This window comes from Eubalaena glacialis, chromosome 1, assembly GCF_028564815.1.
Source record: "Eubalaena glacialis isolate mEubGla1 chromosome 1, mEubGla1.1.hap2.+ XY, whole genome shotgun sequence".
Lineage (NCBI taxonomy): Eukaryota > Metazoa > Chordata > Mammalia > Artiodactyla > Balaenidae > Eubalaena > Eubalaena glacialis.
Window position 1 is genome coordinate 205,607,990 of NC_083716.1, and position 144,179 is coordinate 205,752,168.

Consider the following 144,179-nt stretch of genomic DNA (forward strand, 5'->3'; position numbering starts at 1 on the left):
CCCAACGCAGCCAAAAATAAACAAATAAAATAAATAAATTTTTTTAAAAAATTAAAAGGTCATGATATATTTTGCCAGAATATATTTTCATAGCCTCAAAATGATCTGTTTCAGAAAATGCATAGTTATATGTGAAATGAGTATCAGGAGTTCTACACTAGATAAAATCCTTTGGAAATCCATACATGTGGCAAGTTTGGACTGACACAAACACTCTTCAGGACTGGGAAGGTGACCCATGATTCTCAGATTTTACCTCCTCCAGAGGGCTTACAAGAAGGACAACTAGGAACCTATTCCAGGCCCTAAAAATAAGGGTATAAGTGGTAGAAGAATCTCCTTTCCAATGGTGGTGAACTTTTGAAATCCTGGGATAAATATATCTGGTAGATTGGGAGAGTGTCACCTTGTGCAGTTTCAGAACCACACATGGAAAAGGCCATAATGATGCATCACAATTCTCTTTGTGTTTTTTGTTGTTGTTTTTAGTGTGCTTGTTCAATGACGACATATAACCCAACACTACATACACCGTTGTCTCCCGGTTTCCCTGTCTTCCTCACCCAATATCATACCCACCTAGGCCATATGTCAGAGAGTAGTGAACCTCATTGGGGAGCTGGGATTATCAACCTGTCGTGAAGCCCTTGCTTTTCTGTCCTGGGGAGCATTTGTATCTTCTCCCTGAGAGTTCTTGACCCCTTGGGACTTTTCGTTCACAGGTGCAGACGGACTGGGCTTCATTACCTGTCTTAGGTGTTGGGCTTCTCCCCTAGTCCAGCACTCAGAGGTATAAACAACTAAATTATACAGTTGCTATATGCCAAGCAGGAGAAAGGGGAAAGCCCTCTAAGGAAATAAGAAACTCTGTACAATAGAGACAGTGGGTATCTGTAATATCATTCAATGCACAGTGGCAGAAAATGAGACGAGAAATCACCATGTAACCCGGAGATGAGGGAAAAATCAGGCGTATCAGCAAACATGACCACCCTGCAGACGAAACAGTATTCCCATATCAAAGAAGAGTGTGTCTATAGAAGAGGCGAGTCATGATCAACTATAGCAAATTGGTCTCAAAGAGGAAAAACTGTAGACGCAGGCTTGTTGAGGGGAGAGTGAGGCTAAATCACAGTAGTACACATCAGAAGTGTGACTGAATTGAGTCCAATCCCAGCTCCCTCACTTACTAGCTGTGGGGCCTTGGGCAGTTAGTTACCTAACTGCTCCGAGTCCCAGTTTCCTCATCTAAAACGGGGACAATGGCAGTGCCTGACCCACAGAATTGTTGTGAGGATTAAGGGATGCAACGCATGCAAAGTGCTTGGCAGGTGCCTGCACATGGTCAACTGACAATAAGTGTTAGCTGCTAGTATTACTTACGTTACTGTTAACACTAATAAGCAATTCACCTGAGACAGGTGTTTAATCATATTTATTCATTCAATAAATATTTACATCAAGAGCCTGTTATATGGGAGTTCGGCCACAAACATGACCCATATGGTCCCTGTTTTGACTGAGATGGTGCATTGTTCATCAAGCTTCTCTATGGCTAGAGTGAAATATCATTCAAATATTTCTGCCCAATGTTAACCCCACCAAAAAGTGTTTTGATCAGAGTTTGGCTTCCCCTGTACATTTGCCTGCAGGAAGAGTGCACTGGGCCAACACTGTCTGTACAGTACGGTTTCTCTTGTAAACTAACGTAATGAGTCTGCATTCTAAGCAATCTCTGGGGAGTCTGAGCAGTCTTCCAGGGGCCAAGCGACTCTAGAGCTCTGATACAGTTAGGTATCTGGTGGGTTAAGCAGCAGACTCCAGGCTATGATGAATGCCACCCTCCAGGGTCCTGTTTCACCCCTTGTCTCTTCACCCTATGAAGCCTCCCAGCCCTGGACACTCTGCCCAGTGGGCTGGCATCTGCTTATTTTCGAATAAAGACAACTGAGGCATGAGGGGCAACAGCCCTGAGCCTGCACCCTGAGGAACTCCAACTAAGCCCCGACTCCACCACATCTAGCCACCTGACCCTGGGCAGGGCACTCAGAGTGCAGGGACCTCATTCCCCAGGGTGGTGGACAGGATTCAAGAGTGGAATATACGTGGAAAGGCACTGGTGGCATCACAGAGGAGGCAGGTGTAAGAATCACAACCATAGGATCCCTCCTGCCTCCCTGGAGCGCTCTGGCTTACCCAGAGGGAGGCAGGGGAGACCTGTGTGCCTCCAGCTGCAGGGAAGACCAGACTGCTGGCGAGGACAGAGCTGCTCCATGGTCATTGCTGCAGGACCTGAATGAACCAGTATAGGTGGAGTAGTGAGCCACATGTTGATGTCATATGAAGGCCCTTGAAGTTTTCTTGGGCCAAAATAACTCCCTCACCTGCCTGCTAATTCCCAGCGTTAGTCACTCACTGCTTGAGGGATATCTTAGGTGTATTAATGTGAGTTAAGGTATAATTGATCTGTTAGGCAACAGATTAGCTAAAGAATACATGAGTAGAGAAAAAGTTATGTAATTCACAGTAAAAACCCTTCGATGGCTTCCCTTGCTCTGATAATAAACTACGCAATTCTTAATGTGATTGCCAAAGCCTTGCATGGTCTGCCCTGCCAACCCTTCCCAAGGATCCTTGTGCCACAATTACTGCACTAGGACCACGTGGCCTTCTTCAGCTCCTTGAACAGACCCAGCTTTTCCCTTCCTCAAAGCCTTCGCACATGCCGCCGGCATCAATCAGGGTGATGATGGCACATATATACATTCTTACATGCATGCATTCACATACACATATACATAAACATGCATACACACATACATATATAGATACACATATATACATACAAAAGTATACATATACATATATACATACATACATATTTACACATATATATGCACAAAAAGATTTATTTTAAGGGATCGGCTCATGCAATTGTGAGGGCTGTGAAAAGTCCAAAATCTGTAGGGCAGGCCAGCAGGCTAGAAAATCTTAGGCAGGATTTCTATGTTACAGTTTTGAGACAGAATAATTCCTTCTTCAGGAAACCTCAGTTTTTTGCTCTTAAGGCCTTCAGCTGATTTTGAGGCTCACCCAGTGTCAAAGCAATCTCCTTTACTTTACAAGTCAACTGACTGTAGATGTTAATCGTATCTACAAAATACCTTCACAGCAACATCTAGTGTTTGACCAAACAATTGGGCACCATAGCCTAGCCAAGCTGACACATAAATTTAACTATCACACTGCCCCTCTGCCTGGGATTTCCCCTCCCTCCCTCACTCGACTGGCACCTTCTTGCCTCCTAGATGTCACTGTAAGTATCACTTCTTCAGGAAGCCAGCTCTGCCTGTCACCTTATCTAGGTGCCCACAGTGGTTCTGTCTCTAAGCACCTTTTATTTTTCATCTGTTGCCCTGCCCCAGTTCTAAGCATACCTCTGAGTCTACTTATTTCCTCACTGTATCTCCCCACCTGGATCTAAGCTCTATCCCAGCAGGGTCACGTAGGTTCTGGTCACCGCTGCAGGTTGCTCTAGCCCATAGAGCATCTTCAGGTACCTTAGAAAAGGCTCCCTTCCTCCAGGTGGATGTGCCCCTCACAGGTCAGGGCCTGGGGAGCAAACTGGGCTTCCACTGCCTGAAAGCCCCTGTGCAGGAGTCAACCTGTGCAGCCAGCAGAATGAGAGACAAGGCCTGCAAGAGAAGACAGGATGAATGAGTATCCCTGACACATTTGAACAGGGCCCATGTTCTGGAATGCTTAGACTTCAACTTGAGAAAAAGACATGTAAAAACATGAGGAGCAGCAAGCACTTCCCTGGTGGTCCAGTGGTTAAGACTCTGTGCTTCCACTGCAGGGGGCATGGGTTCGATCCCCGGTCAGGGAACTAAGATCCCACATGTCTCGAGGCATGGCCAAAAAATAAAAATTTTTTTAAAAATTAAAAAAAAATAAAAAACACGAGGAGCTTGGCGGTGAGGGAGCAGGGTTCAGGCTTGTGTGTGGGAAGTGGGGTGGGATTCAGGCAGCAAGAGGGTCTTAGTGGGGGTAGACAGAAGACTAAAGGATACGAGAAATACACCAAAGAGGAACGCCCCTAGCAGGAGGAAGGGAGGACAGAGTGGGGTGTCAGTGGCAACTGGAAATTGGAAAGGACCCAGAAACATACCCCATCAGAATTAGTACAGATGCCAGGGGACACCTAACCCAGACACCCTCAACGGCAGGCACTGCCCCCCAAGAGGACATACTGGACTCTCCAAGAAGGGGCATGCTTACTCTGTACAAGCACTGATTCATTATTATAGCACTCCAAGTTTATACTTTGGAAAAAGCTTTTAAAAACCTATTATTTTCTTAATTCAGAATACATACAGAGAATAAATCTTTGACATGGGCCTGACTAGGCGTGTCATCCAAAAAGCAAGATGCTTCTAAACCCTCCTCAGCCTTTAAGAGTTTGTGCTGTAGGTAATACCTGAAACTTTGGCCAGCTTGGCCATCCCCGTCTACTCAGTCCCCTCGGGCATGTGCACTCCAGCCCTCACCCAGTCACTCACACTTTGCAAGCTCGGCCAGCTTCTGAATTACTGCCTGGGCCTACCCCCCTCCAGAACAGAGCTCCGTCGGGGCCCAAACAGTTCCCTGCACAAATAGAAACCAAGCTCTGCAACAGAATTCGGGGCTGCCCTGGAACCAGTCACAAGTGACAGTTGAAAATACCCTCATCTTAAAAAGAATAATCCCAGGAAGCAACGATTTAGAAGAGGCCAGAGGCTGCCAGCCAGGACTGACACATGTTTAATCAGCGGTGTATTTATTCCACAGACATTCACTGCGCCCCTGTGTGGGCCAGTCACTGGGCCAGGCTGGAGGATACAGCAGTGAACAAGAGAGATCCCACTCTGTGCTTCCCCAGCAGACTGCCAGCTACAGGCTCCAGAGATGGAAGAAAGGGGCACCTTAAGATGCTTATCTAAATCAGCTAGGTCATTGTGCCCACCCTTCACGGGCTGGGTGTTCCAGGGTATGTTATTTATTATCCTCCCTTTTAATTTTTTTCTCCTCCACCCCTAGGGCCTAGACGAGTCAGGAATATTTCTGGGGTTTTCTATGTTCTTCACCATAACAGATGCTGTGCTTGCATCTCACAGGGTGAGGGGCCTGGCCCCAACTTTAACAAGCAACAGTCCAGCCATGCCAGAGCTGATTCGGATGGCCTGTGTGAATTGGTTTGCAGACCTGGTGTGTGAGGTCCTTCCTTCCTGTCTGTGAATTCTCTGCAGCTCCTTCAGTGATGCCTAATGAGCATGGGGGCTGGTGATATATGTTAATTTAAAAGTAAAAATTCACACGTTCAACAAATAGAATGCTTTCATTTCAAAAATAAAACTTACTCATTTTATATTTTCAAATATGAAGCTATAAGATTTTTATATTTATCAAAAGGGCATATGCATTTTAAAAGATTGAGAAATGGTGCTTCCTATCTGGGCCCTGAATGGGTTACAGGCAGACTTTGATCCTTTGAGCTGTGCAGCAATCTTCAGCCACAATCAGCCTCCTCTGCTTACCCCAGGTGTGCTGCACATGATCATTTCCTTAGAGCAGCGTGACCTGCATTGCCCAATACCGTAGACATAAACCACACGTGCCTATTGAGCTTTGAAATGAGGCTAGTCCAGACAGATGTGCTAGGAGTGCAAAATACACACTGGATTTTGAAAACATGTTACCAAAAAAGAAGAATGTAAAATACTTCATTAATAATTTTATATGATTAGATGTTGAAATGATAATATTTTGGCTATATTGGGTTAAGGAAAACATATTATTAAAATTAATTTCATCTGTTTTACTTTTCTTAATGTGGTTACTAGAAAATTTTTAACTATACATGTGGCTTCCATCTGTGGTTCACATTACATTTGTATTGGACAGCACTGCTCTGGACAATCCCTACTGCACCTTAACCTGAGGGAAAAAAGACAAGACTTAGAGGCACTGGTAGTTAGAAGAGATTTCGTGGATGTACGGGGCTGGGGAAGGAGGATCAATTCTTTGCTTAAGAAATAAACTTTTACAGGATCTAGAATTAAAAGTGCATACCAAGAAAGAAAGAGAGGAGGGGAGAACAAAGGACAGGAAGGGGAACGGGAGGGAAGGAGAGGAAAAGGGAGGGGAGGGGAAGGAAAAACATCAAAGGAAAAGGACCTCTGTCTCAGTCAATTCAGGCTGTGATAACAAATTACCATAGACTTAAACAGCAAACATTTCTTCTCACAGTTCTGGAGGCTGGGAAGTCCAAGATCAAGATGCCAGCAGATTTGGTATCTGGTGAGATCTTGCTTCCTAGTTCATAGACAGTTGTCTTCTTGCTGTATCCTCACATGGTAGAAGGGTAAAGAAGCTCTCTGGGGTCTCTTTTATATGAGCACTAATCTCATCCATGTGGACTTCACCCTCATGACCTAATCACCTCCCAAAGGCCCCACCTCCAAATACCATCAGCTTGAGGGTTAGGATCTCAACACATAAATTGGCAGGGGAGGGGGGGGGGATGGACATAAACATTCAGTGTATAACAACCTCTAACCTTATTCTATCCCTCAAGTCTCCTCTCCTCCGCAAACCCTCCCAATGACCCCAGCCAGACTGACTGGCCCCCAGTTTCCCTGCTATCACATCTGTCATCTGAACACCATTTAGCAGTTCGGGTCAGTTCCACAAGCACATTCTGTGGCCTGCTCTGTGTGAGGCATTGTGTGGGACCAAGGGAGAACCACAGTAACGACATGTCTGCCCCGAGGCAGCCAGTCTAGTGGAGAAGCAGACATGGAAACAGCACTGGCCATACCAACCTCCCAGTGCTGGGGACTGCACACCGAGAGCTGTCTGCTCCTCCGATTCTCTCTTCACCCCCAGCTGGACTGCAAGCTTTAAAGTGGGTGGCATGTCTTATTTCTTCTGCCTCCATCGCTGAGCTTCGATATTCATAAAATGCTAACTTATTGGAAAAGGTTTGCGATATAGTGGCTTTAAAATCAGATGACTGGGACTCCCTTGATGGCGCAGTGGTTAAGAATCCACCTGCCAATGCAGGGGACACGGGTTCGAGCCCTGGTCCCGGAAGATCCCACATGCCGTGGAGCAACTAAGCCCGTGAGCCACAACTACTGAGCCCACATGCCACAACTACTGAAGCCCGCGCGCCTAGAGACTGTGCTCCGCAACAAGAAAAGCCACTGCAAGGAGAAGCCTGCACGTAGCAACAAAGACCCAATGCAGCCAAAAAAAAAATCAGATGACTAGGTTCAAATCCCAGCTCTGCCACTTAAACTAGCTGTGGTTTGTTTTTTTTTAACATCTTTATCGGAGTATAATTGCTTTACAATGGTGTGTTAGTTTCTGCTTTATAACAAAGTGAATCAGCTATACATATACATATATCCCCATGTTTCCTCCCTCTTGCGTCTCCCTCCCTCCCTCCCTATCCCACCCCTCTATGTGGTCACAAAGCACTGAGCTGATCTCCCTGTGCTATGCGGCTGCTTCCCACTATCTATTTTACATTTGGTAGTGTATATGTGTCCATGCCACTCTCTCACTTCGTCCCAGCTTCCCCTTCTCCCTCCCCGTGTCCTCAAGTCCATTCTCTACATCTGCGTCTTTATTCCTGTCCTGCCCCAAGGTTCTTCAGAACGATTTTTTTTTTTTTGGATTCCATATATATGTGTTAGCATACAGTATTTATTTTTCTCTTTCTGACTTACTTCACTCTGTATGACAGTCTCTAGGTCCATCCACCTCACTACAAATAACTCAATTTCATTTCTTTTCATGGCTGAGTAATATTCCATTGTATATATGTGCCACATCTTTATCCATTCATCTGTTAATGGACACTTAGTTTGCTTCCATGTCCTGGCTATTGTAAATAGAGCTGCAGTGAACATCGTGGTACATGACTCTTTTTGAATGATGGTTTTCTCAGGGTAGATGGCCAGTAGTGGATTGCTTGGTCGTATGGTAGTTCTATTTTTAGTTTTTTAAGGAACCTCCATACCGTTCTCCATAGTGGCTGTATCAATTTACATTCCCACCAACAGTGCAAGAGGGTTCCCTTTTCTCTACACCCTCTCCAGCATTTATTGTTTGTAGATTTTTTGATGATGGCCATTCTGACTGGTGTGAGGTGATACCTCACTGTAGTTTTGATTTGCATTTCTCTAATGATTAGCGATGTTGAGCTTTCTCTCATGTGTTTGCTGGCAATCTGTATATCTTCTTTGGAGAAATGTCTATTTTGTTTTTTAACCTTAGGCAAGTTTTTGACCTGTCGGTGCCTCAGCTTCCACATCTGTCAACTAGAGAAAAGAATGGTACCTACCTAGTAGAGGCCCTGCATTAAATGAGCTGAGCTGTAAAAGTCTTTAACATAGTCTGACACATATTAACAGCTAAATAAGTACTAGCGATAGATATTATCAGCCTCTGCCACCTGATAGGATGGGGTGATAGGATAGGGTGGGCAGGGGAGAAGGAGTCCAAGATAAGTCCGAGGTTATACTCAGGTGAGTGGAGGAAGTGGTGCCTTTAACAGAAGTCGACAACACAGGAGGAGGAGCTGCTTTCAAAGGGAAGGTGGATAATTTGATTTTAGATTTACAGCCTGGTAGTCAGCCAAGGGATTTATCCAACAGGCAGTTAATTCAGGATTGGCAAGAGGTCTGGGCCGCAGACAGATTTATGAGTCAGTGCAAATTAGTAATTAGAGCCAGGAAGCACTGAACACCTGGAAAGAAGTGGTGAGTGCTGGAGTCTGGGCACACACCCAGACAGGAGCGCACCTTCAGGCAGAGCCAATGCCTGCCACGGGGAAGGAGGCGACCACTAGACAGCAAGATCTGAAAGGCCCTGAAAAGTCCCCCATTACACACCTACTTAAAACAAAACCCCCCTCCTCCACTGGCCTGAAAAGCACAAGATCATACCCCTGACGTGGATGAACCCCAGGAAGCCTCGATTAATGTGCCCCTAACTCCAGGGGGTCTGAGGGTCTCAAAACTCAAGTGAGGAGCCATGGACTCCGGTCTGCGGGCTGATGGGCAAATGTCACTTGGCGGTGGCATGGATGAGGCCAGCCAGGCGGGACCTCATGCCGAAGTATGACAGGGACCGGAGGCCGAGGCCTCTCTTGAACATGCGGGGGAGGAGGTCACAGGAAATGAGCCGCGGAAAGTTGCGGGAAAACGCGCACAGACTCAAACCGTTTGCGGCCTGGGAAGCATTCGGTGATGTGCAGCTCACCCAGACCCGGTCTGGAGCCACTGGCCATTCTGGCCAGCCTCTCCCGGTGCCCAAACACCCGTCTCGCCATAAATCCGAGACCGCAAAGGCCTGGCGAGGGTCCCACCGAGATGCGAAGCGCCTGGTGAAGAGCGAGGAATGAATGCTACCTGCTCAACCGACACTTCCCGCTTCCCGCGGGACACGGACGCTTTGCTTTCTCAGATCAGAGTCAACGGAGAGCGTGGTCGTGCGCCCACCCGGCCCGGGGCGCGGCCGAGCTTCTGGGGCGGGGAGACGCCACCGGGGCGGGGATCACCGGGCTGGGGCGGGGGTCACCGGGCCGGGGCGGGGCTGGGAGGAGGTCCGGACGCGCACGCGCGGAGCACCGGCCGCGGCGACGTCCGCCCCGCGAGGCCCCCGGCCGCCGCGGCCGTTGGGCCGTTGACGCCGCGGCGCGGGGAGGACCAGGACCCAGACAAGCCAGCCAGCCCCGCCAGGACCCGCTCGCGGGGACCAGGGGACAATGACCAGGCCAGCAGCAGCCATCCTCAGTTCTCCCTCCAGGGCATCCTTGTAAAGAGCGCAGCCGGGCGTCTTGAGGACCCATGACCACGAGACGAGAGTGGTGGCGTTTATCCGTGTGCTCTGGAGCAAAGAGAATTTAGGCAAAACATGTTTAAGCCAGCCTGGCTGTTTTCTGCAGTAGATTCAGTGGTTCTTGAAAAGCATCTTGGTAGGAAAAAGAAACTGAAAACTGTACCAGGCAAGGGCCGAAGGAAACCGTTCTGTAAAGAGAAGTGCCTCAAATAGCTTCAGATACCTTGATGCTTCCTTAAACCCACTTGTCAAGCTTTTCAAAAACTCAGAGTAAATCTCACTGTACGATTCATCTGTGTTGTATCAATGCAAGTACAAATGGATGTATATTCTGCTTTCAAGAAGTGGATGTTTCTTCATCCATTGCCCGCTCCATGAAGGGAAAAGAGTTTAACTGAAGCAGATACCTGGTTCCCCAAGTGTAGGAAAGATAAATTTCCTTCCTTGAAACAGCAAGGACAAAAACGTGCCAGCATTCATTTGAGGATTTTATCACCAGTGGTCTGGTCTCCCTGAGATTACTGGGAAAAGTATGTCACTACTGCAGGAGGGCTCTCCTCGTTTTCAGAGTGGTGGCTTGCTGTGCTCTGGACAGAACAAGGTTGTGGGTTGGACCTAGGAAATCAGTAAAGGAACTTGGAGGGAATAGCCTGAGGTGTGGGAGGAGCTGCCCAGCATGGTGAGGATAGCTGGTGTACACTGATTGAACTAATTTGTTACTTACATTGTTAGCATAGTTTTTCTAGCTCAAGACACTGAATGAGCCATGTGGCAGATCTGTATGCTTACCGCCTTGAAAAAGCAGTTTTCAGATTATATTCACTCTCTTTCCACAGCAGCAGGTATTGAACTTGGACAGCAAAATTCTGATCTTTGTGTGTCTGCTATAACTTCCTGTGTATGTCACCAGAAAAGAAAACTGCAAGTGATTGTCAGCTACAAAAGGCAGAAAGCTGAGAGTCTCATCAGCTGGAACTTGGCAAACTTGTTTTGCCTACTTTATATTTAAGGACCTCACTGAACGAAGTAAGCTAATGTTACTAACAGTGAAAAAGATTCTCTCTGAATGCCTTCTCTTTATCATGCTCCTTTGCATGTATAAAGAAAAGATTTCAAGCCAAGAAAATATCTTTTAAAATAATTATGTTATAAAGATGTCATCTTCTGCTTTTGGTTTATCATAACAGACAGGTACTGAAGAAATTGGGAAATTCTATGCAATAAATACAGATTTTCTTTTTAGATACATTTTGACCCCACCAAATATTAGTGAATTCTAGTTATCCATGTGTAAATGTTCTCTTATTTAGATAAAATATTGGTAAAGGAAGAATTTTATAGTCTAAATATAAATTGTTTTACTTGGTTGTTTAGCCTTTTGCTCTTATTACATACTGAATCTTTCCTCAGTTTCCATATCCCTCCAGTAGGTACTTGTTTTTAAAAATTACATACTTTTTTGTTTTTTTGTAAACTTAAGATAACTTTATGCTTGTTTGACTTTACTTTTACTTTATTTTAGATTAAAATGGCATTATTTCATTCTTTTTATGGCTGAGTAATATTCTATTGTATGTATATACACCACATCTTCTTAATCCAATCATCTGTTGGTGGGCACTTGGGTTGCTCCCATGTCTTATCTATTGTAAATAGTGCTGCTGTGAACATTGGGGTGCATGTATCTTTTCAAATTAGTGTTTTCGTTTTTTCCGGATATATACCCAGGACTAGAATTGCTAGATCATATGGTAGTTCTATTTTTAGTTTTTTGAGGAACCTCCATACTGTTTTCCATGGAGGCTGCACCAATTTACATTCCCACCAACAGTGTACGAAGGTCCCTTTTCTCCACATTCTCTCCAATATTTGTTATTTGTAGATTTTTTGACGATAGCTATTCTGACAGGTGTGAGGTGATACCTCATTGTGGTTTTGATTTGCATTTCTCTAATAATTAGCAATGTTGAGCATCTTTTTATGTGCCTGTTATCCATCTATATGTCTTCTAGAAGGACATTTTAAATAAGATTATTTGTCATGATTTGATATGTTGATTCCCTATGTTTACTGCTATATCGAAAAAAAGCAGCTTAGTTTCTTTTTAGCTAGAGTAAGGATTGTGTACATTTAGTCTGCTTTGGTATGTCAAAGAATTAGGAATCCTTTTAGTTTATCCACAAAAACAACGAGTACCTGTTTGGAAGGAGCAAACAAGCTTATACAAGTTGAACAAATAATTCTTGAAAAATAGATAGATTAAATGCTCAAAAAAAGAAACTACTGCTGCTAATTAATTATAGTGAGTAGTTTTAAAATTTTTTTACTGTTTTTAAATCATATTCCTTGTCTTCTGAATTTTTCTGTTAGATTCCATGAACTGATTCTAAATGCTGCTACCTAATGTTTGGGGCTTGAGGACACAGGTTGATGTTCTGAACGATTTAAAGACTTAGCAGGTCATTAGTATACACATCTTCATCTAAAATACATAAAAAATTAAGGCACTCTTAAATTTTCATATTTCATATTTATAAAATTTATATTTATATATTTTAATATCATGTAATCTCCAGTTATATGTATAAGCAATTATGTTCCTGAAGTTTCAACAAAAATATGGCATTTAATTCAATATAATCAATATAGCATTCCTTCAATTGTGTGCCATACTTTCAGGCTGATTTTATAAAGAACATGAAAACCTATATCATAACATTACTATTCTTGGGGAAAATGGGAGAACAGAAAGGATTTTGTGGTTGTTTGCTTGCTATTTGTGAAGTTTCTTACATAAGAAGCTATGCCTAAAAATTAATTTTGCTGAGCTTTTATCATTAGTCTAAATATTGCAGTATAATGAGTGATAATCCATGATGACTGTAAAAACAAACACCTGTTTATTTCAATGCCAACAAGTTTGTTGGCAACTCGCTTGACTTTCTGAGGCTCTCAGTTATCAAAGAATTATTAATTCACTCAGTAAAATATTAGATAAGGCAGAGTCATCTCTTAAGATGGAAGCGAATTTAAGGGGACTATGGAAATAATTCCATAAAACCTATAGAAATATTTGCCACCATAACTTCAACAAAGTAATTCTATTCATTGACTTTTTCCCTCTATGTGTGTGCTCAAAAATGAAGATTGGTTGTATTTACTACTAAAATAGATATACTGTGTTAAGGTGAGAGTGGCCAAATACTTGCAGCCAGTATACTTATAGGTTAAGGTTCAAAAGGCATAAACACTCAATATTTTTAATACCCAAAGCATATTTAAAAATTCTCCAGTCTGGAGTATTCTAACATAAATGTTCAAATACTGAACAATAGCTAATATCAAACTTCTTTTTGTACAATTTTTATACTTTATACAAACAAGCTGATTTTGCACATGGCATCACCATAAATCCATTCAAGTCAATAAATCCTTTTTGAATTCCCACTCATTCCCTTTCACCTTTTTCTTTTGGGGGTGCCCCCTTCTCTATCCATCATTTTCAAAAACTGGAGCTGCCTATCTGAGGGTCACGTGAAGGGTGAAGAGGGTGGTAGGCTAAGCAGGAGTTTGAAATTAGGGATGCAATTTACATACAATGCAGGCCGTCAGGAGTTTCTGTTGTAACTATAGCAATGAAAATAATAACTACAATGATAATAACCAATATTTGCATGCCACTGTCCAGTTTCCAAAACATTTTCGCATGCTCCACCCACCTTAAGCCTCATTGTGTGCCTCTGGGTACTTAATAAAATCTCACTTTGTAATTTTTACTGAATCATTCATTATATCCAGCTGTCAGTTTCTTGAGGGCAGTGACTGTGTCTTGTATTTTATGAACGTACACACACATAAGCCCCCTGGAAGTAAATGTTCTTAAACTGATTGCCAAGTGGTTAAGAGCTTCAAGTGGAAGATTTGCTGGATTTTATGATGAAAGAGCTATTAAGACTGTTAAGGAGACCAATGACACCATCAGAGAGAACAGTAGGAAAATCTGTGGCAAATGGGCCAAAGTAAGGGGATTGGACACGGGGAGACCAGGAAGAGAAGATTCCAGGAATCCCCCTTGGAAGGATTAATCCTGGGCCAAAGCTCTTCATTATTTTTAATGGTTGAATTGTTTTCCATAATATCTGTATATCATAGTCAACTATTTTTTCCATTGAGGTGCATTTGTCCTATTACACTGAGGAATGTGTAGCCTAAGTTTTTGGTAGTATAAGCAATGCAAATATATAGGCATGGAGTTGAATATAATAGTTATATCCTAGTTCTTATTCCTAATTCTATTTATTTGAATTTTCTCATTTTTTTTCTTAAGCAGACTTGTTATATATTTAATTATTAGATTTTCCCAGAAAAGTTTTTGCTTTTATTTATCAATTCTACTCTTTTCCCATTTTCTAAATATTTTTTCTGCTTCTTTGTTATCCCTATTCCTACTTTTTCTGGATTTATTTTTCTTTTTCTGCTGTCTTGAGTTGAAAGGTTAGCTCTTTTATTTTCAATCATTCTAGATTAAAAAGAAAACATTTCAAGTTATAAAATTTCCCCCTCAATATAGTTTTAGTCACATGTCATAGGTTTTGACATAGAACCTTTTCATTGTCATTTATTTTTATAAGTCTATATTTTCTGTTTTTAGTCTTTCTTTGAGCCTGAGTGTTAAGAATTTTTTAAGATTTATTTTTATTTATTTATTTTTGGCTGCGCTGGGTCTTTGTTGCTGTGCGCAGGCTGTCTCTAGTTGCAGCAAGCGGGGGCTTCTCTTCGTTGCGGTGCACTTCTCATGGCGGTGGCTTCTCTTGTTGCGGAGCACGGGCTCTAGGCGCATGGGCTTCAGTAGTTGTGGCCCACGGGCTCAGTAGTTGTGGTGCACGGGCTTAGTTGCTCCGTGGCATGTAGGATCTTTCCAGACCAGGGCTCGAACCCATGTCCCCTGTATTGGCAGGTGGATTCTTAACCACTGCACCACCAGGTAAGTCCCAAGAATTTTATTTTAAAATTTATCTGTGGCTAGATGTCTTTTGTTTGTCTTTTTATCATTTCCAATTAATATTGATTGCATTGTGATCACTTATGATTGTTCAAAGGGAAAATGACTAGAAAATGAAATAAACAAACTGGGGTGGGGGTGGGGAACATATGCATGAGACATAGCATTAAAGGGTAAAGAAAAATAATGAAAACAAGGCACAAATAAGAAGAGGAAGTGAGAGGGCTCAAGTGGCTGGACAGAGCAGAGAACTGAGTCTGTCAGTTACTAGCATGGCAGGAGGTTTGGATTGTTTAATATGGTACATGATGCAAGACAGTGTTAGGAGACCAGAATGACATAGGGAAGCGAGAGTAATGCGCAAGAAAGACAGTCCTCAAAGAAAATCCAGATGCTCCTTGTTGAGAAGGCTCTTTGAAGACTACCAAGAAATGCCTGACTTGATCTGCTCTAATGGTTTAAGTGTTAAGATGATAATACTTTCCTGCACCATCCCTTGATATTTTAGCTTCTTGGGTGGACTTACTATTTCTATATCTTCCACTAAATTGGAGGGATGAATTTCAACATAGAAAATGAGCCAAGAGCCCAAACTGAGGAACCCATCCCACTCGTACTATTTTCTTCATCCAACAGTCATTTTTGAGTTCCTGTTATGACCAGTACTGTGCCATATGATAAACACAAAAGGTCATCAGCTTCTAAACGTCTAACTTATTCACAGCCCATATATGTACGCCAATTCTCTTTTTGCTGACCAGAAAGGAGAGAGAGAACGAGTGACTGGCCAAGGTAGCAGTTATTTCGCAGCCAGAAGAAAATTCCATACACCCACTATCTACCTACAACACCACAGTCACCAGGGGAGCAGGAGAAGAGATGTGTTCCCTGAGCCACTCCCTAATTATTTCTTTCAATGAGGGGTTTCATTAATGAAGCTTGCCCAGAAATGTCATGGCATCCACAAGTCCCTAGGGAGGCATTGGTACTTAGTGGTGACCAGCCAGGATGCTGGAGCGAGGCTGCCTGGGTTTGAGTCCTGGCTTTACTACTTCTAGAGTATGACCTTGGGCAAGTTTCTTAAACTCTCATGCCTCGGTGTTTTGGACCTGTAAATGGGTACTATAATAGTCCTTGCCTCATTAGATTGATTTGAGGATTAAATGAGCTAATACTTAGAACAGTGCCTGGCACATAGTGAGCACTCAATAAAAATGAACTCTTATTGTTATTCCAGGATGCAGGTGCCTTCACCAGTGCACAGTCACGGAGGCATTGCCAGTCCTGCAGAGAGAATGAAGCTACCAAAGAGAACACAGACACAGGATGCTCAAGTTAAACAAAGCCACAGCATCATGCAGTCCTTTTCATTAAAAAATTAAATAGCCATCTAGAAAGTTGTGAAGCAAATTGGAGAGAGGCCAAGACTTCCGTAGAAATCACTGAAAGGGATTTTGTACTTAAAGACTTTTCTTTGAGCAAGTGCATAAGTAAAAGTTAGCAACTGTCTGTGATGAGCACTGAGAGCCCTGAAATAAGTAGTGGGACTCCTAGCAGGACAAGAACAGCATAGATCACCCAGAAGAGGGTCCAGAAAGAACATAGACTATCCTCTGAGCCACAGTGGATAGGCTTATTATCAGTTCTTTAGTACGAAAGAACAGGATAGACCCACTCTAAAATCTTTAGGACAAAGCTCATTACGGTATGGATTTAGTCATTCTTTTTAAAAGAGCATCCTTTTTGTCTTTATAAAGTCATAGGTGAACCAGGCTTCGTGCTAGACATTGGCAACACATGGTGAACAAGACAGACCCTGCCCACATGGAGTTTATGATCCTAGGAGAGACTGACATTAACCAAGTAATCACACAAATGTCATTGCAAGCTTTGTTAAGTGCTCAGAAGAAATATGAAGTGGTCAGTGAAGATAATATAAGGGACTTTGAGACTTGGGAGTCTGACAGCTTTCTGAGAGAGCAGCAACAATGCCACGCCCTGAGGATAAGAGGACGTTGCCTGGGCAAGAACTGCAGCAGATGGTGCCAGGGAATAGCATGCTTGAAGGCTCTGCGGTGGGAAGTGAGGGGTGTGAGCCAGCAACTGGGAGAAGGCCTGTGCGGGGAGCATGTCAGTGGGATGGAGAGCCTGCCAGGCAGGGCCACGTTAGCATCTTTGCTTTCTTCCAAATACAGGGCAGGTCACTGAGGGGTTTAGGCACACGCAGTTGACATTGACATATTCAGATTTGTGTTTTCAACAGATCCTTCCAGCTGTAGTGTGGAAGCAAGTTTGAGGGACTAGAATGGAAAAGAGAAGTCTGTTTTGGGAGGCTTTCAACCTGGCTGTTAGAGTCAAGGTTATGGTGCCCACAACCAAATACAGAGACTCCTTTACTGAGTCGGATCCCAAAAGGCTCATACCTATCTGGGTGCTCCACGTGCTAGAGTGACACTCAAACCATAGGAATCCATGTGACCACAGTGAAGCTTTTATTTGGGTAAATTTAGTTGAATCAAAAAGGTGTCAAGAATAACATCAGCCATATAGAAGTTTGTGAAAATAATGGGTTTGACCTAGTGAAATAAGCTGGGAATGTGAGACTGAAATGATTAGCTGATGTGCTGGGGTTTGAAGAGGCTGCCTGATTTCAGAACAACTGAGCGATAGATAGAGGAATTAAACAGATGAAGATCAAATTACTATACCAATTTTATTAAAAGCAAAGTTGAAGAATTGGCTTAGGGCTGTGGGCAAGCCATGTTGCACATATTTCACTTCTGAATCCAACCTGCCCTGATCGTAGTGGGCCCTGTGACTGGGGGAGGTGGTGTAAGATGGGGCCTGTTTGGAGGACTTTTGCCTTGGTGGGCTACTTCCTCCATAAACAAATATTAGAAATTACATTTTACGGCTGAATTGGTACAAAAGTATAATCCAGGGTGGTTTATATTCATTTTTTCCTTCTGATTTTAAAAGAAAAGAAAACATTTCGTGGCCCTCTAAACTGGGGTACGTCAGCCCAGCAGAGGGCAGAATCCTAGAGTCGCAGGCAGGTGGGTCCTGAGATGGAGGAGAGGGGATTTGAGCTGAAAGTGCCAGTAATGGACAGTGCTACTCTCATAGGGTCTGCCCATGGAACATGGCTGGTTGTCCCTCCAGCAAAGTACACTAGGATCCAAATAAATGTTCTGGTCCTGGCTGACCAAATTTGTGTAGCAGCAGCTTCCAGTTCCCATGGATCCATGTACCAAGCGGCATTAAGAAATACAGTCTGGTAGCCAAAAATAATGTTAGTGTGTTTTCCAGTCTTTGTGTCTCCTGACGAATGTTCATTGAGATCTGTAACTCATCACACTTCCAGAAAGCCTGTTTCCTCCTAATTCGGTCAAGCCCTGCAAATAACTGCCCTTACTGCAAACCCACCTATCTAACCCTAGTCTGGCTTGTCTGTCTTCCCCAACTCTTTCTTCCTTTTGTTTCCTCCCCACCATTAACCTGCTTGTTCCCCAGGAAGGGAAGCACAGAGACCCGTGGGGAGGGGGAAATGCCCCTACCTGTGAGGGGTAGAGAGGAGGAAGGAGGAAGAGGTGGGGCGGACTCACCTACTGCGTCAGTCTTTGCCCTGTCACACCACAGAAGCTAAAAGCCTTAAAAAATAGCCTATTTTGTTACAATGACAGTAGACAATGTCTAATAGAAATAGAAATGCCCTATAGCAGGGCCCAGCTGTCTCTGGAGATGCAGGTGAGCCAGTGGGCACAGGAGGGGCTGGGTAGGGGGCGGGGAGTGGCAGAGAGGCCACACCCCCGTTTTTGACTGGAAGAAGAGAAGGGCAGTGTTATCCAGCCCTCCATGTGCCCGTTTGTCTTAGCTCCTGGGGTAGAGAGCAACTGCATGGCAGAAGAATGCTATGGAATTCTGGGCCAGCCACTTGGTGGGCAGAACCGAGGGCTCCGTTGCATACATGAACCAGAATTCAAAAACAACAACATCAAGTACAGATTGTAAATTATAGGCAAAAGCTATGGAAATGTTTGAGGAAAGCAGTACCCTTTAAACAGTTCTGTCCTAAGGAGCCTTATTTCTGTCTGGGAGTTTGATTTTTTACACATGGACAAGTGGCATGTGTGTATTTCAACAGCTGGTGCTTTTAGACTCCAGAGGGTGGTTCCATGAAATCCCCAGGCCTGTGATGCAGCCCAGTTCCCAACATGACCTGCATTTCCAGGGAGGATGAGAAGTCCATAGTTTTACATCTTTGAGCAAACAAGATCCATGCCTACTGATAAGGCAAGACCTCAAGAAATATCTAACTCCAAGGGATAACTGCCCATTTTCACATGGTAGGAGAAACCATATCTCTGTATTATTACAAGCTCAAACAAGCCCTGGAAGGAACTCTGTGCTATTAAATCTTAAGGAACAGTTGGTGTTCTATGTATACACATTTCTACTCACCAGGGAGACACTGCAGCTCCATCTGCTTGAAAAAGATGTCGAAATACCCTGGACCTGGAATTGCCAACACATCTCGGGAGGGTGGCGCTGGGTCTTTCTACCAAGCAGGTTCCATCAGTGGTGAAACTAAGCCAACCCAGCGAGGGGCTAGAAGGCACCCAGAGTCAGGCCATACAGTTTTTAAAAACTTGATGGATAAAAGCTAGGGGATAAATTGCCATGACATTTAAAAGCTACAATAGTTTCTATTTCACAGGCAGCGAAAACTTTATTACTCTGTTAGGGTAGACTATTCCAGCATTCCAAGGAAACTGAGAATTATTCTCTGTCTCACAGGTGTTTGAGGAAACAAGAATGAGAAATTACAAGTAGGAATCTCATAGGGCACAGACTCACTTGTACAAAACATGTAACTATCTTTGGGTGCCTCAGAACCTCATTTGTAAAATGGAGATTTGATTCCTACCTCAAAGATTACCACAGTGGGGGGCCTTCAAGATGGTGGAGGAGTAAGACGTGGAGATCACCTTCCTCCCCACAAATACATCAGAAATACATCTACACGTGGAACTGCTCCTACAGAACACCTACTGAACGCTGGCAGAAGACGTCAGACCTCCCAAAAGGCAAGAAACTCCCCACGTACCTGGGTAGGGCAAAAGAAAAAAGAAAAAACAGAGACAAAGAATAGGGACGGGACCTGCACCTCGGGGAGAGAGGTGTGAAGGAGGAAAGGTTTCCACACACTAGGAGCCCCTTCGCGGGCGGAGACTGCGGGTGACGGAGGGGGGAGCTTCGGAGCCGCGGAGGAGAGCGCAGCCACAGGGGTGCGGAGGGCAAAGCGGAGAGATTCCCGCACAGAGGAGCGGTGCCGACCAGCACTCACCAGCCCGAGAGGCTTGTCTGCTCACCCGCTGGGGCGGGCGGGGGCTGGGAGCTGAGGCTCGGGCTTCGGTCGGATCCCAGGGAGAGAACAAGGGTTGGCGGCGTGAACACAGCCTGAAGGGGGCTAGTGCGCCACAGCTAGCCGGGAGGGACTCCGGGAAAAAGTCTGGACCTGCCTAAGAGGCAAGAGACCATTGTTTTGGGGTGCGCGAGGAGAGGGAATTCCTTCCCCGTCTGTACAAAGAAGGCAGAACACCACCTAAGTGAGCTCCAGAGACCGGCGTGAGCCTCAGCTATCAGCTCGGACACCAGAGACGGGTATGAAACGCTAACACTCTTGCTGCAGCCACCAAGAATCCTGTGTGCAAGCACAGGTCAGTATACACACACACCAGGAGCCTGTGCGGCCTGCCACTGCCAGGGTCCCGTGATCCAGGGACAACTTCCCCGGGAGAACACATGGCGTGCCTCAGGCTGTTGCAACATCATGATGGCCTCTGCCACCGCAGGCTGCCCCACATTCCAATTATAACTACCGTATCCCTCCCTCCCCCAGGTATGAGTGAGCAAGAGCCCTCTAATCAGCCACTCCTTTACCACCCTCCTGTCTGGGTGGGGAACAGATGCCTGAGGGTGACCTACACGCAGAGGTAGGGCCAAAAATAATGATAAATGGGACAATTTATCAGAAATACTTTAAAATCCTAAAAGTGATTTATTTAATAACAGGACTTCAAAATACAGTGTTAAAGTCCATACCCCAACAACAACAACAACAACAAAGTCTATTTTGTCTGATACAAGTATTGCTACTCCAGCTTTCTTTTGATTTCCATTTGCATGGAATATCTTTTTCCAACCCCTCACTTTCAGTCTGTATGTGTCCCTAGGTCTGAAGTTGGTCTCTTGTAGACAGCATATATACAGGTCTTGTTTTTGCATCCATTCAACCAGTCTATGTCTTTTGGTTGGAGAATTTAATACATTACATTTAAGGTAATTATCGATATACTTCTTTCTTTCTTTCTTTCTTTCTTTTTTGCTCTGAATTGTATACTTCTTTCTTGAAATCTATGTTGTTTGATGTTTCTATAGTCACACTCTCTCTCTACTTATTGTTTGAATGGTTTATAATTTGTGTCTTTTTACTTTCAATCCAGACAAAATAAACTTTAAAATAAAGACTATTACAAGAGACAAAGAAGGACACTGCATAATGATCAAGGGCTCAATCCAAGAAGAAAATATAACAATTGTAAATATTTATGCACCCAACACAGGAGCACCTCAATACGTAAGGCAAATGCTAACAGCCATAAAAAGGGAAATCAACAGTAACCCAATAATAGTAGGGGACGTTAACACTCCACTTTCACCAATGGACAGATCATCCAAAATGAAAATAAATAAGGAAACACAAGCTTTAAATGACACAATGGACCAAATAGACTTAACTGATATTTATAGGCCATTCCATCCAAAAGCAGCAGAATACACTTTCTTCTCAAGTGCTCATGGAACATTCTCCAAGATAGATCATATCTTGGGTCACAAATCAAGCCTTGGTAAATTTAAGAAAATTGAAGTTGTATCAAGTATCTTTTCCAACCACAACTATGAGACTAGATATCAATTACAGGAAAAAATACTATAAAATATACAAACACATGGAGGCTAAACAATACACTACTAAATAACCAAGAGATCACTGAAGAAATCAAAGAGGAAATCAAAAAATACCTAGAACCAAATGACAATGAAAACACGATGACCCAAAACCTATGGGATGCAGCAAAAGCAGTTCTAACAGGGAAGTTTATAGCAATACAATCCTACCTCAAGAAACAAGAAAAATCTCAAATAAACAGCCTAACCTTACACCTAAAGCAATTAGAGAAAGAAGAAGAACAAAAAAACCCCCGAAGTTAGCAGAAGGAAAGAAATCATAAAAATCAGATCAGAAATAAATGAAAAAGAAATGAAGGAAACAACAGCAAAAATCAATAAAACTAAAAGGTGGTTCTTTGAGAAGATAAACAAAATTGATAAACCATTAGCCAGACTCATAAAGAAAAAAAGGGAGAAGACTCAAATCAACAGAATTAGAAATGAAAAAGGAGAAGTAACAACTGACACTGTAGAAATACAAAGGATAATGAGAGATTACTACAAGCAACTCTATGCCAATAAAATGGACAACCTGGAAGAAATGGACAAATTCTTAGAAAAGCACAACCTTCCGAGACTGAACCACGAAGAAATAGAAAATATGAACAGACCAATCACAAGCACTGAAATTGAAACTGTGATTAAAAATCTTCCAACACACAAAAGCCCAGGACCAGATGGCTTCACAGTCGAATTCTATCAAACATTTAGAGAAGAGCTAACACCTATCCTTCTCAAACTCTTCCAAAATATAGCAGAGGGAGGAACACTCCCAAACTCATTCTACAAGGCCATCATCACCCTGATACCAAAACCGGACAAAGATGTCACAAAAAAAGAAAACTACAGGCCAATATCACTGATGAACATAGATGCAAAAATCCTCAACAAAATACTGGCAAACAGAATTCAACAGCACATTAAAAGGATCATACACCGTGATCAAGTGGGGTTTATCCCAGGGATGCAAGGTTTCTTCAATATACGCAAATCAATCAATGTGATACACCACATTAACAAATTAAGGAATAAAAACCATATGACAATCTCAGTAGATTCAGAAACACCTTTTGACAAATTTCAACACCTATTTATGATAAAAAACTCTCCAGAAAATGGGGATAAAGGGAACCTACCTCAACATAATATAGGCCATATATGATGAACCCACAGCCAACATCATTCTCAATGGTGAAAAACTGAAACCATTTCCACTAAGATCAGGAACAAGACAAGGCTGCCCCCTCTCACCACCATTATTCAACATAGTTTTGGAAGTGTTAGCCACAGCAATCATACAAGAAAAAGAAATAAAAGGAATCCAAATGGGAAAAGAAGAGGTAAAACTGTCACTGTTTGCAGATGACATGATACTATACATAGAAAATCCTAAAGATGCCACCAGAAAACTACTAGAACTAATCAATGAATTTGCTAAGGTTGCAGGATACAAAATTAATGCACAGATACAGAGTGAAGTAAGTCAGAAAGAGAAAAACAAATACCGTATGCTAACACATATGTATGGAATCTTAAAAAAAAAAAAAAGAACCTAGGTTCTGATGAACATAGGGGGACAGGAATAAAGATGCATACGAAGAGAGTGGAGTTGATGACAGGGGGAGGGGGAAGGGTAAGCTGGGACGAAGTGAGAGAGTAGCTTTGACATATATACACTACCATATGTAAAATAGATAGCTAGTGGGAAGCAGCTGCATAGCTCAGGGACATCAGCTCAGTGCTTTGTGACTAGAGGGGTGGGGTAGGGAGGGTGGGAGGGAGATGCAAGAGGGAGGGGATATGGGGTTATATGTATACATATAGCTGATTCACTTCTTTATACAGCAGAAACTAACACAACATTGTAAAGTAATTATACTCCAATAAAGATGTTAAAAAATAAAAAATTATCATAAATATTAAATGAGCTAATACAGGGAAGCTTTTCACTCAGCATATACTTGAGTACTGAATAAAGGTTAGCTATTACACAACTGTAATATATTTTATATATTCATTTACTATATGTATAGATAGTAATTATACATATTAAATTATATATATATGTAAATATATATATTTAAATTCTATCTCAAGCTCTATTCCACCTGGCAGCAGAAACTGAGTCCTACTCAATGGAAACCCAGCAGTACAAAGTTCCTGTAGTAGATTTGGGACAGTGGCATTAGGAGAAGACACCCACCTTTGGCATCCCTGTCTTTGTGCCTGGCATTTCCACATTTCTTTTTGCATTCCTGATGTAAGAACCGCACTCTGAAGGCTGGGAGTGTGGCATGCCCTCACCAATACCTGAAGAGTGGGAAAAGGAGTGGCAAGGGGGAAGCACATCAGCTAATATTTCCTGCCACAATAGAAATATGACTTTACAGTTCCCATGGAGTTTGTGCTTATATATCATCTAGGCGCTGATGACTCTTAAATTGGCATCTACAGTCTGGATGACTCCTCTGACCTCCAGATTCCTATATCCAATTGACATGTGCACTTGAAAGTCAAATAAGCAACTCAAACTGAACAGACCCAGGAGAAGACTCTTGGCTCCCTTGCTCCCACCCCCAACGTTCCAAACTCAGTCCTCCTATCTCAGCAAATGGCTCCACGGTTCACCCAGCTGCTCAAGCCAGAAACCTAGGACTGATCCTTGAATCCTCTCTTTCCTTTACCCCCACCTGTATGTCATCTATCAACTGATCCAGTTGGTTCTACCTCCAAAATTCATACCAAGTCTGTCCCCTTCTCTCCATCTCTGATGCCACCACCTTACACCCTAGTCTAATTCCCCATCAACCCCGTTGATAGCTTCAGATCTGGTCTCCAGGCTACCCTCTTATCAGCAATAACTCATTCTCTATACAGTGGAATGATCTAATATAAATCATGTTACATCCCAGCTCAAAACTCTCCGTGGCATCCTTTCCCACCTAGAAACCTGCGAACCCCTCTCCCTGGCCCTGCCATCTCTGACCTTCTCTCATGCCATCTTCCTCCTTCTCTCCACACACACCCACACTGGCTTTCTTTCTGCTTTTCAACATGACAAGCTCATTTCTTCCTTGGGCCCACTTGGGGCTCTTTTCCTGTGCCTTCTCTCAGTGGGCTGGCCTTTAGGACTCAGCTCAAATGCACCCCAGTGCTGACTACCCAAAACTAAACTAGTCTTTTAAGTCAGTTTGTATCACCTTCCCCTCTTTATCTCATGGCTTACCATTTCCTGAAGTTAACTTATTTCTCTAGTTGTTTTTATCCCATCACATTAGAAATATATGGCATTTTGTTGTGTTGGCCAAAAAGTTCGTTTGGGTTTGTCTGTAAGATGTTATGGGGAAACCCGAACGAACTTTTTGGCCACCCCAATATGTAGTACTTTACGGTTCCCACAGAACTCACACACACACACACACACACACACACCCCTAAGATCCAGGAGAACAGTGATCTTGTCAGGCCCACAAATATTTTTGAATAAATGAATCATCTTATTTGATACTCATATTCCTCTCACTCATTCTCATGCAATTCATATGCAAGGATAAAACTACTTGTAAATCTCTGAAACATAATATGCAATTTCAGACTTCCTTGACTTCACACGGTGGTTCCTTCTGCTGAAATGTCCTTTCTTTGTTCTTGTATTCATCCTTCAAACCCCTGTTTGGGTAAGGAGCACGCAGAGGGATGAGGATGGGAACTGCGGAGGCAGCAAGGCAGGGGAGGGTGGGGCCGTACTGCCCGGCTGGTGAGGTCAGAACTCGGGGCTCGAAGGAAGATTGGAGTCTCTGTAGTGAAATTCTGTCCCAAACCCGGAGCCCTCCCTCTCCTCAAGACAGGAAGCAAAGGGAGGCAGCTTTGAATATCCAACAACCCACTCACCATCTCCATTTGCACCACGTGCATGTTTTTTAGGGTTCCCAAACTTTACGTATCCAAATAGAACTTGAGACGTAAAAGACAGCTGCAGTCCCCTGCTCAGCCCAAAAGCTGTGGAGACATTTTTGATTCCACTCCTGACACACACACACACACACACACACACACACACCCCTCACATCCAATCTGTCAGCAAATCTGGCCCCTTCTTACCACTCCAACTGTCACCCTAGTCCAAGCCTCATCATCCCTTGACTAGGCCAATGTCATAACTTCTAATTATCTCTCTTCTCCCACCCTTGCCCCTACCCTTCATTCTCTACAAACAGCCGAACAATCTTTTTAAAACTTAGACCCTGTCACCCCCTCCTAAAAGCCCTTCAATGGCTTCCCATCATATTTAGACAGCTCAGCAAAACCTTTACCATGCCTACCAGGCCTCCCTACATGCTCTGGCCCAGACTCTGGTCACTGGCCACTCCTCCAGCCTCATTTCCTACCATGTTTCCATCTGGAGCACAGGAAGGAGGTCAAAGACATAGATTTTGGAGCAGCTCTGCCACCATTGCCTATGTGACATTGGACAAGTTGCCTAATGTCTCTGTGCCTCAGTTTCTGCATCTCGAAAGTGAAGATGACAATAACATTTTACCAAGCTGTTGTAGGATTAAGGGAGTCCTGAGAACGGTCTCCAGCCCATAGCAAGCTTATGTACATGTTTCTGGTTTTAAGTAGTTCGAGGTCTTAACCCTTAAATCTGAAGCAACAAGTGAATATAAAAAAAAGATTAAGGGGCTTCCTTGGTGGTGCAGTGGTTAAGAATCCGCCTGCCAATGCAGGGGACACGGGTTCCCGGCCTGGTCCGGGAAGATCCCACATGCCACAGAGCAACGAAGCCCGTGCGCCACAACTACTGAGCCTGTGTCCTCTTTTCTCTGGGTTCAGTGTTGCTACCCTTCCTGATGAGTTTCTCTCCAATTCTCCTCTCTAATCTTGCCTGACTGTACCCAGCAGAGGAGCTGCCTGAGCCAGGGACGGCAGATAGCTTTCATCTCATGTGCCAGGTTTGATCTGTTGGGAGGAGCAGCCTGGAGCGCCACAGGACAGACAGAGCAGAGATTTATGTTCTCTTCTGCTCTTCCTTCACATTGGCACCTCTGTTTCACTGGGGGAGGGGAGGTGGCAGAGACAGAAGTGGTTCCCCTATAACATGCTCCCTTATGACTCCCTTAGGGAATCTTCTCAGGCTAAACTTTTTTATGACTTTATGTGGCTGTGAGTTATCTTGAGTCAGTTTTGGAATCTACCTCTTTCCCCATCTTGGTCCTTTCCAGGTAACTCGAAGGAAAAATAATACAGAATTTACAATTGTCACATATATTAGAAAGTTCTGAAATAATGCTCCATTATTTCTCCAAAATTCTAGTTCCAAGCATTAGAAATGGTTTCCTTTGTTGTTTTTGGTCCTTGTGAAGCCACCACCTATCAAAAACATGCCCCCCAAAACAATGGATAGAATTGCCATAACATGTTGGTTATGGCAACCATAACCTAAAATCTCCTCCTAAAATCCCTTCTCTTATTTCACAATATAGGTCATAGAGAAGAATGGTGATTCTTAAGTAAATCTACTATTCTACTTGAGGAAAGTCTGTATCCTTATATTTTACTGCAATCGATCTGGATTGAGTGGTGAAAATAGACCATGCTAAGACTTCTGAAGAAAGTCACTCTGTATTTGCTCTAGGTAAATAAGCTTGTGTTCAATTTGTACAGTCTAGTTGGAGTTCAGAGAATGCATCTAAAAGTGATAGATTTGTGCTTTATTTGTTGTATTTTTCACCTGAGCAAAACCAAAATAATCATCCAGTGAACCACGAGTGTGCTAACTTTGGAAATAACTTTATGACTTTTGAGCCCCATGGTCACCTTGATGATGGTTTTATATTCAGGAGTGTGAATGTAAAAATGTCCTGCTAGGGAATTCCCCAGCGGTCCAGCAGTTAAGTCTCCGAGCTTCCACTGCAGGGGGCACGGGTTCAATCCCTGGTAGGGGAATTAAGATCCTGCATGCCGCGTGGCGGGTCCCCACCAAAAAAAAGATTAAAAATGCCCAGCCACTTGCTCAAGGGTGCATGTTACTGACAATAGCTTCCCACAAGGGCATTTCATTGACTTGTCACCTTTTTATAATCCGTATCAGAGAAAACAAGATTTTATAAATATATTTCAAAATCCCGATGTATAGCTAATGCACTCCCAGCTGTTAACCTCTGATCTGGACCCTTTTTCACTTCTCACTCCTCCTGCACCTTCAATAAATAGTCAAAAAAAATTCCTGGGTTTGGGTGCAACTATAAAAGGGTAGCACAAGGGAGTGATTGTGGCAGTGGTTACACAGATCTATGAGATAAATTTGCATAGAACTGAGTATACCCACATTATATGAGTGCATGCATAAGTGATGAAACCTGAAGAAGCTCTGGAGTCTGGTTATCAGCATGATGCCGATGTCAATTTCCTGGTTTTTCTATTGTACTGTAGTTTTGTGGGATGTCATCATTGGGGGAAACTGGGGGATAGGCCCATAAGACCATCTACTATTTTTGCAACTTCCTGTGAGACTATAGTTGTTTCAAAATAATAAGTTAAGGGAGTTCCCTGGTGGCCTAATGGTTAGGATTCCGGGCTTTCACTGCCGTGGCCTGGGTTCCATCCATGGTCGAGGAACTGAGATCCCACAAGCCACAAGGTGTGGCCAATAAATAAATAAATAACAAAATAATAAGTTAAAAATAAGTATACTTATTGAGCACCTACTAAGAGCCAGGCATTGTGTTAAGCACTGAGGAGTCAGTGGTGTACAAGACAATCCTGCCTCCAGAATCTTCACTTCCTTCTGCTTCTGTCTTTTTGCCTCCCAATGTGCACATCTAAAAACATGACTTCCTTTCTCCCTGTTCTTTCCTTGCCAGACTTATCTAATAAATTATGTGTATCTGATGCCTCATTTTCTCTCCAGCCTCCATCTTTCACTATTTAACATTTCAATCTGGTTTCCTACCCCATTATTTTACTACTGTAGCCAGTATTGTCCCCTAGTGTCCCCATTGCACTCACTATTCCAGGAATTGGCTTAGAGTTGAAACAAAACAAAACAAAAACCAAACAGGCCAAATCCTCCCTCACTGGTTCCGCCATCTCCCATTTACCCAGCTTCAAAATCTCAGTGTTAGTCAGCACACCATATCACTTCCCTTTTATTACACTTCTAAATCTACTACACACTTTACTATGCTTTCTCTAGACATCCGAAAATGAAGAAATCCTATATTAGGAACAAGCTGAAAATTTATGGACTCCCAGGTAAGCATAGCCAGAAGCAGCCCCAGCCTCCCATTTTCCCACCCTTTCCCCCAGTGTCCCTCTCTGTTCATTCCTTTCTGGTGCCTAGTATCATAAATAAGTTGTTCTGAGGAATTAAGACTCACCTAAGACTTCCAGATCTCAACCTCTGATTACAGAGTCAGCAGTTCTGAGATGGAATTAAGGGCTTTATTTTTAAGTTGTTCCTCAAGTGGGTGATTCTCATGAATATTTATGAATAAGCACAGATTTCCTACCAGAATCAGCACCCCACATGCACACACCAGCACTGACCTACTTCACTTTTCACAGGACGCTCATGGTCCCTCCCAGAGCCCTCTACCTAAGTTATACTCATAACTTTATCTTTTTTTCCTTAAGGCAGGTGTCCAATATTACAAAAACTTCAGGCTGCCACAAAACTCCAATTTGCTGCTGGCTTGGAGCCTGGCTTAGGTGTCATTTCCAGAACAGGACACAGTCACACAAAGAGAAAACTTTGTCTGGAGGCATCTCCACCTCCCTTCAACCATTCCACTCTTTCCTTGCCCAAGTTCACAGCCTCCCACTGAGCTACCCACCCCGCCCGGCCTCCCTGCCCAGACCTGTTGGGGTGCAATCCTGCATCACCTCTCCTTCCACATGACACCTCCTGGCCTGCTGTTAAGCAATCCAATCTGTAAAACAAGATAATACACCACAAAGAGTGGATGGCCCACAGCTGCTTGGGTCAAGGAGGGTGTGTCATAGAGAGTTGCTTAATCCCGGTGAGATCCTGGCTCTAGGATAAAACTGGAGAAATGGGATGTGTCAGAGGCTCCCTCAACATTTGTCCTTATTTTCCCCTCGCATATACCATCACTGAAGCCCTAACACTTCTTGCAGTTCTTGAAACAACTATTCAGTTGACGAATTTTACCAAGCACCAGGTGTTCAAATGACAGTAAGCTAGAAGACAGCCTCTGCCCTCGGTCTAGTGAGGGAAACAGCCAGTGAAGAGGCAGACAGCGGGCGTGATGAGTGCCATGTTGTCGGGACACGGGCAGGGCACTCACAGCAGGCTTGGGGACGGAAGGAGGAGAGGAGGGTTATATAGGAGTTGCTAGGCAAAGGGAAGTCTTGGGGGTGAGAGTATTCTTGTCGGTGTTATGTGCGAGGTGGGGTGGATACAGAGGCGAGAGAATATATTGCTTTTGAGGAACTGAAAGCAATTTATTCTGATGGATGTAAAGAGTTGTGTGTGGGGATGGGAGGGTGTAGCAAGAGATGAAGGAAGAGTGAGATCATTGAGGCAAAGAATCAAGTTTGACCCCGACATCACATCCTCTGCCTGGCATGTGGGACACAATCACTCACTGATGGATGACCAGAAGCCAGTGGAAATTCCGGGGTCAACTGCCCGTGCTGGCCATGAGCATTTAGTCTCAGGGTAACTTCAGGATATGCTGTAGGGCTGTGTATCTTGGGGGCACTGAGAAAGCTCTTTTCTTAAAGGACCAAAAAATAAACTGATATATTATTGTTTGTATTTGACTTATGTAGGATTGCCAGCTTTAGCATATAAAAATACAGTACGCCCAGGTAAATTTGAATTTGAATGCATGGGACATACACTAAAATATAATTCATTTTTTATCTGAAATTCAGATTTAACTGGGTGTCCTGTATTTTATCTGGCAACCCTACCTAATGATGAGTCAACAGAATATGGAAGAAACTGCTTGAGTCAGACACTTCTGGTGGGAGTGGCACCAAAAAAGTTGTTTGGTGACCAGAGGGCAAAGCAGCCAGTTGAATCAACTTTTTACTTTTCACTCAAGGCAACGTTAACATGTGCAGCACAGAGCTGTTTTAAGGTCTGACAGAGTGAAAAGTGAAAATTTGCCTCCATCTTTGAGCCAGACGGCTCCTGGATTCCTCTGCTTGGAAATGTCAGGACACCAAAGGCAAAGAGAAAGGGTTTCTCTGCCTTTTCTGTTCCGGTCAACGGTGCACACTCACTAAGGTATCACCCACATGACTCTGCCTGAAGGCGGAAAGCTTGACTTTCCTGAGCTGGCTTAGACGGAGGACCAAAGAACAGAGGAAGTGGGTGTGCAGCCCCTCTGGACCTCTGCAAAGAATCTCAGCTCTTTATTCCAAGGTGTCCTGATCCGGTATTACCTCTTCATGGGCAGCAACTTCCAAGACGAAATCAGTCTCAACCTCCACCCAAGCCAAATATAATCTGCACCCATGAAGTCCTTTTTAAACCTCACCCAGAAAAGGTCCCAAGCAAATTCCAGTAGATTCTAATAGAACCTATAGCAGGGGATTTACATATATTGTTTGTTGTTTCTTTGTGAAAATATGCCAGCGTCTTACAGGGAAAGGGAACACAGAGGCTGTTGACATTACTGGTTCAGGAGCCAAGATTATTCAATTGATATTCTCGAATCCCATAAGAAAGCAAAAGTATTACATTGCTGAACCAGGGAAAGTTTAACTTCCCGATGGGGGTTTCTGAGTTTTACACACACACCATCTCCCAGCACTTTCACGGCAATAATATAACACGAGTCCGGAATCCACTGTCCACAACCCTGAATTCAACAGGCTTTTTCATACTCGTTGGGATGCAGACTCTGATCTAACTGGCATGTGTGAGTATACATATGACTCACTGCAGAAACATTAGTGTTTGATTGCAAACACTAGCCCCACCTGGAGGGCGATTGTACTATCTTTCTAAAATCCAGAAAATGTTGCATTCAGAAATGCATCGGGGTTTTCAGATAAAGCAGTGTAGTGTGGGTCTGTAGGGATTTCTTCTCCCCTTTCATCAGTTAGCTCATTTATATGCAAAAAAGTAGAACAACTCTCTAAGCAGGAAATCTTGGTGGGAGACTCCAGAAAACGACTTACTTGTTATCAGTATCCGGAGAAGAAAACTGCTGAAAGCAGAGCGGCCTGGGCCCCTCTTTTCTTTGACTCCCTTCCTTCTGGTCCACCTCACAGGCATGAAGTATGGTTGCAGGGGAGGAGGCTGTGGTGCCTGCACCGTCATGGTGTCAAGATACAACCCCAAGACCAAGAAGATCCAGTATCCTTTGTGTTGGCCCCAGCACTTCTGGAAAGAATGCAGGGCCTCCACTTCCTGGCCATATGTCCCCTCTCCTCTCTCCAGGTGTCCATCGCGCTCACACGACCTCCAGGCCTGCTCTCCTGCAACTTCCCAAGCTCCAGATCTTTCCCATGGACTTTCTTCCCATATCTGTCCTGTGTGCCAATCTCTCAGGGCCACGCTCTCTATTGCTGTACAGCTACTTCCTTTGCTTTTGAGCAGGAGATCTCAGAGTGTGGGCCAGGCAAGAATGGCTTAAACACAAAGAGGTGATACATTGTCCTGGCAGAAGAATTAGGTCAACATACACTAGAAGAGTTATTCCCCTGGAAGGGCTGAGTGAGACCTCAAATCATGCTACATGATTGAGCATTTTAGGTCACCTTGACCTAAAATGTAAATTTGCTCACTAATTGAATGTGGTGGGGGAGTTGTCTAGCATGATTCCCAAGTTTTTGTGTTAGGTCCCTGGGTGATGCTGTTCACAGATTAGGAGGAGGAGAAGCAGAGGAGGGAAAAGGGGTGAGTTTAGCTTTGGACGCATTGCATTGCAGTAATTATGGGACACCTGAGAGGGATTGTCCACAGGTATCTATGTCGACAGGTCTGTTATTCAGAGAAGAGGTCTCATCCGGAGCTGTAGTTTATTCGACTTTATCAACATAAATACTAACCATGATAATAAAAATAGCTAACATTTATTGAATGTGAGGCACTGTTCAAAGTAGTTTACATATGTTATCATATTCAGTCCCCAAAACGACACTGAGATAGGCTTGAGTATCACTTATACTGAAAAAAGCGGAAACAGAGGCAAGAGGGTTAAATAACTTGTCAATGTCATGAGGACCAGTTAGTGGTGAAGGCAAGTTTTCAGCCCTGGTTGTCTGGAATGTAGCAGGAACCAGAGAAGAGCTTCTAAGTGCAGGACACTGTAGAACAACAGACAGGGAAATGGGCAAAGAAAGACTCCCTCACAAAGGAGACCAACGAGGAGTAGCCAGAGTTGAAGAGGAACATCTAGAAGAGAAAGTTCCAAGATGGTAGAAGTGCAATAGTATGATACACCAGGGAGTGGCCCAGAGCCATTAGATTGTTCCCAGAGCATTGTCAGCAGGGACGTGGGGCTAGAAGGCGAGGTACAGATGGTGAAGTACAGACAGGAGTGACTAGAGGGCCAGGAAGTCTTGGACAGCTTTTGAAGAAACTTGACTAAGAAGGGGAGAAAGATGGGCTATTAGCTGAAGAGAGACAATGATTTGGGGATTATTTTTAGCACAACAAACACTTGAACTTACTTCTAAATTCAAGGGAATTTAGGGAAATGAGACCCTAGAAAGGAAGAGGTTAGGAAGGAAATTGATAATGGAGCGAGTCCATAGGGAGACAAGAATAGATGGGATCCAGAACACAGGGGAGGACGTGGGGGGATTCCTCACCCTCCCGGCCTGGAATGGGGATGAGGCTGACTGCAGCTATAGATGAGTAGGGGTGGGCTGGGCGGTGAAGGGAACTCTTGCCTCTATTTCCTGGAGGAGGCGTAAGGGTAAGACAGGAGAGCAATGAACACTGGAAAAGTTGAGAGAAAAAAGCAGAGGGAGATAACATTAAGAGGAAGTAAGCTTAATGGGGGAGGGGGACTGGAGGACACAAAAAACAAAACTGCACAGTGAACCCAGGGTCCACTCTTGCTCTGTACACCAAGCACTCTTCCAAGAGACTAAATTGGACTAATGAAGCCTGGACCCCATTCCCAACCAGTGAGATGAGAATCTAGTGCTAACACATCTGCCGTGTCATCAATACAGACTCTAGTGTGGGAGAGATGGTCAAGACAGGGGCATAAACTCGTGGCTTCCAAACTTGGCCATACATTTGAATCAGCTGAGGAGTTTTGAAAAGTGATGGAGTGATTGCATCCCAGAGATTCTGGTTTAATTAGGCTGGCGTGCAACCAGAGTATTTGTATTTTTAAAAACTTCACACAGTTGAGAATCACTGGGGTAAATTACCCCATGGTGGTTTACATAAGTCAGTATATCATCTTATGATGAGTAAAAAGCTTTCTTTCTCTGAAATGAGAAAAATAAATGGAGAGTGAGTGTCTCTTGGAGGTCCTATGCAAAACTCATTGTTCTTTTTTTCCATTTCTCTCTACCATTCTACTCCAGCCATATGTAAGTCCTTTCTTTTACACTTCCAAAAAGTTATGGTTTTATATCTACTGTTCTCTATATTCTCAGGGAAATACAGTCTCATGACTCTTCCTAGACTGAAATTACTCCCTGAATTATGTTACCCACTCCCTGTGATTCCTATGTGTTCTCTTTACAAAATCCCATCACAGCCATTATCCAGTTACAGCATGCCTGTTGCCCATCTGCTGTCTGTATGGGGCTGCTCTCACCACAGTGAAAGGTGTAGGAAGCATCAAAACCAGGATTCACCCCGTGCAGGTAAGAGCGCAATGTGATTGGGAGCAGATGTTGATATAGGCATCCTACATAATCTAACGTACTTCAATTAGATCACCAACTTTGAAATCTTTTGTGCTTTTAAATTCTCATTTTGTGAGATTTAGTGCTTCATAGGTAGGGATCTTTTCAGAGATTGGTGTATAGGGACTTCCCTGGTGGTCCAGTGGTTAAGACTCCACGCTTCCACTGCAGGGGGCTCAGGCTCGATCCCTGGTCAGGGAACTAAAATCCCACGTGGCTGCCGCGCGGCCAAAATAAAAAGAGAGAGATTGGTGTATAAACCAAGATTCCTTCATTTTTAAAAATATATCTTAACTTCTCATTCTCATCCTTGCCCTAAACTAAAACAAGGACAGTCCAATCTGATAAGAGAAGAAAAAGAGATAGGAAACTAGAAGTTTATAGACGATACTAGTTGTCTACCACATTTCAAAATTACCGAACTATGAATAAGAGGCTAATTGTGCATACAAATACTCCCCAAATGCTCCCCAAATGTCTCATGAGTAGCTGAACACCATGCTACAAAAAAGCACAACTAAAATGACAAAGCATTTACTAAAGCTTAGAGGACTTTTTAAAGAACTTGCAATGTTACTTTTATATACTAGAATAAGAGTTTCTTCAGAGGTTAAGTTTTAAAAGCAGGGTATAGAAAAAAATTATGGATCTCCACAATCTCCCTTGAAATTCCTTCCCCTAGAAGGTTGTGTTTAGAACACGGAGGCTCAGACAATGTTCCTCTGACAATGTGTTGCATTGATGGGCACTTCGTGCATGTCTTTCAACCAGAAACTTAATGACTTCTTGATCTTATTAAGATCTTACTCCACACTTGGCTCATCACCTTAACAGTTATGGAAGCAACCTAATGCTGCAGCTGACCAGAGTTCTTCCTCTCAAATCCTGATAGTACTTGATAGTTCAGTAGTGTCCTGGAGCAGGCTCGTACTGGCATGTGAGAGCTGCTTGTTAAGTGTCCAGGGATTTTATGAGCTGTTCTTTAAGCACAGCCGTTATTAAAAATTATACAAACTTAAAAGTAAACAATGTTAAAAACAAAGTTGATAAATAGCAACACTTATCATCGCCTAATTATTTTACTACATTTTTCTATTACCTATGCTCTTGAGGCCATTTATGTCTATTGTAGCTACACCGTGGAAATACCATGTAAAGGTATCCCCCTGCGCTTCTCTTCCAGATCCACATTCAGTGACATCACATTGGAAGCTTGATATCAGCCTCCATGGAAGTATGTATATTACTAAAAATGGTAAAAGCTACAAATAAGGACTCTTCCCAGAGAACCAGTTGTTAAACATTTACCAGCACATGTACAGCCATGTCTATATGACACATCTGAAACAACTTGCCCCCTGCAGTAAATCCAACACAGCCATGTTTTCCTCTAGCATTAAAACAATGTCTTTCCTTTCAGTTGAGCCACAGGTGAAGTATTTGGCTTTCATCTTAAGGGTCATGCTGTTTGAAAAATGTTTATTTAAAAACATTTGAATCACACTCAGGCCAGCGAGTTGAGCATCCTCAACTCATGGAGAGACACATGGGACAGATACACATGGTGGGACCCACATAGTCATGTTTCCCATCTATTCATGGACTGAGTCTTTAGAGAGAATGGTCAAAGTAAATTGTCATTTCTCATTCTATTTCTCACTCTCTTTTTTTATTGTTTTGTTGTGTTTAAATGCATAAAGTCAAATGTGCATAAATTAAATATATAAATGGCACAACACCACTAAATTACACTAAACAATTTTCAAAGCATTTATATAGATTTTTGTCATTTACTCCATCAAAAATTCTATAATATAGTTGAAGAAGAGGATGAAATTTACTTGCCAGAGACTGTTAAATGATTCGTATATACTCATTCATTTATTCTCACAACCATCCTGTACAATAGACACCATTATTATTCTAATTTTAAAGATGAAGAAAAGTCAGGTAAATCATCCAAGATCCCACAATTAATGAGGTACGGTAAGGACCAAATCTCACATGAGCATGATTCCAAAGCATTTTACTTGTTCCTTAAACTATACTTCCTATTTCACAGGTAAAGAAACCAGAGTCTAGAAAATAAAGTGACTTAACTAATACCTGCCAGTAGGCTTTTCTTGGGTGGGGGGAGCATATGATTTCAAGAAATAGAAATATTATTCTTCCAGAGTGGCATACTTCACCCTGCAGTTATCTCTGGAAAGCTAAATATGTAAGCTTTGTCCAAGGTGTCCAAGGTAGGGAAACAAGAGGTTTAAAGTATAAGTCATGCATCATTTTTTCCCAGGAAAGACTTGCCAAGTGTCACTGTACATAATGTGGCTTCTGCAGCCCAGGGATGGTGATGTCCATCTACACGCTGCTGAGGAACCACCCAGAGCAGACCCATGAGCAGATAACTGAAGCTCTTGGAGGTGAGGCTTCTCGGCCCTCAGCAGGCAGGACCGCCGGTGGCAAGTGTCCAAGTAATGAGGGAGGGAGGCCCCAGCCACGGAGAGAAGCTGTGGCACAGCTTTGGGTTTCCAGGCACCTGGCCAACATGTAGGCCTCTTTAGCCCCTACCTTGACCCAAGTTCTTTCTAGGAAGGGCTATCCTCATTTTGTGAACATTGATGCCAAGAACTGAGCAATATTGGTTTCATTACAAACCTTTCCCCCTTAATGGAGCCTGTTGTCACTCTGCAAAGGCATTCAAATAGGCTGTTTCTAACACTTTTAATACAATATTTTCCAAAAGTAGAAATTTGGGTAGAGTAGAAGAATGAGATTTTTTGGTTTATTTTTAAAGTTAATCTGTTAGAATCATTCATTAACTCTACTTACTAAAATTAATTTTACAAAGAGGATAGATTTCAGATACTTTACCTTTTTATGTTCTTGTTGGGTTCATTATAAGATCAAGGAGGCCATAGACAGCAATTAGTTATCAGAGATAAGCTTGGTGAGCAACTTAATCTCCTATGACAAAATAGCTATCAAATTTAAATGAACAAACACAATTTACTACCAAAAAAAAAGCACGCTAACAAATGTAGTTTTCTGTAACAAACATACTAGGTTCAAGGTAACTGGTTACTAGTTCTTAGAAGAAAGCCGTGAAAGCAAAACTCTATACATTATAAGAAAGCTCTTTGTCCCTTTCAATAAGCAAACCTACACAGAAATTCAGTTTTATGATGAAAAGATACAGACTAAAGCAAAGTAAAATTTCAACTTAAATTTCATGGTAACTAGAATATAAATATTTGCTAATATTTTCCCTTATCTCTCATCAACTTTTACACTCAAAATTTTTCAGTTTTTCATTAAGTACTATGAAAACTTTGGCCTATGGTTTCAATCATAATTTTAACTAAACCTGACGAGATTTGAACAGTAGATAATTTTTGTTTAATAAAATAATCCACACTAATGAGACATTTAGAGCTTTGAAAACCAAAGATCTTGTGATTTGCCTTACTTTTTGTATGTTTCTTTGCATATGCACAGATAGTCTTATAGAGATGAATTATTTTCTCCCAGATTCTATGCCTATAACTCACATAACAACCACCAGGAGATGGCATTGTAAAGTCTGGCTAAATTATATAGATAACTTATTCTAGGTGTGGATAACTTGGAGAGTATATTTTGGTTCAAACTCCATTTACTTGATTTCTTTCTAGAATTATAAATGCTAGCCACACTGATAACCTTTATGTTCATATTTTAAGAAAAACAATAAAATAAAATAAAATTCAAAGGAATGCAATTAGGTATGGCACGTACCTTCTAAAAGGATCAGCTGATATAAATCACCACTTCATTTAATCTTGTTTTTCCCTTCAAAACTAAAGAAAGAAAAATTTTGAATTTCCATGTTTTTCTCCCTTAGAATCAGAAGAATTTCTGCAATGGATGCTATTAGTTTCCCTTGGTGGGCCTTTACTAGGGCTTTCAGACTTAGCACTGACTATGTGGCAAAGAACAAAACCAAAAAACTCTGGTACTAGCTCTCTCTAACCTTTAAATTTTTTTGTAGTTTATCAATGAGAAGGTGTCCATTGCCTCTTAAATACTTCAATTTCATGCCATGTAGTTATGTTCTAGATATTTCAACTTTTCTCTACTCCAAAGAGACATTTTTAATTCACACACTTCTATATTCTTTCTTCTTAGCAAAAGGAAAGATAAAATATGGAATCTGAATCCAAATTCTTGTGCATGTAGTTTCTTTCTAAACAATTGTTGTTCGAATAAAAAAAAAGGAGTAAACCTGTTAGCCGGTTTTTCCACATGACTCACTAGCATCAAGTTTCCACACAACACTTCACTTCTGGCTGACTAAACCTGCCCAGTCCACACATATACATTGCTTCTGAAATTTTTAAATTGTATTTGGACATAATAATCTTAAATTTATTTTTAGAATAAAAATAATGCATTCCTATTATGAAAAAGGAAAAAAAAAAGTAAAAGACAAGGAAAAAACTCATTCATATTTCTGCCACTAGAAGACAACCGCATTAGATACTTCTATTTTCTTTCAGTCTTTTCTCTGCATAGTTTTTGTTGGCTTATTTTAAATACTTGGGACAATCATGTATACAATGTTATATTATATATACAATTTTAACTGTCTAACATAAGAATTTTCCCATGTTATTAAAAGCTCTTCATAAATGTCATCTATACTGGCTTCAAAATTTGAATATACTTTTTTAAAAGACAGTGGTTTCATCATCCTTTCCACCATACTTTGAAATGCTGACTAATTAAAACAATACCAGGTACTTATTGAACACCCAGTTTGCTGTACTGGGAGGATTCAAGAACATCTAAGACAATCCTTGCTTTCTCCATGAGCTTAAGAGCCAATGAGAGAGATGAGGCATGTGTGTAAATGATCCTATTCCAACACAGTCAGCGATGGGCCTGCAGAAGGATCCAGGCAATGAGTGTACAGCCCTGGCTGGGGTGTTAGAGCAGCCTCCATGGAGAAGGCAGGCTGCAGCCCTGACAAATGGACACATTCTCCCCAGGAGGACATTTGAAACTACATGAGAGAAGCTTAACAAAAGGCCACACATGAGATGTTATGGGGGGGGGGGGGAGTGGCACAGGTTATGTGAGTTAGGGCAGGGGTGGGAAATAAGGCAGGAAGAACTGATTGGGAAAAACTATAGACATCTTTGTGATATTTCAGAATGAAAATGTAATCACAAGTGCAATCTATTTTTGAAGAACATCTCTGTTTCAAAGAGCCATTTTGCTGGTTTGGGAAACAAAAAAAAGTAAAAAACTACTAATATAGCTATTCCACTGAAAAGAAGCACACATATGCAATATATCTCTATATCATTCCTTAAAAATTGATTCTTCTTAATCAAGTAATTTGTGCCGTTTTACTGGATACCGACCAACTGTAGAAAGTGGAAAAACTTTCTGTGTGGTAAGTTATAATAAAAAATATTTTTTCAGTTGATTTAACATGTTAATAAACCTTTGCATAAAATTATCTATTGCAGTCAATTATCTCTAAAATAACCCCATGTTGACCTTTCTAACCACTAAAAGTTGTTAAATGCCACTGTTGGTATTTTTTAAAATAAACCTTTAGCATCTATCTTGTTTATAGCCCTAAATTAGGCAGTATCGTTAGAAGTAAAGTATATGGTCCATGTCTTCAAGAAATGCAAAGTCTATTGAAGAAAATGCAATATAGACTAAAAAACAATAAACACATAATTGAAAAGCAAGATATTGAAAGCTCAATATATCCTCTCTACCATGTAAATAAGTTTTAGAGGAACATGGATTAAAGAGAATTAATGAGTGGGAAGGGAAGACACAGAGGAGACTTACTGGAGAAGGAGAGTTTTGAGCTAGGTCTTAAAGAAAGTGATATAAAAGGATGGGTGAAGAGAGGCCAATAGAAAATTCCCAGTAAGAAAATGTATGGAAGTAGGAAAAAGAAAGATGTCCAAGATTCAACTAAGAAATTGATGGGGTTAAAGAATTTAGGCTTAAAGCTGACACCTAATATATAGTCATTATCTGTTCTCAAGCTAGCAGTCACACAAGAACAATATTTCAAAAGGAAAATTCTTGGCACCTGCCTATAAGAAGAATAAGCCTGGAAAGAGAGGGTGGGGATGAGGGTACGGACTAGTGCAGTATCCCACGTGTGAGGGAATGAGGACCTAGACCAGTGTGGTAGATATGGGCCCAGAAAGATAACTTTTGGGAAGGGGATTGCCAGAATCATAACCTCTAGATGAAAAAGGATGCGGTGAGAAAGAAATCCAAATCACCTTCAAAGCTGCGAGATCAACGAATCAAATAGGATGAAGGGAGTTGGAAAAGAATGCTTTAATATATGGCGGGGGGTGGGGCGTTGTTTGAGATAGATTTCGTTTTCAGAAAATTAAATATCAAGAGGAGACATCCTCATGACAAGTTTTCAGTTAGGGTGTTTTTCATCACCCCCTTTTTATGGTAAAAATTAGTTTTATGTAATTTTGGTTGACCAAAAACAATTCAAAGTGTACAAGTTAATTCCAAATACTAAAAAGTGTTTGAAAAAAAATCTACTTTTAAGCCAGGAATGAACAATTTCAAAAAGCTTTACAAACTTCAGACAAGTTTATTTTAAATCCTGGGTAACATACTATTTATGTTGCACGATATGCATGGCCAATATTCCACCATTTTGACTCACAAAAACAGCAATTCCATACGATTCAACCTACTACTATTTTCCTGGAGACAAAATCTGTAGAACGATAGATATTTTTGTCACACTCACTCTGGGTCCCCACGTTCAGCCACTTGTTAGTCCCTTTATTGTGCGTAATGTTGTCTCAAAGTCCAAACCTCTTCTTAACTCTGTGGACAGTTACCTTACGAGTAAAAATATCCACCACCACTTCTGCAGCACTTCCTATGTGTCAGATACTGTGCGTACCTGTCACATATTTAAATCTAACAAACCTTTTTGGGATGGGTTTTATTACCCTAATTTAACAAATTCAATGCAGCTAGTATGTGTTAAAGTGGGAACTAGAACCCAGGTCTCCTTGACTCCATGTATAAACCAAACCATAGGTCTCCAAACTGCCACAGACCCTTAGGCTATGTCTGCACATGAAAAGGGCAAACAAGAATGATAAATTATCTGAGGGTTGCAGGAACTGACAGTGAATTCAGGCCAAAAACACTACTTTGGGTTGGCATGAAATATCCTGAAAATTAAGGCAAAATGTTTTGGGACTTTATTCCTCCAATACTTCAGAATAGCTCCAAAAACATCCAAATAAACTCAGGTTTTCAGTCTATTTATATTTGTGTACTGGAAATCTTTTTTTTTTTTTTTAATTTTTGAATTTTATTTTATTTATTTTTATACAGCAGGTTCTTATTAGTTATCTATTTTATACATATCAGTGTATACATGTCAATCCCAATCTCCCAATTCATCCCACCACCACCCCCGCCCCCCGCTTTTCCCCCTTGGTGTCCATACATTAGTTCTCTACATCTGTGTCTCTATTTCTTCCTTGCAAACTGTGTACGGGAAATCTTAAAGGCAGTTTGTCCTCCCAGGACTTCATTAAAGATACACATGTATCACCCTTATGATGAAGAGCCAGCTTTTTGGCTTTCTAATTACCACCTTATAACTATACTCCATATACCTTGCTTCCAGTAGGAAGCCTTAGCTGGCTGACCCACCCTCCTCTAACCCCTTTGTCTTCTCCGGAGACTTGAGTGACACCATTTACAAGGCCCTATCAGGAGCATGGTTGCACACTCCCTGTATTTTCCCTGATCCTTCAGTGATGGAATAGCTTGTACTCTGTCCCACCCCATTACAGAGTCCTTGAGGGCAAGGATGAGCTCTATTACTTCTTCCATAGCTCCCGTAGGGCTTGGGCAGTTCCGGGTACTCGGGTTGGCGTTTAAAGAATCGAGCAATGAATTTGTTATAAACTGTATTATTTCCTAAGGAATCAACTGTTTGTCAAATGAAAGGATCAGGAAAATGTTGCATGGACTAAGAAGAGAAGTCTTTTGCAAATAGACAGGAAAAAGTAAGTACCTGATATTCTAATTCAGTTGGGATTGATTGAAAAATACCCACAACAATCCAAATTTATTCAAGCTTTCTATGCTTTTCAGTGAGCAAAGTATAAAGTAAGTGAATTCAGGGCATAAGCAGCCTTTAAAAGCCCCCCAAATTAGCAAGCCCATGACTTTCACGAAGCCAGTCACCACAGAAGGCTGTTTTCCTTCAGAAGCATTACAACTTTCTGTGCCTTAATCTGGGTTTACCCCCACTCCCACCCCCCAACTAGCACTGCAGGGGATGAAAGCAGTGATGCATCTTCATGCTCATGGCAAATAAATTTCTGTCTGTGTTACCTGAGACCCAGCACAGAAGCTTAAAACCCAATTCCTGATGCCAAAAGAGGAAGTCCAGGGCCCAGCAAATCTGCCAGGGAAAGCATCAGGGTCCTCTGAGGGTGGGAAGAATTCCACCAGAGCTGCCCTGTGGCTCTGGCACCTGCATTTTATATCCAGAATGTCAGAGGTGTAGGCTCTGACTCTGACGTCTCACACTTAGAGACTCCTATACATGTCTCAGCATCTCTGAAGTTCCATTTGTATTTTGTTTTGTTTTGTTGAGATATGTACCAAACTGTACAGTGAAGACGAATTCCAGCCCTTGGATCCAACCCAGGAACCTCTATTCCCTCCTGAACTGATAGTAAGATACTTTACTTTTGTTGTCTTATAACATGATGTGGTATAAGCCTTTTTGTATTACACTATGAGACTACTGAGCTTTAGATATTAAAAGTTGGAAGTGTGTCCAACATGATAACCCATTTTTAGAAACATGTTCAGCTCCACTGTGAATAATATAAAACAGACAGCTTAGGAGAGTGGTGTTGCCAGGACCACAGAGGTGCTTTGATCTACCCCCTCCATTGAAGATCCTGAGCTCAGAGAGTGTAAGTGACTTAACCAAGGTCACACAGCTACACTGTGAGATGTGTCAAAGGCATTTTGTAAAACTAGTAAAGTAAAAATCAGATGATACTTATCATAATGGAATTTCATTATTCCTACTATAAACCTCTGTGATCTCAACTCAGTGGGGAGGAAGAGAGAATAATACAAATAGTGTGGTAGGCCCATCATTCTATTCCATGACTATGCTCTGGAGACAGCATGAGATGAGGGATATGATTCTACCGGCTTCTCAGAATGTCTCAGTCCCTGTGTTACCAGCCAGGGTTCTTGGCCTCCTTAATCAATCGAATTGATCAGAAGCCAGACAAGAAATTCAGGCAAGGCTTTATTGGGGCCCCTGCTGCAGCAGAGGGGAGCGAGAACAAACAGCAGGTTCCCTTGCTTGCTCGCTCCCTGAGGGGGGGGCGAGCTTGTTCCTTTTATGGGGTCAGGGTAGGGGGGTGTCCAGGGGTCGGTTCGGTTGGGGAGGGGTGTGGCTTAAGTGGTTTGCCCACCCATTAGGTGGGGGTGTGTGCAGGGGGCATGCACAGCACCCTGCTTTTGCTCCCAGCTCTTCAAAAGAGGCAGTTGGGTTTTTGGTCTCTTTGTATCTTTTGTCCAGAATTTGCCCCAAATGTGCATTCACACAGTTATTTTTAGTCCCATATAGTTTCCTTGTATTTTGTTGCTCAAGGAGAGGTTGTCCAGGTGCAGACATTGCAGCACTGCAGCAAAGGGTCCCAGGTCCCAGCCTGTCTCACCTACACACCCCTCAGAGCGTGATAACTTGGACACACCTAGTATTTAAAGATTATATATAGATATGAATATGTAGATAAGATATATATTTTAATATATTTATATATGTTAATATATAAATATATTAATATGTATTATATATATATACAGAGTTGTAAAAATAATCATTTACACTCTACCAGGTGAATGATTTAAGGGATTTTTCTTTCAAGGATAATTTTGCCTATAAGCAATTTCTGTCCTACCAAAACATCTAATCCCTAAAGGAGAGGCCCCCCTGACTCACTGTTAGGGCAGAACTAGAACAAGAAGTCTGGCCCTTTCATTCCAAGCTAAGACAACTTCACTCGACCATGCTGCCTCCTCTCAGGGCACTCACTCCACAAATACGGAGTTTGCTCTATTCTATATGCAGCTGTTGATGGACAGACACCTCTTATGATGTTTATTCAATGATGCTAACACAGATCTTATCAATCTAGGCAGTTTCAAACAAGGCCACCCTTTCCTGATACCTAGAAGTTAGGTTGCCTCAGAAAGCTAAAATGACGAGCAGGCCCCTTGGATACCCAGAGAAGTGGATATATTCATGCCATGTAGTTCAACAGCCTTACTTGAAAGCCTATTGGCTTTGCTTCCCTGTAGAGAATGGCAGAAGATCCAAACAAAAGAAGGCTAATGTTCAAGGGGAGAGGACAACCTGGATCATCCCTATAAACTTGAATGATCTTCTGGAGCTGAAAACCAATTTCCCCAAAGTCCCCCTCGTCATGGGGGAACACTGCGGTGGGTAGGTGGTTTTTAGGCATGTTTTTTAGTCTAGATTAGATAACCCAAACATCTGTGTCTCTTTTTAAACTCTTCATAAATGAGATTCATTTTTATTAGTGGGTACCTGTGATCCTTTAGAATGTTTTGTTGTTTTCTTTTGCAAATGAGATGCCTTGTAATTTTCGCTCTGAATTATCAGCCAGCAACATATATTAGCACCCATTGTCTTTCTTTTCTGATTGCTTTAAATGCTTTTCTCCTTTTAAGGACCCAGCATTAAATTCAAAGATGAATTCCATCCAGTTTTTATATCTCTAGTTGGGCTTCCAGAACTATATTTTGTGGACAGCACAGATGATGGTATGCATCTTTTTTTTTTCAAATAAGATGTAACCATTGGCTGCTAGTGGGCTGTTAATAATCAATTACATGCACTGGGCTAATTTGAGAACTTCATAGAATATCTGACCTCATTTATTCATTCAAAAACATTTATTGAGCACCTATATGTGTCTTCTATAAGCTTTTTCAAACTGACCCACTCAGCTGTGTCACTATGTGCTACATTGTCATAGAAGCCATAATGATGGGAAGATGGCACATAGCTCAGCCATGTATGGAGAGATTGACCGAATAAGAAGACTTAAGACATTGGCTGACCAGTAGGAAATGTTCTTGCCTGATATTACTCCCTGATTCACAAATTTGCTTGAGGCTTATCCTATACACATACATATTCACCAAAAAGAGAAAAGATATGGGCCACAAGATTTGAAAATTTAACTGTAAACAACAACCTTATTTATTTTTATACTCTTTTCACAATTTACCAAGTGCTTTCACATTTCTTGTTTCTTTTGATCCTCATGACAACCCTGGAAGGTAGACATAGCAGGTAGTCTTGGACTCTCCATTCTCCCAAAGAAGATATAGAATCAAAGGGCTTAAGTAACTTCCCAACTTCACACAGCTAACACATAGTCAAGTCAGGACTAGATCCTAAGTCTTCTTATGCCTAGTCAAGTATTCCTTCCTTGTCACGCACTCGATAAGGCTATCTGAGACACATATCCCACTGTCCACTACCCAAACTCAGCATGTGAATGGATAACAGGTTATAGAAGCTAAAAATCCTACATCTGAGTAAACCTCAAATAAGTAAACAGAAATCAAATGGAGAATTTTTTGCTTTCCCCTCTGATCTGCCAATCTCAGTCTGCCCATTCTTTTTTTTTTTTTTTTTTTTTTTGTGCCTGTTGGAAAGTCAGTATCAATGGACCCACAGGAATAGGTGGAGCAAGGGGAGGCCAGGCTGAACAGGGGAGGGCTGGAAGGAAGGGACTTGGTTAGGGTGGGGTAGAGGTGGAGGGACTGGGCAGGTAGAGCCTGCAGAACTAGATCAGTATTTCTCTACCTTTTAATTATTGCCTCTCTAAGGAGTGACAGACATTTTTTCTCTAATCATCCCTCCATGAAATTTTAACACCACAGATAGACTGTATATCTGTATATGTATCAGGGCTTTATACATAAAAAGAGTAAGACTTTTTTCACCACCTCGGGGTCAGTATTGCCCCCACTGATGATGCATGAACTAGATGACATCACTACTCAAAGCACTCCCTGTAAGCACACGGGCAAATGAAACCGACCCAAGGTTCAGGCAGCTGTCTGTTCTTGTTCTGATAAGGAAACAATAGGAAGACATGACTATGGAAAAGGGGCAAATGGGTAATGCAGATTTGCAGGTCAACTCCCGTTTAGGTGTAATGATCTTTTAAAAGTCTTATAGGACCTTGGCTGAAAATTTCACGTTTGATCAATTTATTCAGGAAAACACTAAATTGGGAATAAACAATGTAATGAATTTCAGATATCTGTGGTTGAGTTGTCCTAAAATGTAAGGCATATATAACTGTATACATGACTGAGAAAAATATTAAGTACCAAGCCAGGTACTTAATATTTGAGAATAAAGCGAATTGCCAAAAATATCTTTATCTTTGTTTTCTGTCTTTCTAAGTTAATATGAAAAGAGAAGATATATTTGAAAGAGTGTTTCCCAGCAGCCCATGCATCTTGTTACCGTCCACTTTAAGTTTATATTCCACGACCTTACTTTCAGGGGTGACAATAGGTGTAGGATACAGCCTGGCTCAGTTGAATGATGCCTTACATTTTATTATTTCTGAGCAACCAAAGGAGAACACAAAGACCTACCATGCTCCCCTGCAGCACCTGAGAACGCTTGCTGGAGCCCAGATTAGGAGCATGGCGGTATATTCTCTAGTGTTATATGAAATAAGCCACGTTTATACACAGGCATACAGTTCTGTTCAGGCTAGCAAACATTACTCTGAAGAAGAATCTCAAGTTAATGTCAAACAAGTCTCTACAAGATGGGCATGAGTGTGTGTGTATGTGCCCAAAGTGAGAGGTATCACACTGTGTGTACGTGTGTGTCCAAAGTGAGAAGTGGCATATTGTATCACCAGATTATGGTATTGGAGTCTGACTGTGCCTAAATTCTAATCCCAGCCTGTCATCTATGAGTGGCATGATCTTGGAAAAGCCACTTGACCTCTTTAAGCCACTCTTTCTTCATTTTAAGAATTAAGGTTCAACTAAATGGACCACCTCTAAGACCGTGTGCAGCTCTAACAGTCTATGAAATATGTCTTAGCCAAGGTATAGTAAATAAGAGCCTACATTCCCTAAATACTCTTTTTTTGGCTAGTTCTCCTTTTAGACCTTTGCACCGAGGTCAGTTTCCAAACATGTGTATCTTGGGTGTCTAACTTGGATGTGCCCCAGTTTTCTAGCTTGTTGAGGTTTCCTCATTATTTAAGATTTAAGAGTAATTGGTGGGAACTCCTACCCATTCCACGCAGGGTGGATAGTTCAGCAGGATTTGGTGGAGGGCATTTCTCCTGATTGTCTCTGGCTCTGTTTCTGTCAATTCTCAGAATCGATCATATGTTTTCCCCTTCTGCATCTTCTGTCCCTTTTTCTGCACCACATTGTTCCTTTTGACATAGCCTTTCCCCCTTAACTCCCCTCAAAGGTCCTCGTTCAAGGCTGTATCAAAGCAGCTTTATTGACAGTTTGTGACAACAAGAAGAATTGCATTGCACAGCAGCACAGCACACATCTGAATGTGAATCTACATATCCCGGGTCTTTAGAGTTTCCTCAGGCTCCAATCTCCACTCTCCCCCATGTTATTGGACACTCATGCTAGGGTCAGCTCTCAAAGAAATTTTTCTCCTCGTTGCACATGGAAAACCAATATTTTCTCAAGCAATAAGTTTGAACTGGGGTCAGGGGGGTGGGAATCTTGCACAATGTGTCATCTGACTATATTTAGCTGCCCCCAAAGTTTACCAGATATTTCTATGAAGCAAAGAAGGGAATTTTTTTAAAAATATTTATTTATTTATTTATGGCTGTGTTGGGTCTTCGTTTCTATACGAGGGCTTTCTCTAGTTGTGGCAAGCGGGGGCCACTCTTCATCGCGGTGCGCGGGCCTCTCACTGTCGCGCCCTCTCTTGTTGCGGAGCACGGGCTCCAGTCGCGCAGGCTCAGTAATTGTGGCTCACGGGCATGTGGGATCTTCCCAGACCAGGGCTCGAACCCGTGTCCCCTGCATTGGCAGGCAGATTCTCAACCACTGCGCCACCAGGGAAGCCCAGAAGGGAATTTTTAAAACTTACACAAGATCTCTATATACATAATTCCTTATTTGTCAAATAACTAAGTGTAGCTTTAAAAATGCCATCTTTTCTTTTTTATTTAGACTTTAGGACATGTGGTGAGCAGCCCTAAATCTTCTGACCTAAATCCCATTTTAGCAGCAGGAAATGCTACCATCAATCTGATATCTAAAGGTAAGAGACCAAGCTTTTGGCATTTTATTTTATAATTATCACATCAGTTATATAGCTCCTTCTACAAACTAGGAACTAGGAACCCAAATACATCTAACTTAGACTCACCAAATATGTATAGGCTATATCTACATTACCTCAAACATAAGGATGAAACCGAGATCAATCAATCATCCTGTTCTCCAGATGTTCTCTATCTTGTAGATCAGATAAGTTACTGCACCTGAAAATTTTTCTGAACTATTTGGCCACATTTAAGCACAGTCCAAGTTTTAGTATCAAAGCAGTTAAAGGAAAATTTAATGAGATGTATATATGTGATTTTAAAGTCTTATGGCATATTTCATTTCGGAGCTTCATAAAGGTGAAAATTTTCCTTGTAGTACTTTTCATTTTAAGCAAAATCAAGTTTGTGGGGCTTATTACTCATTACTTCTCTCTTTAGTCAAAGATAACTTGAGCTTTGCCAAGGGAAAATGATTTAAACTTAAAGAAATAAAGACAAATGCATATTACTCATGGGTCTATTGATATGATACCCTCTCTTTGATTAAAATCAAATTTTAAAAATTATAGTGGATCAAAAAAGAGAGTATGGTAAACTGTTTAAGGGGAAAAAAAGCTATATATCAGGCATCCCACCTCTGCCATTCGTCCCATATATAGCTCTTTGGACAGGTCGCCTAACCTCTCTGGACTCTGGGCCTCCGTTTTCTGGTTTGTGAAATACACTGTAACCATTGTACCCATTTCCTATTTGTGAATCTACATTGTACTAGGTTGTTTCCAAATAGCTTTAAAGTTCTTTGAAGCCAAAATGTTGTGTGGTGTATAATGGGCGATAAGAACCAGAAAAGAGTTGTCAGCGTATTGGGTCCAACCTTGCCATTCTGCAAGAGGAACCGGAAGCCCCAGAGTTTCCATAACCTGCATCAGCCAACCCAGCCTGGGAGTGGGACCGAGAACCCACATCTCTGGCTCCCAGCTGCACTCTCTCTTTCCACCAGATGCTTTACGTCTGTCCCTTGGGGAATATTCTCCAATTTGATAAATTCATCCTAATCAAGGTCATTTTCTCTAATAGAAGGAGAACGGCAGATTCCTTTAGACAGCCATTTCCTCAAGAAATCACCTGAAGCCAGCCTCAAGTCGGAAGAGGTTGTATTATCTGTGTATATTCCACGCTCTACTCAGGTAAGGGCTCCCTAATCTGCCGCCCACCACAGGGAAGCCCAGCTCGCCCTGAGCGGTGGGTTGCAGACAGGATTCCGAGGGAGAGGTGTCCTCTCCATATCCAACCAGCTGCTGCAGAAAGCCCTCTGGGACTGCTCATTGGAAGGGGTGCATTCCCAGGTGACCATCGGATTTGCTTTCATATCAGGGCCATGGTATGACTTCGTGGGCCCTAGGCACTTTGCTTCATGAGTCCCGTCCTCCGTAAAAGATAAAATAAAGTAAAAAATATAAATGACTGTGTCAGTATAAGGATAAATATAATCCAGGCTGCCTTAAGTGTTATATATGCATTATTATTATACCCACTTTTTTCTTTTGATTTTAAAAGAAATGAAAACATTTCCATGAGCCTTATCTCTCTGCCTAAAGGGTACATTAGCCCTGCAAAAGGAGAGCCCTTTGTGTGAAGAGTTGAATTTGGGGTTTCAGACAAAGATGCAACTTAGCCAAGATTGAGTAAAACTATAGTCAACATCATCTACAGGAAGTTTCTGGTAAACTGAAAGTTCGTTACCATAAAGATACTTCCTAGTCAACCAATATTTATTAACCAAATATTTTAAATACAATTATTTATTTATTAACTACCTACCACTCTACATGCCAGGCACAGTGCTAAACTCCGAAGACAACCAAGGATTTAAAAGACACAGCGTCCGGTCTTCAAAGGTCTCTACATCTAAAAGGAAGGGCTTGAAATAGGAAAAAACTAATCATCTCAGACAGAAAATGAGTGGACAAAAAGCTGGAGTAGTTCTGGTGACGGGGAGAGCCCCACCCTGGTGTTGTTAAAGGTGAGGGTAGGCAGTTGAGATCAGCATAGATCAGTGGAGAGATGGCAGAAAATTTAAGCACTGCAAAAAAGTACAAAGAAAATAAAAATCACCCAAAAACCCACCTCTTTCAAGATATAATGATTCTTTTGTTGCAGTTTCTATAATAAGATTAATGCACAAATTAATCTAAGATAATCTAAGTATATATTATCTTCAAAATTCCACTTTTAATTAACCTGAAAAATAAGTAAATGTTTCCAATACTGTGTCCTAAGACAACTAAAGATGTCCTTAAAGAGCTTAAAGAAGATGAAGTATTCCAAAAGGTTAATTGGCCTTCCTCCTGTCATTCTCATTATTTCTAACATTTGGATGGTAAGTTTTTGAAGTTCTTCTAACTAGCACTTTTACAGTAATTTTTATCCACCCATCATATTCATTGTCAACAATTAGAACTTAGTGCAAGTTTTTTCTGATACTAAAATAAGTAAAATAAATGCTTTCAAAGCATTTATATAGAAACATTTTCATTTATATAGAAACATTTCATTTATATACAAACATTTTTCATTCGTGAAAAATGTTGCAAATATCATCAATAATTCAGTCATTTACCAGTCATTACCTGTGTAGTGTATGTGCCAGATGTGGTCTAGTTGCTGGAGATATAGCAGTGAACAAGACAAAGTCCCAGATTTTAGTAGTTTTTCTCATCCAAGCTATTTGAGGTAAATCAACATTCCCAGGCCATGACATTAAAAATAATAAGAACAAACAATCCAATTTAAAAATGGGAAGAGGATTTGAATTGACACTTTTCCAAAGAAAACATATAGATGGCCAACAAACGCATGAAAAGATGCTCAACATCACTAATCACAATGCATGTCAAAACCACAATGAGCTATCACCTCACATGTTAGAATGACTATTATCAGAAAGACAAGAAATAACATGGGTGGAGAAAAGGAAACCCTTATACACTGTTTGGTGGGAATATAAACTGGTGCAGCCACTTTGGAAAACAGTATAGTGGTTCCTCAAAAAATTAAAAATAGAACTGCCATATGATCCAACAGTTCCACTTCTGGATATTTATCCAAAGAAGATGAAAACACTAACTCAAAAGACATAAGCAATCCCATGTTCATTGCAGCGTTATTTACAATAGCCAAGATAACAGAAGCAACCTAAGTGTCCATTGATGGATGAATGTATAAAGGAAATATATATGGATAATGGAATATTATTCAGCCATAATAAAAGAAGGAAATCTTGCCATTTGTGGCAACATGGATGGACCTTGAAGGCATTATGCTAAGTATGATGCAGAGAAAAACAGATACTGTATGGTCTCACTTACATGTGGAATCTAAAACAAAACCAAACCAAAACTGAGCTCATAGATACAGAGAACAGATTGGTGGTTGCATAGGTGGGGTGGGGTGGGGTGGAAGATGGAGTGCAAAATGGGTGGAGGGCGTTAAACAAGTACACACTTCCAGCTATAAAATAAATGTTACGTGGATGTAGTGTAGAGCATGGTGACTATACTTAATAATACTGTACTGTATTTTTGAAAGTTGCTGAAAAACTAGATCTTAAAAGTTCTCATCACAGGAAAAGAAATTTAGTAACAATGCGTGGTGATGGATATTAACTAGACTTATTGTGGTGATCATTTCACAATATATACAAATATCACATCATTACATTATATGCCTGAAATTAACATAATGTTATATGTCAGTTACATCTCAATTAAAAATTAAAATTTTAAAAGTAATATTAAAAAAGGAGGACTTGGTAGGAAAATTTGGGAACCACTGCATCAGATTCTAAAGAAAGCTATTGAGATATTTGAGGATATTTTGTGTAGACTTCAAAGATGGATACAGATTGCCCTCCATCTCTTCTTGCTCTATTAGATTAGTGTCTGTCTCTGCTTCTTCTGTGAAATGTTTACACTCTTTCCTACTAGTAGTGGCAATGGGACAACCGAATGCTGAGTGATGCTTGCCGAGCGGTCCTGGATGAGATTTACATCCCACCAGCAGCTGAGGGTGGCCTGGTAGAATATAGGTGAGCCCTCATCATCAGCTTACTCTTCAAATTCTACCTCACAGTGAGGCAAGGACTGAATAAAATGGTAACTGACTTCTCTGGGTCTCTGGGTGCCTTGGCGTTCTGGGCATGAGGCTGCACATGAAGGACCTCCCCAGCCTAGTTTTGATAATACACAGAGAGTGTCGAGTGTGGGACATAAAGGGTGACACTTCCTGGCCTCCAACGGCTTTCTCCTGGCCCTTCTTGTCTCTCTCCTTCCCTCGCCCTCCTTCACTCCGGAGCTGAGAAGGGGACAGCCTTGTTATTCCATTTGCCTTATAATTTGTGTGACAAATGCTAATATGCAATATCAAATTGATTTATAGTAGTGAAGAGCCTTCAGTAAGTAAATTATATCTTTTTCTATTTCTTCACATTTTTTTTTAAAAGATTTATTGATTGATTGATTGATTGATTGCTATGTTGGGTCTTCGTTTCTGTGCTAAGGCTTTCTCTAGTTGCGGCAAGCGGGGGCCACTCTTCATCGCGGTGCGCGGGCCTCTCACTGTCGCGGCCTCTCTTGTTGCGGAGCACAGGCTCCAGACGCGCAGGCTCAGTAGTTGTGGCTCACGGGCCTAGTTGCTCCGCGGTATGTGGGATCTTCCCAGACCAGGGCGCGAACCCGTGTCCCCTGCATTAGCAGGCAGATTCTCAACCACTGCGCCACCAGGGAAGCCCCCTTTTTCTATTTCAAAGAAAATTTTTTTATTAAAATAAGACCTACTTTAATATTTTGAAAATATAAATAAGACAAAAAGGAAGAGAAAATCATCTGTAATCCCATCGCCTATACATAACCATTATTAATATTTTATTGTGTATCCTTCTAAACCCTTCTTTATGTACAGGTATGTATGTGTTTAGTATTGCTTGCTTATTTCGCTTAGTAACATAAACATCTTTCAATGTCATTAAATATTCTCCAGTGCCATCATGACATAATGGTTGCATGGCATGTTTATAGATAGTTGTGCTGTTATTTGATCTATATCTTATTTTTGGACATTTAGGTTGTTTCCAGTTCATGAGTGCTCTAGAAGACTTCACCATAGAAACACCCCAAGGAATTCAGATGTTCCAGATCGGTGGGTAGGGTTTTTTGTTTTTTGATCTGTTTATGCATGTAGATGTATGTATTATGCATATATCTCCCTTCTTTTCAATAACTATATTTTTTAATTACTTGTAAAGATAAAGTCTGCTAAAGCCAGTTGATGTTACCCATTGTCACCCACACATACCTTGCTTGGTTTAGCTTCTATGCTTTTTCTCAAGGCTACACAAGGAATTAGATTTTGTAGCTCCTTTCCCTGCTATTTTCAATTTTGCTGCTTAAAATGTCCTTCCTTTCTTGGCCAATGTCTGTCCTTTCTTTAAAATCTGACTCAACATTTACTGCTTCATGGTGGGGGAAACAACCAGCTGCTTAACCTCCAGGAGCTTATTACCTAATTGGGAAAATGAGATACGAACATTGATAAGCCAACAACTATTAGTAGCAGATTAGAGACTGGTTTCCTGGTTTATTAAGTAGAAAGTAAAGAAGCAATTGGTAGGATCTGCAGATGCTTTTGGAATGAGAGAGAGCAGTGAAGGGAGGTTTGATGCTGCTTTTTGATGGTAAATAGAGAAGGAGGGAAGATACAAGGACAAACAACCACAGCCGGACAGGAACAGGGTTGCTATCACTGCAGCATGAAGAGCCTTCTTTGGTCACTTAACAGGTACTCATTGGGCATCTATTCTGTGGTCGGCACCATTCCAGGCCTGGGATACAGTGGTGCCCTCAGGGAGCTTACATTCTAGTGGAGAAAGCAAATAACAGGTGAAGAAGCATCCACGTCAGGTAGGACTGAGTGTCATGAAGAAAACGAAACAGAGCTGTTAGGAGAGTGATGGACATGCTCCTTCAGACGGGGTGGTCAGGGAAGAGCTCAGACCCAAGTATCCAGAAGGCACAGGCATGCCAGCATCTGAGAGAAGAGAAGTCGAGGCGGAACGGGTAACATGCACCATGGCCTAGGACAGGAACGAACTCAGCACATTCAAGAAGCAGGGAAAGGCCAGTGTGGCAGAGACGACAACCAAGGGAGAAAGCGGTGAAGCTGCGCTCAGAGAGGTGGGTCCCAGTTTATTTATCTGTTGAGTGGTTACCTAGACTGGATCACTATTTTCCAATGGAATAATCCTGTGGGCCAGGAGGAAGGAGGAAGGGCATCAAGGTGCTGGGTGGATGCAACACCCTACACCTCCGCTTCAGGGCACAGACTGGACTTGTCCATGCAATTTCTTATGAGGAGACATTTCTGCAGCTAGAATAAGAAAAACGTTGGGGCAAGTGGGAGGTCTCTGAAAGCCCACTGCTAGCTCTCCATGGGAAGGTGGAAGTCCATCCAGGGCATGCCCCTGGGGCGGAAGCAGCATGCAGAGTGGGTTTAAGTTTAGACAGTTATTTATGGTTTTCACACTGAAGCCCTCCAACTTCCGAGGAAGCACGAAGAGGTGCGGGCTATTCACGAGCAAGCTTCAAAGCCAGGATTGGTGGGAGGCAAAGTGAGGCATGAGCTAGGAGGCCGGGCCACACTGGTGCCCTTGACTTAAAAGGCCACGAAGCAAGGAAGTCTCCATCCCCTGCCCTGCTCTCTGGGGCTCCAGGCTGTCTGCTTCCACACAGGGAGAGATTTCAGTTGCTTGGACCTAAATCCTTTCTGCTCATTTCTGCAGCTGGTGCCAAAGAGCATTCCCATTTGGAGCTGTAAGGTGAACCTTTATCTACGGGTGCAATGCCTTGCCCATCGAGATCGGATGAGTTGGTTTTCTTTGTGAATAGGTGGAAGGTAAGGGTTGGGTGTCACTACCATAGTTTGCAGAGACAACAGGAAACTTCTAATGTGAGGGGAGCACTTGTGGCCTGTTTGGGTTGAGACCGCTCCAATCAGGGACAAGAAGCCAGAGGCTGGGAACCAGGCTAATTTGGCCTGTTATCCAGTCCGCCCGGGTTCGGCCTCTGGGAATGTGGGGAGGCGGTAAAGCATTGGGGTTAACGGCACATGCCTCGGTGTCAGACAGCCTTGGTTCCAAGTCGGCTCTGCCTTTTACTGGACAAGCTTCTACAAGTTACTTCACCTCCCTGAGCCTCAGGGTGCCCGTCTTTAGAGCTATTGTAAAGATTAAGAGAGAGATGCTTCTTTCATTGATTAGGAACCTCTTAAATTCTTATACGAGGCCCTTAGCACTGGGCCTGATATACCGGAGGCCCTCTATTCTAGCAACGTATACCGATTCTCAAATTCAGGAGGATAAGAAATGGAGCGCTCTTTATTTTTCTATTTTTTGAACTTAATGTTTCTGTTGAGTCTCCATTATACAGAATTAGTTGACGTGTAATTGCAGTCAATTTCCAGGTCCCCTCTTTCCCTGAGTTGCAGTTGAATTGCAGGAGGAAACTCCACAACACTTTTCCCTGGCAGCCACCACTCCAGGCCTCACCATCAGTCCACACAGGCCACTAGTTAACCCTCAGTGCCTTCTGCCAGGCCTGTTCCTCTCATGCGTCTCTCAAGGGACCATTCTGTGCTCCAAGGCATGCAGCTTCTCTGGGGTCTTGCCACCTCTCCTCCAGGGCCCCTCTGCCTTCCCATCCCATGAGCTTAGCTGGAATTTGGTCAGGTACCTCCACGCCTGCCCCACGTGGGGGCTTGGCCCAAGGAAGGAGACAGAGCAGGGCCTCTACCTTCTCATCACTTTCGTTTTAACTCTCTCTCCTGTAGCCAGTCTCCACCGCCAGCAGCCACCAAACATTCTTCCAAAACTCTCACTTACAAGCTGAGTCCTTACTCGCTTGTTCCACTGGCCTGGGCTTTAGAGGCTCCTTCCTCTATTTTCTGTCCCGCATCCCTTCTGAGTCATGAGCCCAGAATGAAGTGGCTGCAGCCCGGACAGGGAATAAGTCAAGGGTTAGAGGAAACACAGGTTGTGTGGTAGGGGTGGAATCAGCTAGATTATAAAAATATTATCCAACCACATTCTCATAAAGTGCTTTCAAAAGCCCTGGGGGACTTCCCTGGTGGCACAGTGGTTAAGACTGCGTGCTCCCAATGCTGGGGGACCAGGTTCAATCCCTGGTCAAGGAAATAGATCCCACATGCATGCTGCAACTAAGGAGCCTGGATGCCACCACTAAGACCCCGTGCAACCAAATAAATAAATAAATAAATAAATATTCAGAAGACCTGGGATGAAAGTAAGGGCAGGCAGATGAGGGCTGCTTCTTTCATTGATAGCAGCCCCTAGAGAGCCAGAAAGCTCTTGAATTGTAATATCTCAACTTGGAAGCATCTTCCTGTACTATTTTATTCTTTGAGGTCTACACAAGTTCATGTTTTTCTTCTGGGGAGAAAGAAGAACCAAACATGAATGGCCCACTGTAGTTTCCTTTCCTCTGTTGCAACAAAATGGCTGGAGGTGTTTACAGCACACCCAAAGAAAAAGTGAAAGGAAATAAGCAAATGGGAAAGAAGCAGCAAAGAAGCTCTCTCTGTGGCTTTAGAGTGCTAAATTCCCCACTTTTCAAGGTGAGGGAGGGAGGAATTCTAGTGTTCCCCCAGAGCCTCCCTGGGTCCTGAGCTGGGGCCACAAGGCTCACCATTGGCCACGCTGCTAGTGGCACATTCAGGGACCACTCCAGGATGGTAGCAACTCCCTCACCTCCCCTTTCTGCCACCAAGTCTTAGGATCCCTGATGTTATCAAACGTACTCCCCACAGGAGGTGTCTCAGAGGTGCCAGAATAGAAACGCTTCCTATTCAGCCTTCTTCCCTCAAGGACCCTTCACACTTACATACACACACACACACACACACACACACACACACAGCATCCAAGTCCTTCCCCAATTTGAAGTATTTCAAGAGTACAAAAGACTGGGTTGAAAGACTCCACAAAATTAGATAGTGGAGCAAACGTGAAGAATTTAAGTGCCAGGGGCATTTTTTTTTAATAGCTCTCTATTGGAGTATAATTGCTTCAAAAAACTGTGTTAGTTTCTGTTGTACAACAAGTGAATCAGCCATACACATACATATATCCCCATATCCCCTCCTTTCTGAGCCTCCCTCCCACCCTCCCTATCCCACCCCTCTAGGTCGTCGCAAAGCACTGAGCTGATTTCCCTGTGCTATGCTGCTGCTTCCCACTAGCTAACCAAAGCAATCTACAGATTCATTGCAATCTCTATCAAACTACCAATGGCATTCTTCATAGAACTAGAACAAAAAATTTTACAATTTGTATAGAAACACAAAAGACCCCGAATAGCCAAAGCAATCTTGAGAAAGAAAAACGGAGCTGAAGGAATCAGGCTCCCCGACTTCAAACTATACTACAAAGCTACAGTAATCAAGACAGTATGGTACTGGCACAAAAACAGAAAAATAGATCAATGGTACAACATAGAAAGCCCAGTGATAAACCCACGCACCTATGGTCACCTAATTTACAACAAAGGAGGCAAGAACATACAATGGAGAAAAGAAAGCTTCTTCAATAAGCGGTGCTGGGAAAACTGGACAGCTACATGTAAAAGAATGAAATTAGAACACTCCCTAACACCATATACAAAAATAAACTCCAAATGGACTAAAGACCTAAATGTAAGACAAGACACTATAAAACTCTTAGAGGAAAACACAGGGGCATCTTTACACAGTGGTGGTTCCCAACTCTAATCACATATAAGAGCACTGTTGCCACAGATGCTTGGTGAGTCTTTTACTCCATAAATGTGTGTAAAAGTTGTTTGCCTGTAGAGCACAAAAAAAGAGGCAAATGAAATCAGGCCTAATATACCCCAGTCCATAAACCAAGCAGGCCATGACAGGCATTCCTCTGGGTCACCCATTCAATTCCCATAATATTCTCTTTTCTGTTTCCAGTGCAGGTGATCGAGAGGAATGTGGACCCAGAAGTCACCCTGCTGACCTTCCTACAAAAGAACTGGACCCTTTTGATCAAAGTCTTGGCCGTGTCTGTGTTTGTCTTAAAACATAGGCCAGCTACAATTATGAGAACTAATCAAACCTCTCCATCCCCACACAGCCAGGTCGCGTGGCCCTTGCTCTCTATTTGCTTTTGGCAATGGTTCTAAGGATATTAAGTTAATTGAGCTATTTGGAGAGGATAAAGTTTCCCCAGAGCTTCTTATATCTTGATTTAATAGCCATGAAATAGAAGCTAAGCTCTTTCTTTCAGCACTAATTATTCCTTTAGGTGCCTTCCAGATCCCCAAGAGGGTGGTTATGTAATAGAGGTTTGTGTTGCATGTACTCTTCCCTGGAAGAAAACCAAATTCTCCAGATTCAGGAAGAGCACATGTCATAGGAGAAGATTACCTTTCTCTACATCTGTTTTCTCACAACAGATTTTCCCACCATTCTATATTCTGAAATTTAGATCTTCATAATGGCAAACATATTTTAATTGGTAAATCTAATGGATCTCTCAGAGAAGCCAAAAAAAAAAAAAAGACAGAAATTACAAGTTTTGTTTAAAAGCCCACATGGTTTTTAATTCGTTGTCAATGTTTGAAAATTAGGAAATCTCATTTTTTTAAAAAAAATAGGAATTTCTCATGAAAAATGGGAAGATAGTCCTTCCTGCCTGGCAGCAGTCTTGCTTAGAGCTGAGTGGGGCCTGTCTGTCATCCTCCATCTAAAATGGGGCACAAGCTCTCCAGTCACGCCCAGCCCACTCCACTCATTCACACACCTCTCTGATAAGCATTTATGGTTATGACTTAATTTAGATGAGCAAGCCATATGGCTTAAAAAAAAAAAAAAAGCCAAAGATTCCAAAGTCTTCTTAGCCAGTCTAGTTAATTACATCCAATCCATAAACTGTGCCACAGATCCCGCATGCACACAGTGCGGCCAAAAAAAAAAGAAAGAAAGAAACCGCAATTTAGGCCAAGCATTCATTTTACAGATGAGGAAACTGATGTCAGAAGGATGAAGTGACTTGTTCAAGGTCATGCAACTAGTATGTAGAACAACAACTTGAGCCCACGTTTTCTGGCTCGGACACTAATGCTCTTTCTACTGTTGGCTGGATCTGGGCCATGATTCCAGCCTTTCATTAAGGGCCAGATTCCAGGACTTGGGCTTCTCCCAAATCCACTGGCTCAAGAAATCAAGAAATGGCCTCAGGACACAGGCTTTCCAACTCTGCTGAATGACCTTATACAGAGAGTTTCAAATGAACAAGCAAAAAAATTATCAAATACGGTTAAAAGACAAAGGTGCGCCTTTTACCTGTTATGGGATCAATTTCCTAATGTTCACTAGTTGACGTCCAACCATGTTCCTGATGACACGAGTCCATTCCCACTGAGACCAGACCCAGGCGGGTCTGTTCTAGGCTTGGAAAGTGTTTCTGAGGTTCAGAATGCCCCCATTCCCCCTAAGGATCCCAATTCTTATAGATAATACAGAGTCAGCAGAGAGGACTCTAAACTCTCCCTCCCACTCACTCCTCCAGGTCCCCATCCTCTAGGCTGAGTGACAGGGAGAGGGGGTGGTGTCTGCTGCCCTTTTTGGTTCCCACATTCCCCACAGGGCAGAACTGTGTTGCTCCTTTGGATTTTCCTTGTGTTTCTCATATAAGACACTTCTCTGTCACCGTGTGCCTGGTGCCCACCTGTTCTCTGTATGGGGCTGCTGTCACCACTGTGAAAGGTGTTGGAAGCATCAAAATGAGGCTTCACCCCGTGCAGGTAAAAGCACATCCTAAATTTCTCATTTCTTAACTCAATCTTTGTAATCAACGCTGTGTTGACTGTGCCTCCTGGGGCTTCTAGGTTGTGGTCCAGTAAGTAGAAGCTTTGGATGCATATCGGTCAAGATAATAATATCTGTTAAGTGATTTAAAAGAAAGCCAGAAATCCATCTACATTTCATTAGCTGATCATCTTTCTTCTTACTTTTTCTGCTCGAATGATAACAGCATGATCAAAACATTGATTAATGCCAATTAGACTGTGAGGCAGAATAAATATTGCACAAAGAGCATTGTGCAGAGAATAAAACATCTCTGAGGATAACAGGGTAAAATTCAGGATTATTCCCTCTGGCGTGGAGTTTTAAGAGTACTGTGACATGCACTGGTATAAACACATCAGTTCCTCTGTCATTGACACGGGGGTTTGGAGAGTCATAGGTCCAGACCCATTAACACTGCGAGGCCTTCCGGGAAGAAGGAGTCTGGATTTAACCACATAAGAGTCAATTCCAGGAAGGTCAACAAAGGCAAAAGACCCAGCAGAGTTTACTAGAGTCTCTGAGAAGGTCAGAGAGGATGTTCTCCCCAAGGCCAATAAGCCCAAATCCTGGAATTATACTACATTCTGAATCCAGAGCAAGGCTTTAATGTGCCCAAGAATCAATCAGCTGGGAGCTTGTTAAAAATGCAGATTATGGGTCAAGAAGTTTGGAGCAGAGGCCTGAGGTTCTGCATTTCCTAAAAGCCCGCAGGTGGAACCAACACTGCTGGTCCACGGACTGCACTTTAAATAGCAAGGATCTAGAACACAGACCAAAATCGTGGACCTTTGAAAGCAGAGCTCCTTTTGAGCCACACCAGAAGAATTTAAAGAAAGTAACATGAGGTCCACAGTGGAGAGTCTCCAAGTTAATCAGAAAGAGGTGACCCCATGCTCAGAACCAGGCTGGGAAAGATATGGGGGTGCTCAAGAAAACTGTTTTTGAAATTACACACGCTTTCCTTATAATTACTGATTTCTGGAGAATTCTTCTCACTCTGGGAATGAAGGTTGCGTGCTAATTCCCAATTAGAAGGATCTGGGCATTCGAGCTTGAGAAGTAATCGTAATGCTAGAACACGGCTTCCAGGTCACCTCCTCCAGAAGGAAAGGGGATGCCGGCCCACTCCGCCCAAGGGGAGGGTGCACTGCTCAGGGAGAGGGTTCCACCATGACAAGAGAGACACAGGATGTGGACCCTGGCAGGAGGCGGTGGCAGCAGGAAGGCAGGGCCTGTGACCGTGCCTGTGTCCTTCCAGGAGAGGATTGCCAAGAGCCATGGCACCCGGTGCAGGATCTGCACCCCAGGGATGGTGATGCCCATGTACATGCTGCTCAGGAGCCACCCGCAGCCTTCAGAGGAGCAGCTGCTGGCAGCCCTGGGGTGTAGGTCTGACTTGAACAAGCCCACTGCCCGCCAAAGCCAGGTGGGGTCATGCGTCAGCCTGCTCCTCCCCACCCACAATGCCACCCCAGCCCCGTTCAGGGACCCCTCGGTTGTTTCCGAAGTAGCTGCTTTCACCCAGGAGCAGAGAAGAATGTCTAGGTGTATCTGCTTATCAGAGCACTTGCTGCACAGAACTAAAGAGCACGCGTGGCCCACACCCGCATCTTGACACCCTACTTTTCTACCCAGTGGCTTATGTGGCTGCCTTCATTCGGGCTGTCATAACAGAGCACCTCAAACTGGGGGTGTTAAAACAGCAGGAATTCCTTCTCTTGCAGTTCTGGAGGTGAAGAGTCTGAAATCAAGGCTCTAGAAGAGGACCTTTCCTTGCCTCTTCCTAGCTCCTGGTGGTGGACAGCAGTCCTGGCGTTCCTTGACTTAGAGATTCATCACTCCCGTCTCTGCCTCCATCTTCTCGTGGCCTGTGTGTCTGTGTCCAAATTTCCCTCTTCTTACAATCCAGTCACTGGATTAAGGCCTACCCTAATCCAGTAGGACCTCATCTTATCTTAATTACATCTGCATCACAGCAGATCTCCAAATAAGGTCACAGTCACAGGTTCCAGAGGTTAGAACGTCAACGTATCTTTTGGGGGGGACACGATTCAACCCATAACACAGCCCTTCACGTATCGAAGGGATCCTTTAAAATTTGCAATGGGTTTAAGTTACTAAAGAGTTCATGGGAATTCCTTGGCGGTCCAGTGGTTAGGACTCTGCATTCACTGCTGAGGGTCTGGGTTCAATCCCTGGTTGGGCAACTAAGATCCCACAAGCAGCACAGCACAGCCAAATAAATAAATAAAGAGGAGTTCATAAACATATCCCTTTTGCAGGATCAATAAAGCTCACGTTCAGGTGTCAACAATCCCTAAACCAGACATCTGTTACACAATAGATACACAAATCCTTAGATTGAGGCCTGAAGGGTGAGCATCACACACTCTCCTAATCTGCCAGTTGCCGGTGGACTTCCTTTACTCTCTCTGCTCCATTGCAGAAAATCAGATCAAGTCACCTAAAACCCTGCCTTCCTTAGGTCCTTCCACTATTTGAGGTCCTTCAGCAGCTCCTTACTCCTCATGTGGCCACGCCTACCCTCCTTCACCCAGCATTCAGAGAAGTCCAACAGCTGGCCCCCCAAACTCATTCTTTCTCCTCAGCTACATGACTCCCTGCTGGCCAGTCTCCTCTCAGCCCTCAATCCTCCGCTTGTTTCCACTTCTGCACCTTTACTTGTGCTGTGCTGTGAACCCCGAATGCCCCTCCCCTGCTCTCCACCAATCCATTGCTTTCTCATCCTTCAACCCAAGCTTCTTTGTGAAGTCTCCCCCGATGAACTCGATTCCACACTGACCCTCCTCCATCCCACCCTCCCCCATGCCTTCATCCTTGGAAACCTGAGTTTCTTACACTTTACCATGCAATAGAATTACCCGCAGACCTCTTCAATGCAGATTCCTCCACCGGGACCCAGATATTCTGATTTAGGAGAATTGGAGAAAGGCCAGAGAGCTGCATTTTAAACAAATAGCAGAAATTCTGATGCAGTGACCTAAAATCCACTGAGGGCCACTACTAACAACCTGTCCGAGGCATGACACTTCACTCATATGGTGCCTTAGAAATGGCCACATTTTCTTGTTTTGGGATAGCTTGCATCTTACATGGTATCTGAAATATAGTTGCTGTCAATAGATACATGTTGAATGAATGAATAATTTAATAGATGGATGCAACTGAGCTCACCAGATAGACTATCATCTTCTTTAGAACAGAGAATAAAACTGGAATTGAGGCGGTGGGAAGGATAATTATCTAAGAAGAAGAAAAAAAGCAGTGAACAGCCTAGCAGCTATGTAAATATTCTCAAAAACAAAACAAAACAAAACACCTGTGTTTGTTTCAATATTCTAAAGAAAAATAAAAAATCAGTAAAAATAAAGAATATTGATAAATTTTCTTCTTCTCTGATTAGGTAATCTATGCCACTGCACTGGGTATCGGCCAATTCTTGCAAGTGGAGGGACCTTTTGTTTGGTGAGTAGGGGACTATGGGGGCAGCCTACAGAGCAAGAATGACAGTGACAGCTGGTCCAGGCTGGCAGCACAGGAGGTGAGTTTTTTAGACCATCTAAATAGACCATAAGGAAGACCAATTGAGTTAGCTCCAACTAACTCACGGGAGTTTGAGCTCTTTGTTGAGAGAAGGGTGAACGTTACACCACCTTTGATGCTCTACATCACACCACTGGGAAGCTAGGTGGTCTAGCCAGCCAGCCAGACATCTTCCATGGCTAGTTCAGCAAGGCCTCGGGACAGGACATGTAGGAGGGCTCAAGGAAACCTAAGGAGACAAGCAAAGACATGGAGTTTGCTTTGGGGAAGCCAGGTTAGTTCCAAGAATCCAGACCAGATGGGAAAGTGTGAGCAGATGAAGAAGCCAAAAATCTAGAGTGGAATCCAAAATTCACCCCAAGTACCAGAGTGCAGGGAGTTTCCCCCACCAAAGAGCGATATCGCACTAGGCTGCTGTGAAAATCAAATGAGAAATTGCAGGCTCATAACAAAGTCTTCCTTGGCACTTAGTAAGAACTCAACAAATAGTTACTACTGTACTGAGGATGCTGTCCACACTATGAATAGTGTTTGCCAGGGAAACCAGACAAGTACATCTGGTCACCCTCTACAGAGGGCAGGATGGATGTAGGCAGTACTGCCCTTAGACCCAAGCAAGGAGGATTCCAAACTTTGGAGAGCCCCTCGCTGGTCCTCCTCCAGCCAATCTCAGGAGGCCACGGGGCCAAAGTGACTTGTTTGCCTCGAGCCTTCACCCTTTTCTAGACTGTGCTCCAGATACATTCTTGACCCCATTCCCAGGCACAAGTCTCTTCCCCAAGTCCATCTTCCTCGGGAAGATCATAACAGCCAGCATGTGCACCCTGAGGCCAAAGACTAGCTGTTTGGGGAGCGAGTAGACAGAGCTTGGACATGCAGGCTGGCTCACAAGTGTGTGAGGCCCTTCACGGTACAGAACAGAGCCAGGGTGGGGAGGGAAGGGCAGCAGGCCACAGGCCGGGGGCCTCCATTTGTCTTCTTGCCTCAACTCCACAAATAGTGGATGAGGGCCTGGAAATGGACCAGCAGGTGTGTCCCACTCCCCAGAGCCAGCCAGGTCCACAGTGAGTGTCCCATCTTCTACTGCCACATGGGGGAGCCAGCAGGTGACAAGCTGAGGAAATGAATATCTTGTAAACCCATCAAATTGCTGGTGTGAATAGGAAAACACTTGTGAAATACAAATAAAGGAAGTTAAAGGCAACCTCTCTCCCTCTGGAATGTGGATGTTGTCCATCTTTCCAGGCACAGACTCTGGGGATAAAAGCAAAAATACAGTCAGAGACCCACCCTGCAGCCAACTGGCCCCAGGGACCTTAATGGGTGAAAGGAACCTAGCCCCGGTGGGAATACCCAAGGCTCCTATCTACTAGGCGAGAGAAGACTGGCTTCTTCTGTTATCACTCACTCATGGTCCATCGTGAGAGCACTCAGAGTTCTGAGTGAGAGAGGAAGTGCTACTGGCTTCGCTCAGCTGGTTTTGCTTCTTGGACAGAGAAGAAGCTGCCTCTGCACAAATGCCAGAAGCTGCACAAATGCACAAATGCACAAATGCCAGCCTGTGCAGAGACAGAGAACTGAAGTATCTGGAAGAAAGTATTTTACTAGAGACTTAGGAGAGACTATTTGAGGAAGAAGGTGCAAGAGGTAAGCTTGGAGAAAATGGGAAATGAAAGAACCAGCAAATGGAAACCAGCTTTAAAATTCATTGACTGTCCATTCATTCCCAGTCAGTCCCATGCAGATCGTAAATGTCGGGGAGATCTGCTTCCAAAATGGTTTTCTTTTTTCTTTTTTTTTTGTCTTTCTTTTTTTTCCCTCTTTTTAAGGTCCCTTTATAAATGATAATACTCAATGTTGTTGAGTCTTGTATATACTAGAGAATGGATAAATTATTATTGCTGTGAAAAGCATCTTATCAATTGATTCTACAACTAGGAATTCACCTAAGAAAAAATTCAGAGATGTACACAAAGCTGTACATGTAATGAACAGAAATGTTCATTATGTTATTTGTAGTTATAAAATGTAAAAAAAAAAAAAAAAAAAAACACCAAGTATACATCAATAGCAAATTTTACAACTATATTATGGAATAGCCAGAAGATGGACTATTATGCAATCAGCAAAATTATATTTTAAAGGCTTTTTAATGATAGGCAAATAAATGAACAAAAAGCCAAAGTAAAAAGTATATTGTACTATAAATATAGTACAAATATATATTACATAAAAATATTATCAGTGGAATAGAGTAATGATAGTTTATTTCATTTATGCTTCTCCATATTCTTTATTATTGTTTTAAGCTATATAATATATACTGTGTGTGTATTATATATTCTATATATTTATCTGTATCACTATATTTTTAAAAAAAGTAAATAAAAAGAAAGATCTTGTGATTATGCCTATTCCAGTAGAAACCACCAAAAGTGACTTTAAAAGTTTGGAGCCTCATTTAAATTGTCAAACCCTTCAAGGCACACACCCATTTACATGTTAAAAAGTTTTTCATCTCAAGGCATTTCACTATCCTAGGAGTCAAATGGCTGTCAACAGAAAGGAACGGGAAAATGCTGCCTGGATCAGGGAGAAAATGATTCTTCCTCGCTCGACAGGAAAAGTGACGTGAGCCCCTTTGTCTGTCCTCTTCCTGAGAGTATCGCTTAATGTCGGCTAGTGCTGCAACTGTGCTTGTGAGTTTTGATGGTCATTCTCCGCTTTACTTACAAACGTCCGAAGTGCAGGCACGAATAAGGCACTTTTCATTTGGGATCTGGGTAAAGTGGTGATTCAAAGCCCACGCTCTGATTTCCCCCTTCACTCTCTGGAAGGCTGAAACAATAAAACATAAACCCACTCAGACAAGAGAAAAAAGACCTACCCCAGCTATGATGAGTTCCATCCTTGCCTGGCCCTACTCGTGCAGAGCTGGCCTCTACCACCACCCGCTCCTTTGCAGAGAGAGGGCACTGCAACGTCAGGAAGCCTGAGGACCCTGTCCAAGATACATGGCGAGTTCATGGCTCCCACAGCTGCGAAGTCCAGCCTGAAACACCCCCGTCTCCGGCTTTGCTCTCTAAGAGACGCTAGTTTCCAAAAAAGACCCACGGCCAAGCTCTTAAAGGAATTACTTAGAGAGAATTCCTAGTTCGAATATAGGAAAAATAGAGTCTGCTCCCTGTAGACACGGAAAACTAAGAGAACACAGTTGGCCTTAGACAAAACTGAGCCCGTCATTCCCTGCCGTATCTGTTTCTATCCTTAACACCCCAGGAATTCAATCTGGGCAATGATTGTGCTCTGGGGTCCACCTGGATCACTTTAACCAAATGCAAAAGAACATATTTGAACTGGACTGTGCCCCAATATTCCTTACAAAGAGAAACACAATTTTAAGGTGGATCTTATGATCACTGAGCCACATGTCCTTTCCCTACACGAAAAGACACACAGGAAGCCACATTCTAAGGGGAAGGTTGCTTGGTGACCATGGATGCAGAGCAGTTGGATAATCTTAAGGGTAACATCATAGAAGACGCCCTTCCATCCATCAGGTAGACCTGCTGGATGGCAGGTGTCTGCCCCATGACACTCCCTTCTCTTGAAGCTATGTTAATATCTTCCATGGGGTAACTGTAAAGTCTTGGCCTGGTCCCTGTTTAGGGGAACTTTAATTCCTCAGCTCTGATTCATTTTGTTTGTTTTACATTTTAATTCTCAGACACTATCTTGCTTCTAGGCTTTAGATATACACCACATTATTGACCTCAGGTACTGCCTACACTTCTAATTCCAACTTACGCAAAAACTGATCCTTCAGATGTTGGCCGGTTATGCTTCAGTCTGGGGTCCTAACGTACACAAGGTACAACTGCAAGTTTTCCTTCTGCAACCTGGGAAGACCTTAGAGAGATAGGAAAAAAGGCAGGGGAGTATTGGACAAACGTCAGGTCATTTCACTTACTTGTCACAATTACCCTTCAAAATAGGCATTATTTCTATTTAATCTTCAGAGAGGTTAAGTACCTTTCCATTGAGAAGGTCAGAGAGCCAGGTCATGGCAGAACTGAGAAGGAACCCAGACCTGTCTGTCTCCCTATCTCCCATGCTCTTCCCCACTACACAGCCCTCTAGCCCTGCATCCCACAGTTCCCTCCCAATTTGTCTTTCTCTTTAGGAAGGTTTCCTGGGAATAAGTGTTTCCAAAGCTAAAATATGTTTGACTCAGACAAGATACCAGTTTGGGTAACTTTTCACTGTGCTTTAGTTTCCTAATAGGTAAAGTGGAGTTGATAATTTACTTTCTTTGTACAATTGTTGTGAGGATTAAGTAAATTATTAATACGTGTAAAAGTACTTGGAACATAAGCACCCCATAAATGTTAACTATTGTTATTAAAGCAAGTGGTGTGTGTGTGTGTGTATGTGTGTGTGTGTGTGTGTGTTTACACATGGGTCTGTATGTTTAGAGTCATTTTTTTACTTAAACTATAGGACTTCTCAGAGTTTTGAATCCTGACTTGACAGGTGAGGGGATAGAGGTTGGGGCACAGTGGAGAGGGTTTCCCAAACTTATTTGACCTGTGATTGTTTTTCATAGGCTGTCTTGGTGTTTCGCAGGGTACTGTTTGAACTATTTAATAGAATACTCTTTTCTTTAACATCACATTAGTGTCAAATCAGTATTTCTCTTACAACAAGATTCTTATTTAAAACTATTTGGTTTGAACTATTTTCCCATACAAGGAGAATCAGATAGTTATTACTACGTTCATTTTGCCTAATTAATGTGAAGAATTACAATGCTGTTTCCAGTTGAGCAGGGCTGACAGAACCATCTTCTTCTGCCCTTTATAAAGATTTGCATGGAGCTATTTGCAAAAGAGGAGTTCCAGCCCTTGGACCCTACCCAGGAGCTCATATTTCCCCCCAAAATCTTGGTAAGATGAGCTGGGTGTTTTATGTGCTTGTTTCAATGCCACTGGTTATAAGCTCAGTTTTCTAAAACCACACTTTCCGTCCTGTGAAATTATCAAATTGCGGAAATGCTTGATCAAATCAGTATGCCTGTCCCTGTCCTGCTCACCAAGCCCTGCCTGTTGCCCTGCACACTTTTCCCGAAGCCTCAGCTGAGGCTATTTTTTAAAGCGATTTCATCATTACTCCCATCATTGTCATCTGCAGTGTGTCCCTATTGACTGTCCCAAGCAATCCAGTTTTTCTCAGCTTCTAACTTAGCCTTTCCAGTCTTTTCCAGATATTGACCTCAAGGGGCACTTCCAGGGCCTCCCGATACCTCAGCCTTCCCTCTGTCAGCATCTCTATCTTTCCTAACATCCAGTGGTCCCATTCCATAAAATGCTTATTTCTGAAAGATTCTGATGTGTTTATTCATGCATTCAACAAATATTCATCATTCAGCAATGTGCCAGGCACTGTTTGGGGTACTGAATATACAACAGGGAACAAAACTCACACAGACCTGACCCCAAGGAGTTTGTAATCTGGTGGCAGAGACAGACAATGAGCAAGATAATAGATAAGTTATATAGTGTGTTAGCAAGTGAGAAGGAGAACATAATAAAACAGAGAAAGGGGATAGGATGATGCAGGGGGTTGCAACTTTAAATATCCGGCCAGAGAAAACTTCTCTGAGAAGGTAACATTTGAAGAAAGTCCTGAAAGAGGGGAGGGAACTGGCCACGAAGATACATGGGGGAAGAGCAGTCCAGGCAGTTGGGCAGCAAGTGCAAAGGTGCCAAGGAGGGGAGAACTCCTGGCCTGATCAAGGGACGGAGCAGGGGCCAGGCTGGCTGGAGCGCCGTGAACCAGGGAGATCAGAGATCTGCGGGCCGGTGGGTGGGCAGGCCATGCTGAACTTAGACTACTTGGCTTTTACTCTGCCTGAGATGAGAAGCTATCAGAGAGGTTGGACAGAAGAGGGGTACGCTCCTATTAACCTTGTAATGGGATCCGGGGTCGTTTTGGATGCTGGGATGGGAATAGCCTGCGGAGGGGGCGAGGGAAGGAGCAGTGAGCCCATTAGGGCACTAATGTCATCCTGAGGATGGTGGTGCTGGACCAGGCGGCCAGCATGCAGGTGGTGAGGAGGGAGTGGATTCTGGATACATTTTGGAAGAAGAGCCAACAAGATTTCCTGATGAATGTGATGTAGAGGAGGGGTCCCCAACCCAGGAGGGGTCCCCAACCCCCCGGCCGCGGACGGATACCGGGCCGCAGCCTGTTAGGCACAGGGCAGCACAGCAGGAGGTAAGCGGCGGGCAAGCAAGCTTCACCTGCCACTCCCCATTGCTCCCCGTGGCTCACATTACTGCCTGAACCATCTCTGGCATTACTGCCTGAAGCATCCCCCCACCACCTCGTCCGTGGAAAAGTTGTCTTCCATGAAACCAGTCCCTGGTGCCAGAAAGGTTGGGGACCGCTGCTGTAGAGTGTGGGAGAGAGAGAGGAGTCACTGCTGACTCCGGGGCTTTGGGCAGCTGGAAAGGGGAGTGGAGAAGGGGAGAAGGGGAAGACCTCCGGAGGAGCAGGACCTTTTGCCTTTGGGGGATCCTTTTCCGGGGCTTGGAGGGGGATGGGACATGAGGAGCTCAGTTTTGGACATGTTAAATTTGAGATGCCTATTACACATCTAAGGAGAGACACTGAGTACTCGTTCAGGATTTCAGAGGAAAAGCCGAAGATTCTAATTTAGGAGTATTAGTATAATTATGATTTTTAAGGCCATGATACTAAATTATGTTGAATTAATCTATACTGCAGGGTCAGTGACAGATGCCAGCTCCTATTGTCGTTTTCCTCCAAAGAACTACACATTATCAAGGCTTAAGCTAAAGGAGTAAATATCTAATTATGGAAATTCAGGCCTTAGCCAATGGGTGTAGTGAGTGTCTTTTTGGTCAAGGGGACCCCAGAACTTCTGAAATCTCTCTAGAGGAACATACCTCCACCTAGGCTCTATCATAACCCAGGAACACAGGTGTGCACAGGTGCACACACCTTGTTATTTGCACGTAGAGAATGGCAGAGAACCCAGAAAAACGAACCCTGGCCTTTCATGGAAAGAGCGTCACCTGGATCTCCCCTGGGACCCTCAAGGAACTCCTGGAGCTGAAAGCAAAACACCTGGAAGGCCCTCTCATCCTGGGCAACACCTCGCTGGGTGAGTGATTGCAACGCTTCTCACTCCACCATTTGTGCCGAGCTGGACTTCCTGTCCTCCACTCTGCTCACAGTCTACAAACACTACTTTTTAAGGATAAAAACCTCATTTTTAAAATAAAAATGCTATAATAATGTATCATAAAATGTACTACTATATTGTATATTATATAATATTTATATAACATAGTATTTTTATATCTACTATATATTTTCATAAATACTAGCATATATGTGCTATATAGACTCATATATAAATTATATATACAATATTAAAGTATAATACAAATATCATATTATCATAGTAAAATGGTCTCCAAAATTGGAGGTACATATACCCTGGGAGTATGCAGTGTAACCTCTTGAGGTGTGGGAAAAAAGTATTAGAGGACTGTTTATCATTTAATTTACTTTGTCCTTTTTAACTTTGTTTTTGTTAAATAAAATAGAATTTTATAAAATAGGTATGGATATATTAACAATGCACACCCAGTTATCACCACACCCAGTTTAAGAACCAGAGCTTTACCAAGAATTTTGAATGCCCCGTGGGCCCTCCCAAACCACAGGCCCTCCCCTCGCCTTCTTCTCGGAGGCACTCGTTAGCCTGAATATGATGTCGGTCAGTCTCTTCCTCATTTTTACAATTTTACCCCATATATTTGAGTAACTAAGCACCATGTCCCTTAGTTTTGCATATTTTTGAACTTCACATAAATAGACTGACATGGTATTATTTTCTGCAATTTGCTTTGTGCGTTCAACATTCTTGAGCTGAGATTCGCCCACATTGTTGCGTGTAACTGTGCTGGATTCCATCGTGTGTCCAGGGCACAATCTGCTCATCCATTCTATTGCTCAAGGATGTGGAGTGTTCTCCAAGTTTTTGCTATTACAAATGTCTTTATATGTGTCTCCTGGTGCCCACATGCAAGGGTTTTCTAAGAACCTCTCATCCATTTTATTTCCTATTTTTATATACATGTAGAGAGTATAAATAAATACATATACCAGGAGAACCTGTGCTATAAAATTACTTGGCAGGGTGTATGGCCACTGCTTTCACATCTATACACATTTATTGCCAGTTTTTAAAATTAGCATCTGAATATTTTTATGAGAAACTCTCAATGCCAAAAATTTGCATTTTCTCTTTCCTAACTCTCTCTAGAATATATAATGTATTTACTTTCAGGACCTGCATTGAAATCTCAAGGACATTTTCACCCAGTTCTCCTCTCTCCTGCTAGGATTTCTGAGGTGATTATGGTGTCTAAAACAAGTGATGGTGAGTTCCAGGTGTTCTTTGTAAAATATCAATGAACCGATTCCTGCACTAAACTTAACACTTGCTATATAGTTTAGAACCTCCTCATACATTTATCTTGTCTGGCCTGTTTCCAATTCTTCATCATTTTTCTGATGTGATATGACATCCCCACCATGAAACTTTACTGTCAAAAGCTTTGCACAGAATATGAGGTACTTGGATAATGTCATTCAAGACCTTGCAGTCAGCTGCAGGATTCTTGCCTATAAAAAGCCATGGTCTTGGGGCTTCCCTGGTGGCACAGTGGTTGAGAATCCGCCTGCCAATGCAGGGGGCACGGGTTTGAGCCCTGGTCCGGGAAGATCCTACATGCCGCAGAGCAACTAAGCCCATGCGCCACAACTATTGAGCCTGTGCTCTAGAGCCCGTGAGACACAACTACTGAGCCCGCGTGCTGCAACTACTGAAGCCTGCGCGCCTAGAGCCCATGCTCCGCAATAAGAGAAGCCACCGCAATGAGAAGCCCGCGCGCCGCAACGAAGAGTAGCCCCCGCTCTCCACAACTAGAGAAAGCCCTTGTGCAGCAACAAAGACCCAACACAGCCAAAAAAATAAATTAAATAAATAAATTTAAAAAAAAAAAAAAAAGCCATGGTCTTGCAGTGTCACTTTAATGGGAAGACAGCAAGAGAGAACTGACACTCTCCAATGGTTGGATGGTCAATTCCAGGGAGGGAGGGTGTTCGCAGGAGGAAAGTAAGCGATATAGTGCCTGGCACTCAAATGCTACTTGTCTCATGGGGACAATGGCAAAAGGCCAAGTGAGACAAAAACCTGCCCAGGAAAACACCCCCAGTCACTTGCAACATCCTTAAGGGCCCCTTATGTAGAGATACTGCATCAGGCAAGCTGGCACCCACAGAGTAGGAAGGAAACATGCAAGACTTTGCCTTCAAGATGCACTGCAAACCCTTTGGCAAAAGGAACCTTATTTTAGTCCTTCCCTCATCCCCCAGATCTCCTAGCATATATGTGCCTGTCCCAGATACATGCATATATGTGCTAAATTACTGACAAATAACTTAATGCAAAAAACAAACAAACAAATGAGTGGGTCAGAAACTTGAATTTGAGAGGCAGTGGTAATAATGACTTCCTTAACTCAGGCAACACGGAGGTTGACTGAACTGAAAGCTTTAGTCCAGACTGACTGGCAGGCCACCGTATGTTTTTGGAGGTTGGTGGTGGGCAGGGGAGGGGACCCACCTCGACTGTATCACTGCCATCCAGGAGTCCTACCTTCCCGGCCTCAACCATCATCAGCCAGACTTCGACCGTGCTGCAGACCAGCAAGCCTGCCCTTCCCTAGCCTCACCCCACCCACTTGCTAGGAAAGGGACCCTTCCTGGTTTTGCCCAGCACCACAGCTTCACAGCTTCAGCCTTGGGACAACTCAGGTAGCACACCTGCATACCACTCAGAAGAGGAGGAGAACGTGCTTAGATTTATCTGAAATCTTGGGGTTGGAGAGAAGAGAAAGAGGGAATAGTAAAATGGGTGGTTTGGGAGTACAGTCAAGTAGCTTAAGCAGACAGTCAAGACTCGAAAACCCTTCCCCTCATCTTCACCCCAGGCATCGTTTAGCCCACGGTTTTCAAACTTGTCTTCAGCACCACAACCCTGTCCTCAAACAAATCTTAGTAAATGAAAATAAGTTGCTCTGTTTGAAGAAGGGGGAAGACTTTCTCCATCCCACTGAGCCCCTATATCTACCTCCGCCAGGGCCAGGACTCAAGGAAAGTGAACTTGCCCAAGGTCCCCAAACTGGCTAGTGGCGGGTCACCAAGCCACACATCTCCCACTTCCAATCCAGAACTCTTGTCTTTACTGCCATTCCCTGGCCCCCAGGCCCACCCCACGGCCTGTCCAATTGGCTATTTATCAGTTTGGACTCTGCAGGCAATGTAGAGGTACTTCCTAAAATCTGAGGAAACAAAAAATGCACTTTCCTTGGGGGCCCCTTAAACTTTAAGTGTGAGTAATCTCTAGTGGCCTCCAGGGACCTTTCCCAGGATGCCCAAACTTTTCCTAAGGCCCAGAAGAATGAAGGACACTGGTGGGGAAGGGGTACGTGGGAGCCAGATGTACCCACCACCACAACCAGCAATCTCCTCCAGGAAACCAGTTTCTGTGACAGCTTATGTTTGTTTAAATTTTGTGTGCTAATCCATGTCACATACACGCTTGGCTCTGTATACTTCTTTTTCCTCAAAATCTTTAGTATAGTAAGTGCTCCAGAAAGTCGCTGCACCTTTAACCCATAGACCCACAAACTCTGAGAAGCATGGAGTTAAAACAAAATCCATGTTCTGAGAATCAAACAAAGATAAGAGGGTGAGAGAGTGTCATGGACATATATACACTACCAAATGTAAAATAGATAACTAGTGGGAAGCAGCCGCATAGCACAGGGAGATCAGCTCGGTGCTTTGTGACCACCTGGAGGGGTGGGATAGGGAGGGTGGGAGGGAGGGAGATGCAAGAGGGAGGGGATATGGCAACGTATGTGTATGTGTAGCTGATTCACTTTGTTGTAGAGCGGAAGCTAGCACACCATTGTGCGGCAATTATACTTCAATAAAGATGTTTTAAAAAAAAAAAAAAAAAAACAAAGATAAGGCTCTTTTCAACTCTGTTGAAATATAGGCTAGCTTTTGTGACCAAAGATGGAATAAAATATGAATGGAAATACAGTAAATAGAATTTCCTCGGTACAGCTATGTCATGCCTGGCACAAAGTGAGGGGGTAATGTGAGCGTGGAAAGAGCCAAACGAAAGCCCCAAGATGGATTGTCTGGCCTCAGCCTGAGTTTGAAATCCATACTTCTGAGAACCCAGGCAGTAGCAACAGCTGGCATTTTACTCTCCCCTAGGGCTGAACTGCCATATTCTATGTCAAATAAGGGATGATCATACTGGTCTGTGTGATGCTCCTGACCTTAAAAAGATATTAATAATAATAACGTATTTGTCTCTGATTTCTTCTCTACGAATAAGGTTCTGGGTCTATAGGGTAGGAGGAACTGTATGATAGGAAACAAGGTTGGTCTTCCCAGTGCTCCTGCAGGCAAAGGGAAGGCAGGATTTTGCAGAAGTTAAAGACCAAGCTTTATTGGAACTTGTAGTGATGGGAGGCAATAGACCATCCCTGGTGGGTCTGGGATGGGATCCCGTGTTACGGAGTGCCTTGTATGAGATGCTGAAGCAGAAACAGGGTGAGGACTCTAAGTTGAGAGATGCTCCAGGGCAGAGGAGAAGTTTAGTAACTTTTAGGCAAGATTTGCTTAGCATACAGATAATAAGGAGCAACTAGTGGTTTCCCTAATCAATTAGGTTAGCTATGATCATTGAAGCAGCAGGGGGTGTTGGGTGTGTATGTTGGCAGGGGTGGGGGAAGTATTGTGCCAAGTACATTGTTAATATTGATGAAAATAAAGTCATGTGGGAGGGTGAAATATTCTCCATGATTAAGCCACAAGAGAAAAATCAAAGCCCAGCCCACAACCTGTTAAAAAACAGACTAACTGCGGTTAGAACCCAGCCTTGGAAATGATGTCAAATCAGACGCTACGTGTTAGTGATTCATTCTACAAACCCCAGAGAGGTTAATTTTTAAAGTCCAGCTAAGTCACCTCCTGATGGTTTGGGTGACTTCTTCATTTTCAGAGATTGATCTGAACCCTTTACATCCCTACTACAGAGAAGCCCAAAGCCAGCGCTAATATCCTGCCAATACTCACGAGTATGGCTGCAACGGTTTTTAAATTCTGAATTACTTCCTTGCCAGCCAGCAAATAGCATTGCCCTGATCTCCCTAGATGGATGCTCCTCCATTGCTCCTGCCCCCCAAGCCCCTCCCTGGGAACCCCCAACATTCCCACACTTAACAACAACCAACATAATACCTAGGGCAGCTCCTTGCATGAGCTGTGTTCATTCTGATTGGCCGGTGCCCCTCCTGGAACTGGTTGTTGACGATTTTGAATATCAAGGCTACCTGTAGAGGTGCAAATCAACAGTAAAAGCATTATTGATTTTAGACAATGACCTAGGAAATTGAAAGACCTTTGATTGTTTTCATGCCATCATATTTATCCCCCTTAATCACAAAATAGCTTTGCATAGCTTCACTGTGGTCAGTCAGGAGGGGGTCACGGAAAGTTCTAGTAGAGTCTGCCACCTGCTAGTTTTTACTGTCATCCCTTCTCTCTAGCCTCTGTTTTCTTGCGTTCATTCAAAGAGTGTAGACCAACCCAGGGGTTCCCAACCCTGGCTGCCCAGGAGAACTCCCTGGGGAGACTTTGATAAAGCCCTGCACCCAGAGATTCTGGTTTGATTGACGTGGGAGTGGGGCATCTGTGCTGTTTGAGTTCTGGTGATTCTCTGAGCAGCCAGTGTCGAGAGCCACCGCACTAGCTGGACACCAAGGCCCTGGAGCCATGATTACAATCCAGCTGTTCCTCCCACATCACCTGTAAAAACAATGTGCTTTCCAGGACTGACAATAGGTGCTGCCTGCAGTCTGGCCCGGGTCAAGGACGTCTTGGCTGAGAGGGTATCCGAGTTCCTGGAGAAGACCCAGACATGCCAAGCATTCCTGAAGCACCTGAAGAGCCTGGCGGGCCAGCAGATCTGGAACATGGCCGTATGTCCTCCAGGCCAATCACGAGGCCCACTGCACCTATTTCTTAACCTCACCGAAATGTTGAAATAGGCATTGGCAGAATCAGTGTGCAAAAGGGTCTCAGCAGAATGAAACGACAGGCACAATAAATAAATATTCAATATTTAACAAACATTATTTAATAACATATTTCAAAGAAGACTCTAAGTCAAGTTCAACAGAATAAGCCAAGTAGGAATACGAGTGCTAATTCTGTGATAAGACCTTCAAAGAAGCTAATTTAGTCTTAGGCTGCGTTAACAGAAGTATAATACCTAAAATAAGGAGGGTAGTCTCCTCTACCTCAGACTGTTCAGATCACAGCTGAAGAATAATGCTCAGATCAGGGAATCACACTTCAAGGTCTGGTTGTCTTTGACCTCAGAAGAAAGCAGAATTAAGTTTTCAAAGTACACACGCTCCTTCCCTTACGTACCCCAAATGGTGTATTAGAAATCCTTGGGATACAGGGAATGGAGGGAGAACATGTTTCCTTTGAAAAATCTCTTCAAGTGATGCCAAAGTGTTCCCACTCACTGTCAAGAACTCTGACTCAAACCCTGGAGCCTGGCAAGGAGATGGTGGCAGGAGAGTGGGGGGGGGTTGAAAACCACAGCAGAAAGAGGAATGGTGGGGGTGGGGACAATCAGAGGGACCATGAGAGCTGCCTTCAAATATTTCTAGACTCCCAAGGAGATGCGTGATGTATTTCATATGATCACAAAGGGTAGAAGTATGACCAATAGGTGAGAATCCAGGGATGCAGATTTCCACTCAGTGGAAACAAGAACTTTAAAATTGAGCTGTTCATAGAGGAAGTGGGGTTCCCTGTCCTCACCCATGTTCCAGCCTGGGTCAACACAGCCCAGGTTGTCCCTGTAGATTCCATCACTACATGCGAAGGAGAGCATTGAGTGGACTGGCCAGTCATTTCCCTGCCACGTTCTGAGATGCTACAGCCTCAACCAGATCCAAGCGGAATCTCCCAAGAGGAAAAGGGCAACTCTCCCTCAGTGATGTGGATGCCCAGCACCTCAACGCAGCCCACGGGAAGTCCAGCAATTTCAGAGGCCGTGAGATGAGGCTGCGATCCCAAGGCAGGACGGCACCTCTGTGGCCAGCACTGTGGCCACCTGCACCAGCTAAGTAGGGGTGGTTCAGAATTGGCTGCTGAGCCTCGCTCACTTGAATCCCAGTCCTGCCCCTTCCTAGCTGGGAGACCTTGATCAAGTTTCATCATTTCTCTGTGCCCCAGTGTCTTCATCTGTAAAGGGGGGATAATTGCATCATCTCACTGGGTTGTTGTGAGGATTGAGTAAATACGTGTGAAGGGGTTAGACAGCAGGTGGAACATACCAAATGCCATGCGAGTGTTTGTTACCATCCATTCCTCACCCGATCCAAAGTCGCAGGTGGGTGGAGGCCTCCCACATGGTCTGAACTGAGTCTCATCTGCAGAGCACACTGAGACTGCCCTTGACCCTTTCACTACCAGAGAAGACCATAAACAGGTGCCTATGGCTCTCGGATTTGAGGGATCAAATGACGAGGCTGTAACTCTCTCTCCTTAGTCCTTAGGGGGACACGTTATAAGCCGGCATTGCTATTCAGAGCTGAATCCAATTCTGGCTGTGGGCAACACTAACCTCAATCTGATATCAGAAGGTGAGCTACCCCAGAACACTCTGAACAGCACCTGAAAAGTTTTTGTCTCTTTTTAAAGAATTGCTATATCAGAGCCCAGGTCTCTGGCTCTCCATCCACCATGGGAAGCTCAGGCTCCTGGCAGGAGGCACACTGATGCAAGGGGTGGCTGATGCTTCCTTCTGCACCACCTGCCACATACACACAACACCCAGCCTGGACCACAGCTCAGTTAGCCCGCATCAGCCTGGGGCGGTATCGGAGGCTGACGTGAAGGCTCTCTGTGGCCTGAGGACCAGTACCTCCTTCTCTTCATGCCCACCCCCCCCCCCACCCAGTTGCTGTGTGAGAAGCCACAGATCTAGTGAGGACACGCTGGGGACATCGTGGGGCCCCTGGGGGCAGGAGGAAGGCGATGACTAATTTTACATGCTGGCTGAGAGGGACGCTCCCTTGGGGCGCTCCGTGCTATACGACCCTTGTCTCCCCCGAAGTGCTCAGCCTTCACACTGCCTCCGGCTGCTACAGGGATGCTAGCACTCCCGTTTACTGGACGCTGACTTTGTGCCAGGCTCTGCTGGATACTTTACACACGTCACGTCTAATGTGTGCAACCACCCGGCGGAGGTCGCTTGTAGAAGCGGGCATGGGATGGAAACCCAGTCTGCCTGATTTCCAAATGCGCATGCTTGTCTCTTCTCCATCAGCGCCTCCCCAGGGCTTCTAACTCCCCGCTTGCCTTGTTCCTCCCCCTCCCTCACCCATCAAATACCCTCCTACCAGCTGACACGGGCCCAGGCACTGGGTGCAGGGGAGCAGTCACACTGCCCCTTGTGAACTTCGGGGTGTGGCCAACCAGGACTTACGTTACAGGCATTGTAACCCTCCCCAGGGGATTGCTGGCTAACACAATCCCCTCCCTGGTGGGTGGGAACTCAGAAGTGTTGGGAGAGACCTACTGGCAGAGGACAAGCTCTCATGCCCCCATTCAGCTTTGTGTAGGGCCCACCCAGGGGGGAGGAGAGGAAAGGCCTCACCCCTGCCTGGCCCAGTCAACTGCTTTGCTGAGTCCTCCAGGCCTGCGGTCCAGGATGACCTTAGCTCGACCCCCAAAGACTAAGGGAGAAGCAGCCAAGGCTCTGGGGCATCAGGATAGCAAGGATGGCCCGGCCCCCATGGGGCCTCCTACGCTAGGACTAGGACTAGCTGTGTTCTGCTGGGGTGTTGGTCGTTACCTTTGGCTTAAGGTCTCTGCTTTCCCAGCTCTGCCAAAGCCACCTCCAGCCCAAGCTCAGCCCGCTCTGGTGAGGCCAGTAGCAGGGAGGGAAGGGTCCACAGGGGCTCCTTTGGGGTCCCCCTGCCGCCTGCCTTCCAATCAGCATACCGCTGCTGTGCCTGGAGCGGAACCCACGTCAGATTCCCTGCACTGCCGCCTGATCTCCTCACCACATCTCCTCTGTGGAGCCACAACCACTTTTTAAAGCCAGAGGGGACTTCTCTGACCACCATGTGGTGACAATGGGGCTGAAAGGAGGTTTTGTGAATTGTTCACTTTGCTTTCAAGGTGTGGGTATCCCGCTTAGAGGCCAACAGCGGTGGCAAGAACAAAAGGCAAATCCAATGATTTGAGCTCTGTTAATAATGGAAACGAACCACGTCTCAGCTTAAGTTACGCCCTTACCTTGATCACAGTATTGAACGAGCTAGATTTAGTTAACCAGCCTCTGCTGAAAGATGAAAACAGGCCTGACAGGCCTTGGGGACAGGAAGAGACCCAGTTCACACGGCACGTGCACTAAATGTCATGCAGCTGCTGCCACCCCTCCCTGTGGAAGGGACAAGGGGCCCTGGTCCACCGCGCGCTCAGATCCCCGCGCTGCTCTTCGCAGAGAAAGGTGACCTTTTCTTCTCCGCTGCTGACATTTAAGAGTACAGAATAATCTCGCATTCCTGTTGCACCTGTGCAGAAATGTCATTTTCCTCAACAGATTTCTCTAAGCAAACATTTTCTTGCTGGGCTGGCGAGTGCAGACCTGGAGCCAGAGGGAATTTCGGAGTCTGCGTATATTCCCCACTCTCAAAAGGTAAGAATTCTGCTGGTCACTTTTGAGAGTTGTTTTTCTCTTTGCATAACTGAGTCCAGTCATCTGTAGAAATTTCAGAACAGATGGAAGGAAACTAAGGCTGCTCTGAGAACCTGTTTCCTGTCATCTGTAGCCTGGTGCGGCACCAAGGCTTCCAGCAACCCTTTCAGCTCCGGGTGAGCCCCCCGCGGTCGTTGCTTCAGCTGTGGGGCGGCGCCTGCCCGGCCCGCGGAGGTGCTTCCACGCCCCCTCGTGTCTAATATCAACGCCGGGAGGCGGAAGTTCAAGTTCTCCTGCTGCGGAATGAGCTTCTCCACCTGACCCAAAGGAGGCAGAGGCAGAGGCTGCGGCCGGACCTCCGCGCTCCCCCACCCCCGTGGAGCTGACCCCAACAGTTCAGAGAAATAGGAGTGCCTCACGCACCAGCCCTGGGGGAGATGTGGCCACCCAGCCAGCTACCGAGGGGACCCTCTGTCCTCACTCCCTGTTCCCCGTACTTCTCCCCCAAACTGTACCTGAATCCCAGAAGACAGTCTTGCCAAGAAGGGCAATACTTCATACGCACACACAGTGATCCCAAGCCAGGAGTCACCTCGGTCATGTAGGAAGTCTTATATTAAGTCATGCTTCCAGCCACGTATGACCTTCTTTTATTTTTCCTTGGGAATGGAAATTTTGAGATCTGTTCCCAAGCCAGTGTGCATCTGGGTAAGGGCCCCAGACAGAAAAACAAGCTGACCAAACACAGCACCCTCGGTGGCCGCACAGATGGAAACACACTCGAGGCACCGGCCATCTCCGTTAACCCTATGTCAGCACACCAGTGGTCATGGTGCCAAGGGTAAGGGGGGCAGCCATCACCATCCTGACTCTTGTCTCAGATAGAAGAGTCCCTAGTCCACTGTTGGAAAGTTCTATTCAACGCCTTTACGAACTTTGCAAAATGGAAAAGTGATAGCATCTACAAACCAAGAAATTCGGTGGGTCTCTTTCACACTTTCAGCAAATCACATTTAAAAGCACCTGTGTTGAGAAGCCTCCTCCATCCTCACAGGGGACAAAGGGAACTGGAGACTGGAGTTAATGGCACCCGGAAATAAGAGCATGTGGAAATGCTCCGGGCATTTTGTGCAGAGGCATCCTGGCCTCAGAGGGAAAATGCGCAGTGATCCCTGTTCATTGAGGGTATGGGGGGTTGGGGATGGACCTTTGGGAGGACATCATTCTCTGTTTGAATGAACAGGCAGCCAAATTGTCCTCAAATTGTGCCAAGCGTCCTTTGTGTCCATTTAGATTGAGTCTAAGTGATTAATTAGTGACACCAAGAAGCAGAAAACATGCTCTTAGCTTTAACATATCAAATAACTCCAAATGGCTTTTGTCTCCACAGTGGGAATTTGTGTCAGCCTTCCGACAGGCTCAGTGCCAGCAAAATGCCTTGGCCCATGTGAATGCTGGCAGGCGAGTCCTCTTCAAAGAGGGCACAGACACCGTCGAGGACCTGAACATCGCCTACGGAGGGGTCGGGGCTGCCACAGTCAGTGCACAAAAATCCTGCCAGCAGCTCCTAGGGAGGTAAGCAACAAACCCTGGACCCTGATGGTGAAGCTTGACATCAAAAAAAAAAAAACAAGTGGGAAGATGGAAACTCCTATATGTAGAATCATTGCTTGTTCTTTCTGTAATTTTGCTAAATGGATCCAACCTTATTTGACTTTAATTAATTAGGTGCCACTCTTTGGGTGAGGGATACAACAAATATGGCCCAGGACTGTGTTCAGCCCCAGTGCTCTTGTGCACATCAACGCTCCAGCAAACCCACACCAGGCAGCATCCAAGTGGTACCTACCACTCCCACTGCTTGGGGGCACTCTATTTCTTCCTCAGTAAAGGCAGCATCCAAGTCTGAGTCTTGTCCAGTTCATAATGGAATTGACCCTAATGGTCTATTTATTTAATGCCTGGTTCCATCATGTTCAGGCTACTCAGTGCAGCCTCCCAGGCCTCAGCTTTCCTGAATGGCTTGTTTAGGTGATTTCTAAGTGCCCATCCAACTCATAAAATGAGACTCTGGGGCGTCTGAACTGCCACTATCCAATATCTAGCACATGCCAGTAGTCACTGAGGCTGCCCTTCTCCAGGCGCTGGGGTGAGCTGATGCTGGATGAGGCCTGCAGGCTGCTCCTGGACGAAGTCTCCCTCCTAGGCTGGGCTCCAGGTGGGAGGGTGGCATTCAAGAGGACTCTGGTGGTCAGCTTCTTCAAATTCTACCTACAAGTTCTGCAGGAACAGAAGAAGCTAGTAGAGCTGTTCTCTGTGCCTGTAAGTGCTCTGGCTTTTATGTGCTCCTGGCAGCATAAGCTCCCACCTTCCCCACTACTTTTGCAAACTGTCTTGTGGGCAGTCTGTCAGTTCCCAGCCATCCCTTCTTCCGGAACTCAGCCCTGAAGGGCTACTGCGTGAGGCTCAGGATGCCAGACTGTCTTCAGTGCACAGATGTTTACCACATGCCCTGAGCAGGGAAACATGACGGGGCCCCTGCCTCCTATGTGCAATTTTTTTAAAATCAACTTTATTGAAGTATAATTACATAGAACAAAATGCACCTATTTAAACTCAGAGAGTTTTGACAATTGTGTAAACTGGCATCACCACCACCTCAAACAAGAGATAGGGTATTTCCATCACCCCAAAAAGTGCCCTTTTGCCCCTCTGCTGTCAATCCTCCCACCCCTGCCCCCAGGCAACCCCTGATCTGCTTTGTGACACTATAGATTAGTTTTGCCTCTTCTAGAATTTTATATTCAATATGAAATGTAAAACAAAATTTTATTTTTCAAAAAAACTAAAAGGTTGGGTGGTGGTGGGATGAATTGGGAGATTGGGATTGACATGTATACACTGATGTGTGTAAAATGGATGACTAATAAGAACCTGCTGTATAAAAAAATAAATAAAATTAAATTAAAAAAAAAACCCAAAAAGGTTTATATGCTAATATTTAAGTAGCTTCTTTTCAGAATTTCTGATTATAAACTTCTGGAATAAGTTACCAAAGCAAAATATTTTCACTCTCTTTCTCCCTCTCTCTCTCCCCCTCCCCCCTCTCTCTTTCGAATCTATCTTTCCTCCCCTGTGACTACAACTCTCAGCCTAACTTGCACCCCTGTTCCCCAATCACACCCCACGCCAACAGCCCAGTGTTCCTAAACTGTCTGGTTTTCATTCATTCAGATGAAGACCCTCACAGGACTTCCCTGGGGTCCAGTGGTTAAGACTCCGTGCTTCCACTGCAGGGGACCCGGGTTTGATCCCTGGTTGGGGAACGAAGATCCCGCAAGCTGTGCAGCGCGGCCAAAATAAAAAAAAGAAAGAAAGATAAAGACCCTCACAAACCACATTTACTAGAATAACTCTTGCTGTCATTGAATTTCTTAATCAAGACACTTGATGTGTTTCAGTGACACCCAGAGAGCCTTCCCAGTTTTGCCGCTCTCCCGGAAAAACTGAGTTGCTGAGGAAAATAATCAGAATTTGGGCTCTTCTGTGTACAATGAACCACCCCAGCTCATTCTAGAATGGCTTTTCCAACCCCAGATTTTCTTGCTTCTCCTCCTGCCTCTGCCCAGCTTGCTGACAGGCCTCTCTCTCCTCAGACTGACTTGAGGATCAGATTCAAACAGTCAGTCCAGGTCTTCCTTATGTGGAAAGGGAGGGAGGGCAAGGAACATTCACAGAAGTGGATCCTGGGAGGTGATGTGGATTTGCGTCATCCAGGCTACCCGAACCTTACGGTTTCTTGGCTACTTAAGCCAAGTCACTTTCAAAGCCCAGTTTAATCATAGACTAATCAGCTTACCTTTATTGTTTTGAATCGTCTTTCAGAACAGACGCCGTTATCCTGAAATTTCAGACCGATTCCTAAGTGCTATAGAAGACTTCTGGTCACAGTACCCCAGGGAGTCCAAAGGTACCAGGTCAGTGAGTTTAATTTAATGGAAACCGAGAAACTAAGAGACAGCTGTAGCTCTGTGAACCAGCAAGTGCTTCAAAGTTGTGATTTTCCCTTCTAACTTTCTAGTTTTTGCTAGCACATTGGCCCTTTGTTCAGGCCGATCCAGGGAGAGACTGGATCTAAGATCAGGCCTGAGCTACCGCTGGATGCACTCACGGCCAAACCCACCTGAAACAGTTTGACCATCTGACTAATAATTGAGTGTCTTCAAACTGCTGTTCTTTGGGCATTTCTTTGAAGAGCAGCTAAGCCAGGAGTGGGGGGAAGGACAGAGCAGGACAGTAGCAAGGTTCAGCCTCCAGCCCTGATTGCAAATGTTTAATCTCCAGTTGGCAAAACAAGAGCCCTGCAAGTAACTGAACCCCCTCTTCTTGAAGAACAATTTAGAAAGTATCTATTATTATCTATTAGAGCACAGCCCCTTCTGCCACCCGATCTCCACACATAGTCCACACATAGATCTTCCCTGAGAAGAGTTCCAGAATAAACACTTGCTCCCTTTACTTTTTAGTTTTTATTAGAGTATAGTTGCTTTACAATGTTGTGTTAGTTTCTACAGTACAGCAAAGTGAATCAGCTATACGTATACATATATCCCCTCTTTTTTGGATTTCCTTCCCATTTAGGTCACCACAGAGCACTGAGTAGAGTTCCCTGTGCTATATACTGTAGCTTCTCATTAGTTATCTATTTTATACATAGTATCAATAGTGTATATATGTCAATCCCAATCTCCCAATTCATCCATTTACTTATACTGCCAGTGATATTTTTGTGCACAAAAATATCACAAGGGCAGCCGAGGCACCTTAGACCAGATCTGGATAGACTCCATTGCCATGTGCCCCCCATCTCCCACCAGAGGCCCTGCTCCAGCCGATAAGCAGGCTTTTGGCTTAGATTTTGGTCCCCCATCCTTAGGAATTATAGCACTCTAGGCCTCATCATCATGGTCACTTTATGCGTAAACACTCTGATCATTGGAAAAGTAAGAAAGCAGGACAGGGAGACCCTCTGAATTCCAGAATAAAGGGGTACGGGACACCACTTGGGAAAAGAACATGCCAAAAGGGGAAGCCAGAGTGCCCCTTCACCTACTTCACAATTTTGCCAAAACATTGGCCCTGTCTAAAGCATTGCCGCATAACTGAAATGACAATTCCCCAGTCTAGTTACAACATTAAATTGCCACGCTCATCTGACCCACTCCAGTGTTTGTTGCCTGAGGGTGACTGTCTGATTTCTCAATCCTGAATCAGGAGTGTTGGTAATCGGCCAGGTCACTTCTGAAGATTAAAGTTTTCCAGGGAAACTCTTGTCTTTCTCTGTAGAGTGTGGATTCTCACCAACCCCTCCAAGATCCAGTCAGACGCCCCATCATGCACCTACCAGGCCTTAAACATGCCACAGATGAAGCCGTATTTTGTGATGACATCCCCATGCTGGATAAAGAACTTTCAATGGCTGTCACATAGAATCTAACAAAATTGTTTCAAATGAAGTTAAAGACAACTAAGCACTACTAGAGCCATCTTACGGAAAAAACTGAACGAACCTTTTGGTCCACCCAGTACCACAGACTGGATAGCTTAAAAAAGTGAAATGTGTCTTCTCACAGTTCTAGAGGCTAGAAGTCCAAGATCAAGGTGTTGGCAGGTTTCTCCTGAGGCCACTCTTCCCAGCTTGCAGATGGCCACCTTCTCCTTGTCCTCACATGGCCTTTTCTCTGTGTATGAGCCTCCCTGGTGTCCCTACCTCTTCTTCTTCTTCTTTTTTTTTTTTGTCCCTACCTCTTCTTATAAGGACACCAGTCATATTGGATTAGAGCTCCACCCTTAGGACCTCATTTCACCTTCATTACCTCTTTAAAGGCCTTATCTCCAATACAGTCACCTTGGGGGTCAGCCCCTCAACATATGAATTTTGGGGTTGTGGGGTGGGGGGAAGCACATTGTACAAAAAATACTCTCCTTATCTTTAAACTCTAAAATGACTCCATGAAGGCGACACTCGCGGACGACCCTTGACAGAGGATGCAGCAGATTCAGGTCACAGCCAATCTCACATCCACTCTGGGGCTTACATTCACTGAGTAAAATGGCCAGTAGAAGCATCTGTACGATTTTAATTAATTTTTAAATTAAAATTTAAAAGAAAGTTTTTTAGCCAAGCACATGTAGTCACATGTGGTTATTATTGGTCAACAATGATAACTAAAACACCAGCCATTGGTAAGCTTGCACTAACAGTACTTCTACCCAGAATTTTCCACCTGCTTCATGTATGTACTTTCCGCAGGTACTCTGCCTGGGCCAGATCATCTGTGCTGTGGTTGCAGAGACAGATGTACAGGCAAAGCACACAAAAAGATAAAGGTAACCTGTGAAGAACTGGAGCCCATAATCTTCACCATTGAGGTAAGCAGGCTGCCTGATCTCTCCCGTAAGGTTGTAGAATCAAAAGTTCCTTTGCAAACTTCTTAATGTGAGACTAATTCAGGGCTTTATTTTTTTTCTTTTTTTTTTTGTCACTGGTTTGCTCTGGAAAAATCAGCTTTCTCTGGAAGATATTACTTATATGAATTAAAATTAGCTTTGGCTCCAAGAAACAGGAAAAAAATAGAAGTTTCTTTCTCTCTCACATTCAGAAAATCTAGAAGGGGCCAGTCCCGGGCCTATATGTGTTCCTAAGTGTCAGGGGTCTGGCCTCCTTGTATATAGTCGCTCCGTCCTGTGTGGTTTCCATTCTCCAGATCACACTTTGGTCCACAATGGCTACTGAACTCTGGCCATTGAGTCCACATTTCAGTCAGCAGAGAGAATGAGGTGATGAAGAAGAGCATATCCCCTCCCCTTAAGGACCCTTCCAGAAGCTGCACATAACCTTCCTACCTCTCCTTGGGTAGAAACTAGTCACATGCCACACCAACATACCTAGAAAGGGGATCTGGGAAATGTAGACTGTATTCTAGGTGGCCAGGTATTCACTTGAATTTGGGGATTCTATTACTTGAAAATAGTGAGAATGGATATTGGGAACAATAATCTTTTCAAGGTAGAGCCCAAAAGCAGTGGGACTTTCATGATGAAATTCCACAGAAATTTCCACTCTCATTTCTGGGTCTAGGTGATGGAATGAAAATGCTACTTCCAGCAAAAATAATGAATTTAGATTAGAAAAGTGAGATGTGGACAGGGGTTTGCATGTTCTAATTCAATGAAAGATAAGACCATAGCAATTAAGTTGAGAAAAGCTTATTTATTTCTTTGCTTGTGAAAGAAAATAAAATTTTTTCAAAGGCCCTAGTGAACCATTTGAACATTTTTAAAATGTGCCTAGAAGGTACAACTTGCTCAATATTCAAAGTGTTAAAGAGGTCATGTTTCTTGTTCTTTCTAAACCAAATCAACTCCGTTCCAAATTCCCATTTCGTCAAGTTTGCAAGAAGTCCAAGCCATTGTTCTTGGCTCACCCCCCTTCCTAGGGTTGAACTAGGATCCTAACAAGGGTTTCTTGAAATTTTAATTCCAATCCCATTTCCTCAAGGGGGAAATGACACCCAAAGGACACACTCATGAAATATCTTGGGACTTGGAATGTTTAGAGATCTAGAGTTCCCTCCGATTAGGACTGTCCACCATCAGCAAAAAAATTCTTTTGCGAAGAAAAGTAGGTAGGACTTCCCTGGTGGCACAGTGGTTAAGAATCTGCCTGCCAACGCAGGGGACACGGGTTTGATCCCTGGTCTGGGAAGATCCCACATGCCACGGAGCAACTAAGCCTGTGCGCCACAACTATTGAGCCTGCGCTCTAGAGCCCAAGAGCCACAACTACTGAAGCCCGCGCGCCTAGAGCACGTGCTCCACAACAAGAGAAAAGCCACCGCAATGAGAAGCCCGCGCACCGCGACGAAGAGTAGCCCCCGCTCGCCGCAACTAGAGAAAGACCACGTGCAGCAACGAAGACCCAACACAGCCAAAAATAAGTAAATAAAATAAAAAATAAATTAATTTAAAAAAAAGAAAAGTAGCTAAAAGAACAGTCATATATACCAATACTCATTAATCCATACATTCATTAACGTGACTATACATATGAGAGTCAGTATAGGGTACTAGTTAAAAGCACAGGTTCTAAAACCAAACTGCCAAGTTTGAATCCTGGCTACACCACTTCCTAACTGTGTGACCTTGGGCAAGTTTCTTAACCTGTCTGTGCCATGGTTTCCTCATTTGTAAAATGAAGGTAATAATAATAATACCTACCTCATCGAGTTGTTGTAAGACTAAATGAGTTAATATGTGCAAAGCACTTAGAACAGTACCTGGCACATGTTGATAGTTAGTACTTGATAAATATAGCATATATTATAATAAGATTATACTACCCTAGGACACATTTATGGGACGGCAATAAACATACTTCCACATGTACTACGGTGACATATTGAGATCTTGGTTTAGCAAAAAATGAAAATTTCAACTATATTCTTCATTTTCTGCTGCCTTGAGAAATCCAGTATTCATTATTAGGCAAGATGCTTCTGAAAACTAAGCCAGGCTTGAAAGCTGCCTCTATCACTTATTTGAAGCGTGACTTTGAGAAAGTTATTTTAACCTCCTTAAGCCCAGTTTCTTCATCTGGAAAATGGAGAGAATAATAGAATTCATGTGAGAATACATGTAAATACACTGTATATTGTACAGTGTTTGACAAAAAACATGCACTCAATAAATATTAGCTGCTTTCATTATTCCCATTATCATCATTAGCAAGAAAGGCGATGGACTTAAGGCCATTGGCAAGTGAGAATGCAGGAGTCAGGGGCCATTGTCAAGTGTGGAAAACACCTGGATCTAAAGGTTAAGCAAGGATCAGCTGTCCTAGGTCAATCCACAGAACCACAGGACAGGATGACTTCCAGTCTTCATGTGTGAGTCAGTTCATGTAATTGTCCAAAAAACACCCCTAGAGCAAAGGGCTAGTAAGGTCCTTATGAGATACGCCAAATACACAAAGAAATGAACAAACTGCCTACTGTGTCTGTTGGACTTTCTTGCCCAAGAGATGTGTTAGGACTTGAGTCCTCCCCCATTAACATGGTCTCCATCCTATATGTGAGCTCCCTATGTCTGACACGAGTATTTTTCTTCCAGAAGAGGGGAAAAAGGGAGGGCCCTGAGCCTCACTCTTACTGCATTTGGATCTATCACCTGTTCCCTGGAGATCTACACTGAAAATGAGAAATGAGTACTTATCATCCCGGACCATCATGGTGTCCTCAGATCTCAATTCTAAATGTTTCTCTAATCCTTGTTGGTTTTCTCTGCAATTTAGAAGGTATTTCCTCTGACATCTCGTCTCTGCGGGGAGTCTGCTACTCCAGTATGTGCTCCCTTGCTTCCCTGACTGCTTTGTGTGTCTTAGCAGATGGCGATTTTCGGGAGTTTACTGGCTTTTGGGTAAGAACAAATTGCCATTGGAAGAAAACAGTAAAAAGAATTAGGTCTTCTTCTTCCTGTCACTCAGGATGCCATAAAACACAACTCATTCCTGTGCCCTGAAAAAAAAACTTGAACAAGGAAACATTGAGGAGGCATTTGAAAAAGTCGATCAAATTGTTGAAGGTAAGTGACTCAGGATGTTTCACAGAATCTTTGTGCAACGTTCTTCTGAAGCAGACATGGAGAACATGTGATTTCCTCTCAGAAAGACCATCTTCTAAAGTCTTGGCATTTTGCCAAAGTTCTCTTCTCTCGCTTCCTTTCAAATTGGCTTATGTGTTGCTCTTGGGGGGTGGGGGTAGGGAGCAATAGAATAAACAGAAGAAAAATTCCTAAGACTTTGATTAGTCAAGGACAGAGTGAAGAACGGAAGCAGACACTTTCAACTTGTTATCCAGAACCGCAGTCTCTGAAACAGATGGCCTCAGTTGTCACAGGACAAATGCCTGATCCATCAGTGCCTTGGTCAGGACAAATCCAGCTGGCCGGTGCACGTCTCACTTGCTTTTGAATTCCCCAACCAGCATACAACTTCAGGCATTTCCCTGTGCTTGCCCTTGAAAGGAGAAATCCATGTTGGAGGACAGGAACATTTTTACATGGAAACACAGCGAGTGCTTGTTATTCCAAAGACAGAGGACAAAGAACTGGACATTTATGTGTCAACACAGGATCCAGCCCACATGCAGGTGAGGTCCAGGATCACCCCCAGCTTCCTAATTGTGTCATGGCCTTCCACCTCCACAGCCTCACAGCTGGCCACCATTTTACCTGCAGAATCTTAGAATCCAAGTATTGGACATCAGCAGAGGAGCTAAGACCCCAGACCCTTTTCTGATGTTTTCTGGTCTTGTCAAGTAAATGAAAGAACTGCCATAGCCATTTTCAGTTTGAGGTGTACATTCATGGGCTTCGTGCTTAAATGTGATTGTGATTGGATGACAACACTTAATTATTTCCGTACTTGATTTTTCCCTAAAATAATCACTACAGGTAACCTTTGGAGTAAACACATCCCTTCATAGCACATTTTGATTTCCCCAGTCATAAAGTGCTCCAGGGTTTAGCTGCAAACATATCTTCTTCTTTAGTAGATTGTCACGTGTTCACTGGCTTTCACCTTGCTGGGACTTTAGGGGTAGGTGTTTGTCTAAGATCCAGGTTCTGACAGGAATCCAGGACAGTTTCCCTTTAGGAAAGTACCATTTTTCTGCTGGAAAGTCTGCTGGAGATTAACAATGTTTATAAATTCAGTAGAGCTCTGAAAGACAGATTCAGACTATCTCAGTTGTTTCTTTCTTTGTTTTTTACTGACAGTAGATGTCGATGAATTTTGCTGTGATGTTTCAGGAAGCAAAAACCTTCTTTACCATTTCACTCTTGTAAACCTTTCCCGTTATCTACCTTTTACAGAAGACAGTGTCCTCTACTTTAAACATCCCATCAACAGAATCACCTGTCATGTAAAACGAGTGGGTGGAGGTTTAGGCGGGAAGGTAGGAGGACCAGCTGTATCGGGGCTACTGCAGCTGTGGGCACTATCACATAAGTGCACCTGGGGACACGGGAGGGCGTAAAATGCACAGAGCTAAGGGCAAATCAGTGGCCTGAGAGTCACTTGGGCTGCTGTCATAACCACCTGAGTGTCCTTGGGCAACTCAGCCTCCTGTCTCTTTTTCTTTATAATTGTAGATAACACCCACCCTCCTAGAGCTATTGGAAAAGTCAAATGCACATAGAACTTTGAATAGGCGAATTTGCTCTATAAAGGAAAGTGGTATTATTAGTTGAACACCTCCAGAGCTGACGCTGCCCCATCCCCGAGCTTCAGGGAAGGTGACCCATTTAGGAGTGGGGCAAGTCACCTGCCCAAGTGGAGTGTCAAGGGGGAAGGCTGCTCCCCCATTTTCCTTCCTACCCTCAGCTGAAGACAGAGTGGGGTGAGGAAAAAAAGGCTCCCACCCTCTCCCTCACTGCTCCTGGGAAGGGCTTGCTCTCCAATGTGTGCTCAATGGACACGTGACATCCTCAAAGAGAGCTCCTGGGCTGACCTCAGCCGGAAGTCTTGCTCCTTCACTGTTCATGCTGTTCATGGCGCTCGCTTTTCTATTCCTCGGTCATTTTTTTTTTTAACATCTTTATTGGAGTATAATTGCTTTACAATGGTTATTCCTCGTTCATTTTTTATGGCTGTTTTTTGTTTTGTTTTGTTACTATGTCAAAGCCCCAGTCAGCCTGCAAATTTCAAAGGTCCTGCTTCCTTTGACAACTTCTATGTAGTTCAAGGGTCCCAAAGCACTCAGATATGTGTCTCATTTTGCAATGACAGGTGGGGAAAAGGTGGAATCTGAAATCCATCCCCAGTTTTTTCCATAATGAAACTCTTTGTATTCACACCCACCAAGGAGTCAGCAAGGGATAATTAATTCATCATATTCCCACCAAGCTTTGTGCATTCAAGACTTCTCAAACATGACTGCACATCAGAATCATCTGGGAGCATTTAAATCCCAGTACCTAGGCTTCCCCATATTGACCCAGGCATCAGTCTATTTTAAAACTTCCCCAGTGATTCCACTGTGCAGCCAAGTGTGGGAACCAGTGCCTTAAGCTACAACACCTGCCATGCCAGAGCAGTGTTCCCAAACTGCGGATACTAAGAGTCTCCTGGGCTCATAGAAATTCTTGCCTCCCCCTCCCAGACCCACTGAATCAGAATCACCAGGGGATGGACGTGGAAACTGTACATTTAACTGATACTCCAGGTGGTCCTCATCATTAAAGAGGACCATAAAACCCTGTGGTAGAGTCGTGGTTTTCAACATGTACCTGAAGACACCTGCATCAGAATCACTGAGGAAAATGCAGATTCTAGGGCTCCTCCCAACCTATCGAATCAGAGTCCTAGTGCTAAGGCTCAGGAACCTGCAGTTCACCAGCACTCCAGATGATTCGTCTGCACTTCAAAGTCTGGGAACCTCTGCCCTAGAGAAACAGAAAGCCTGGACGTCCTCACTACCCAAGGGCCCAACTTAGCTAACATAGTAGCATTCATAGCTGAAAATGAAGATTCCAATCCAGACTTCCTAGGCCGTGTGCTTGGCCTTGTTTTTCCAGTTGTGTTGTTAAGTTTGATTTACCTGTTCACACTCTTTCACCTCTGTAACTAGTGGCGGGGTTATGCAAAATGGATGGATCTAGGTGAGGGTCAAATTGGAAGCCATGAGAACACAAGTTAATTGACATGTGACGTTAATCCCTTTTGGCTAGATCGTCAAACAATGAGTTCTAGAACACAGAGATAATAGTAATTTAGCCATACATCAATTCATATCAGTGCCTAGCATATCATATGCACTCAGTGAATATGTATAAGTGACGGGTGGGTGGTTAAATAAATGGTTGGATATATAGGTGGGAGGGTGGATGGTGGATGGATGGGTAGAAAGGTGGATAGATGGATGGGTGGGTAAATAGTTAAATGAAGGGATGGATAAATAGGTGGGCGGATGGTAGATGGGTGGATGGATGGATGGATGGATGAATGGATGGGTGGGTGGGATGGATGAAGAATCTAAGATTTGTTTCTTTAGAACTGGTCACCCCATTCATCTTGTTCTTGATTGTGAAGATGATATGTTAATAACTGGGAGAAGGCACCTATTATTTGGAAAATAAAGTAAGTATTAAAGATGAAAATATTAAAGTACCTCATTTTATTTGAATGGTTTATCCTTTTCTATTATTTTGATTTTGCTAAATTCTAAAAACAATCATCTTATCACCTACAATATTAAAATGGATGCTGTGTGTTTGAATACTCATAATAACATTTTATGAGGAACTTTTAGTAAATTTGTTGTAAAATTATGAAGAAGCTAAATGATAAAAATAGTTTCCAATAATGATAAAAAAAAAAAACACTATTGAAGGAATGGGATTTATGTTAGTCGTTCCTCAAAGACAAAAAACAAAAACTGAAAGAAACTACAGACATTGTTGTACCAAAACTTCTTGACTATAAAAATATTATTTTGCAGTAGAAACTGTTTGGAAACAATTTGACCGTTTTAACTGCAAAATTATTTTTTTACAAATGTTTCCACCAAATGGTTATGAAAGCGCCACAAAAGCTTTTTGCAAATAGGAAAAAAGAATCAACTAACTAGTGAAATAACTTAAATTGTCTCAAACCATGTTCATTGCATTTTTATGCAACTATAGCATAAACACTATTAAAAATAATTGCTGGGACCTGGTTGACAACAATACTACTTTTCAAATTTGTGATTGAGTGTTAGGACAGTTCTAATGTAATGTTTCTATATCAAACATGCTTCATTTGGGAATTGCTTATAGCATACACATAGCTAGATTTTCTATCTGATTTTGTCATTTGGTAATTTTGACAAATACTAGGCTGAAGTTTTCATGAAGAAAGGTTTGCTAAGCAAAATAGTACCATAAATGAGGGAGCAGAGAGATTCTTAAGCTGTTCGATATAAACCTTTCAAGAATTTTGGAATTACCATAAATTCTAAATTTGTACATTTTGCTCCATTTCCTAACTTCTCTGATTTACTATCCAACAGTTCCCTTGGAGTAGATGATAACCATATAGGTAAATGGTTCCATCAGTGTATTTATCCCTGATTTCAGAAAGGCAAAGGGACCAAGGCCAATTCTTTTTTGGTAGAACTACACTAGGGAGTGGGAATTTTTCTTTTCAACCTGGGCTGTGCAGACAAAATGATCCAGGTGGGCGGGAGGGGAGTGGCAACTTGAGAAAAATGCAAGCTGCCCGGTAGTAACAGCAGCACGAGCTCACATTTGTTACATGCTTCATCAGCGACAAAGTGCTTCACTAGCTCAGTAAGATGAGAGCAGTCATTCCCATGTCCATTCCCCGACCTCAGAGACTTTCCTGTAAAAAGATGCACTGTGATTCATTCCAATGCACCCTGGAATCCCAGAGACTTTTCTGCATTTGGGAATTGCTTATAGCATACACATAGCTAGATTTTCTATCTGATTTTGTCATTTGGTAATTTATGGCATTAAATTAGAAGGAAAACCAGTAAATTAGACTAAATTAGAAGGAAAACCAGTAAAAAGTGAAGGAAAATCTTCCAAGAACAAGGAAGAAGAGGGTAGCAATTATATGCTGGGAGACAAGCAAGAACTTTAGAATTCCATACTGACTGTGAAGCCAGAAAATTACACGTTGAAAGGAAAGGGCTCAGCAAAATTCAGGTCAGAGGGGGTCTTTGTCAGCCAAGCACTGAAAAACAAGAGAATGTCCAGATGTGGTCCACCACAGAGCAAACGGGGGTGGTCTGTCTTCAGTCCTACCCGTGGAGGAGCTGGGCTGCAGCTCAAGCTTAGCATTAAATTCTAAACATATCGTAAAATGTCCATCATCTGGTGACAGGTGGGATTCATGAACAACGGGTGAATCAAAGCTCTAGACATTGAGTGCTTCATTAATGGATGGTGCACGCTGGATGACTCGGAGCAGGTATGTGCATCAGAATGCAGAATTTCTTTCTTTTTTTTTGTTTTATTTATTTATTTATTTTGGCTGCGTTGGGTCTTCGTTGCTGTGCATGGGCTTTCTCTAGTTGTGGCGAGCAGGGACTATTCTTCATTGCGGTGCGTGGGCTTCTCATTGTGGTGGCTTCTCTTGTTGTGGAGCACGGGCTCTAGGCACGCGGGTTTTGGTAGTTGTAGCACGCGGGCTCAGTAGTTGTGGCTCGCAGGCTCTAGAGCACAGGCTCAGTAGTTGTGGCACATGGGCTTAGTTGCTCCGCGGCATGCGGGATCTTCCTGGACCAGGGCTCGAACCCGTGTCCCCTGCATTGGCAGGCAGATTCTTAACCACTGTGCCACCAGGGAAACCCCAGAATTTCTATATGAGTCTTTGTGGAGCACTTTCTTCAAGTACTTACATAGTTCCACAAGCGGTTCAACTCTGTACTTGACTTTTAGAGAAAAGAAAAAGAAAATGTTGTCCAGTATTATGTGACTATCTCCTTTTACTTTAGGTAATAGAATTTCTTATACTGAAGCTGAAAAATGCATATATAAAATCCCCAACCTCAGGTTCCAGGGCCATGCGTGCCTGACAAATTTACCATCTGACATGGCCTTTCGCGGATTTGGCTTCCCACAAGGAACCCTGGTAACAGACTCTTGCATCACAGCTGTGGCAGCCAAATGTGGCCTTCCGCCAGAAAAGGTAAGGTTGTAATCAAAGTCATAACCAAGGTTGCTGAAGAATCAGATGAGGTGCGAACCAGCCACCCAAAGAAACACCCCAGAAGAACCGCACAAATTAGCCCTGGCTCAGAATTCAAGATAAATTAGGGGCTACCTAAAAGAACTCACCTCTGCCTATCGGTCTCCTTCCTTATGCAACGATTTCTCTTTTTCTTTCTTTTTTTAATTTGTGCGAAAGGAATTACTCTTTTTAAAATTCAAACCATACTGAAGTTATTAAAGTAAAAAGTGAACATCCTTTCATCCCCCGTCCATATTGGTTGAGGGTAACCATTGTTAACAGTTCCATATTTATTGTTCTAGCCCTTTCTCTATGTTTACCCACCCATCTGTATTCATACACAATTACATAAATGCTGACATATGATGCAGATGTGCACATATGTGCTTATTTACCAAAATGAGACCATAATAAACACATAATTCTGCACCTACTTTTTCTACTTAATATGCCATGGCCATCTTCCCATGTCAGTAAAATGATCTACTTCACTCATTTTCATGACTGAATACTTCTGTGTAATATGAATGTACCATAATTTATTTAGCCACTCCACTATTGATACACATTCAGGTTGTTACCCATTTTTTGCTATTAAAATGGTATTGGTACAGAGGTACCAAGGTTGTATCTTTGCTCTATTGTGCATATCTGTAGGATAAACTTACAGAAGTGGAATTGCTTGTGTACTTGAAAACTTTTGAGAGGTATTGCCAAAAGAATGCCCTCCAAAAATATTATTTTATGCAAGATCCTAGAAGGTACACAGTATGTACGATATGCCAGACCAAAGAGAGGCAACCACTGGCACCTGAGATAATTGTTGATAACACTCTTCCACTCCTCACACATTCCAAGCAAATCCCAGCCTGCTTTTTCCAATTCTATCCCCTGTTTTCCCAGTATAGACCCTCTGCTCCAGCAAAGACTCTCCATGTCTTCGAACCCCTTTGTCCTTAAATTCAACAGGGAGGACCACCAGGTCTGTGAATTGTGATTGTTGGGGTACTTCCTACACACAGGGGAACACCTAAATATTGAACAAGGAAGACGGTAGATATCCTAAGAGAAGTCACGTAAAGTGTTCTACGGGTACAAAGGAGAAAAACATCACATTGGCTTGGGGGAGGGGAGTCAAGCAGAACTTTCTGGAGAAGATGGCACTGGGGTAGACCTTGAAGAATAATAGCACAGGGAATGGAAAGGTAATCTGGGCCAGTGGAACACTTGAACAATGAGAGGCAGCCTCTTTGTGGCTCAGTTTCTTTATCTACAAAATGAGGACAATATGACTCACCTCACAGAGTTTCCGCAAGAATTAAATGAATTTGTTAATATTTGGTTTCATAAACTAGGTAGTAGTATGCCAGTGTAACTGCTGATAATCCTAATTCCTTTATTGTCATCAGAGTGGCTGGGGATGATGAAAAACCCTGAGCATATCTCAGCGGGCTCCCCTTCTTCTTTGTCAGATGTTGCAAGTTTCTAGGACATGACACACCTATATTTAAATACATTTTTAAAAGGATTTGACCACACATTCCAAAGGCAACTGGAAGGCTTAGAGAAGATCTGCTATTTGTCACTAGCTGCAGTGCTCTTCCTCTCTAGCAAAACAAGTCTTCAGTTATGACAATAAATCCTTGCTTTCATATCCTGTCTACCAACACTGCTCCCCCCTTTGAACCTTGTAGGAAAAAAAGGAAAATCTGCCCCCTTCAGCCCCTCCATCCCACTGCCCTTCAAAGATCAGTTACTACCTCTATCTTCCACTTCCAGGAGGGAGAGACCCCAATTGGTGCATTGAAGAAGACAGGAGAAATACCACCCTCCCAATTATTTCTGCAAAAACACATGCTGTTCAAAGAAAAAGAAGAAAGACCCTGTCTTCTCCCCACTGAAGTTTACGCTTTAGTGGGGAGGCTTTACAAGTCTCTATTTTGCAATCATTTTCTGTCTTATCATAACTATTGACTCAATTTCCCACCCACTTCAGATTAGGGAGAAAAACATATACAGAACAGTTGATAAAACCATCTACAAACAAGCATTCAACCCTGAAACCCTGATAAGATGTTGGAATGAATGTCTGGACAAGTCTTCCTTTCACAACAGAAGAATGCAATAAGAAGAATTCACTAAGAAGAATTACTGGAAGAAGAGAGACATTGCTATGATCCCCATGAAGTTTTAAGTCAGATTTGCTGCAACAACATATCATCAGGTAAGTCTTGTATGTGTGGGAAGTAACCCTCGTTCAGACACACTCCGGCTCTCCGACTTGGGAAGAATGTCACATTTCCCAGGGTACTGAGCCCCTCCCCCAGCACCTGGGAGAAGTGTACAGAACTCTCCTGAACAGTCCCCCATCTGCAAGCACTTTCAACACAGCGCAGTAGAAAAACACCTCAATGGCAGAAAACGGCATCAGCAAGCATGAGATCCACAGAAGCAAAACTGCCATGATGGAGCGTTGACCCCTACTGAACCCCCGCTGTTCCAAAAGGGGACAGGAGCCCACGAGGCCCATGGTGCCATGCTTTCTGAGCTTGGAGGTCTCACGGCTTGGGCAAGAATGGGCTTCGCCTGCTCTGTGCCCCAGACCCTGCAGCACTCTTCCATGCCCCTAAGTCTGAGGCGGAGAAGTCATTCCATCTTGCCGTTGACAGGCTGGCTGTTCTCCTAGCCACCTCTCCTGGGAATCTGTGTCAATTCTGCGGGGGTGGAATGGGGGTGGGAGGGTCCAAAAATCCTCCCAGGTAGATTTGTGAAAGAAGAGGCAAGTCATTCAGAGGCCCATCCAGAAGGGAGGAGGAAGGGCGGCATAGGGATGGGAACTTTGAACAGCACAAAGACTGGTACAGACGAGTTTCCCAGCAATCCCAATGGGTCATATACAGGAAGGATGTCAGAAAACTGGGAAAGGCTGCTGCCTCCCCATTGCTGTCCACCAAAAGCAGAAACTCAGCAACTGGAAAATCTTACATGCATTAGATCTAGATCTAAATCTAAAATCCAAATCTGAAAGTGCATTAGATCTCCCTTGTGCATATCACTGAAAGCATTCTTCCACTTATACTCAGCTACTGGCAGCCAGCACACACACATACACACACACACACACACACACACACACACCACAAAAGCTGCCCTGTCAAAGGGAATCCCTCTTAGGGAATAAAGCAGTTGCCCCAAATCCCTAATCAACTGGAGCCAGATGGACCTGAGAAATCCTTGGCCCTGCCACTTATTAGCTGTGTGATACTAAGCAGGTTATTCAAGCTCTCCGAGCCACAGCTTCCCCAATTATAAAATGAGAATAATCCTTTCTCCTAGGACTGACGAGGATTCAATGAGATGCTGAATGTAGGATTTGGCAGCGTTCCTGGAATGCTGTGTGCTATCCAGGGCAGCCCTAAGCCCCTCCACAGGAGATCTCAGACACATCTCTCAGGGCTGTGGCTCCTCTGGTGGGTAGGACTCCCTGGACTCCTGGATCACATTCCTGTTTGGGTCCAGAGTGCCCATTTTATAAAGAGACACAAGGAGGTTAACCGTCACGTCTACAAGTCTGGACTGAATCAACAGCCGGGGTATAAGAGATCCTGGATAGCTGCCAGTGTGGTTTTCCTCTCTGACACCAAGTGCTGTCTGTCCTCCACCAATTCCCCAACACAAACTGGGTGTCCAACAATTCAGTTCCGGCACTAACTACCCAGAGTTGGCGCAGAACCCACAGATCAAGGACTGAGTCCTATAGGATGGTCCCCACTTCAGATGCCAGTGCAAACAGGGTACCCATTCTACCTACACTTCTGCCCAGACAAATACAAATTCAGGGGTTTCCACTACCCACCCTCAGGTTTGATAATGCCATAGAACAGCTCACAGAACTCAGGAAAGCACTTTACTATGATTATTACCAGTTTATTACAAAGGCTACAACCCAAGAATAGCCAAATGGAAGAGATGCACAGGGCAAGGGATGGGAGAAGGGGAGCCGAGCTTCCAATGCCCTCTTCATCCAGGCATGCTGCCTCCAGCTTGTGGATGTGTTCACCAACCCAGAAGCTCCCAGAACCTTGTCACTTGGGGCGGGGGGGTGGGGGGGCGGGGGTTGACAATGGACTTCATTACATAGGTGTCGTTGATTACATTATTGACCATTGGTGATTGAATTGCTCTCCCCTCCCTGGAGACTGGGAGATAGGGCTGAAAGATGGCACCCTCTGACCATGTACTTTGTTGTTCTAGTAATGAGCACCCATCCTGAAGTAATCTAGGCTCCCTCCATGAACCATCCCATTAACATACAGAAGACAGTAAATTCCAAGAGTTTTGGGAGTTCTGTGCCAAGAACCAGGGCCAAAGACCACATCTTTTTTGGGTTTTATTATTTTTTTATTGACGTATGGTTGCTGCACAATATTATGTAAGTTACAGGTATACAATGTAGTGATTCACAATTTTAAAGGTTATAATCCATTTTTAGTTACTATAAAATATTGGCTATATTCCCCATATTGTATAATATATCCTTGTGCCACATATTTACTTTTTATTATACCACATCTCCCCTCACTTGCATGGCCACCTTTCACCTAAACCATAGCCTACTCTCTACCATCATCCATGGGAGACAGCTTCTCATCTTGCTCCAAAAAAAAAAAAAATCTTTAAATCAAGCGCTGACTTTGTCTCCATTTGAAAGGCCTCCAGCTTCCCCACAGAGTTCTAAATTGACACACCCAAGAATCATCTGGCTGGGAGTTGAAGTGTGTTATTCCAGGTCAGCCAATGACTCACAAAGCTGGAACACCTACTCTCCAAATTTGGTATGAGAAGTACTCTCCTCAGAGGAAGCCGAAGGCCCACAGTGAATAAATACTATTATTAGCACCTACAAGCCTTGATGCCCCGGAGTGTCTCCAAGCCACCCAGGGCTTCCGGGCATCTCCAGACACGAATAAAGTCCCAATTCCTTCTCCTCCTCCTGGAAAGAAAAATACCACAGTTCCATTTGTCCAATTCAACAAACATGTATTTAGTGTCACTGTGATTCAGACCTGCTCAAAGTTCTCTGCAGGACTCAGAGATGAACAAGACCAGGGGCCCCTCCTCTGAGAGACTCACAGGAGAGCCTGTCACCCCAGTATTTGTTTCCTATGGCTGCTGTAACAAAGTACCACAAGCTTGGTGGCTTAAAACAACAGATTTATTCTCTCACAGTTCTGGAGGCTAGAAGTTCAAACTACAGGTGTCAGCAAGGCCATGTTCCTTCTGAAGTCTCCTGGGAAGAATACTTCCTTGCCTCTTCCAGCTTATGGTGGCCTCCATCTTCACGTGACTTTCTTATAAGGACGCTAGCCAATGTCCTCGTGGGCCCGCCCTAATTCACGATGACCTCATCTTAACTAATTACACCTGCAAAGACTCCATTTCCAAATAAAGTTACATTCTGAGGTTCTAGGTGGACATGAATTTGGGGTGTAGGAGGGGACACTATTCAACCCAGTACACCCCTGTAAGAGGAAGTGCAGAGGAAGGGGTCGTTGATCCTTCCCAGAGGGGAATGAGAAGCATGCAAGGAAATTTTCACAGACTAGAGACTGGGGGTGTGGGTCTGAAGGCTGGGGAGCAGGCCAGGAAGAGAGAACAGCATCAGCAAGAGCACAGGTCAGGAAGGAGCAGCTGTCAGACCAGACTTGGAAGCAAGGAGGGAAAAGACAGGGATGAATCTGGGAAAGTTCAAGAGACCAAATCCCAAAGGGCCTCGTATTGTGGTAAGGAGCCGGGCTTTCCCTTACAGACAATGGGGAGTTTTCACCCACCTTGCCCAGTGGTGAACCCTTCTTCCCTCCATGATTCCATTCAGTGGTCATTTGGGGGAACGCTTCCCGGGCTCCCCAGAAGCAGCTGGATCTGTTCTCCCAGGGCCCCTTCTGCCACATCCATTATCTCACAGAACATTCCACACAATAATGACTTGCTCTCCAGCCTGTTCCCCCCACTATGCTGTGAGCTATTTGAGGAAGAATCACGTCTTATTCCCCTTTCCATGTCGAGCTGAGCACAGGTTGCCACATAACCTGTGCAAGCACTTACAAATGTTTCAGGAGCTGGTTGAGTGGTCAGCCAGAGAATTTAAGCAGAGGAATGACTTTCAAATAGTTGGAACCAATACGCACAACTCCCGAGGTATCCAAAGGGGCTCCTACTGAAACCAGTTTCCTAAGTAGGAATATTCTTTATAGGCAACTTTAGCACAAAATAGAGCTAAGCTTCAGAATCCTACCAGGAAAGCTTGCCTGTCTGCCCCTCCCCGCTCCATGCAACTGGTGTTGCACCACCTCATTTCTGACACTGAACCTCCCTAAACGCTGACTTGTACTAAGCTGTGCCCTCCGGGTTGTTTCTCTAGGCAGCTGCACTGGTTCATATCTACACCGATGGGTCCATATTGGTCACACATGGAGTCAACGAACTGGGACAAGGTATTCACACCAAAATGCTACAGGTGAGAGAAATAAAATTCATCTCTCTATACATTGTTGACATGACAGACATTTGGCACTAATTTTAGAGTCAGTGATGACTCCCTGTATGCAAACCCTAAGATCTTGACTATTTAGTTGAAAAACTTCTTACATATGAAATAGAATGGCTGAGGTGGTGGAAATCCTCCACGTGTGCAGATACTCCTGGAGCTTGGCCCAGGTTTATGGACGGAGATGGTTCTTAGTGAAAACACCATTGATGTGTCCCCAGAGCACTGTGGTGGGTACACCGTGCAGGCTTACCTAGAGTAGGGGTTTCTCAACTTTCTATTTTGAGACCAGTATGTATAATTTTTAAAGTTTGGACAATAATGTCAGGTGGCTAATGTATTGTTTTGAGAAGCAAGGACAAGTATTTCATCAACTGTCATCATTCTATAATTTTTAAAGGATATATTAACACACACACATATACCCAAAGTAGGAAGATATAATCCCAGGATAAAAAAAAGAATAATCCTTTAAATTGAATAAATGTAACTTTATGACTAATTTACTAGTAATTTACTAATTACTAATTTACTAATTGTTATAGGGGACATCTGCAGGTTTTGACTATCCAGCCCCTTAACTCCTTTGGAATACCCCTCCCACATTCCATATAGTTCTGAAGGACTCCTCAATTCTGGTACCTTTTAACCTCATCCCCCTCCTGGCCCCAATGCCTGCCACAGATATATAGGCACAGGACCCTGGTCTGGCCAATCATAGTTCCTGAACCCTGCTGGCTGCAGGGATTGGTCCAGGAAGAAGACACATGGCCAAGCAAGGCCAATCAACGTCCTTTCCTGGAACTGATGTGTAGATGTTAGGAGAAAGGAACTATTTTTCCCTTGTGGTAGTTTAGCTACTATGCTATAGGCCAGTGGTTGTCAGAAGCAATTCTGTGCCATGGATGAAATCTGTCTACTGTTGAAAATGACATGGCCATCGTAGAAAGAAAAGCAAATATGAGAGAATGTGGGAGAATCCAGATGAGACCACAAAGCCCCTAGATACAGATATATGTGATACTAGCTCCTCCATCCTTCCCAGTTATGTGGACCAATAAATTCCTTTTGGATTTTCATCACCAAGAATTCATCAAATTGTCCTTTTTTTTTCTCATTTTGCATCTTTCTGGAGAAACTTAATCACTGAACCGTATTAGTCTGAAGATTGGCAAGTATGAACAGGTACATACCTGCAGACATCTAGAGAAAGTGTTTTTGCAAAAACTAAAACACAGTATCGGCCAAAACAGTGCTTTTTTCTTTTCCTTCCTTCTCTCCCTTTCTTTCTTTTTCATTTTTTCTTGATTAAATATCTTAATTTACACATGTGTCTGCTAGAGAAACGGAAGGAAAAGCACAGAAAAGGAAAACGTGAATAGCACATACTAGAGGAGTATAAGCAAGTGGGAACAAATAGAAGAAAAGAGGGAGGAAGCTAAAATTAAGGTGGGAATGAGGGCAAGAGAGAAGATAGGCCCTCAGGGTCCTTCAAAGTTCATCTGATAACCAATACCAACAGACTTAAGACCAAACTGAGTCAGTCAATCTAATCTCTGTCTCTCTTCCTGCCACTGCCACTAAGTAAATGGGAATAATCTCAACTTGGCCTATTCTCTACACATGTAAAATTTAGAAAAAAGGAAATCCTTAACATCCTAAATGCACTAAATTTGAATAGAAGAACTGCTGTGGGATATTACCAAGAAAACACTTTAAAAATTAGCATGAGGCCCTACTAAAAAGTAGTTTTAATTCTTAAAAGACACATTATTTTAGGCTTTAAAGGATATTGTGGATGTAATAAAAATAGTAATTTTTTAATTAAGAAAAATAATGACTCAAGTCTTCATAGAAGTCCTTACCAGACTTGAAATTATTTCTTTTTCTCATAGGTGGCCAGCCGTGAATCAAAAATACCCATGTCGTACATGCACATCTGTGAAACAAGTACAGCCATGGTACCTAATACAATTGCTACAGCAGCATCCATCGGCTCAGATGTCAATGGCAGAGCCGTGCAGGTGCTTCCTCCTGTCTGTCTTTCCCTGGGTGCTTTCTCTACATCTCTGGTTTTCTGAGCTGGATATAGTCACAGTGGTTGGCTTCAGAGAAGTTATCTGTGTCACTGAACATAGGCTTGGGATCACCAGAATGCCAGGAGATGCTGTTAGTTGGAGTAGGCTAAACTGAGGTGACAAATAGACCCAGAATATAATGGCTCCAACACAACAAAAGTTCTTTCTTGCACACAGTCCAGAGGGAATATTCAGTCATTCGAGCACCCAGAGTGTGATGGCAATTCCTTCATCTTCAACACATGGCTTTCAAGGTTGCCCTAAGCATCATCACTTGGGTGATCTGAAGGGAAAGAACATGGAGGCCAGACTTGGGAGGCATGCAAGTCACTTCCCCTCATCATCCATTAGCAGAACCAGTCTCAGGCCATGTCCAACAACAGGGGAGGCTGGGGAAATGTAGAGCAGTGGGAAACCATGGCCCAGCTACTATGGAAGAAGGGGAGAATGGATTTTGGTGAACAAATTTTCTGTGTCCCTGGGAGACACAGAACAAAGAAATCTGGGTACCAAGTAATGCAGACCTGTGCAAGTTTCCCTTGACACAAACAAGTTCTTTCAGGCAGGTAGGCAGACAGAACCCCAGCCAGGTAGGTATGGTGCAATTAAAGTGTCTGCATTAGTAGAGTTCTACCAGAGTACTCATCCTTTTTCTTTGTACTTATTTTTCTAACTAATGTAAAAAAAGACTGCTAAATTTTCACTAGTTCAAAATAGAACCATGACTTCATATTCCTAATTCAAAGATCTGACTGCATGTACTTTTGAAGTAATATCTATTTGTCATGTTTCTGTTATAAACTGTCCACTTTTTCCACTGGGACATTCTTGGGAGGCATACAGCCTCACTCCCAGGACACTGCACTTATGCTACCAAGAGGAACCACTTTCAAATCCATCTTATCTTTGTGGAGACACCTCCTAGGGGCTCAAAAAACAGACTGTTTTTGCTCAGAACAAGGTGGGAAACCTCAAATTCATGAGATCCAATTTTAGGTAGAATCAAACACAAAATAGGAACTGCTCTGTGTGTATGGAAGTTGTCAGCCCAAACTAGGCATTAATCCATCTTCTAGGGTTTGGGGTTTCTATATCAAGGATCATAAACTTTGTGGATCTAGGTTATTACAGAAACAAATTTAATTATTTTCTCACTTCACACTCAAAGCCAAGGCTTTCACTGCAGTAGTTTGATGACAGATGGATGAACAGACAAAAGACTGGACAGACAGTTGAACAATATTTCAGACCCAGAGGGATACTGGCATGTCATTGTTACAGACTAAAGAGCACAAATTTGAATGAAAATAGGATGTTTTGTTCCATAGATCTTAATGGCTGGAAAATACGAAAGAAGGTATAAATCCAAAATGTAGAAAAAAAAAAGAAGGAATTAAGAACATGAATATTCTTAGAAAGGGGATCTGAGAGTAGAAATTCAGCTGAGCCCATAGTTTCACAGGAAGTGAGTGAGGAAGGGAAAACACCCTCTATAACTGATACTCTCCTCATGACCAGGGGCTGTGCTGGTATCGTCTCTGCATTCCCAATGTCTCAGTATCAGGCACCCCAAAAGCATTCACTGACCTGATCAATTGTCAACTGATATTCTTTCAAATCCTAACCACCATGCTCTTCTCTAATGAGGATTCACTTCTTTACTCCTTCAAGAATGCTTGTCAGATTCTTCTGAAACACCTTGAGTCCATCATTAAGAAAAATCCAGAAGGTACCTGCAAAGACTGGGTAAGTGTTACACTCTGTCTGTTACTACAAATGAGAAAGCAATCCAAACCTGTGCTGACAGCGCTGTGGTAGTGCACACACGCACCACGTAGAGTCAGACCTAGGAGTGGATTTCTGTGAAAGGGCAGGATCACCAGGTTGATACAGCTGCTCCATGATGTATCCCAGGTATGAGTGGAGAGAGAGCACAGGGAACCGCATCGCTGAGAGGAGGAACAGAAGTGCATGAAGAATTACCAGAGGCCTTACCTCTTTTCTTTCTTAAATAAGAAAGAAAAGACTGAGCCTTCCTAAGCCATAAAAATGTGATATTTGGGGAGGGAGGAAGAAAACTAAAATGCCTAATTGCTACTGAATATATCTGAAGGGAAAAGACTTGTTTAATCCAACTTTACAATGTCCTATATCTTATTTCATTAGAACAATTATCTCACACTTGCACACACACTTACCAGAGTTCTAACACTTAGAAATGAAGCTCCAAATATCTTGTGAACTAAGCCCCTACATCACAGATGTGCAGCAAGATTCTATTTTACTTGCTTAATTTAGATTTCTGAACTCAATCAGAAGGAAATTGTTAGTGCACTAGCTGAGGAGAAAAAAATATTAGGATGGGTTCTATTATTGGTAACAAAGCACCAGTAACAATTGTCAGATGTCAATTCTGATATACAGAATATTTTCCTTCTCACCTATCAGATGGTATGTTTATTTTATTCTGACTAAATATGCCCATTCTGCACATAGAAACTGCTTTTGAACGAAGAATCAGTCTTTCAGCCACCGGATACTCCAGGTAAAAATTACAATAATGTCTTGACTTGGCTAAGAAATTATGAGGCCATCAAATCACTCTGGGCCTCAGTTCCTTCATTTGTAAAATAAGTTGGGTTTTTTTTTTTTATAAATTTTATTTTTATTTATTTATTATTTTTGGCTGTGTTGGGTCTTTGTTGCTGTGCGCGGGCTTTCTCTAGTTGCAATGAGTGGGTGCTATTCTTTGTTCCGGTGTGCAGGCTTCTTATTGCGGTGGCTTCTCTTGTTGCGGAGCACGGGCTCTAGGTGCGCGGGCTTCAGTAGTGTGACTCATGGGCTCAGTAGTTGTGGCTCGTGGGCTCTAGAGCGCAGGCTCAGTAGTTGTGGTGCACGGGCTTAGTTGCTCCGCGGCATGTGGGATCTTCCTGGACCAGGGCTCGAACCCGTGTCCCCTGCATTGGCAGGCGGATTCTTAACCACTGCGCCACCAGGGAAGCCTGTAAAATAAGTTTTTATTATGTGATCCTTAAGGTTCCTTCTAGGCCCCCAAATTCCATGACTTTGAATAGGCCTTTGAGCTATGTCCAAAGAAATATTAAATAATAAAAATACCCCTATTTGGTAAAAAAAAAATAAACATGACTTACGGTGTCTAATCGTTATTTACTATTCTTTACTATGAGTAGTAATATCATTAGAAATAAGTTGCAACTCAATTTTACACATCTCCCTCTCTTTACCATAAAACTTTTCTATTTTGATGCTCCTTGCTGGGCAAGAGAGATGGATAGGATGCTTAATTTAGACTTCTGAACTCAGTCAGAAGGAAATTGTTAGTGTATCGGCTGAGAAGAAAAAAATATTAGAATGGGTTCTATTGTTGGTAACAAAGCAAAAGAGATGGAGGGATGGATAGGACGGTCATCACCAGGCATCCTGGGTGCAGTGCCTGGCAGTGGGAGGCCCTCAGTAGATGCACGTTAATTAAATGAAGCACAAAGAGGGGAGCTGATTGTCAAATGCAGGAAGTGTATGACATTAGTTTTACAATCAAATGAAACAAGCCAACAAACCACACACACACACACACACACACACGCACACACGTATAGAAAATCCTCATGAAGAAAGGAGGTAATGGCCAGCCCAGTGCCCTGTACGTAATAAGTTCCAAATTCTTGAGTTCAGTTATCCAAGAAGAGGGCAAATCAGCCCTCTAGCTGGGTCCATCTTCCATTAATAAACACATCGAATTACCGGCCCTTTCTCACCAGCCCTGAATTACCATCAGTCCCCTATGAGTTTGGTTAGCACAATCTAGGGGGTCCCTCTGGGAACCCTAATAAAAATCAATTGAGGTTTTCAACATGCAGATCTAAAAGTCAAACCTTAAACCCTCAAGATGCAGACACCCTGTGAGGTCTGGACCGGAACAGTTTGTTGGCGTCTATCTTTTTGGCATCCTAACTGCAGCACAAAGCATATCCTCTTTAAAAATGGAGGCAAATGTTAATGTTGCTGTAAGGAGCTAGACTGTAAATATGGGTAACTTAAAAGCAGTCACTATGAACATCAATCAAATCAAATGCTGTCATTAAAACTTTGGTAAATTTAAAACAAATCAACATTGTTTGCACCCCCCTCCCAAGCTAAAGGGCTTTATTTCTTCCATCAGGGGCTACAAGGCCTTCATGGACTGGGAGAAAGGAAAAGGAGACCCTTTTTCCTACTATGTCTATGGAGCAGCCTGTTCCGAGGTTGAAACTGACTGCCTGACAGGAACTCACAAGGTAAGTCATTTGACAACTTTCCTCTTAGCAAGTAAAAACAACAACAACAAAATTATGTTTACACTAATAGCCCAATTTCATTATGTAATACTTGTACAATAAGGACAAGATTCTTTCAATTCCATGGGAATGTCTAGAAATTCAGCTTTATCCTGAATTTCCACTCAAAAAGAAGTACAGAAGGAATTGCTCATGACAGCCTAAAATGCATTAAATTTTTTATTCCATTTCAGACAAAATTACTTTCCAAAGTTTTTTTTTTTTTCAAAAAAAGGGTCTATTCCTAAAGGAAGGTCAAGTTATCTATCTGACTAGGTAATTTAGTAAATTTTCTTGAGTAAAAGTTTTGAAAGCACATAGCAATGTGATATCCCCCCAAAGTCAATTATCCCAAAGGTACTACCGGTCCTAAAGAAATAGATTGGGGGAGAGGGGAGGGCAGGTAATTAAAATAATTTTTGTGTTTACTATTTAATTGAGCATCCAAGAAACCCCTTATTGGAGACAGGGAGTCATATTTAACCAAAAACTAATAACTTCCACCATAAAGGATAAACCCCAGGTACCATTCTAGAAACAGAGAGATTACAGAAACCTTAAATAGAATATAGTATAATCCAAAGTATAGGAAATTTACAGGATGGACCGATGACACATCTAAATTCCATACACTAATTATTCTAACATCATCTTGAACCATCTTGCCCCAAAATAGAAATGGTCAGTTCATGTAAAAATGGGAAGGACTTTGCAAATACTGACCTATAAGTTTTATCAAAATGTCTTTTATTGCCCCTTTGTTGGTTAACTTGCCCACTGCTTAAATATTACATAAATAAGATAAAAATACAATAAATGAAGGGATGTCTGGAGAGCAGCTGCCCTCACATTCCACTCAAGTTTATCCTTAGGACACATTAGTTACGTCTCCATTTTCATTCTAGATCATTGTGAAGAAGTAAACTCATGAAATTAGGATCACAGATTACTCACATGATTATTTTAAAACTTGTGTTTCTGGACGTTTTTCACATCCTGGCACACATAGACAATGATAATATTTGCACAGCACACTGTTGCAAACAAGGAAGCCATGTTGGCAGGTGACCAGCCTGGGTACCCTGCCCCGGGACCTCCGAAAGCCTGTGTCCGTATCTTGGCACCCCTGTAACCCATTTGAGGCTCTACACTAGGTGGGAAGCTGTTTTTAGAAATCAACTAGCTGTCTGATCCTCCACCTTAAAGGAGGTGTTGCCAGATTTAGCAAATAAAAATATAGGACTCCCAGTTAAATTTGAATTCCAGATAAACAACAAATAATTTTCTGGTATAAATATGCTCCATGCACTATATGGGACATACTTATTTTATCTGGCAATTCCACCTGAGGGTCCTGGTAGAAATCCCTGAAGAAATGAACCTGATGGAGATCTTCCAGAATTTGGGGTGCCAGAAAAGTTAAGATTTGGTCTTCCCTGTGCCTTCCTTATTATAGCTTAAGGTTCAGTCATTTCAGTATCACTTTGGTCCCTTGAAATAGTTTATTCTTTGAAGAGGCAAAACTTATTTTCTTTTTTTTAAAGGAATTCCTTTATTTTTATTTGTTATTTATTTATTTTTGGCTGTGTTGGGTCTTCGTTTCTGTGCGAGGGCTTTCTCTAGTTGCGGCAAGCGGGGCCCACTCTTCATCGCGGTGCGCGGGCCTCTCACTATCGCAGCCTCTCTTGTTGCGGAGCACAAGCTCCAGATGCGCAGGCTCAGTAGTTGTGGCTCACGGGCCTAGTTGCTCCGCGGCATGTGGGATCTTCCCAGACCAGGGCTCAAACTTGTGTCCCCTGCATTGGCAGGCAGATTCTCAACCACTGCGCCACCAGGGAAGCCCAAAACTTATTTTCAAGAGGAATCAGAGAAATAAAATGACAGGCCTTATTGCTGATGGCTATTTGTGGTTGGTGAACTAAACCATCTGAAGATTCAGCTAGTGCACAGCCATCCCTTCCCATTTTCCATTACCTATAATGCAACATACACCAGGTTTCAAGATGGAAATAAGTTGAAAACTCACTCTGGGGTGTGTCTAATCTCCTGCCCTATCCAGGTTGAGAATGGACGAAGGCTGGTCTCAGTGCGCATAGTAGGTTGTCTGAGAGGCCAATGGTTGAATCAAAAGAGAATTTCCCATTCAAAGGGCTAGAAAGTAGGAGCCCAGGTATTGGGCCTAAACAGTGAATGATGATGTTGGAACAAGCACCGGATGTGGGGGAGAAGGAAAGCCCAGAGATATTCCTGAGATGGACCACAGGCATATAGGGCTTTCTGTGGCTCCTTCACAGCCTGAATGCACATGCCCAGTGACACAACAGAAGGGCCAGATTAGTGTGATTTTTCTCAGGGAAGGAAGTAAATTGGTCTCAACATTCGCCCTTAATACACCCAAGATCTTGCAAATCCCCAAATTCATACAAGCCGCTGTGGCTACATGATTTCCTCAATAAAACGGCAATAATACCACCTACAGTGAACCATTATGAGGACTAGATGAGCTCATGATTATATTAGAACAAATCCAGGCTGAGAATCAGATGAACAATCAGGCTCAATTATTTACTAAGAGACGCTCAAACACACGAACATGCAGTGGGCTTTGGAGTCACTTGAGAGGAATCAAAACCACGAATGCAGAAGACCTTCTAGGGTCATTGACAGTCCTAGCACTAAATTTGAAGAGCTTCGCAGATGTCTTGTCACCTCTAATGTTGATGGGGTTCAATGCAGTGCTAATTAACCAGCCCGAGTCATGGAATAAATTGGGACCATTTGAATAAACCTTAAAATAGTATTTTTAATTCAAGTTCTCATGGTCTGGTAATTTTAACTTTGGCAGAAAATCAGAACAGACATCGTCATGGATGCATGTTGCAGTCTAAATCCGGCCACTGATATTGGGCAGGTAGGTGCTGGCCCACCAAGATGGGTGCCGCTTCCTGAGAGCCATTGTGGGGTAGGTAAAGGCCTTCTAAAAAGCACACGATATCACAGAGCTTGACATTTTCCCCCCTTCAGATTGAAGGTTCATTTATTCAGGGAATGGGCCTTTATACCACTGAAGAGGTGAAATATTCCCCAGAAGGTGTCCTGTACTCTCGAGGCCCAGATGAGTACAAAATTCCAACCATGAGCGATGTCCCAGAGGAGTTTAATGTCTCCATGTTGCCATCATCACAAACCCCACTAACCATCTATTCATCCAAGGTAAGCATCCAAACCTACTACTGCGCAATGTGATGGATCAGGTAGCTTGGTAAATGAAAGCAGGTGGACGAAATACAAGATAAAGGTCAACGGTTATCAGGACCCAATCCCGATAAACTGTTACAATTTGGAGATGAATCACCTAGAGAAAAGTGAGATTCAGAGAAGATAAATGATCTGTCCAATGGCAATCCTGGGATTTTATTTATTAATATTCTTTTTCACTGAAAACTCTAAAATTCAGCAAGAAGCTTTGATTTGATAGAATAACATTTTCACTTAAGACATTCTTACTTAAGAACCTGAAGACTGAAATATTAAATGGGATTGAAGGCACGATGCTACTGAAATCTTAGAAAGCAGAGGCAGCATGGACAGAATCCCGGACTGAGAGCTCAGAAGACCTGGATTCCTGCCCAGCTCTACCAATTCCCTATGATGTTAAGCAAACCACTCACCTCTGAGGGGCCCAGAGTCCTCAGTCATACTGAGAAATGGATCTAAAGCAGCGTTTCTCAACTGGGGGAGGGGGGATATTTGGCTCCCACGGGGAACATCTAGCAGATGTCTGGAGACATTTCTGGTTGTCACAACTGGGGGGAAAGATTACTACTAGCGGGTAGAGGCCAGGGATGCTGCTAAACAGCCTTCGATGCACCAGACGGTCCCCAACAAGAAATTATCTGGCCCAAAATGTCAATACTGCCAGGAAACAAAGACACCAACCCTGAGTAATTGCTAAAATAGTGAAATTGCGAATTAAAGGTCAGAATTTTTTTGCACTGCTGTATGCAGATTATGTGAAAACTACCCTTGGAGTAGAAACTTCATTTAGGTTTGAGATGCATTGTTAAATTTTTCTTTAAAATCCTTTGGGTGACTTCTTACTAGGGGTAGCAAATTGATAGCTTTTTAAAAATGAGTTCACATATATCTGCTGGAATTTTACCATGTCCAAACTGGATCCCACTTTCAGCCCAGAAACTGCCTCTGGGCATATGGTAATGAGGGTGAGGGTATGGGGGTGGGGCACAAATTTGAAAGGAAAAACAATCAGCAACACCTTTGGATCCTCGCTGGGCTGGAAATCACTCAAAAGGGAAAAGGCAAAAGGAAGCTCAGAGCCCAGCTTTCAGTTCGTCGAGAGTAATAAGCAGGCCCTGGAGTCCCTGTGTTTGTGGCCAGTCACTTATAGGCAGGCATTCGGGAAAACCATGAGTTTGCAGGTGCCTTCATGGAGTGTACTGTGTAATAATAAGAGGAACCTACCAGGTACCAGGCACTGTGCTAGGTGCTTTTGCACTTCCTGAACCTCATGACACCCTGTAAAGTAGGTATCATTGCCTAAATTTCACTGATAAAGGAACAGGGCCTCAGAGAGGTGATCTCACCCAGAGAAACACAAGGAGTAAGGGCCAGGATACAGACTCCATCTCTCTAGCTCAAGGGTTGCAAATTGGGGGCCCACTGGTAGAATCTAGCTTGCAGTGTTTTCAAAGGTCAGGGAATCTTACATTAAAATACGAATTTCTAAATTCTCTTGAAAAATTGGATGTTCTGGTAATTTGGACTACATTCCTGAAAAACAACAATTAGCTAGAGCTGAAGAACAGCTGCCCCTTTAGACAGGCCACAGAGTTATCACTACTACACCATAATTCCCACTATTCCTTATTGTTCTTCATCTACCCACATCATTCATTTACATTACCTTACTGTTCCTTACAGATGCTAAGCCTGCAACTCATCATCTGGTACCAAAGTGTGTACTCTTTCTTCTAGAGTACCTTGCCTCCCCTGACCCTGGAGTCATAATGCGGCTCATGAAGTTGTCCAGTTCAGTCCACTGAATGTGCTTTTTAAAATAGGGTATCGTCCCCTCACCCAACACACACACACACACACACACACACACACACACACACCCCTTTCCTATAGAACAAAGATTTAACCCACACAGGATTTTTGAAAAGGGAAGTTCAGGCAATACTAGGATTTTTGAGTACTCAAGCTTCATTCAGTCAGTAAGTTAGTCAACAAATAATTATTGGAAATTATTGTGTGCAAGACACTGTGCTAGGAGTTGGGGATACAATGGTGAAAAAGATCTGTCCCTCACCTACAGTGGCTTGTGGTTTAGTAATAGAAGCTTCTAAAACAAATGTGTTTTTTTGCAGCGTCTGGGAGTGTCTGGGATGTTCCTGGGGTCATCGGTGTTCTTCACCATCACTGATGCTGTGGCTTAGCTCACAGAGAAGGAGACATAGCTGAGGACTTCACAGTGAAGAGCCCAGCGACCCCAGAATGGGTTCGAATGGCCTGTGCAGATAGGTTCACAGAGATGGTATGGAATTACTGTTTATTTTCCTAAAAGGTGATTTTTCTACTTCCTGCTCCTTAGACCACTCAGGTAAATTTAAAAGCTAATGTGTGTCTAATCAAATTATAAGAGCACATTATAAGATAGAAGCTAATCAAAGTACAAGATGATAAAAATAAATCACACAAATACCTTTAGTATATGTCGTAATTTTAACTTTATAAAAAGCATTTCCCCATCTGTTATGTAATTTGATCATCTGGGCAATCCTGTAGTAGGATAATTTATGGTGCCTCAAAAACTAATAGCTAAATGTGAAATAACTGACTGATTTCACAAAACCGTTCTAAGTATTCCCTCCCTCTGTCCTACCTAATCTATCCAATTCTTCAACAAAAACAAACACAAAAAATAACCCAGATCATGGAGAAGTATTTGATAATGCCACTTTCCATGTTTCCTATACAAATATAGAGTACACACAGTCTGTCCTTCATTTAGGAAACATGTGATCTCATGACCCACTGCTGCTTTTCTACTTCATTCCATTTCATGACAGTGCCTCCCAGCCCGGGGGCGAGGACTCAGGAGCCACCTGCTAGATACACATGCACACAGCAATGCCAACCTGCTGACCGTGGCAGACATGCAGCATTGGGTAGGTCACTGAGTCCACCCTGTGTGGATTTCTTCATAGCTTCCTAATATCAACAATAACGGTAGTTTGCATTGACTGAGCACTGCACTACATATTTTACAGATTATCTCATTACTCATTCCTACAACTCTATCAGGTAACTATGATGATTTTCTTCATTTTACTATTGAGGAAACGAAGGTATAGTAATTTACCCAAGGTCAAGATTCAAGCCCAGACCGTCTGGCTCCAGTAGAAGTATATTGCCTCCTAGAGAGAAAAGAATTGAGTCTCTACTTCTTAAAAGAAATGTGTATTTTCATATCTATATTAAAAGAAGCCCAAATACTTAACTGACCTCTTCAAAACAGCCAGCCGTAGAGTGAAAGAATAAAGTGACCCAGGATTTAGGAATATTGCTTAAAGGAATATGTCATAATTACTCATTTCCTTCCCCTACATGATCCAGTCCTCTTCCCATCTCCAGATCTGACTCAGCATTTCTTGGACTCCAATAATACTGACCACCCTGGATTTTTCTCTGTCCCCTCAGGCTGACGCTCAGCTGATTGCACTGACCACAGAAAGAATTCCAATCACCTGCCTTGGGCCAGTCCCTCCTCAGATGGCCAAGACCAGGGAATCAGCCCTCCTCCACTCCGGGAGCTCCTTCTCTGGGCTGATGTTGGCCTGGAGAGCCATGTCTGCCTATTCCCAGCAGCACCAGTGACATGATAACTGCAGAATCGTGTGATCTTCACCCCAAAAGCACAAGCACTTCTGACCTTTAAACAAAAGTTCTTGATCGTCTTTGGCAGTAATAAATATCCTTTTCTGGAATGGGGCAGGTTAGGGAACCCAAAAAACACAACACAACAGAAAGATACTTCTAATCTTCCTTTCTTGCCTGGGCTCAACATTTTCAGTCCTCAATTGTCCCTGCTTTCAGAAAATTAATTCCTTTGTTTCCAAGATTTCAGGCCATTTTTCATAGTCCAACGGTCTGGCAAAGTCACTCTGTCACATGCGACGGTAAGAAGTGAATTGCTTTGATTTCATTCACTGTTTGAAACTCAGCCTATCGGCTACCTGGTCCATGTAATGAGTGAGGCCATATTTTCTCCCCAGACTGATGGTTTCTTGATAAGATTAACTAAATGTCTTCATGGATATAAATCATCTGCTAATTTGTACACCCACCAATCAAATGCTCAGAGTCAATGTGAGAGTAATCTACCATTTTCTAAAATACTCATAAATGGATGCATGGCCTCTAAATATCACCTCTTATGTTATAATCTATATTTCATATTATAAACCTCATTTTTGTAACAAGTATTTTTTATCTTCATAAAAGTCACACATGTCCATTTTGGAAAAATTAGAAAATGCTGAAAAGAATAAGATGAAAGTTAAAATCACCCATAATCCCACTCACCAGAAATAGCCATAACCATTTTTGGTGATATATATATACACATATATACACACACACACATAAACACATTTTTAACCATATTTTAATTCTTACAGGTTTATATGTACAAAATATCTTATTTATGTATTCATTTTACAAAATTGGGATATCCCTGACATAAATGTTTAAAAAGATTTGAACAGTTTAATTGGGAGTTACTCAGCTGAGCCTTCATCCACAGGAAGTCTGGATTGAGAAGATAATTTTCCCATGCAATATCACTCAAAAATATAGTTGCTTAAACCCAAAAAGAAAATACCTGGCCAAAGTTGTTTATCCTCAAAACTCATAATCTTTATTTATAGCCACTGGAATAAGTTTTGGAGGCAAGAGCAGGGCAGAAGTTTTAACTTCTTAATAAGAAGCCTCTTGTTATTAAGGCTACTTAGAACATGTTGAGAAAGACCATTTATCTTCCATTCTCATCCTGAGCCACAATATTCCTAGCCATTCCACTGACCTCACATATATTTGAATCAATGAGAACATAGGCTTCTTCAAATCCTTGCCAAGACTTCAGTGAGCCAAGCGTTTCTCTGTTCTGGCCTGCAGATCCCCTCCCCTCAGCTGTACACCAACAGAGGAGAGGACAGCCAGAAGCCAGCTTTGAGTGGGGCCTCCCAAGAGAGACAAAGAGGAGGAAGTCCTGACTCTTAGTTTAACAGAGAGAACCAGAAATACACAAAACATAGATTCTTCTGCCACTTCCTGTCACAGGAAATGTCAATACTCCTTCATCCATATAGTAACACAAACCAGAAACCTTGGACTTGGCCTGACATTTCTCTCCCTCATACTCAGTAGCTAGTCCTTCACCATGCCCCTAACAATCTTTTCCACCAGTCTTTTTCCCCCATTTCTAACCACTATGTCACTCATTCATTAAACAAACATTTGCTGAGTATCTAATAGGTGCCAGGAATTGATCTGGGTGCTGGGGATACAGCAGTGAATGAAACAGAGAGTGATCTCTACCTTCAAGAAGCTTATTTTCTAGAGACTCTAAGTCCAACTACCATCTCTCTAGCCTGGGTCAAAGCAGCCTCCTAACTGGTCTCCTTACACCCACTGCAACGTGGTGTGACAAATATGATCATGTCACTCTAGCATGCACACAGGCGAAAAGGTTCCCATTGATCTTAGGATAAAGATAAACCTGTTTATATCGCCCTGCCAAACCTATAAACCTGCGAAGTCCAGCATGGCCGGCCCCCACCCACTTCTCCAGCCACACGGGGTTCCCTACCCCACCTTGTCTCTCCACATTTGTTACATTTGCTTTCTGTCTGTTCCTCATGTCAAGGACAGAGGCCTCCACCAGCTCTTCCCACTGCGTGGAACCATTTTCTTGCTTTTCCTCACCTGGCTAACCCCCTACTCACCTTTCATATCTTAATCAAATTTCATATCTTCAATCAAATTCATATCTTAATCAAATCAAATTAAATGATACTTTCCTTCTCGCATAGTTTGAGGTACGAGGAGTATAGTGGTGAACTAGACTCAAAGGCGCCTTCTCTCTAGTTGTTTATGTTATAGCAGAGGGGGAAGACAAACAATTACTGTAAATTATAAGCGCTTGCCTAACTGTGGGTTATCCCTGTGTGTCAATAGAACAAACTTTTCTAACTTAACCTTTTCTTACAGTCAAAGGGGTATGAGATGTGGCCCCAGCTTTGATCATTTATCATGCAATCATTCATTCATCTACCATACTTATTCAGCCCTTTCCATGTACCAGGCACTGCTGGTAACTAAAAAAATAGTGAGATAGTCAATCTCTGCCATATGGAACCTACATTTTGTTGGGGAAACCAGACAGTGAACAAATAAAGAAACACACAATTTCAGGTGGTGATAAATACTGTGAAGCAAAATAGAAGAGTAGGGGGCTAGCTTGTGATAGAGAGATTATTTTAGATTATTAGAGAAGTTTTCTCTGGAGTATTTACATTTGAGCCGAGGCCTGTATGAAGTGGGGGAGCAAGCGTAAAGCTGGTAATGGTGTGTTCCAGGCAGAGAACAGCTAGTGCAAAGGCCCTGTGGCAGTTTCAATGGATTCAAAGTAGCCTGGGACTAAGTAATCCTCAAAAATGGCCTTCTTCGTAAGTTTCTGATCTTGACTCCCTGGTGGGAAAAAACTTGTAACTGAAAGGCTGCAGTTGTTGTTCTCCGTGGCAGAGAGATAAAAGAAGTAGAAATATGTGGTCAAGCAACTTTACCTTCACATCATCAGGGTGAAACCCGGATAGTCCTTATCCAATCAGCAGTTTCCTGGCAACTAGCCCCTATCACAGTGCAGGTCTACTGCTTCAGATCTTTCGAAACTACAGTTCATTCACACAGCAGGCCTCCTGAAATTGTTATAGCCTGGCTCTTGACACAGACCAGTTTCTTTAAAGCACCTTGGAGCAAATCTGAGCCTGTATTAGCATTTACATTTGGTCAAACTCCAATGTGGTTTTTTAGTTGAGATATATAATGCTTCACACTGGCATACAATATTGTACTATGAAAACAAATTTTTTTTTGAGAAGTATAGATACTAACACTCTTTGTATTTGGCCTTTGAATACTTTTGTCAAAAGAATTTGTTCTGACAAGTAAGAAGGTGAGACGGTCAGGTCTGTGTACTAGAACATGAGCATTGGAAAGTCCCAAACCTCCTCTTATAACAAGCTTCTTATAATCATAAGGTAAATAAAAGCCAGCATATAGCTACTTCTTAAACAGAAATCAGGGTCAAACATTCAGTATTTTTCCTTTGGAATTAAGTAAAATAATGCATGTAAAAATACTGTGTAAATACAAGTCACCGTGTAAATATTACAGTTAAGGTCTCCACCTAATACCTATAACTGTTAATGACGTTTTTCAAAATATGCCTGTCCCGGGCTTCCCTGGTGGCACAGTGGTTGAGAATCTGCCTGCCAATGCAGGGGACACAGGTTCGAGCCCTGGTCTGGGAAGATCCCACATGCCGCGGAGCGACTAGGCCCGTGAGCCACAATTGCTGAGCCTGCGCGTCTGGAGCCTGTGCTCCGCAACAAGAGAGGCCGCGATAGTGAGAGGCCCGCGCACCGCGATGAAGAGTGGCCCCCGCTTGCCACAACTAGAGAAAGCCCTCGCACAGAAACGAAGACCCAACACAGCCATAAATAAATAAATAAATAAAATTAAAAAAAAAAAAAAAAATATGCCCGTCCCAAAGGCTAAAAAAGAGTTTTCCACATTAAATCAAGTTGAACGGCTGAGGGCAGAAAAAACAGCCCTTAAGATTTAGCAGCCTCTTTTTCACGGGTAATTGACTTTAAGCATCAGTGAAAAGCAGGCATTTGTAAGAAGGCTGGAGCATTTTTGTTATAAAAATTTCTGCAGTTTGAATAATCATATCAAAAGTTGGTTGTTTTTTTTTTTTACCAGTGTGGCTTTGGTAACCTTGATCAGAGTTGTTGATTTTTGTTCTTATCCATTTTTGCTCTTATCCCTTTCTTAGGTGGTTAACTCTTGGTCAGAACAGTGTTGCTGGTGATAGTTTCTGCTCTGAGCCCAACAGAGCAGCCTGGCTCAAACAGATACCACAAGAAATATCATTTCTATACAAAATTTCATTTTTGGTGATGGGAGAAAAAAATGTATTTATTGGAAAATGTATCTTGTGTAGTCATTTAAAATTCCACAAGAAAAAAATTGAAATTTCCTTTAAAGGTATACAGAAAATGCCTAATTAACACTTTCAAATTAGGACCTTCCTTAGAAACAAGGATTTCATTTTTTAAAAAATCTTTAGGATTCAGAGACATGAAGGGTTCCACAACCTTAAAAATTAGAAAAATACTGCTTTGGAGAACTTGTCCTGCCCTGTTATTCTATAAAGTTGGCGAGTGTCTTGTTTCTAAAGACATTTACCTTCCCCACTTTGAAAACCTAAAACATACCAATGGGGAGAGGGCCTGGGGGAGGGGCATTAAGATTAAGAGACACAAACTACTATGTATAAAATAAATAAGCAACAAGAATATATTGTACGGTACAGGGAAATATAGCCACTATTTTGTAATAACTTTAAATGGAGTATAATCTATAAAAATATTGAGTCACTATGTTGTACACCTGAAATTAATAAAACATTGTAAATCAATTTATACTTCAAAAAAAAAAAAAACTAAAAAAAAAGGAAAACCCTAAAACAGCCTCCTTCCACCTGCTCTCCTCCCTCTACATCACTAGCACCCATGTCTCATTTTCCCTCCCTGCTTCTTTTGCATTTCTAGGTACACAGACTCTGAGAGCTGGCAGCATTCAAAGTGACACCTGTTTAGTGCAGTAAAGGAAGCCCTTCCTGCCAGATGAAAGAGGAAAGGCATGTGAACATTTCCTGTGCTGTGGCCAGCCCTGCTTTACCTGCACTGTTCTTGGCTGGTTTGACCCCAAACACTAGTCCCCAACCCCATATCCTATGCATACACAGCCTTGCATTTCTCCTGGCATGGGGAGATGTCCTGACAGTCCTACAAGCGTGCATTCTTTTTCCTTACGGTTTTGGAACCTACCCCGATAACGTGTAGAAACACGCAGTCTCCAGCGTGTTCTGCTGAAAGGTGAGCCACAGACAATTGGCAGGGCCTTAAAGCAGCACAAACATACCTCAGTCACATGGATTCTGTGAGATGGAGCACAGACTCAGGAGACTCAGAACACCGAGCCTGTGGTCCTGCTCCCATGAGATGCACACACACTCAGACGGGTAGGACACACATGCACACACACCTACATACACCCACATGCACACACACTCAGACAGGTGTGCACTCGCCCATTGTTCACCACATCCTCCTCCTCCCTACCTCTCACACTGTCTTGGAAGAGGTTTTGTTGTGAAACTGGTTTCACATTGAACATGCTTATTCCAGGACGCAATATGTGGTGACAGCTCACACAGTGACCTTTCTTACTACTGAAGGGGATTATCTGATACTGTTAGTGAATGTATATATATATTTTTTTTTTTAATATTTATTTATTTATTTATTTGTATTTGGTTGTGCTGGGTCTTAGTTGCAGTAGGCAAACTCCTTAGTTGTGGCATGCCTGTGGGATCTAGTTCCCTGACCAGGAATCGAACCCAGGCCGCCTGCCTTGGGAGCTCGGAGTCTTAACCACTGCGCCACCAGGGAACTCCCAGCGAATGTATATTTTTGCATCTAAAAATTCTCCTACCTGGTCTCTGGAAGGTTACTCCTTTAGTCTGGTAAAGCTGGAGGCATCCTGGAATAAACATATTTAATGTGGAACCAGGGAGGGAATAAGTGATGCGGAATGGGAAAAAGGAAAAAGGTAGCCATCTTATCAGGTCAGGGAAAGGAGTTATGACACACTTTTTTAGCTTTGTGATTAAGACATGGCCCTGGAGTCAAAGGGACCTGGGTTGCAATCCCAGCCCTACCTTTGATGATTTATTTAACCTCTCTGATCATTTAGTTTCTTTATAAAATGAGGGGAGACGTTTGTGGAGAGAATAATTCTAGTTTCTTTACAGCATTGTTATAAGGTTTGAATAAGAACCATGAAAAGCATTTAGCAGTTGTCACACATAGTAAATGGTCAATATACATTGATGATGATGATGATTGAGTCAGAAGTCCCCAAGACTATCTTCAGTTTCGATGTTTCAATGATGGACTCACAGAACTCAGAAAGCTGTTATATTCATGGTGATGGCTTATTACAGTGAAAGGATACAGATTAACATCAGCAAAGGCAAAGGCACATAGAGCAAAGTCCAGGAGAGACCAGGTGAGGCTTCCAGTTGTCTTCTTCCAGTGGAGTCACACAGATAGCACCTACTTTTCCCAGCAACAATGTGGGAGAAGATACACAAAGTATTGCCAGCCAGGGAAGCTCAGCTGAGCCTTGGTGTCCAGGAGTTTTATTAGTGATCAGTCACATAGACAGAGGTCACCTGCATAGCTGACCTTAGTCATTCAGTGTCCAGGCCTTCCAGAGGTCAAGTGATATCACATGGTCCAAGGCCTCAGGTAAACAAAGACACTCCCATAAGGCAGGATATTTTGAGGGCTGAGGTGTTATCTCCCACGAGCTGGTCAAGGACTAACCCTTTCTTAGGAATGTGCAGAGTTGGGACAACGGATCCTCCTGAATTCATCCTTTATTGCACAATGAGGATGATTAACAATCCTGGATTGATGACACTAGGCCTCGAAACCAGTGAGACTGGGCACAGATGTATCTCAGAAGATTTAACTAAAAGTGGAATCAGTCTTGACAGCCATAGTGATATATTGCCTTAATCATAGCTATCAAGAACCAACCAGGATGAGACTTTCCTAGTGGCGCAGCGGTTAAGAATCCGCCTGCCAATGCAGGGGACACAGGTTCGATCCCTGGTCAAGGAAGATCCCACATGCTGCAGAGCAACTAAGCCCATGCGCCACAACTACTGAGCCTGTGCTCTGAGAGCCCGCGAGCCAGAACTACTGAGCCCACATGCCACAACTACTGAAGCCTGCGCACCTAGAGCCTGTGCTCCGCAACAAGAGAAGCCACCGCAATGAGAAGCCCGCGCACTGCAATGAAGATTAACCCCCGCTCGCTACAACTAGAGAGAAATACCACGCGCAGCAACGAAGACCCAATGCAGCCAAAAATAAATAAATAAATTTATATACATATATATATATATATATTTAAAAAAAAAAAAAAGAGAACCAACCAGGGAGAAAGAGGAGGAAGGAGGAAGGGAATGATGGCCCCAAACAAGGGAGAAGTTAAAGGGAACATCAGCCAGGGCCAATGAAGAGCAGTTTAAGTCCCAGAGCTGGGATCCTTGAGAAAAAAGGAAAGTTGTGTCCTCACTCAAGGAGCTAGGGAGTGGGTGAGACCCAAGAAGGCTGGGGTAGCTAGAGAATGAGTATTGATCTGAGTCCCAAAGTAGAAGGGTACCCCAGGAACCCAGGTCTAGTGAGAAGAATAGGAAGCAGGTTTTAGAAGAGACTAAAAATTGCCATCACCTTTAGCAGAAGAGTTGACCTGAATCTACCTCAGATGAGACTGAGGAGCTTTGTCCTGCAGCCAGCCCAGCCCAGCCCAGGCGGAACAGGCTGATTCTCAATAAAGATAGCCAAGTAACTCCCAACGCAGCAGTTAGGTAGAGAATAAGGGAAGTCCCTTTGAGGAGGGCAAACTAGCCCTCCATTTACGTTTCAATACAAATTAAGAGCAAACAGTAAGAATAAAACTTGTAAAGATATCCTGGGGGTCGGGCTGTGTTTTTATTTGTGTTTGTTGTCGTCTTTTTGTATTTTTGTGAAATAAATATCAGGAGACAAGCTTTCCGGAATCTTCATAACTTCTCATTATTTATGGGAAGTTTTTTTATGTTTTTAACACCTTTGTAACTAAAAGTCAACTCTGCAAGCAAAAAACATGACAGCAGCGGAGGCGGGGGATGTACCTTCTCCGTGTTCTGCTTTTCCGCCAAACCTAAGAGGGAGAATTCCCAGCAGAGACAGGAGTTGAGGACCACAAGGAAGATTTGTGTGTACCACACAAATCATTTGGCTAAATGTGTAGACAGGGCTGTTCTCGGATCACTGCAAAGGAGTCTGGGTCTAAAGGCTCCAAGCAACACTCAGCCTAACCACTTTCCCCTTCCTGTTCTCCTCCCCCAAACGTTTTCATAGGATTTATAATTCTCTTTGGGATTCACATCTGAGAAGCAGAGAAGATAGGTAATGAATCCAAGTGTGCTCTTAATTAGCAACATTACAGGTAGCAGAGATGACAACACTGACCCACTGTCTTTTCAGAGTTGTCACTTGAAAGGAATGGTACAGTCCCATTCCCCAGGAATGGCCTGCCGCCTCCCATCAGAAAAATTTTTCAAAACCTACAGATTTGATATCATTTTCCTGGTGAAATATTGCAATCGTATTACGATATTAAGTATTTAATTTGCTTTCTTTCTTAGATCCCAAGAAACGATCCTAAGACATTTAAACCCTGGTCTATCCCTATAGCATAACACTGCAGTCATTTCCTAAAATGTAAGATCAATAAGCTGAAAGATTATTACTCAAAATGACAAGATCAGCTAGCCCAGTGGTTTTCAAGCTGTGCTCTGTGGAATCTTAGGATTGCACAAGTGTGTAAATCAAGTTTCCTTTTCAAATCTTATCCAACATTTCAATCCTTCAACACTAAATGTGAATGGCTTTGGATGCTGACAAAGGAAAGTCAGGGTGTTTTACCCAACATGCAGTTTTTCTTTTTATTTTAAAATAAAATTTTAAGTGGAAATGCTGTGGATTAAGATATTTTAAAGATCCTACTCCCTGATTCTTTCGAGAGTCACTTACAACTTGAGTGCAAAACATCAAATTAAAATCTATTGATTACTGCACTTATAATTAACCAGTGCTATTTGGAAGAGTTGTCTATTTGTATTCATTGAGTTCAACTGCTACAATTTTGTACTGCTGCTTAGCACAAAATACAAAGCACTGAGGACTTTGGAGAGTGGTCACCAAAACTACCTGGGAAATATATGCTGATAAAAAGGAACAAGTATTTTCATTGTTAGAAAATTAAACTTCTGCTTTTCTGCACACTTAATGGGCAACATTAGAAAAACTGAAAGCAAATGAGAACAACATTATAGATTCAAAGAAAACAAAGTTTTTTCATCAAACGCTAATTTCCCAATTAAATGTCTAAACCCACAAGTTGTGGGCTAACATATGTATGTTTAATTCCATTGTGCTTTGTCAGATGAGAACTTGCATTGATAGTTTTGCTAAATCAGACTAAATAAATGAGACTTTTGTTTCTCCTCTCACAATACCAACCACAAAAATCAAAATAGGCGATGTTTAAAATTTTGTTTTAAATTATTATAAAATAGTAATTTAACAACATACACCCAGGTATGGATGTGATGGCGAGTCCACTCTAATTCCTACATAAAGCAAGGTATATAAAGTGCATAGTATTATGCCTGACACTAGTACTCAATAAAGGACAGCTACACACACACACACACACACAAACACACACACACACACTCAGATGTGCTAAATGCCATATTTTAACAGGTTGTTGAGTTTTTGTACAGACTTTAAAATAAAGACCATACTCAGATTGCAAGACAAATATAAAAAAAAAAATGAAATGAAACAAATCCCCCCAAAAAAAACCTCTTGCCACTTTACCACTTACAACTATTTCTATGTGTCAGAATTTTCTCCGTGCTGTGCAATTAAAACAAAATGCAAATAGAAATTGCATTCTGAGTCTTTAACTGTCATCCTTTACCTGCAATTTCCAATTTTTGCACTCTTCAAAGTAGCATAACTTTCTTATGTATTTGCTTTATAAGCTAGTGTTAAACATTGTCCTTATTAAATTTATTCCACACTAAGATCATATACGTTTTTTGTTCCCCATAACATTTTAAACCTCTGCTAAAAAAGTGTAAAAACCTCTGATCTCATTTTATATGATCTCTCTGATTCTTATTTTATAAATGAAGACATGGAAGGCAAGGGAGAATAAGTAACTACCTAAATGTACTTATTCAAATCTGTAAAGCTTGCAATCCATTTTTTCAACTATTTATTGTTCTCACACACAAAAGTTTAGAGATTTGTACACTTTTATAATTATCTTTTCCTTTTTTCCCAGGTGTTTCAGTTTCTCACAAGTGAAAAGATGGCTTGTTAATCCTAACTGGACTCCAAACTGATATTCTTACATTGTGGAGAGGAAAGAAAATGACACAAAATCCAGAAACATTATTCAGGTCTGATTATATTAACAAGATGAATCGTTATCTACAAATTTACAAATTACTTACTTAGACTTTCTAGCCTAGAGGCCACCAGACAAATACTGTGATAGTCACAGCAAGGAATGTAATGCTGATTTATTTCTGAAGATATCATGTAAATATTGCTGTGAAAGCAAAATTTTCCTTTGTGTATCCATCCAATCTAACTGAACTAGGAATACAGGTTACAATCCTAGAATGAAAGATACTTCTCAGTAGATGAACATGTGATTACTTTTCCCAGGGCTGTGTTTGATTCAGTGGCCACAAGTAAGGACATGACAACAGTTCTAAAGGTTTTGTATTGTTTTGTTTTTACTGTGGAGTAGCTGTGGGTCTGTGTATTGTTTTGTTTTTACTGTGGAGTAGCTATGGGTCTGTGTATTGCATCTGACAGCAAAGGAGTATTTTCCTCACGTAGGTCAGCTATTCAACTGGTTAACATTCTTTTGGAATTTGGAGGGAAAAAGCAATGTAAAAACATTTTCATAACATTATCACAAAACATTTTATTTTTTAAAATTTGTTTATGAAAAACATACAATCTGGTATCAGTTTCAGAAATACATAATTGCTCATTTTCCCACATACTGAAGTGGGTAACATGGAGCAAAAGAATTCTAAACTGTAATCATCTTTATGTTGCAGTTAAAACATGCAGGGTTGGGACTTCCCTGGTGGCGCAGTTGTTAAGAATCTGCCTGCCAATGCAGGGGACACGGGTTCAAGCCCTGGTCCAGTAAGATCCCACGTGCCGCAGAGCAACTAAGCCCGTGCGCCACAGCTACTGAGCCTGCGCTCTAGAGCCCGTGAGCCACAACTACTGAAGCCCGCGTGCCACAACTACTGAAGCCCACGTGCCACAACTACTGAAGCCTGCTCTCCTAGAGCCCGTGCTCCGCAACAAGAGAAGCCTCCGCAATGAGAAGCATGTGCACCGCAACCAAGAGTAGCCCCGCTCTCTGCAACTAGAGAAAGCCCGTGCACAGCAACAAAGACCAAATGCAGCCAAAAATAAATAAATAAATAAATAAATTAAAAAAAAAAAAAAATCCTTAACTGTGTAATCTAATATGAATGTGAGAAATTTGTGTGTTTTATCATTTGTATCATTTTAAATGATGGTGAATATAATTTTTATTTTAATTTGGTGTATTAAGGCTAAGGATGGTTACTGGGTGTTGATTTTCTGTTTGTCACGGTTGAAAACTATAAAGCACTAAGAACAGAGGGGTCTGAATAAAAATTATTCGTGTGAGTTGATGCACTAAAATCTGGATGGCATGGATATGAATAAAATACTTTTTTAAAAAGACATATTTGAAGCCACATACTAAAAACCAGTTCTTTGGGCTCTATAAGCCTTGTTAAAGAATAAAACTTACTGAATTTTTTTAATAAGTAATACCTTCACACAGTTAAAAAAGTATGAAAAGTTATACAGTGTAAAGACTCTCATACCACCATCCCATCCAGCCAATTCTTACACAAGCATAGAGTATAACCACTTTTATTAGCTACTTTTTACTTTTTTCTTTCCTTCAGGAATAGCTGGTCCCAGAATGCCCAGTCACTGTTGTCAAGGTTAGAGCTACTCCCGACTAGCCCCACAGATGGATGGGACACAAAGGCCAAATGTCAGCATGTCAGGGGGAGTCTAAGGCAGCAGGACAAGCACGTGGTTCCTGCCTTTTACACCTGCTGGACCCACTGAGCGAGATGCTGTTCCCCATTTCTCTGTCTAGACAATTCCACCCCCTTTTCCATGTCAGCAGTACTTTGGTGCCCATAATAGTGAGAAATTGTAATCCTTGACACTCATCTGGGCTCTATGTTCTTCCCCCTTGGGTCTTGGGTGCACAGGAGGCATTTGTACACTTGCCTTCGGAGCCTGGCTTCTCTGGGTGGGTTTTCTCTCACGTAAAGGAAAAACAATCTGCTCTGAGCTCCACCCTGGAACAGTAAAAACCCTTGATCATCTCATATAACTGGGTAGACAAGTAGCAAAAAGGTAGGCTTTCTGACTTTCAAGATACCAATAAGAAGTAAAACAATAGGCAGAAATAATTGGCGATAGAAAATAAAGGCATCTCTCAGCCTCCCTACACGACACTGAATGAGTCAATGTTAAGAAACCACAGATTGCAAAACGAGAGCGTTCTTTCCTTGGCGCAGACGTGGCAGCAGGAGACGCCCCCATGCTCCCTTAACTTCACTCTGGCTTACGTCACCAGCTGTCTAGCTGCTCTTGCTGCAAACCGTTCTGCACAGAGCTGCCAGGATAATCTTTCTCAACATCTGTAACCACCCACCCTCCCTGGCTAAATGAGTAGCATCCAACAGGACAGTTTCTTCTTCCAAAAAGGATGGTGCTAACATTGGCATAGTGGTCATCTGTCATTTTATCTGACTGGGGTCTTTTCCTTTGAGAAGTTACCTGTCCTCCACTCCATGTGTTCCAGGAGGGCTGTGGGAAAGGCACAGAATAAGCCAGATCAGAGTTTCTCTGATGAGAGTCAGACTCTCGAGTGAGGTACACAAGGTTAAAAGGCCACTGGCGCAGATTGCCTGGATGGCCGGGCCAGGCATGGAGAGTACATGAGCTCTGCAGCTGAGATCCTCAGAGGTGCCCCTGTTCCTACACATCTGAAGCCTGGCTTCTTCAGCTCAGCACTCAGTTCTGTGAGCTACAGAGTATCTTTCCAATTGTATTACTCTCCTTACAAAAAAAAAAAGGAATTCCCTGGTGATCCAGTGATTAGGACTGGGCGCTTTCCCTGATTGGGTTCAATCCTTGATCAGGGAACTAAAATCCCACAAGTTGCACGGCACAGCCAAAAAAAAAAAAAAAGTATTACTTTCCTAGGGTTGTTGTAGCAAATGTCCACAAACTGAATGGCTTAACTATTTATTTCCTCACAGTTCTGGAAGCTAGAAGTCTGAAATCAAGGTGTTGGCAAGGCCATGAGTTCTAGGGAAGAATCCCTCCTTGCCTCTTCTGGAGGCTCCTGGTCTTCCTTGGCTTGTAGCTGCATCACTCCAATCTCTTCCTCCATCATCATATGGCCTTCTTCCCTGTGTGTCTGTGTCCAACTCTCTCTCTCTTTCTCTTATTAAAACAGCAATCATTGGATTTGGGACAATTCTAATCCAGTATGACCTCTAATCTTAACTAATTACATTTGCAAAGACCCTATTTCCAAACAAAGTCACATTCTGAGGTTCCAGTTAGACATGAATTTGGGGTGACACTATTCAACCCACCATGCCAACAAGCCTTCTTGCTGAGGCTAACAGATAGTTTGGGGTGGATGTGACCTTTGCTCCTTTATGCCCTATTGTACCTGGTTCTTCTTTCTCTCCCACCAACTATTTGTCTACACGTGTATCCTCCCTTTCTAGACAATGGGTCCACTGTGGTGGCAGGGACTGTATTTTACTCATCCTTTACCACAGGGTCTATCTCAAACTGATACTTAACACATGTTTGACTAAGGAAGAGCAAACAAATATGCTCTATTCAAACAGAAAGTTTCGATAGTTGTGAAACCTATACTGTGTAACTCAGATATTCATGAGCCAGGAGATCTAAGGAAGGTAAAAATAAAGAAACTAGTTCTTTAGCAGAGAAATCAGGCTACATTGTTATTGAATTTTAATCTGTTGGAGTCACTATTTATGTTACTTGCACATGTTAAAAATTTTTCCAAAACTTGGAAATAAGGGGAAAAAATACTGTGGGAGGTTTCAAAGTCATACTCCAGAACTAATAAACCCATTAATGAGTAATTTGATGCTCTAGGGATGCCCTGTCCAATATGGTAGCCGTAAGCCACATGTGGCTTATTTAGATTTTAATTTTAATTAATTAAATAAAAAAATCAGTTCCCTAGTTACCCTAGCCACCTTTCAAGTACTCAATAGCTATGAGTGGCTGGTGGGTACAATATTGAACAGCATAGAGGAGACCATATTCGTCATCCCAGAAAGTTATATTGGACAGTACTGCTCTAGGGAAATGGAACTTTATGTATCTACTATTTATTAGGGTTCATCCTCTGAATAGATATGTCTTGAGGTAAGCAGTCTCTAGAAGCTGGAAAAGGCAAGGAAATGGGTTCGCCCCTAGACTCTCCACAAGGAACACAGCATTGCTGACACTTTGATTTTAGCCCAGTGTGACCCATTTTGGACATATGACCTCCAAAACTGTAAGATAATAAATCTGCATTACTTTAAGCCACCAGGTGTGTGGTGATTTGTTACAGCAGCAATAGCAAACTAATACAGGTGTTAACTTGTAGAACATTGACAAACAGCAAATGATTTCTGTATAGTGGAAAAGATAACCCCAAAGGTTTCAGGGGTTTTTTTGCCCCGTAGGACATTCACCAGTTTTGTTTTGATTTTTGGTTTTGGTTTTTTGGTTTGTTTTTTGTTTTGTTTTTGTTTGTTGTTTTTGTTTTGTTTTGTTTTGGTCTAACTGTGTAATCTTATTCTGGCATTCTTTTCTTCCGTATCAGTTTCTCATATCTTCCTTTGAACTTGTGTTTTCATCTTGGCTCCCTCATTGACTATATCTTTGACCTTGCTCACTGTACATTATATGAGTCATGGTTTAATATTTTTAAAGTTAGACACTGATACACGGCTAGCAAGGAAAAACAAACAGACACAGGACTCTGAGATTTTTCTGTATGTCAGAAGAGGCTACACAATTTATATAGTGATGAAATTGATGAACACAGTTCATTTACAATTTAAATGAATAAATTTCATATCCTACAACAAATATAATTTATTGACTAAATTTAACCAGTAGACAATTACATTCCAGAGAGAAGATGCAAGGAACTTTGTCTTAACTTTGAACAAGCCCAATGTAATTAACATTAAATGTATAACTAAGGAGGAACTTCTTCCTTTTTTAGCAAATATTACAAGAGCAGAGCCTGTACCAATACCAGCAAGACCTTTTTCCACTTGTTCAGTATCTTAGTTCCTCATGCTCAAGAAATTGCTGGCATATAAATGTTCTCCAAGGCTTATCCAAATCAGTATATTGAAAATGCAAAGTACTTGATTTTTTCCTCCTCAGGCCTGTCAAACACCATTGTGACAATAGTTTATTTATATTTTTAACCAAAGACTAGATGAATCAAAGTTTAGGGGCTTAATATTTCAACATCCTATTCTCAAGTTGCTCACAATGTATAAACATTGAGGAGATACGATGTACATACAAACAAAACAACAGCAACAACAAAACCCTGTCCCCTCTCCTGCCCTGAGGCTCTTCTCCCCACTCCCTTAAGCACCTGGAAGAAGCAAGGGTGAACATATCAGAACTATGTAAAGAGCTTTTTCAAAATTCCCCTATCTGGCTTCCCACCCCTACCCTATCCTGATACACCACCCCAAAGTGGTATTGCCAGAATCTAGGTAGCTTAAAAATCTATAGGAGGAAGAAGAGAAGCAATTATACAAAACACATTGTAAGAGGTATATATTGCCCTAGTTAAAATAGAATACTATGGGGTCTCACCTTCTAGCCCACCACACCTCCCTTCCCCCAGAGTGATCTTTCTAAAATGCTAACGGTCTGCTGGTGGCTTACTTTGATAATCTCCAGTGGTCTCCACAGTTGACCAGATTGTCACAAACTGATCTAAAGCAATTGGGCAATTGACAAATACAACAATAGACAGATTCTTTTAATAAATATTGGCTGACTCCACCAGTTAAGGGTTAGGTCAAGCGTCTCACATGGCAGGTTCACTTTGAGTGGGCACAACACTCTGATGGCAGAATCATCTAACCTTCCAGTTGGACAAGTGACAGCATCCTCTGGGAAGAAGGCACTCAGAACCAATAGTGCCCCCAGCACTGCCTGCTGGATCCCTCCACCTCCTTCAGATAAGGGTCATAGGGCCAGGTTATCTTTCTAGACAACCATGTTATCTTATTTCTATCATCCCCTATGCCAGTTAACAAAACCTTAAGATGGAGTTTTAGAAAATAATTTGAAATTTTTTTTAAATAAATTTATTTATTTATTTATTTAAATTTATTTTTTATTTTTGGCTGCATTGGATCTTCGTTGCTGTGCACGGGCTTTCTCTAGTTGCAGTGAGCGGGGGCTACTCTTCATTGTGGTGCGCGGGCTTCTCACTGCGGTGGCTTCTCTTGTAGCGGAGCACGAGCTCTAGGCACGCGGGCTTCATTAGTTGTGGCTTGGGGTTCTAGAGCGCAGGCTCAGTAGTTGTGGCGCACGGGCTTAGTTGCTCCATGGCATGTGGGATCTTCCCAGACAAGGGCTCGAACCCATGTCTCCTGCATTGGCAGGCGGATTCTTAACCACTGTGCCACCAGGGAAGCCCTGAAATGTTTAGGGAACCAGTTTTGAAGTGCAAATTCATGATTTGGATTCTTCAAATGCAAATTTACTACACAAGTTAACTATATCTAGGGTATAGGTAAAAGTTAATTTATGTTTAAATACATCATATAGTTTATACTAAATTTCTAAAGTATTTTAAAGTAAATTACTGCACAGAAAATGGAACACAGATTAAGACCAAACTCTTTACCATAGCCTCCTAGGTCCTTCTCAATCCCCACCTCATCTCTGTCACCCTTCACCCTACATACACAGACACAGATACACACACACTCTACACTAGACACACCAAGCTGCTTCCTGCTCTTAGAATCTGGCAGCTATCATCATATTTCAGGCTTTTCCATGTGCTGCTTCTTGGCTCTATTTCTCCATCAAACCAACCTCTTCTCTTCCTTCAAGACCCACCTCAAATATCTCCTACTCAGGATTCTTTGGGAATCCCTTCCTTCCCAACGGTGGATTTGGTCACTCCTTCCTCCATATTCTAATGGCATCCAGTACAAACCTCTACATCTGCACATTCACAATGGTACTGTGCTTGTCCTTACTATGTCCCTCACTGGACAACGCAAATCATAAGTACGATGATTTACTGTCTTCAGCTCTCCATTACAGCACACCAGACATACAATTGGTATTTACTGGATATTTATTGAATCAGGAAATAAAAATGGAGGGCTTAGAACATTTTGTTGTTACCTCTTTTCTGCCTAGAAAAAGCAGAGAGCTTCCTAATGTGTTCTCAGCAAATGCATTTCTCAAAGACAAATCTGTTGCTTGTTTTTGTTTTGTTTTTTTTTTTCTTTCTAGGCAACTGATTCTCAAAATGTCAGAAAACACCAAAGTTCCTTTTTTTTCACTTTTACGTGAATTTTTAAAATTGAAGTATAGTTGATTTTACAATATTACCTTAGTTTCAGGTGTACAACATAGTGATTTGATATTTTTATAGGTTATACTCTACTTTTTTTCTAATTATCTGTCCATAGCACTTTAAAAAATTTTTTTATTTTATTTATTTATTTTTGGCTGCATCAGGTCTTAGTTGCAGCACACAGGATCTTCACTGCAGCATGCGGGATCTTTTGTTGTGGCATGGGGGCTCTTCGTTGCAGCACGCAGGCTTCTCTCTAGTTGTGGCTCAAAGGCTCAGTAGTTGTGGCATGCTTGCTTAGTTGCCCTGCGGCTTGTGGGATCTTAGTTCCCCGACCAGGGATTGAATCTGCGTCCCCTGCATTGGAAGGCAGATTCTTAACCACTGGACCACCAGTGAAGTCCCAGGTTATATTCTATTTAAAGTTATCATAAAGGGACTTCCCTGGTGGTGCGGTGGTTGGGGGTCTGCCTGCCAATGCAGGTGACACGGGTTCGAGTCCCAGTCCGGGAAGATCCCACATGCTGCAGAGCAGCTAGGTCCGTGCGCCACAACTGCTGAGCCTGCACTCTAGAGCCCGCGAGCCACAACTACTGAGCCCACGTGCCGCAACTACTGAAGTCCGCATGCCTAGAGCCCATGCTCCGCGACAACAGAGGCCCCCACTTGCCACAACTAGAGAAAGACCTCGTGCAGCAATTAAGACCCAACGCAGCCTAAATAAATAAATAAATAAAATAAATTTATTAAAAAAATGTTATCATAAAATAATGGCCACATTTCCCTGTACTGTACAATATATCCTTGTTGCTTATTTATTTTTTACATATTTAGTTTGTATCTTCTAGTCCCCTACCCCTATCCTGCCCCTCCCCACCACTTTACTCTCCCAACTGGTAACCACTGCTTTGTTCTCTACATCTGTGAGTTTGTTTCTGTCTTGTTATATTCATTCATTTGTTTTCTTTTTAGATTTCACATATGAGTGATAACATACAGTATTTGTCTTTCTCTGTCTGCCTTATTTCACTAAGCATCATACCCTCTAGTTTCATCCATGTTGTTGCAAATGGCAGAATTTCATTCTTTTTTATGGCTGAGTAATATTCCGTGTGTGTGTGTGTGTGTGTGTGTGTGTGTGTGTGTGTATATATATATATATATATACACATACATATATATCTATATCTCACATCTTCTTTATCCATTCACCTATTGATGGATACTTAGGTTGCTTCCATACCTTGGTGATTGTAAATAATGCTGCAGTGAACATTGGGGTGCATTTGTCTTTCTGAATGAGAAAATATCAAAGTTCTTAATATTATTTAACCTTTTCACTTGGCTTCTGAAAATTCTTCATGGCATTTTTGTATTTTAAAATGTGAATTGAATTCTAAGAAATAGGTATAGAGAACTGATGGAGAATTTCACTTTAACATTTCCTATAACAAGTCACCTAGTGCTAAGAATCTCTGTTGTGGGTAAGACTTATTGTATAATGTCCCCTGAGGCTACAGCTCCTGCAACTGGTCAGGTGCTGAAAAAGGAAGCTATGTTTTAAAAGAAAACTATTTTTATCCCAGAAAGACCTGGGAAATCCTCCAAGACAGTTTTAATACTGCATTTTAGGAGTAGAACCTGAAACGCATCTTAAGAAAAAAGGTACTACTTTTTTCTCACCAGCTAAATTGATATTAAATTTACTTAACAGTAGTCCATGGCCTTCTTTCGGAAGAATAACAATCATTGTCAGCTTACTTTGAAAGTAAAGCAGTCCTTCTTACTCAGAAAGTTTCTGTGGAAAGTTATAAAATGCATGTGAGGGATTTCCCTGGTGGTCCAGTGGGTAAGACTCCAAGCTCCCAATACAGGGGGCTTGGGTTCGATCCCTGGTCCGGGAACTAGATCCCACCACAACTAAAAGATCCCGCGTGCCACAGCTAAGACCCAGCACAGCCTAAATAAATAAATAAATAAATAAATCGATAAATATTTTAAAAATAAATAAAAAATAAAATTAAATGCATGTGAAAATATTTTGTAAACATTAACATCCTCTATAATCGTAAGGTCTACTATGACCAGTGTATTAATATTAATAGTAGTAGAACACACCAATTAGTAGCAGTAGTAGTAGTGACTACTACTAGTAAGAGTAGTAGTACACTGCTGCTGCTGCTACTACTACTTTGAATAATAATAATAAAATAAAGCAGTTCTATTTAGTTTAGTTGCCTTTTTATTTTTGGTAAATAACTTTACAACACACAGAGGCCTCCATAAAGTAAAATTTGGTTTATAAAAATACATCAAAGAAAGATGGCCATGTAAATATGTCAAGCAACAGTTCAACATACATTTAAGATAATTTTCTAACACAGAAACATTTAAATCTGGGTTATCAGTAAGATTTCTTTTTATTTATTTATTTATTTATTTATTTATTTTATGGCTGTGTTGGGTCTTTGTTTCTGTGCGAGGGCTTTCTCTAGTTGTGGAAAGTGGAGGCCACTCTTCATCGCGGTGCGTGGGCTTCTCACTATCGCGGCCTCTCATGTTGCGGAGCACAGGCTCCAGACGTGCAGGCTCAGTAATTGTGGCTCACGGGCCTAGTTGCTCCGCGGCATCTGGGATCTTCCCAGACCAGGGCTCGAACCCGTGTCCCCTGCATTGGCAGGCAGATTGTCAACCACTGCGCCACCAGGGAAGCCCAAGATTTCTTGTTCTTTAGGAACAAGGAAAAGATTTCCTTTGTATTTTAATATACCAAAGGATATGAATTAATAAGCAATAAACAGTCCTTCCTAAATAATCCTATAGCTAACAATTATACCATATGCCATCACAGTTAACTTTGTTAGGTTCTTTTTTGTTTTATTAATAAATACCTTGAATGTTATATAACTTAGAATGTAGATATTGTGGTCATCCATAATATTACTTACTTAGCAGATCACCTCAAACTACTTTCTGAATAAACAGTTTACAAGAACAAAGAGTTTCCACCTTAACCTATCATCAGTCCTATGTGGAGAGATTGAATGCCAGGTTTCTTCAATCCCTAAGCCTCAAAAATCTAAATTATAGAGTGTGTTTGCTGATCCTGAATAAACCCATTTTCGCTGGAGGAATACCTGCCAGTTTATTTGTTTTAGGTCAATATTTTGGTAACCCATATGGGGGCCAGAGAAGATCCTCGATGGCTCTGGGGCAGATGAGCCAACAGGTGCAGTAACCACAATTAAGCCCAGTGAGCTGACTGCTTTTCTTGCTGACCCTGAAGTTTGAAGGTATGTCTTTCTCTTGGACTCAGGCTTCCAGCCTCTTTGCACTAGAAGCTCTCCAGGACTTATTCAGGATCTATTTTAAGGTTTTGTCCTTTCTGGTTAAGGCCTTGTTCTGTATGTGAGTACTCATTTGGCACTTCATTCTGATTCTGAGATCAGACTGTTTCAACTGAAGCTGGCTGAGAAGCCTTTGGCCCATTACTACTGCAACAGGAGCTGTTTCACTGAAACTGTGTCAATTCAGCTGTCCGCCTATTCCATTGGAATAGGGGCTGTTCTATGGGAACTGGCTGAGAAGTCTTCAGTGTGGCTCCTCAGGGATCAAGCTGTTTCCTTAGAACTGACTGGTATTAGGCCTGAAGCCTGTTTGAGCTATAAGTTGTTTGAGATATTTGACTGTTTAAGCTATTTGAATTGAGTTGTTTGAGCTGTAAGTTGTTGAAAAGTATTCTTTTAGAAATGGAAAGATATCCCATGCTCTTGGATTGGAAGAATTAATAGTGTTTAAATGGTCATACAACCCAAAGCAATCTACAGATTTAATGCAATCCCTATCAAATTATCCATGACATTTCTCACAGAACCAGAACAAATAATCCCAAAATGTATATGGAATCATAAAAGACCCAGAATTGCCAAAGCAATCCTGAGGAAAAAGAACAAAGCAGGAGGCATAACCCTCCCAGACTTCAGACAATACTACAAAGCTTCAGTAATCAAAACAGCATGGTACTGGCACAAAAACAGACATATGGATCAATGGAACAGAATAGAGAGCCCAGAAATAAACCTACATGCCTAAAGTCAATTAATCTTCGACAAAGGAGGCAAGAATATACAATGGGGAAAAGACAGTTTCTTCAGCAAGTGGTACTGGGAAAGTTGGACAGCCACATGGAAATCAATGAAGTTAGAACACACCCTCAACACCACACACAAAAATAAACTCAGAATGGCTTAAAGACTTAAATATAAGACATGACACCATAAAACTCCTAGAGTAGGCAAAACATTCTCTGACATAAATCGTACCAATGTTTTCTTAGGTCAGTCTCCCAAGGCAATAGAAATAAAAGCAAAACTAAACAAATGGAGAGTTCCCTGGTGGCCTAGTGGTTAGGATTCCAGGCTTTCACTGCCATGGCCTGGGTTCAATCCCAGGTCAGGGAACTGAGATCCCACAGCCATGCAGTGTGGCCAAAAAAAACCAAAAGGGACCTCATCAAACTTACAAACTTTTGCACGGCAAAGAAAACCATAAACAAAACGAAAAGACAACCTACGGAATAGGAGAAAATATTTGCAAATGATGCAACTGACAAGGGCTTAATTTCCAAAATATACAAACAGTTCATATAACTCAACAACAACAACAAAAAACAACCCAATCAAAAAATGGGCAGAAGATCTAAATAGACATTACTCCAAAGAAGACATACAGATGGCCAATAGGCACATGAAAAGATGCTCAACTTTGCTAATTATTAGAGAAATGCAAATCGAAACTATAATGAGGTACCACCTCACACTGGTCAGAATGGCCATCATTAAAAGTCTACAAATAACAAATGCTGGAGAGGGTATGGGAAATGCTGTTGGTGGGAGTGTAAGTTGGTGCAGCCACTATGGAAAACAGTATAGATGCTCATCAAAAAACTAAAAATAGAGTTGCCATATGATCCAGCAATCCCATTTCTGGGCATATATCCAGACAAAACCATAATCAAAAAGATACATACACCCCAGTGTTCATAGTAGCACTACTTACAATAGCCAAGACATGGACACAACCTAAATGTCCATCAATAGATGAATGGATAAAGAAGATGTGGTACATATAGACAATGGAATACTACTCAGCCATAAAAAAGAATGAAATAATGCCATTTGCAGCAACATGGATGGACCTAGAGATTATCATACTAAGTGAAATAAGTCAGAAGGAGAAAGACAAATACCATATGATATCACTTATACGTGGAATCTAAAATATGACACAAATGAACTTATCTATGAAACAGAAACAGACTCACAGACATAGAGAACAGACTTGTGGTTGCCAAAGGGGAGGGGGATGAAGGAGGGATGGAGTGGGAATTGGGGTTAGCAGATGCAAACTATTATATACAGAATGGATAAACAACAAGGTCCTACTGTATAGCACAGGGAACTATATACAATATCCTGTGATAAACCATAATGGAAAAGAATATAAAAAAGAATACATGTGTATGTATAACTGAATCTCTTTGCTGTACAGCAGAAATTAGCACAACATTGTAAATCAACTATACTTCAACAAATATGTATATATTATTAAATACAATAAATTTTTTAAAAAATTATTCTTTTACTCTGGAGAAAAACCTCTAAGAAATGATACCCCGGTTATCAAATATTTTGAGGATGCCCCACCCTAGAGAGGGACTCCGGCTGATTTCATGTTTAAAACCCATTGTCCTTCCTCATGCACATTTCTGACTAAATGGACTGACTTGACCAAAGGCAATTTAAAATAATGGGAATTCCCTGGCAGTCCAGTGGTTAGAACTCTGCGCTCTCACTGCCAGAGCCCAGATTCGATCTCTGGTCAGGGAACTAAGATCCCGAAAGCCACTCGGTGAAGCCAAAAAATAAAAAATAAAAAAATGGCCATTATGGGGAAATTTTGAAACCCCTAAACTTAATTTTCTTGAAACCAATTTATATTACAATATCTCTAAAACTTCCAGAACTGAATGGAATGCCTATTTTGATTGTTATTTTGAGGCTTCTGAATGTAAAATTGCCTCTCTGCAAAATAAGATTTTAAGATTAACTGAGGGAAATAAACAAATAATTAAAGGAAAAATGGCTCCCAAAGCCTCAGGCTCTTCTTCCTCAGCTTCTTTGTCTCAGGCTCCACCTCCAGGGCCATCTTCCTCCCTTCCTTCAATGCCTTCAGTTCCTCCATACTAATTCTCTCTCTGAACTTCCCTTTTTCTCTGAAACTCTCCCCACTCCTTTTCCTCTGAACTTATCAGAACCTGTCCCTTTAAAATTAAGCCTGCTGAGGATCCAGAGGTTAAACCCTTAATTTCTCATATTCCCTGGACTAAAGCTGAACTGTGAGCCATAGTCAAATATTTTCCCAAAGTAACCAAAGATTCTCACAGATTTGCTGAGGAATTTACTATAGTCATTCAAACTTATCAATCTGGTTTCTCTGACTTATATCAGCTAGTTCATACGCTTGTCAGTGAAGGTCTGCCCACTATTGGATGAAGACTGCTAATTGAAAAAATCCTAAAAGGTTTCTAAAATTACAAACAGGAAACCAGCCCACTACCTTGTTATATTATCAGGCTTGGGCAATCGCTACGGGACTTCACTGAGCAATTCCTAGGGCTTTTCCAAAGCCTGTTGACTGGAACAAAATTCAGGCTTGCACACAAAAATCTGATGAAACTGTTCATGACTGTTACAGTTGACTTCAGATAATTTTTAAAGAAAATTCTGGTTTTCCTTCAGATGTTGATTCCACCCAGGTGGGTTTTAGCTCTATGTTTATTAGTGGGCTGAACTGGCACCTTTCCCTTCAAGTAAAAAAGGCCAGAATGGAATGCAAAATTATTTCCACTCCAGATTTAGTGAATCTGGCAAACCAGCGCTCTCACATTCTAGATGACTCACCTATAAGGAAGATGGCCAAAATTCTTAATCTTCAACTCCAGCAATTGAAGGTCCCTAAATAAGACCAGAACCCTCCTAGTTTCTGCTACTACTACAAAGAGCTAGGACACTGGAAAAGAGATTTTACAGATTCAAGCACTTCAGGTGCCTTCAGCCCTTTAACCAGCCTTTCCAACAGCCTCCCAATTCTCAATGATGGGCTGCCAAGGAACTAAAGGGGCTCTTCCCAATCCTCCCTCTTAATTGGCTTAGAGAAATATTTCTCCAGGTTGGGGATGAATCTCTTCCAGTCCTAACAGACATCAGAGCCACACTCTCAGTGTTCAACCGCACTACTATAAAGCAGCCCCTGCTTCGGAGTACTAAAACAGTTCAAATAGTGGGAAGCTCTAATAAGCCAAAAGAGATTCCTGTCTCTGAACCGATTCCCTTTCATTCAGACCCTTTGAGACATACACACCCTTTTCTCCTTAGTTCCTCCTCTTCTATCCATTTATTAGGCTGAAACTTCTTAGAGAAGTATCATGGCAGAATTTCTTGCTCCCAAAAGGGGGAATAATTCTAGAATTTGAGTCATCACAGCAGCCAACAAGGTGAATCAAATGACCCTATGATGTCTTTTATTTGCTCCATCTCTCATGGCACTAGAAATGATTGTGGAAACACTGATCATTTGTCCCTATTGAATTAGGAGCTACCATCCTCCTTATGGGCAAAATCTCCAACCGATATTGGCAAACTTCACAGCACACCTCCCATCAAGATTCAAATAGATCCTTCAAAACCTCCTCACAGAATTCATCAATACCCTATAAGTAAAGAAGCCCTTCAATGCACAGAGCCCATAATAAAAGAATACAAGGCTCAAGGCCTCAGTATCCTTTGTACTAGTCCCTGTAATACCCCCATTTTACTGGTGAGAAAACCCAAGGGCTGACGGTGGAGGTTTGTCCAGGACCTCCAAGCAATAAACAAAATTGTTCTCCCTTGACACCCTGTTGTCCCTAACCCTTACACATTACTAATACCCATTCCCACCAGAGTAAATTCTTTACTGTAATTGATTCAGGTAGCGAACTCTTTAGTAGTCTAATTGATGAAGCTAGCGGATACCATTTTGTCTTCACTTGGGAAGAAAAACAATTCACCTGGACACTAATGCCTCAGGGTTTTTACTCGGAGTCCTAAGTCCCACAAATCCTGAAGGCTGTTCTGGATGATATAAAGTTCCCTTGAGGTTCTACTTTGTTGCAATATGTGGATGATTTGCTTCTTTGCTCTCCTTCTCAAGCCTCCTCACAGGAAGACAGCATCTACTTGCTAAAGCTTTTAGCCTTAAAGGGACATAAGGTCACCAAGGAAAAATTGCAGTTTGCCCAAACCCAGGTTTGATATTTAGGGCATCAGATATCAGAATAAGGGCTACATCTAGATCCAGACAGACTTCATGATGTCCTAAGTTTCCCAGACCCCCAAACTAAGCACCAACTGTGAGGTTTTTCTCAGGCTAGCTGGTTACTGCTGAAATTGAATTCCAAATTTCTCTTTTATGGCCAAACTTCTGTATATTTTACTAATGAACATCAACCCCGACCCAATTTTATGGGAAGAATCAGACAACATAGCTTCTAAGTCCTTAAAGGAGAGTTTGATGAGCCCACCTGCCCTTTGGGCATCCCAATTATCAGATTCTCTTTTGTATATGAAAAGGAAGGCAAGGTCCTTGGGGTACTCACCCCAAAACACAGGGGCCTCTGTTAACCCATAGGGTATTATAACCAGAAACAGAACAGTGTGGCACTGGAATACCCCCTTGCCTTAGAGCTGTTACAGCCTTTTGGTTAAGGTCACCAAGAAAATAATTGTGGGATCCCCTTTATCCATTTTTATACCCCATACAGTAGAAGATCTCCTCAATTCTCATCACACTCAACATTTTTCAGTCAGCTGCCTCACCTCCTGTGAAATCCTTTTGTTAACTGCTCTTCACATAGTTCTTTTATTTTGTAATAACCTTAACCCTGCTACTCTTCTCCCCTCCATCACTGACAAAGTCCCTCACCACTACTTAATTCTGACAGGTCACCTCCAGACTCCCCATG

At 42.6% G+C, this 144,179-nt stretch overlaps 1 pseudogene; it reads left to right on the top strand.

The window, feature by feature from the left end:
• The first annotated feature begins 56,082 nt into the window (after positions 1–56,082).
• Positions 56,083–117,244, top strand: LOC133091839 (aldehyde oxidase 2-like; annotated as a pseudogene).
• The last annotated feature ends 26,935 nt before the right edge of the window (positions 117,245–144,179 follow it).